Source organism: Schistocerca nitens, chromosome 11, assembly GCF_023898315.1.
Source record: "Schistocerca nitens isolate TAMUIC-IGC-003100 chromosome 11, iqSchNite1.1, whole genome shotgun sequence".
Taxonomy (NCBI): Eukaryota; Metazoa; Arthropoda; class Insecta; order Orthoptera; family Acrididae; genus Schistocerca; species Schistocerca nitens.
This window is the reverse complement of record NC_064624.1, coordinates 189,561,535-189,698,119: the sequence shown is the minus strand read 5'-3', so window position 1 is coordinate 189,698,119 and position 136,585 is coordinate 189,561,535. Positions and strand designations below refer to the sequence as shown.

General features: G+C 43.0%; 1 protein-coding gene and 1 non-coding gene across 2 annotated transcripts; one reads left to right on the top strand and one right to left on the bottom strand.

Moving 5' to 3' along the window:
• Window positions 1-37,781: 37,781 nt before the first annotated feature.
• On the bottom strand, window positions 37,782-125,091 carry LOC126213317 (pancreas transcription factor 1 subunit alpha-like; the record flags this gene model as incomplete). Its single annotated transcript, XM_049941003.1, has 4 exons — window positions 37,782-39,235; window positions 59,162-59,355; window positions 112,978-113,158; window positions 124,960-125,091. Coding segments are annotated over 3 exons (501 nt in total), but the record flags the coding sequence as incomplete, so codon positions are not given.
• Trnai-aau (transfer RNA isoleucine (anticodon AAU)) lies at window positions 62,181-62,252 on the top strand. The gene has a single exon. It is a non-coding gene; the product is annotated as a tRNA-Ile (tRNA).
• Window positions 125,092-136,585: the final 11,494 nt, after the last annotated feature.

The following is a 136,585-nucleotide window of genomic DNA, read 5'->3' as shown; positions in this document are numbered from 1 at the left end:
CCGAAATTACCTCTACATCTGCAGATTTTGAACCGTTAAGAATGACATGTTGTGTTCTTTCTTCTAGGAAATCCTGAATCCAATCACAAACCTGGTCCGATATTCCGTAAGCTCGTATTTTTTTCACTAAACGTAAGTGCGGAACCGTATCGAATGCCTTCCTGAAGTCCAGGAATACAGCATCAATCTGCTCGCCAGTGTCTACGGCACTGTGAATTTCTTGGACAAATAGGGCGAGCTGAGTTTCACATGATCTCTGTTTGCGGAATCCATGTTGGTTATGATGAAGGAGATTTGTATTATCTAGGAACGTCATAATACGAGAACATAAAACATGTTCCATTATTCTACAACAGATTGACGTAAGCGAAATAGGCCTATAATTATTCGCATCTGATTTATGACCCTTCTTGAAAATGGGAACGACCTGCGCTTTCTTCCAGTCGCTAGGTACTTTACGTTCTTCCAGAGATCTACGATAAATTGCTGATAGAAAGGGGGCAAGTTCTTTAGCATAATCACTGTAGAATCTTACGGGTATCTCGTCTGGTCTGGATGCTTTTCCGCTACTAAGTGATAGCAGTTGTTTTTCAATTCCGATATCGTTTATTTCAATATTTTCCATTTTGGCGTCCGTGCGACGGCTGAAGTCAGGGACCGTGTTACGATTTTCCGCAGTGAAACAGTTTCGGAACACTGAATTCAGTATTTCTGCCTTTCTTCGGTCGTCCTCTGTTTCGGTGCCATCGTGGTCAATCTAAGACGTACTGGACGATGTTTCTGAATTTTTTCCATTTTTGTTCCACATCCTCTTCCTCAGAAATGAACGTTTGATGGTGGTCACTCAGATATTCTGCGATTTGTGCCCTATCACTCTTGTTAAGCAAATATATTTTCCTTCCTTTCTTGGCATTTCTTATTACACTTGTAGTCATTGATGCAACCACTGACTTATGATCACTGATACCCTCTTCTACATTCACGGAGTCGAAAAGTTCCGGTCTATTTGTTGCTATGAGGTCTAAAACGTTAGCTTCACGAGTTGGTTCTCTAACTATCTGCTCGAAGTAATTCTCGGACAAGGCAGTCAGGATAATGTCACAAGAGTCTCTGTTCCTGGCTCCAGTTCTGATTGTGTGACTATCCCATTCTATACCTGGTAGATTGAAGTCTCCCCCTATTACAATAGTATGATCACGAAACTTCTTCACGACGTTCTGCAGGTTCTCTCTGAGGCGCTCAACTACTACGGTTGCTGATGCAGGTGGTCTATAGAAGCATCCGACTATCATATCTGACCCACCTTTGACACTTAACCCAGATTATTTCACATTCGCATTCGCTAATAACTTCACTGGATATTATTGAATTCTTTACTGCTATAAATACTCCTCCACCATTGGCGTTTATCCTATCCTTGCGGTATATATTCCATTCTGTGTCTAGGATTTCGTTACTGTTCACTTCCGGTTTTAACCAACTTTCCGTTCCTAATACTATATGCGCACTATTTCCTTCAATAAGCGATACTAATTCAGGAACCTTGCCCTGGATACTCCTGCAGTTTACCAATATTACGTTAACTTTTCCTGTTTTTGGTCTCTGAGGACGGACGTTCTTTATCAACGATGATGATGTTCTCTCTGGTAAGCCGTCAGGTATTTTATCGTTTCGCCCAAGGGGGAGTCCCTCTAACCTAAAAAACCCCCGTGTGCACACCACACGTACTCTGCTACCGTATTAGCTGCTTCTGGTGTGTAGTGCACGCCTGACCTGTCTAGGGGGGCCCTACACGTCTCCACCCAATAACGGAGGTCGATGAATTTGCAACCATTATAGTCGCAGAGTCGTCTGAGCCTCTGGTTTAGACCCTCCACACGGCTCCAAACCAGAGGACCGCGATCGACTCTGGGCACTATGCTGCAGATATTAAGCTCAGCTTGCACTCCGCGTGCGATGCTGGTTGTCTTCACCAAATCAGCCAGCCGCCGGAAGGAACCAAGGATGGCCTCAGAACCCAAGCGGCAGGCGTCATTCGTTCCGACATGTGCTACTATCTGCAGCCGGTCACACCCAGTGCGTTCAATAGCTGCCGGAAGGGCCTCCTCCACATTACGGACGAGACCCCCCGGCAAGCACACCGAGTGCACACTGGCATTCTTCCCCGACCTACCCGCTATTTTCCTGAGGGGCTCCATAACCCGCCTAACGTTGGAGCTCCCTATAACTAATAGGCCCGCCCTCTGTGACTGTCGGGACCTTGCCGGAGAATCGGCCACTGGCCCAACAGGCGAGGCATCCTGTGGTGGCTCGGAAACGATGTCATCACCACTAGGAAGCACCCCGTACCTGTTGGAAAGGGGTAAGGCAGCTGCCACGCGGCCAGATCCCACCTTCGCCTTTCGGCCAGGCTCGCGCGAGCCCACCACTGTCCGCCATTCACCCTGGAGTGATGGCTGACCGGTAAGATGCTCACTGCCGGAAGACGCAGCGACATCAGGGGTTCCATGTGATTCCAAGGCCACCGAAGTAGGCATAGGACTCACCACAGTTGCCCCAACGCCACTACGAGCCGACGCCTGCGCCTCGAGCTCGATGAGCCTAACAGACAAAGCCTCCACCTGCCCCCGAAGAGTGGCCAATTCTCCTTGCGTCCGCTCACAACAACCACAGTCCCTACACATGACTATGTTTACCCTACTCTATACGGTGACAAATTCCCAAGATAATCTTCTGATGAGCTACTCTGATAATCAAGAAACACTCACTGAAATACGAGACGCGAAAACTACGCTAGGTTTTCCCAGAAAAACTATTTAAAAGCTAAGCGCAGCAAATAAGTACAAAATAAATTTCTCTCCTAACGATCAAGAACTGTTAGTTTCTATGCAGAGCAGATAAACACAAATAGAATCCCTTCCTTAGTGGAAGATCGTAAACAAAATGCAAAATAAACGCTTTATACAAACAGTACTCGCTGCTGCTGGTGCTCTCGCTCTGCCTGTCACAAGACATCATAATAACTGAAAACTGTAGGTGCATTTCTTAATAAGAGGGGCATGAAGTAAAATTCATGATGAGCTAATACAAAGTAGATGATATTTATGTATATTTTTTTTTCTTCCAATAGTAATTCTATAATAAGAACTCAGGAGACCTAGGTTCAGGAATATTTACTTGCCATGTAGATTTAAGTTGACGTCATCTGTTCATCGACTTGACTAGTGGGCTAAGGGGGTACGGTGACTGAGAAGGTGTGATTCCTCACACCCATAATCTCCCTGGCCTAAAGTTACTCTCCCCAGCAACCCCACAAAACAGTGTGTGTGTGTGTGTGTGTGTGTGTGTGTGTGTGTGTGTGTGTGTGTGTCTGTGTGTGTGTGTGTGTGTGTGTTTTTCCTACTACCTTGTAAGAGGAAATTCTTTGCAAAAGCCAGCAAAGCTCTGTAGTTTATTTCAGTTTACCTATCGACGATGCATCACATGGGCCTTTGGTGAGTCACCTCTTTTGCTAGTAAATAATTTTTAATTATCAACCAGAGCATACTGTACATCATAATAACTGAAAACTGTAGGTGCGTTTCTTAATAAGAGGGGCATTAAGTAAAATTCATGATGAGCTAATACAAAGTAGATGATATTTATGTATTTTTTTTTTCTTCCAATAGTAATTCTATAATAAGAACTCAGGAGACCTAGGTTCAGGAATATTTACTTGCCATGTAGATTTAAGTTGACGTCATCTGTTCATCGACTTGACTAGTGGGCTGAGGGGGTACGGTGACTGAGAAGGTGTGATTCCTCACACCCATAATCTCCCTGGCCTAAAGTTACTCTCCCCAGCAACCCCACAAAACAGTGTGTGTGTGTGTGTGTGTGTGTGTGTGTGTGTGTGTGTGTGTCTGTGTGTGTGTGTGTGTGTTTTTCCTACTACCTTGTAAGAGGAAATTCTTTGCAAAAGCCAGCAAAGCTCTGTAGTTTATTTCAGTTTACCTATCGACGATGCATCACATGGGCCTTTGGTGAGTCACCTCTTTTGCTAGTAAATAATTTTTAATTATCAACCAGAGCATACTGTACATCATAATAACTGAAAACTGTAGGTGCGTTTCTTAATAAGAGGGGCATTAAGTAAAATTCATGATGAGCTAATACAAAGTAGATGATATTTATGTATTTTTTTTTTCTTCCAATAGTAATTCTATAATAAGAACTCAGGAGACCTAGGTTCAGGAATATTTACTTGCCATGTAGATTTAAGTTGACGTCATCTGTTCATCGACTTGACTAGTGGGCTGAGGGGGTACGGTGACTGAGAAGGTGTGATTCCTCACACCCATAATCTCCCTGGCCTAAAGTTACTCTCCCCAGCAACCCCCCAATACAGTGTGTGTGTTTGTGTGTGTGTGTGTGTGTGTGTGTTTTCCTACAACCTTATGAGAGGAAATTCTTTGTAAAAGCCAGCAAAGCTCTGTAGTTTATGTCAGTGTACCTATTGACGACGCATCACATGTGCCTTTGGTGAGTCACCTCTTTTGCTAGTAAATAATTGTTAATTATAAACCAGAGCATACTGTACATCATAATAACTGAAAACTGTAGGTGCATTTCTTAATAAGAGGGGCTTGAAGTAAAATTCATGATGAGCTAATAGAAGGTAGATGATCTTTATGTATATTTTTTTCCAGTAGTAACTGTATAATAAGATCTCAGGAGATCTAGGTTCAGGAATATTTACTTGCCATGTAGATTTAAGTTGACGTCATCTGTTCATCGACTTGACTACTCGGCTGAGGGGGTACGGTGACTGAGAAGGTGTGATTCCACACACCCATAAACTCCCAGGCCTAAAGTTACTCTCCCCAGTAACCCCACAAAACAGTGTGTGTGTGTGTGTGTGTGTGTGTGTGTGTGTGTGTGTGTTTTTCTACAACCTTGTAAGAGGAAATTCTTTGCAAAAGCCAGCAAAGCTCTGTAGTTTATTTCAGCGTACCTATCGACGATGCATCACATTTGCCTTTGGGGAGTCACCTCTTTTGTTAGTAAATAATTTTTAATTATCAACCAGAGTAGACTGTACATCATAATAACTGAAAACTGTAGGTGCATTTCTTAATAAGAGGGGCATGAAGTAAAATTCATGATGAGCTAATAGAAAGTAGATGATATTTATGTATATTATTTTTTTTCCAATAGTAATTGTATAATAAGAACTCAGGAGACCTAGGTTCAGGACTATTTACTTGCCATGTAGATTTAAGTTGACGTCATCTGTTCATCGATTTGACTAATGGGCTGAGGGGGTACGGTGACTGAGAAGGTGTGATTCCTCACGCCCATAATCTCCCTGGCCTAAAGTTACTCTCCCCAGCAACCCCACAAAAAAGTGTGTGTGTGTGTGTGTGTGTGTGTGTGTGTGTGTGTGTGTGTGTCTCTGTGTGTGTGTGTGTTTTTCCTACTACCTTGTAAGAGGAAATTCTTTGCAAAAGCCAGCAAAGCTCTGTAGTTTACTTCAGTTTACCTATCGACGATGCATCACATGGGCCTTTGGTGAGTCACCTCTTTTGCTAGTAAATAATTTTTAATTATCAACCAGAGCATACTGTACATCATAATAACTGAAAACTGTAGGTGCATTTCTTAATAAGAGGGGCATGAAGTATAACTCATGATGAGCTAATAGAAAGTAGATGATATTTATGTATATTTTTTCTCCAATAGTAATTGTATAATAAGATCTCAGGAGATCTAGGTTCAGGAATATTTACTTGCCATGTAGATTTAAGTTGACGTCATCTGTTCATCGACTTGACTAGTGGGCTGAGAGGGTACGGTGACTGAGAAGGTGTGATTCCACACACCCATAATCTCCCTGGCCTAAAGTTACTCTCCCCAGTAACCTCACAAAACAGTGTGTGTGTGTGTGTGTGTGTGTGTTTTCCTACAACCTCGTAACAGGAAATTCTTTGGAAAAGCCAGCAAATCTCTGTAGTTTATGTCAGTGTACCTATCGACGATGCATCACATGTGCCTTTGGGGAGTCACCTCTTTTGTTAGTAAATAATTTTTAATTATCAACCAGAGCATACAGTACATCATAATAACTGAAAACAGTAGGTGCATTTCTTAATAAGAGGGGCATGAAGTAAAATTCACGATGAACTAATAGAAAGTAGATGATATTTATGTATATTTTTTCTCCAATAGTAATTGTATAATAAGATCTTAGGAGATCTAGGTTCAGGAATATTTACTTGCCATGTAGATTTAAGTTGACGTCATCTGTTCATCGATTTGACTAGTCGGCTGAGGGGGTACGGTGACTGAGAAGGTGTGATTCCACACACCCATAAACTCCCAGGCCTAAAGTTACTCTCCCCAGTAACCCCACAAAACAGTGTGTGTGTGTGTGTGTGTGTGTGTGTGTGTGTGTTTTTCTACAACCTTGTAAGAGGAAATTCTTTGCAAAAGCCAGCAAAGCTCTGTAGTTTATTTCAGCGTACCTATCGACGATGCATCACATTTGCCTTTGGTGAGTCACCTCTTTTGTTAGTAAATAATTTTTAATTATCAACCAGAGCATACTGTACATCATAATAACTGAAAACTGTAGGTGCATTTCTTAATAAGAGGGGCATGAAGTAAAATTCATGATGAGCTAATAGAAAGTAGATGATATTTATGTATATTATTTTTTTTCCAATAGTAATTGTATAATAAGAACTCAGGAGACCTAGGTTCAGGACTATTTACTTGCCATGTAGATTTAAGTTGACGTCATCTGTTCATCGACTTGACTAGTCGGCTGAGGGGGTACGGTGACTGCGAAGGTGTGATTCCACACACCCATAAACTCCCTGGCCTAAAGTTACTCTCCCCAGCAACCCCACAAAAAAGTGTGTGTGTGTGTGTGTGTGTGTGTGTGTGTGTGTGTGTCTCTGTGTGTGTGTGTGTTTTTCCTACTACCTTGTAAGAGGAAATTCTTTGCAAAAGCCAGCAAAGCTCTGTAGTTTACTTCAGTTTACCTATCGACGATGCATCACATGGGCCTTTGGTGAGTCACCTCTTTTGCTAGTAAATAATTTTTAATTATCAACCAGAGCATACTGTACATCATAATAACTGAAAACTGTAGGTGCATTTCTTAATAAGAGGGGCTTGAAGTAAAATTCATGATGAGCTAATAGAAGGTAGATGATCTTTATGTATATTTTTTTCCAATAGTAACTGTATAATAAGATCTCAGGAGATCTAGGTTCAGGAATATTTACTTGCCATGTAGATTTAAGTTGACGTCATCTGTTCATCGACTTGACTAGTGGGCTGAGGGGGTACGGTGACTGATAAGGTGTGATTCCACACACCCATAATCTCCCTGGCCTAAAGTTACTCTCCCCAGCAACCCCCCAAAACAGTGTGTGTGTTTGTGTGTGTGTGTGTGTGTGTGTGTGTGTGTGTGTGTGTGTGTGTTTTCCTACAACCTTATGAGAGGAACTTCTTTGTGAAGCCAGCAAAGCTCTGTAGTTTATGTCAGTGTACCTATTGACGATGCATCACATGTGCCTTTGGTGAGTCACCTCTTTTGCTAGTAAATAATTGTTAATTATAAACCAGAGCATACTGTACATCATAATAACTGAAAACTGTAGGTGCATTTCTTAATAAGAGGGGCATGAAGTATAACTCATGATGATCTAATAGAAAGTAGATGATATTTATGTATATTTTTTCTCCAATAGTAATTGTATAATAAGATCTCAGGAGATCTAGATTCAGGAATATTTACTTGCCATGTAGATTTAAGTTGACGTCATCTGTTCATCGACTTGACTAGTGGGCTGAGGGGGTACGGTGACTGAGGAAGTGTGATTCCACACACCCATAATCTCCCTGGCCTAAAGTTACTCTCCCCAGTAACCTCACAAAACAGTGTGTGTGTGTGTGTGTGTGTGTGTGTGTTTTCATACAACCTTGTAAGAGGAAATTCTTTGGAAAAGCCAGCAAATCTCTGTAGTTTATGTCAGTGTACCTATCGACGATGCATCACATGTGCCTTTGGTGAGTCACCTCTTTTGTTAGTAAATAATTTTTAATTATCAACCAGAGCATACTGTACATCATAATAACTGAAAACAGGAGGTGCATTTCTTAATAAGAGGGGCATGAAGTAAAATTCACGATGAACTAATAGAAAGTAGATGATATTTATGTATATTTTTTCTCCAATAGTAATTGTATAATAAGATCTCAGGAGATCTAGGTTCAGGAATATTTACTTGCCATGTAGATTTAAGTTGACGTCATCTGTTCATCGACTTGACTAGTGGGCTGAGAGGGTACGGTGACTGAGAAGGTGTGATTCCACACACCCATAATCTCCCTGGCCTAAAGTTACTCTCCCCAGCAACCCCAAAAAACAGTGTGAGTGTGTGTGTGTGTGTGTGTGTGTTTGTGTGTGTGTGTTTTCCTACAACCTTGTAAGAGGAAATTCTTTGCAAAAGCCAGCAATGCTCTGTAGTTTATGTCAGTGTACCTACATCTACATCTACATCTATACTCCGCGAGCCACCTTACGGTGTGTGGTGGAGGGTACTTATTGTACCACTATCTGATCCCCCCTTCCCTGTTCCATTCACGAATTGTGCGTGGGAAGAACGACTGCTTGTAAGTCTCCGTATTTGCTCTAATTTCTCGGATCTTTTCGTTGTGATCATTACGCGAGATATATGTGGGCGGTAGTAATATGTTGCCCATCTCTTCCCGGAATGTGCTCTCTCGTAATTTCGATAATAAACCTCTCCGTATTGCGTAACGCCTTTCTTGAAGTGTCCGCCACTGGAGCTTGTTCAGCATCTCCGTAACGCTCTCGCGCTGACTAAATGTCCCCATGACGAATCGCGCTGCTTTTCGCTGGATCATGTCTATCTCTTCTATTAATCCAACCTGGTAAGGGTCCCATACTGATGAGCAATACTCAAGAATCGGACGAACAAGCGTTTTGTAAGCTACTTCTTTCGTCGATGAGTCACATTTTCTTAGAATTCTTCCTATGAATCTCAATCTGGCGCCTGCTTTTCCCACTATTTGTTTTATGTGATCATTCCACTTCAGATCGCTCCGGATAGTAACTCCTAAGTATTTTACGGTCGTTACCGCTTCCAATGATTTACCACCTATGGCATAATCGTACTGGAATGGATTTCTGCCCCTATGTATGCGCATTATATTACCTATCGACGATGCATCACATGTGCCTTTGGTGGGTCACCTCTTTTGTTAGTAAATAATTTTTAATTATCAACCAGAAATTACTGTACATCATAATAACTGAAAACTGTAGGTGCATTTCTTAATAAGAGGGGCATGAAGTAAAATTCATGATGAGCTAATAGAAAGTAGATGATATTTATGTACATTTTTTCTCTAATAGTAATTGTATAATAACATCTCAGGAGATCTAAGTTCAGGAATATTTACTTGCCATGTAGATTTAGGTTGACGTCATCTGTTCATCGACTTGACTAGTGGGCTGAGGGGGTACGGTGACTGAGAAGGTGTGATTCCACACACCCATAATCTCCCTGGCCTAAAGTTACTCTCCCCAGCAACCCCACAAAACAGTGTGCGTGTGTGTGTGTGTGTGTGTGTGTGTGTGTGTGTGTGTGTTTTCCTACAACCTTGTAAGAGGCAATTCTTTGCAAAAGCCAGCAAAGCTCTGTAGTTTATGTAAGTGTACCTATCGACGATGCATCACATGTGCCTTTGGTGGGTCACCTCTTTTGTTAGTAAATAATTTTTAATTATCAACCAGAAATTACTGTACATCATAATAACTGAAAACTGTAGGTGCAGTTCTTAATAAGAGGGGCATGAAGTAAAATTCATGATGAGCTAATAGAAATTAGATGATATTTATGTATATTTTTTCTCCAATAGTAATTGTTTAATAAGATCTCAGGAGATCTAAGTTCAGGAATATTTACTTGCCATGTAGATTTAGGTTGACGTCATCTGTTCATCGACTTGACTGGTGGGCTGAGGGGGTACGGTGACTGAGAAGGTGTGATTCCACACACCCATAATCTCCCTGGCCTAAAGTTACTCTCCCCAGCAACCCCACAAAACAGTGTGTGTGTGTGTGTGTGTGTGTGTGTGTGTGTGTGTTTTCCTACACCCTTGTAAGAGGAAATTCTTTGGAAAAGCCAGCAAAGCTCTGTAGTTTTTGTCAGTGTACCTATCGACGATGCATCACATGTGCCTTTGGTGAGTCACCTCTTTTGTTAGTAAATAATTTTTAATTATAAACCAGAGCATATTGTACATCATAATAACTGAAAACTGTAGGTGCATTTCTTAAAAAAAGGAGCATGAAGTAAAAGTCATGATGAGCTAATAGAAAGTAGATGATATTTATGTATTTTTTTTTCCAATAGTAATTGTATAATAAGATCTCAGGAGAACTAAGTTCAGGAATGTTTACTTGCCATGTAGATTTAAGTTGATGTCATCTGTTCATCGACTTGACTAGTGGGCTGAGGGGGTACAGTGACTGATAAGGTGTGATTCCACACACCCATAATCTCCCTGGCCTAAAGTTAGTCTCCCCAGCAACCCCACAAAACAGTGTGTGTGTGTGTGTGTGTGTGTGTGTGTGTGTGTGTGTGTGTGTGTGTGTGTGTTTTCCTACACCCTTGTAAGAGGAAATTCTTTGGAAAAGCCAGCAAAGCTCTGTAGTTTTTGTCAGTGTACCTATCGACGATGCATCACATGTGCCTTTGGTGAGTCACCTCTTTTGTTAGTAAATAATTTTTAATTATAAACCAGAGCATATTGTACATCATAGTAACTGAAAACTGTAGGTGCATTTCTTAAAAAAAGGAGCATGAAGTAAAAGTCATGATGAGCTAATAGAAAGTAGATGATATTTATGTATTTTTTTTCCAATAGTAATTGTATAATAAGATCTCAGGAGAACTAAGTTCAGGAATATTTACTTGCCATGTAGATTTAAGTTGACGTCATCTGTTCATCGACTTGACTAGTGGGCTGAGGCGGTACGGTGACTGAGAAGGTGTGATTCCACACACCCATAATCTCCCTGGCCTAAAGTTACTCTCCCCAGTAACCCCACAAAACAGTGTGTGTGTGTGTGTGTGTGGGAGAGAGTGTTTTCCTACAAGCTTGGAAGAGGGAGTTCTTTGCAAAAGCCAGCAAAGTTCTGTACCTTATATCAGTGTACCTATCGACGATGCAGCACATCTGCCTTTGGCGAGCCACCTAGTTTGTTAGTAAATAACTGATAATTATCAACCAGTGCATCTGTACATCATAATCTCTGAAAACTGTAGGTGTATTTCTTAATGAGAGGGGCAGGAAATAAAATTCACGATGAGTTAATAGAAAGTAGTTGACATTTATGTATTTTTTTCTGCAATAGTAATTGTGTAATAAGATCTCAGGAGATCTAAGTTCAGGAATATTTCCTTGCCATGTAGATTTAAGTTGACGTCATCTGTTCATCCACTTAACTAGTGGGCTGAGGGGGTACGGTGACTGAGAAGGTGTGATTCCACACAACCATAATCTCCCTGGCCTAAAGTTACTCTCCCCAGTAACCCCACAAAACAGTGTGTGTGTGTGTGTGTGTGTGTGAGAGAGAGAGAGAGAGTGTTGTCCTACAAGCCAGGAATAGGGAATTCTTTGCAAAAGCCAGCAAAGCTCTGTACCTTATATCAGTGTACCTATCGACGATGCAGCACATCTGCCTTTGGCGAGCCACCTAGTTTGTTAGTAAATAACTGATAATTATCAACCAGAGCATTCTGTTCATCATAATCTCTGAAAATTGTAGGTGTATTTCTTAATAAGAGGAGAAGGAAAGAAAATTCACGATGTTCTAATAGAAAGTAATTGACTTTTATGTATTATATTCTGCAATAGTAATTGTATAATAAGATCTCAGGAGACCTAGGTTCAGGAATATTTACTTGCCATGTAGATTTAAGTTGACGTCATCTGTTGATCCACTTGACTAGTAGGCTGAGGGGGTACGGTGACTGAGAAGGTGTGATTCCACACACCCATAATCTCCCAGGCCTAAAGATACTCCCCCAGCATCCCCACAAAACATTGTGTGCATGTGTGTGTGTGTTTTCCTACAACCATGTAAGAGGAATTTTTTTGCAAAAGCCAGCAAATCTCTGTAGTTTATGTCAGTGTACCTATCAACGATACATCACATGTGCCTTTGGTGAGTCACCTCTTTTGTTAGTAAATAATTTATAAATATCAACCAGAGCATACTGTACATCATAATAACTGAAAACAGTAGGTGCATTTCTTAATAAGAGGGGCATGAATAAAATTCATGATTAGCTTATAGAAAGTAGATGATATTTATGTGTATTTTTTCTCCAATAGTAATTGTATAATAAGATCTCAGGAGATCTAGGTTCAGGAATATTTACTTGCCATGTAGATTTAAGTTGACGTCATCTGTTCATCGACTTGACTGGTGGGCTGAGGGGGTACGGTGACTGAGAAGGTGTGATTCCACACACCCATAATCTCCCTGTCCTAAAGTTACTCTCCCCAGCAACCCCACAAAACAGTGTGTGTGTGTGTGTGTGTGTGTGTGTGTGTATGTGTGTGTGTTTGTGTGTGTGTGTTTTCCTACAACCTTGTAAGAGGAAATTCTTTGCAAAAGCCAGCAAAGCTCTGTAGTTTATGTCAGTGTACCTATCGACGATGCATCACATGTGCCTTTGGTGGGTCACTTCCTTTGTTAGTAAATAATTTTTAATTATCAACCAGAAATTACTGTACATCATAATAACTGAAAACTGTAGGTGGATTTCTTAATGAGAGGGGCATGAAGTAAAATTCATGATGAGCTAATAGAAAGTAGATGATATTTATGTACATTTTTTCTCTAATAGTAATTGTATAATAACATCTCAGGAGATCTAAGTTCAGGAATATTTACTTGCCATGTAGATTTAGGTTGACGTCATCTGTTCATCGACTTGACTAGTGGGCTGAGGGGGTACGGTGACTGAGAAGGTGTGATTCCACACACCCATAATCTCCCTGGCCTAAAGTTACTCTCCTCAGCAACCCCACAAAACAGTGTGTGTGTGTATGTGTGTGTGTGTGTGTGTGTGTGTGTGTGTGTGTGTGTGTGTTTTCCTACAACCTTGTAAGAGGAAATTCTTTGGAAAAGCCAGCAAAGCTCTATAGTTTATGTCAGTGTACCTATCGACGATGCATCACATGTGCCATTGGTGAGTCACCTCTTTTGTTAGTAAATAATTTTTAATTATCAACCAGAGTATACTGTACATCATAATAACTGAAAACTGTAGGTTCATTTCTTAATAAGAGGGGCATCAAGTTAAATTCATGATGAGCTAATAGAAAGTAGATGAAATTTATGTATATTTTTTTTTCCAATAGTAATTGTATAATAAGATCTCAAGAGAACTAAGTTCAGGAATGTTTACTTGCCATGTAGATTTAAGTTGACGTCATCTGTTCATCGACTTGACTAGTGGGCTGAGGGGGTACGGTGACTGATAAGGTGTGATTCCACACACCCATAATCTCCCTGGCCTAAAGTTACTCTCCCCAGCAGACCCACAAAACAGTGTGTGTTTGTGTGTGGTGTGTGTGTGTGTGTGTGTTTTCCTACAACCTTGTAAGAGGCAATTCTTTGCAAAAGCCAGCAAAGCTCTGTAGTTTATGTCAGTGTACCTATCGACGATGCATCACATGTGCCTTTGGTGGGTCACCTCTTTTGTTAGTAAATAATTTTTAATTATCAACCAGAAATTACTGTACATCATAATAACTGAAAACTGTACGTGCAGTTCTTAATAAGAGGGGCATGAAGTAAAATTCATGATGAGCTAATAGAAATTAGATGATATTTATGTATATTTTTTCTCCAATAGTAATTGTTTAATAAGATCTCAGGAGATCTAAGTTCAGGAATATTTACTTGCCATGTAGATTTATGTTGACGTCATCTGTTCATCGACTTGACTAGTGGGCTGAGGGGGTACGGTGACTGATAAGGTGTGATTCCACACACCCATAATCTCCCTGGCCTAAAGTTACTCTCCCCAGCAACCCCACAAAACAGTGTGTGTGTGTGTGTGTGTGTGTGTGTGTGTGTGTGTGTTTTCCTACACCCTTGTAAGAGGAAATTCTTTGGAAAAGCCAGCAAAGCTCTGTAGTTTATGTCAGTGTACCTATCGACGATGCATCACATGTGCCTTTGGTGAGTCACCTCTTTTGTTAGTAAATAATTTTTAATTATAAACCAGAGCATATTGTACATCATAATAACTGAAAACTGTAGGTGCATTTCTTAAAAAAAGGAGCATGAAGTAAAAGTCATGATGAGCTAATAGAAAGTAGATGATATTTATGTATTTTTTTTTCCAATAGTAATTGTATAACAAGATCTCAGGAGAACTAAGTTCAGGAATGTTTACTTGCCATGTAGATTTAAGTTGACGTCATCTGTTCATCGACTTGACTAGTGGGCTGAGGGGGTACGGTGACTGATAAGGTGTGATTCCACACACCCATAATCTCCCAGGCCTAAAGATACTCCCCCAGCATCCCCACAAAACATTGTGTGCGTGTGTGTGTGTGTTTTCCTACAACCATGTAAGAGGAATTTTTTTGCAAAAGCCAGCAAATCTCTGTAGTTTATGTCAGTGTACCTATCGACGATACATCACATGTGCCTTTGGTGAGTCACCTCTTTTGTTAGTAAAGAATTTATAAATATCAACCAGAGCATACTGTACATCATAATAACTGAAAACAGTAGGTGCATTTCTTAATAAGAGGGGCAGGAAAAAAAATTCACGATGTTCCAATAGAAAGTAGTTGACATTTATGTATTTTTTTCTGCAGTAGTAATTGTATAATTAGAACTCAGAAGATCTAGGTTCAGGAATATTTCCTTGCCATGTAGATATAAGTTGACGTCATCTGTTGATCCACTTGACTAGTGGGCTGAGGGGGTACGATGACTGAGAAAGTGTGATTCCACACACCCGTAATCTCCCTGGCCTTAAGTTACTCTCCCCAGTAACCCCACAAAACAGTGTGTGTGTGTGTGTGTGTGTGTGTGTGTGTTTTCCTACAAGCTTGTAAGAGGGAATGCTTTGCAAAAGCCAGCAATGCTCTGTACCTTATATCAGTGTACCTATCGACGATGCAGCACATCTGCCTTTAGCGAGCCACCTAGTTTGTTAGTAAATAACTGATAAATATCAACCAGAGCATTCTGTAGATCATAATCTCTGAAAACTGTAGGTGTATTTCTTAATAAGAGGGGCGGGAAATAAAATTCATGATGAGCTAATAGAAAGTAGTTGCCATTTATGTAATTTTTTCTGCAATAGTAATTGTATAATAAGATCTCAGGAGACCTAGTTTCAGGATTATTTCCTTGCCATGTAGATTTAAGTTGACGTCATCTGTTCATTGACTTGACTAGTGGGCTGAGGGGGTACGGTGACAGAGAAGTGGTGATTCCACACACCAATAATCTCCCTGGCCTAAAGTTACTCCCCCCAGTAACCCCACAAAACAGTGTGTGTGTGTGTGTGTGAGAGTGTGTGTGTGTGTGTTTTCCTACTAGCTTGGAAGAGGGAATTCTTTGCAAAAGCCAGCAAAGCTCTGTACCTTACATCAGTGTACCTATCGACGAAGCAGCACATCTGCTTTTGGCGAGCCACCTAGTTTGTTAGTAAATAACTGATAATTATCAACCAGAGCATTCTGTACATCATAATCTCTGAAAACTGTAGGTGTATTTCTTAATAAGAGGTGCAGGAAAGGAAATTCACGATGAGCTAATAGAAAGTAGATGATATTTATGTATATTTTTTCTCCAATAGTAATTGTATAGTAAGATCTCAGGAGACCTAGTTTCAGGATTATTTCCTTGCCATGTAGATTGAAGTTGATGTCATCTGTTCATTGACTTGACTAGTGGGCTGAGGGGGTACGGTGACAGAGAAGGTGTGATTCCACACACCAATAATCTCCCTGGCCTAAAGTTACTCTCCCCAGTAACCCCACAAAACAGTGTGTGTGTGTGTGTGTGTGTGTGTGTGTGAGAGTGTGTGTGTGTGTTTTCCTACTAGCTTGGAAGAGGGATTTCTTTGCAAAAGCCAGCAAAGCTCTGTACCTTACATCAGTGTACCTATCGACGAAGCAGCACATCTGCCTTTGGCGAGCCACCTAGTTTGTTAGTAAATAACTGATAATTATCAACCAGAGCATTCTGTACATCATAATCTCTGAAAACTGTAGGTGTATTTCTTAATAATAGGTGCAGGAAAGGAAATTCACGATGAGCTAATAGAAAGTAGATGATATTTATGTATATTTTTTCTCCAATAGTAATTGTATAGTAAGATCTCAGGAGACATAGTTTCAGGATTATTTCCTTGCCATGTAGATTGAAGTTGACGTCATCTGTTCATTGACTTGACTAGTGGGCTGAGGGGGTACGGTGACAGAGAAGGTGTGATTCCACACACCAATAATCTCCCTGGCCTAAAGTTACTCTCCCCAGTAACCCCACAAAACAGTGTGTGTGTGTGTGTGTGTGTGTGTGTGTGTGTGTGTGTGTGTGTGTGTGTTTTCCTACTAGCTTGGAAGAGGGAATTCTTTGCAAAAGCCAGCAAAGCTCTGTACCTTACATCAGTGTACCTATCGACGAAGCAGCACATCTGCCTTTGGCGAGCCACCTAGTTTGTTAGTAAATAACTGATAATTATCAACCAGAGCATTCTGTACATCATAATCTCTGAAAACTGTAGGTGTATTTCTTAATAAGAGGTGCAGGAAAGGAAATTCACGATGAGCTAATAGAAAGTAGATGATATTTATGTATATTTTTTCTCCAATAGTAATTGTATAGTAAGATCTCAGGAGACCTAGTTTCAGGATTATTTCCTTGCCATGTAGATTTAAGTTGACGTCATCTGTTCATTGATTTGACTAGTGGGCTGAGGGGGTACGGTGACAGAGAAGGTGTGATTCCACACACCAATAATCTCCCTGGCCTAAAGTTACTCTCCCCAGTAACCCCACAAAACAGTGTGTGTGTGTGTGTGTGTGTGTGTGTGTGTGTGTGTTTGTGTGTGTGTTTTCCTACAAGCTTGGAAGAGGGAATTCTTTGCAAAACCCAGCAAAGTTCTGTACCTTATATCAGTGTACCTATCGACGATTCAGCACATCTGCCTTTGGCCAGCCACCTAGCTTGTTAGTAAATAACTGATAATTAACAACCAGAGCATTCTGTACATCATAATCTCTGAAAACTGTAGGTGTATTTCTTAATAAGAGGTCCAGGAAAGGAAATTCACGATGAGCTAATAGAAAGTAGATGATATTTATGTATATTTTTTCTCCAATAGTAATTGTATAGTAAGATCTCAGGAGACCTAGTTTCAGGATTATTTCCTTGCCATGTAGATTTAAGTTGACGTCATCTGTTCATTGACTTGACTAGTGGTCTGAGGGGGTACGGTGACAGAGAAGGTGTGATTCCACACACCCATAATCTCCCTGGCCTAAAGTTACTCTCCCCAGCAACCCCACAAAACAGTGTCTGTGTGTGTGTGTGTGTGTGTGTGTGTGTTTTCCTACAAGCTTGGAAGAGGGAATTCTTTGCAAAAGCCAGCAAAGCTCTGTACCTTATATCAGTGTACCTATCGACAATGCAGCACATCTGCCTTTGGCGAGCCACCTAGTTTGTTACTAAATGACTGATAATTATCAACCAGAGCATTCTGTACATCATAATCTCTGAAAACTGTAGGTGTATTTCTTAATAAGAGGGGCAGGAAATAAAATTCATGATGAGCTAATAGAAAGTAGATGATATTTATGTATTTTTATCTCCAATAGTAATTGTATAATAAGATCTCAGGAGATCTAGGTTCAGGAATATTTATTTGCCATGTAGATTTAAGTTGACGTCATCTTTTCATTAATTTGACTAGTGGGCTGAGGGGGTACGGTGACTGAGAAGGTGTGATTCCACACACCCATAATCTCCCTGGCCTAAAGTTACTCTCCCCAGTTACCCCACAAAACAGTGTGTGTGTGTGTGTGTGTGTGTGTGTGTGTGTGTGTTTTCCTACTAGCTTGGAAGAGGGAATTCTTTGCAAAAGCCAGCAAAACTCTGTACCTTAAATCAGTGTACCTATCGACGATGCAGCACATCTGCCTTTGGCGAGCCACCTAGTTTGTTAGTAAATAACTGATAATTATTAACCAGAGCATTCTGTACATCATAATCTCTGAAAACTGTAGGTGTATTTCTTAATAAGAGGGGCAGGAAAGGAAATTCATGATGAGCTAATAGAAAGTAGTTGACCTTTATGTATTTTTCTGTGCAATAGTAATTTTATAATAAGATCACAGGAGATCTAGGTTCAGGAATATTTCCTTGCCCTGTACATTTAAGTTGACGTCATCTGTTGATCAACTTGACTAGTGGGCTGAGGGGGTACGGTGACTGAGAAGGTGTGATTCCACACACCCATAATCTCCCTGGCCTAAAGTTACTCTCCCCAGTAACCCCACAAAACAGTGTGTGCGTGTGTGTGTGTGTGTGTGTGTGTGTGTGTGTGTGTGGGGTTGTGTGTGTTTTCCTACAAGCTTGGAAGAGGGATTTCTTTGCAAAAGCCAGCAAAGCTCTGTACCTTATATCAGTGTACCTATCGACGATGCAGCACATCTGCCTTTGGCGAGCCACCTAGTTTGTTAGTAAATAACTGATAATTATCAACCAGAGCATTCTGTACATCATAATCTCTGAAAACTGTAGGTGTATTTCTTAATAAGAGGGGCAGGAGAAGAAATTCACGATGAGCTAATAGAAAGTAGTTGACATTTATGTATTTTTTTTCTGCAATAGTAATTGTATAATAAGATCTCTGGAGATCTAGGTTCAGGAATATTTCCTTGCCATGTACATTTAAGTTGACGTCATCTGTTGATCAACTTGACTAGTGGGCTGAGGGGGTACGGTGACAGAGAAGGTGTGATTCCACACACCAATAATCTCCCTGGCCTAAAGTTACTCTCCCCAGTAACCCCACAAAACAGTGTGTGTGTGTGTGTGTGTGTGTGTGTGTGAGAGTGTGTGTGTGTGTTTTCCTACTAGCTTGGAAGAGGGATTTCTTTGCAAAAGCCAGCAAAGCTCTGTACCTTACATCAGTGTACCTATCGACGAAGCAGCACATCTGCCTTTGGCGAGCCACCTAGTTTGTTAGTAAATAACTGATAATTATCAACCAGAGCATTCTGTACATCATAATCTCTGAAAACTGTAGGTGTATTTCTTAATAATAGGTGCAGGAAAGGAAATTCACGATGAGCTAATAGAAAGTAGATGATATTTATGTATATTTTTTCTCCAATAGTAATTGTATAGTAAGATCTCAGGAGACATAGTTTCAGGATTATTTCCTTGCCATGTAGATTGAAGTTGACGTCATCTGTTCATTGACTTGACTAGTGGGCTGAGGGGGTACGGTGACAGAGAAGGTGTGATTCCACACACCAATAATCTCCCTGGCCTAAAGTTACTCTCCCCAGTAACCCCACAAAACAGTGTGTGTGTGTGTGTGTGTGTGTGTGTGTGTGTGTGTGTGTGTGTGTGTGTTTTCCTACTAGCTTGGAAGAGGGAATTCTTTGCAAAAGCCAGCAAAGCTCTGTACCTTACATCAGTGTACCTATCGACGAAGCAGCACATCTGCCTTTGGCGAGCCACCTAGTTTGTTAGTAAATAACTGATAATTATCAACCAGAGCATTCTGTACATCATAATCTCTGAAAACTGTAGGTGTATTTCTTAATAAGAGGTGCAGGAAAGGAAATTCACGATGAGCTAATAGAAAGTAGATGATATTTATGTATATTTTTTCTCCAATAGTAATTGTATAGTAAGATCTCAGGAGACCTAGTTTCAGGATTATTTCCTTGCCATGTAGATTTAAGTTGACGTCATCTGTTCATTGATTTGACTAGTGGGCTGAGGGGGTACGGTGACAGAGAAGGTGTGATTCCACACACCAATAATCTCCCTGGCCTAAAGTTACTCTCCCCAGTAACCCCACAAAACAGTGTGTGTGTGTGTGTGTGTGTGTGTGTGTGTGTGTGTGTTTGTGTGTGTGTTTTCCTACAAGCTTGGAAGAGGGAATTCTTTGCAAAACCCAGCAAAGTTCTGTACCTTATATCAGTGTACCTATCGACGATTCAGCACATCTGCCTTTGGCCAGCCACCTAGCTTGTTAGTAAATAACTGATAATTAACAACCAGAGCATTCTGTACATCATAATCTCTGAAAACTGTAGGTGTATTTCTTAATAAGAGGTCCAGGAAAGGAAATTCACGATGAGCTAATAGAAAGTAGATGATATTTATGTATATTTTTTCTCCAATAGTAATTGTATAGTAAGATCTCAGGAGACCTAGTTTCAGGATTATTTCCTTGCCATGTAGATTTAAGTTGACGTCATCTGTTCATTGACTTGACTAGTGGTCTGAGGGGGTACGGTGACAGAGAAGGTGTGATTCCACACACCCATAATCTCCCTGGCCTAAAGTTACTCTCCCCAGCAACCCCACAAAACAGTGTCTGTGTGTGTGTGTGTGTGTGTGTGTGTGTTTTCCTACAAGCTTGGAAGAGGGAATTCTTTGCAAAAGCCAGCAAAGCTCTGTACCTTATATCAGTGTACCTATCGACAATGCAGCACATCTGCCTTTGGCGAGCCACCTAGTTTGTTACTAAATGACTGATAATTATCAACCAGAGCATTCTGTACATCATAATCTCTGAAAACTGTAGGTGTATTTCTTAATAAGAGGGGCAGGAAATAAAATTCATGATGAGCTAATAGAAAGTAGATGATATTTATGTATTTTTATCTCCAATAGTAATTGTATAATAAGATCTCAGGAGATCTAGGTTCAGGAATATTTATTTGCCATGTAGATTTAAGTTGACGTCATCTTTTCATTAATTTGACTAGTGGGCTGAGGGGGTACGGTGACTGAGAAGGTGTGATTCCACACACCCATAATCTCCCTGGCCTAAAGTTACTCTCCCCAGTTACCCCACAAAACAGTGTGTGTGTGTGTGTGTGTGTGTGTGTGTGTGTGTGTTTTCCTACTAGCTTGGAAGAGGGAATTCTTTGCAAAAGCCAGCAAAACTCTGTACCTTAAATCAGTGTACCTATCGACGATGCAGCACATCTGCCTTTGGCGAGCCACCTAGTTTGTTAGTAAATAACTGATAATTATTAACCAGAGCATTCTGTACATCATAATCTCTGAAAACTGTAGGTGTATTTCTTAATAAGAGGGGCAGGAAAGGAAATTCATGATGAGCTAATAGAAAGTAGTTGACCTTTATGTATTTTTCTGTGCAATAGTAATTTTATAATAAGATCACAGGAGATCTAGGTTCAGGAATATTTCCTTGCCCTGTACATTTAAGTTGACGTCATCTGTTGATCAACTTGACTAGTGGGCTGAGGGGGTACGGTGACTGAGAAGGTGTGATTCCACACACCCATAATCTCCCTGGCCTAAAGTTACTCTCCCCAGTAACCCCACAAAACAGTGTGTGCGTGTGTGTGTGTGTGTGTGTGTGTGTGTGTGTGTGTGGGGTTGTGTGTGTTTTCCTACAAGCTTGGAAGAGGGATTTCTTTGCAAAAGCCAGCAAAGCTCTGTACCTTATATCAGTGTACCTATCGACGATGCAGCACATCTGCCTTTGGCGAGCCACCTAGTTTGTTAGTAAATAACTGATAATTATCAACCAGAGCATTCTGTACATCATAATCTCTGAAAACTGTAGGTGTATTTCTTAATAAGAGGGGCAGGAGAAGAAATTCACGATGAGCTAATAGAAAGTAGTTGACATTTATGTATTTTTTTTCTGCAATAGTAATTGTATAATAAGATCTCTGGAGATCTAGGTTCAGGAATATTTCCTTGCCATGTACATTTAAGTTGACGTCATCTGTTGATCAACTTGACTAGTGGGCTGAGGGGGTACGGTGACTGAGAAGGTGTGATTCCACACACCCATAATCTCCCTGGCCTAAAGTTACTCTCCCCAGTAACCCCACAAAACAGTGTGTGCATGTGGGTGTGTGTGTGTGTGTGTGTGTGTGTGTGTGGGGTTGTGTGTGTTTTCCTACAAGCTCGGAAGAGGAATTTCTTTGCAAAAGCCAGCAAAGCTCTGTACCTTATATCAGTGTACCTATCGACGATGCAGCACATCTGCCTTTGGCGAGCCACCTACTTTGTTAGTAAATAACTGATAATTATCAACCAGAGCATTCTGTACATCATAATCTCTGAAAACTGTAGGTGTATTTCTTAATAAGAGGGGCAGGAGAAGAAATTCACGATGAGCTAATAGAAAGTAGTTGACATTTATGTATTTTTTTCTGCAATAGTAATTGTATAATAAGATCTCTGGAGATCTAGGTTCAGGAATATTTCCATGCCATGTACATTTAAGTTGACGTCATCTGTTGATCAACTTGACTAGTGGGCTGAGGGGGTACGGTGACTGAGAAGGCGTGATTCCACACACCCATAATCTCCCTGGCCTAAAGTTACTCTCCCCAGTAACCCCACAAAACAGTGTGTGTGTGTGTGTGTGTGTGTGTGTGTTTTCCTACAAGCTTGGAAGAGGGAATTCTTTGCAAAAGCCAGCAAAGATCTGTACCTTATATCAGTGTACCTATCGACAATGCAGCACATCTGCCTTTGGCGAGCCACCTAGTTTGTTAGTAAATAACTGATAATTATCAACCAGAGCATTCTGTACATCATAATCTCTGAAAACTGTAGGTGTATTTCTTAATAAGAGGGGCAGGAAATAAAATTCATGATGAGCTAATAGAAAGTAGATGATATTTATGTATATTTTTTCTCCAATAGTAATTGTATAATAAGATGTCAGGAGATCTAGGTTCAGGAATATTTACTTGCCATGTAGATTTAAGTTGACGTCATCTGTTCATTGACTTGACTAGTGGGCTGAGGGGGTACGGTGACTGAGAATGTGTGATTCCACACAGCCATAATCTCACTGGCCTAAACTTACTCTCCCCAGTAACCCCACAAAACAGTGTGTGTGTGTGTGTGTGTGTGTGTGTGTGTGTGTGTGTTTGTGTGTGTGTTTTCCTACAAGCTTGGAAGAGGGAATTCTTTGCAAAAGCCAGCAAAGCTCTGTACCTTATATCAGTGTACCTATCGACGATGCAGCACATCTGCCTTTGGCGAGCCACCTAGTTTGTTAGTAAATAACTGATAATTAACAACCAGAGCATTCTGTACATCATAATCTCTGAAAACTGTAGGTGTATTTCTTAATAAGAGGGGAAGGAAATAAAATTCATGATGAGCTAATAGAAAGTAGATGATATTTATGTAGATTTTTTCTCCAATAGTAATTGTATAATAAGATCACAGGAGATCCAGGTTCAGGAATATTTACTTGCCATGTAGATTTAAGTTGACGTCATCTGTTCATTGACTTGACTAGTGGCCTCAGGGGGTACGGTGACTGAGAAGGTGTGATTCCACACACCCATAATCTCCCTGGCCTAAAGTTACTCTCCCCAGTAACCCCACAAAACAGTGTGTGTGTGTGTGAGTGTGTGTGTGTGTGTGTGGGTGTGTGTGTGTGTGTGAGTGTTTGTGTGTGTGTTTTCCTACAAGCTTTGAAGAGGGAATTCTTTGCAAAACCCAGCAAAGTTCTGTACCTTATATCAGTGTACCTATCGACGATTCAGCACATCTGCCTTTGGCCAGCCACCTAGTTTGTTAGTAAATAACTGATAATTAACAACCAGAGCATTCTGTACATCATAATCTCTGAAAACTGTAGGTGTATTTCTTAATTAGAGGGGCCGGAAATAAAATTCATTATGAGCTAATAGAAAGTAGATGATATTTATGTATATTTTTTCTCCAATAGTAATTGTATAATAAGATCTCAGGAGAACTAGGTTCAGGAATATTTACTTGCCATGTAGATTTAAGTTGACGTCATCTGTTCATTGACTTGACTAGTGGGCTGAGGGGGTACGGTGACTGAGGAGGTGTGATTCCACACACCCATAATCTCCCTGGCCTAAAGTTACTCTCCCCAGTAACCCCACAAAACAGTGTGTGTGTGTGTGTGTGTGTGTGTGTGTGTGTGTGTGTGTGTGTGTTTGTGTGTGTGTTTTCCTACAAGCTTGGAAGAGGGAATTCTTTGCAAAAGCCAGCAAAGCTCTGTACCTTATATCAGTGTACCTATCGACATTGCAGCACATCTTCCTTTGGCGAGCCACCTAGTTTGTTAGTAAATAACTGATAATTAACAACCAGAGCATTCTGTACATCATAATCTCTGAAAACTGTAGGTGTATTTCTTAATAAGAGGGGCCGGAAATAAAATTCATGATGAGCTAATAGAAAGTAGATGATATTTATGTATATTTTTTCTCCAATAGTAATTGTATAATAAGATCACAGGAGATCCAGGTTCAGGAATATTTACTTGCCATGTAGATTTAAGTTGACGTCATCTGTTCATTGACTTGACTAGTGGCCTCAGGGGGTACGGTGACTGAGAAGGTGTGATTCCACACACCCATAATCTCCCTGGCCTAAAGTTACTCTCCCCAGTAACCCCACAAAACAGTGTGTGTGTGTGTGTGTGTGTGTGTGTGTGTGTGTGGGTGTGTGTGTGTGAGTGTTTGTGTGTGTGTTTTCCTACAAGCTTTGAAGAGGGAATTCTTTGCAAAACCCAGCAAAGTTCTGTACCTTATATCAGTGTACCTATCGACGATTCAGCACATCTGCCTTTGGCCAGCCACCTAGTTTGTTAGTAAATAACTGATAATTAACAACCAGAGCATTCTGTACATCATAATCTCTGAAAACTGTAGGTGTATTTCTTAATTAGAGGGCATGAAATAAAATTCATTATGAGCTAATAGAAAAAAGATGATATTTATGTATATTTTTTCTCCAATAGTAATTGTATAATAAGATCTCAGGAGACCTAGGTTCAGGAATATTTACTTGCCATGTAGATTTAAGTTGACGTCATCTGTTCATTGACTTGACTAGTGGGCTGAGGGGGTACGGTGACTGAGGAGGTGTGATTCCACACACCCATAATCTCCCTGGCCTAAAGTTACTCTCCCCAGTAACCCCACAAAACAGTGTGTGTGTGTGTGTGTGTGTGTGTGTGTGTGTGTGTGTGTGTGTGAGTGTTTGTGTGTGTGTTTTCTTACAAGCTTTGAAGAGGGAATTCTTTGCAAAACCCAGCAAAGTTCTGTACCTTATATCAGTGTACCTATCGACGATTCAGCACATCTGCCTTTGGCCAGCCACCTAGTTTGTTAGTAAATAACTGATAATTAACAACCAGAGCATTCTGTACATCATAATCTCTGAAAACTGTAGGTGTATTTCTTAATTAGAGGGGCATGAAATAAAATTCATTATGAGCTAATAGAAAGTAGATGATATTTATGTATATTTTTTCTCCAATAGTAATTGTATAATAAGATCTCAGGAGACCTAGGTTCAGGAATATTTACTTGCCATGTAGATTTAAGTTGACGTCATCTGTTCATTGACTTGACTAGTGGGCTGAGGGGGTACGGTGACTGAGGAGGTGTGATTCCACACACCCATAATCTCCCTGGCCTAAAGTTACTCTCCCCAGTAACCCCACAAAACAGTGTGTGTGTGTGTGTGTGTGTTTGTGTGTGTGTTTTCCTACAAGCTTGGAAGAGGGAATTCTTTGCAAAAGCCAGCAAAGCTCTGTACCTTATATCAGTGTACCTATCGACGATGCAGCACATCTTCCTTTGGCGAGCCACCTAGTTTGTTAGTAAATAACTGATAATTAACAACCAGAGCATTCTGTACATCATAATCTCTGAAAACTGTAGGTGTATTTCTTAATAAGAGGGGCCGGAAATAAAATTCATGATGAGCTAATAGAAAGTAGATGATATTTATGTATATTTTTTCTCCAATAGTAATTGTATAATAAGATCACAGGAGATCCAGGTTCAGGAATATTTACTTGCCATGTAGATTTAAGTTGACGTCATCTGTTCATTGACTTGACTAGTGGGCTGAGGGGGTACGGTGACTGAGGAGGTGTGATTCCACACACCCATAATCTCCCTGGCCTAAAGTTACTCTCCCCAGTAACCCCACAAATCAGTGTGTGTGTGTGTGTGTGTGTGTGTTTGTGTGTGTGTTTGTGTGTGTGTTTTCCTACAAGCTTGGAAGAGGGAATTCTTTGCAAAAGCCAGCAAAGCTCTGTACCTTATATCAGTGTACCTATCGACGATGCAGCACATCTTCCTTTGGCGAGCCACCTAGTTTGTTAGTAAATAACTGATAATTAACAACCAGAGCATTCTGTACATCATAATCTCTGAAAACTGTAGGTGTATTTCTTAATAAGAGGGGCCGGAAATAAAATTCATGATGAGCTAATAGAAAGTAGATGATATTTATGTATATTTTTTCTCCAATAGTAATTGTATAATAAGATCACAGGAGATCCAGGTTCAGGAATATTTACTTGCCATGTAGATTTAAGTTGACGTCATCTGTTCATTGACTTGACTAGTGGCCTCAGGGGGTACGGTGACTGAGAAGGTGTGATTCCACACACCCATAATCTCCCTGGCCTAAAGTTACTCTCCCCAGTAACCCCACAAAACAGTGTGTGTGTGTGTGTGTGTGTGTGTGTGTGTGTGTGTGTGTGTGTGTGTTTGTGTGTGTGTTTTCCTACAAGCTTGGAAGAGGGAATTCTTTGCAAAACCCAGCAAAGTTCTGTACCTTATATCAGTGTACCTATCGACGATTCAGCACATCTGCCTTTGGCGAGCCACCTAGCTTGTTAGTAAATAACTGATAATTAACAACCAGAGCATTCTGTACATCATAATCTCTGAAAACTGTAGGTGTATTTCTTAATTAGAGGAGCCGGAAATAAAATTCATTATGAGCTAATAGAAAGTAGATGATATTTATGTATATTTTTTCTCCAATAGTAATTGTATAATAAGATCTCAGGAGACCTAGGTTCAGGAATATTTACTTGCCATGTAGATTTAAGTTGACGTCATCTGTTCATTGACTTGACTAGTGTGCTGAGGGGGTACGGTGACTGAGGAGGTGTGATTCCACACACCCATAATCTCCCTGGCCTAAAGTTACTCTCCCCAGTAACCCCACAAAACAGTGTGTGTGTGTGTGTGTGTGTGTGTGTGTGTTTGTGTGTGTGTTTTCCTACAAGCTTTGAAGAGGGAATTCTTTGCAAAACCCAGCAAAGTTCTGTACCTTATATCAGTGTACCTATCGACGATTCAGCACATCTGCCTTTGGCCAGCCACCTAGTTTGTTAGTAAATAACTGATAATTAACAACCAGATCATTCTGTACATCATAATCTCTGAAAACTGTAGGTGTATTTCTTAATAAGAGGGGCCGGAAATAAAATTCATTATGAGCTAATAGAAAGTAGACTATATTTATGTATATTTTTTCTCCAATAGTAATTGTATAATAAGATCTCAGGAGACCTAGGTTCAGGAATATTTACTTGCCATGTAGATTTAAGTTGACGTCATCTGTTCATTGACTTGACTAGTGGGCTGAGGGGGTACGGTGACTGAGAAGGTGTGATTCCACACACCCATAATCTCCCTGGCCTAAAGTTACTCTCCCCAGTAACCCCACAAAACAGTGTGTGTGTGTGTGTGTGTGTGTGTGTGTGTGTGTGTGTCAGAGTCTTTTCCTTTAAGCTTAGAAGAGGGAATTCTTTGCAAAAGCCAGCAAAGCTCTGTACCTTATATCAGTGTACCTATCGACGATGCAGCACATCTTCCTTTGGCGAGCCACCTAGTTTGTTAGAGAATAACTGATAATTATCAACCAGAGCATTCTGTACATCATAATCTCTGAAAACTGTAGGTGTATTTCTTAATAAGAGGGGCCGGAAATAAAATTCATGATGAGCTAATAGAAAGTAGATGATATTTATGTATATTTTTTCTCCAATAGTAATTGTATAATAAGATGTTAGGAGATCCAGGTTCAGGAATATTTACTTGCCATGTAGATTTAAGTTGACGTCATCTGTTCATTGACTTGACTAGTGGGCTGAGGGGGTACGGTGACTGAGGAGGTGTGATTCCACACACCCATAATCTCCCTGGCCTAAAGTTACTCTCCCCAGTAACCCCACAAAACAGTGTGTGTGTGTGTGTGTGTGTGTGTGTGTTTTCCTACAAGCTTTGAAGAGGGAATTCTTTGCAAAACCCAGCAAAGTTCTGTACCTTATATCAGTGTACCTATCGACGATTCAGCACATCTGCCTTTGGCCAGCCACCTAGTTTGTTAGTAAATAACTGATAATTAACAACCAGAGCATTCTGTACATCATAATCTCTGAAAACTGTAGGTGTATTTCTTAATAAGAGGGGCCGGAAATAAAATTCATGATGAGCTAATAGAAGTAGATGATATTTATGTATATTTTTTCTCCAATAGTAATTGTATAATAAGATCACAGGAGATCCAGGTTCAGGAATATTTACTTGCCATGTAGATTTAAGTTGACGTCATCTGTTCATTGACTTGACTAGTGGGCTGAGGGGGTACGGTGACTGAGGAGGTGTGATTCCACACACCCATAATCTCCCTGGCCTAAAGTTACTCTCCCCAGTAACCCCACAAAACAGTGTGTGTGTGTGTGTGTGTGTGTGTGTGTGTTTGTGTGTGTGTTTTCCTACAAGCTTCGAAGAGGGAATTCTTTGCAAAAGCCAGCAAAGCTCTGTACCTTATATCAGTGTACCTATCGACGATGCAGCACATCTTCCTTTGGCGAGCCACCTAGTTTGTTAGTAAATAACTGATAATTAACAACCAGAGCATTCTGTACATCATAATCTCTGAAAACTGTAGGTGTATTTCTTAATAAGAGGGGCCGGAAATAAAATTCATGATGAGCTAATAGAAAGTAGATGATATTTATGTATATTTTTTCTCCAATAGTAATTGTATAATAAGATCACAGGAGATCCAGGTTCAGGAATATTTACTTGCCATGTAGATTTCAGTTGACGTCATCTGTTCATTGACTTGACTAGTGGCCTCAGGGGGTACAGTGACTGAGAAGGTGTGATTCCACACACCCATAATCTCCCTGGCCTAAAGTTACTCTCCCCAGTAACCCCACAAAACAGTGTGTGTGTGTGTGTGTGTGTGTGTGTGTGTGTGTGTGTGTGTGTGAGTGTTTGTGTGTGTGTTTTCCTACAAGCTTGGAAGAGGGAATTCTTTGCAAAACCCAGCAAAGTTCTGTACCTTATATCAGTGTACCTATCGACGATTCAGCACATCTGCCTTTGGCCAGCCACCTAGGTTGTTAGTAAATAACTGATAATTAACAACCAGAGCATTCTGTACATCATAATCTCTGAAAACTGTAGGTGTATTTCTTAATTAGAGGGGCCGGAAATAAAATTCATTATGAGCTAATAGAAAGTAGATGATATTTATGTATATTTTTTCTCCAATAGTAATTGTATAATAAGATCTCAGGAGACCTAGGTTCAGGAATATTTACTTGCCATGTAGATTTAAGTTGACGTCATCTGTTCATTGACTTGACTAGTGGGCTGAGGGGGTACGGTGACTGAGGAGGTGTGATTCCACACACCCATAATCTCCCTGGCCTAAAGTTACTCTCCCCAGTAACCCCACAAAACAGTGTGTGTGTGTGTGTGTGTGTGTGTGAGTGTTTGTGTGTGTGTTTTCCTACAAGCTTTGAAGAGGGAATTCTTTGCAAAACCCAGCAAAGTTCTGTACCTTATATCAGTGTACCTATCGACAATTCAGCACATCTGCCTTTGGCCAGCCACCTAGTTTGTTAGTAAATAACTGATAATTAACAACCAGAGCATTCTGTACATCATATACTCTGAAAACTGTAGGTGTATTTCTTAATAAGAGGGGCCGGAAATAAAATTCATTATGAGCTAATAGAAAGTAGACTATATTTATGTATATTTTTTCTCCAATAGTAAATGTATAATAAGATCTCAGGAGACCTAGGTTCAGGAATATTTACTTGCCATGTAGATTTAAGTTGACGTCATCTGTTCATTGACTTGACGAGTGGCCTCAGGGGGTACGGTGACTGAGAAGGTGTGATTCCACACACCCATAATCTCCCTGGCCTAAAGTTACTCTCCCCAGTAACCCCACAAAACAGTGTGTGTGTGTGTGTGTGTGTGTGTGTGTGTGTGTCAGAGTCTTTTCCTTTAAGCTTAGAAGAGGGAATTCTTTGCAAAAGCCAGCAAAGCTCTGTACCTTATATCAGTGTACCTATCGACGATGCAGCACATCTTCCTTTGGCGAGCCACCTAGTTTGTTAGTAAATAACTGATAATTATCAACCAGAGCATTCTGTACATCATAATCTCTGAAAACTGTAGGTGTATTTCTTAATAAGAGGGGCCGGAAATAAAATTCATGATGAGCTAATAGAAAGTAGATGATATTTATGTATATTTTTTCTCCAATAGTAATTGTATAATAAGATGTCAGGAGATCCAGGTTCAGGAATATTTACTTGCCATGTAGATTTAAGTTGACGTCATCTGTTCATTGACTTGACTAGTGGGCTGAGGGGGTACGGTGACTGAGGAGGTGTGAATCCACACACCCATAATCTCCCTGGCCAAAAGTTACTCTCCCCAGTAACCCCACAAAACAGTGTGTGTGTGTGTGTGTGTGTGTGTGTGTGTGTGTGTGTGTGTGTGTGTGTTTGTGTGTGTGTTTTCCTACAAGCTTGGAAGAGGGAATACTTTGCAAAAGCCAGCTAAGCTCTGTACCTTATATCAGTGTACCTATCGACGATGCAGCACATCTGCCTTTGGTGGCGAGCCACCTAGTTTGTTAGTAAATAACTGATAATTAACAACCAAAGCATTCTGTACATCATAATCTCTGAAAACTGTAGGTGTATTTCTTAATTAGAGGGGCCGGAAGTAAAATTCATGATGAGCTAATAGAAAGTAGATGATATTTATGTATATTTTTTCTCCAATAGTAATTGTATAATAAGATGTCAGGAGATCCAGGTTCAGGAATATTTACTTGCCATGTAGATTTAAGTTGACGTCATCTGTTCATTGACTTGACTAGTGGGCTGACGGGGTACGGTGACTGAGGAGGTGTGATTCCACACACCCATAATCTCCCTGACCTAAAGTTACTCTCCCCAGTAACACCACAAAACAGTGTGTGTGTGTGTGTGTGTGTGTGTGTGTGTGTGTGTGTGAGTGTTTGTGTGTGTGTTTTCCTACAAGCTTGGAAGAGGGAATTCTTTGCAAAAGCCTGCAAAGCTCTGTACTTTATATCAGTGTACCTATCGACGATGCAGCCCATCTGCCTTTGGCGAGCCACCTAGTTTGTTAGTAAATAACTGATAATTAACAACCAAAGCATTCTGTACATCATAATCTCTGAAAACTGTAGGTGTATTTCTTAATTAGAGGGGCCGGAAATAAAATTCATGATGAGCTAATAGAAAGTAGATGATATTTATGTATATTTTTTCTCCAATAGTAATTGTATAATAAGATGTCAGGAGATCCAGGTTCAGGAATATTTACTTGCCATGTAGATTTAAGTTGACGTCATCTGTTCATTGACTTGACTAGTGGGCTGAGGGGGTACGGTGACTGAGGAGGTGTGATTCCACACACCCATAATCTCCCTGACCTAAAGTTACTCTCCCCAGTAACCCCACAAAACAGTGTGTGTGTGTGTGTGTGTGTGTGTGTGTGTGTGTGTGTGTGTGTGTGAGTGTTTGTGTGTGTGTTTTCCTACAAGCTTGGAAGAGGGAATTCTTTGCAAAAGCCAGCAAAGCTCTGTACCTTATATCAGTGTGCCTATCGACGATGCAGCACATCTGTCTTTGGCGAGCCACCTAGTTTGTTAGTAAATAACTGATAATTAACAACCAAAGCATTCTGTACAACATAATCTCTGAAAACTGTAGGTGTATTTCTTAATTAGAGGGGCCGGAAATAAAATTCATGATGAGCTAATAGAAAGTAGATGATATTTATGTATATTTTTTCTCCAATAGTAATTGTATAATAAGATGTCAGGAGATCTAGGTTCAGGAATATTTACTTGCCATGTAGATTTAAGTTGACGTCATCTGTTCATTGACTTGACTAGTGGGCTGAGGGGGTACGGTGACTGAGGAGGTGTGATTCCACACACCCATAATCTCCCTGACCTAAAGTTACTCTCCCCAGTAACCCCACAAAACAGTGTGTGTGTGTGTGTGTGTGTGTGTGTGTGTGTGTGTGTGAGTGTTTGTGTGTGTGTTTTCCTACAAGCTTGGAAGAGGGAATTCTTTGCAAAAGCCAGCAAAGCTCTGTACCTTATATCAGTGTACCTATCGACGATGCAGCACATCTGCCTTTGGCGAGCCACCTAGTTTGTTAGTAAATAACTGATAATTAACAACCAAAGCATTCTGTACATCATAATCTCTGAAAACTGTAGGTGTATTTCTTAATAAGTGGGGCCGGAAATAAAATTCATGATGAGCTAATAGAAAGTAGATGATATTTATGTATATTTTTTCTCCAATAGTAATTGTATAATAAGATGTCAGGAGATCCAGGTTCAGGAATATTTACTTGCCATGTAGATTTAAGTTGACGTCATCTGTTCATTGACTTGACTAGTGGGCTGAGGGGGTACGGTGACTGAGGAGGTGTGATTCCACACACCCATAATCTCCCTGACCTAAAGTTACTCTCCCCAGTAACCCCACAAAACAGTGTGTGTGTGTGTGTGTGTGTGTGTGTGTGTGTGTGTGTGAGTGTTTGTGTGTGTGTTTTCCTACGAGCTTGGAAGAGGGAATTCTTTGCAAAAGCCAGCAAAGCTCTGTACCTTATATCAGTGTACCTATCGACGATGCAGCACATCTGCCTTTGGCGAGCCACCTAGTTTGTTAGTAAATAACTGATAATTAACAACCAAAGCATTCTGTACATCATAATCTCTGAAAACTGTAGGTGTATTTCTTAATTAGAGGGGCCGGAAATAAAATTCATGATGAGCTAATAGAAAGTAGATGATATTTATGTATATTTTTTCTCCAATAGTAATTGTATAATAAGATGTCAGGAGATCCAGGTTCAGGAATATTTACTTGCCATGTAGATTGAAGTTGACGTCATCTGTTCATTGACTTGACTAGTGGGCTGAGGGGGTACGGTGACTGAGGAGGTGTGATTCCACACACCCATAATCTCCCTGACCTAAAGTTACTCTCCCCAGTAACCCCACAAAACAGTGTGTGTGTGTGTGTGTGTGTGTGTGTGTGTGTGTGTGTGTGTGTGTGAGTGTTTGTGTGTGTGTTTTCCTACAAGCTTCGAAGAGGGAATTCTTTGCAAAAGCCAGCAAAGCTCTGTACCTTATATCAGTGTATCTATCGACGATGCAGCACATCTGCCTTTGGCGAGCCACCTAGTTTGTTAGTAAATAACTGATAATTAACAACCAAAGCATTCTGTACATCATAATCTCTCAAAACTGTAGGTGTATTTCTTAATAAGAGGGGCCGGAAATAAAATTCATGATGAGCTAATAGAAAGTAGATGATATTTATGTATATTTTTTCTCCAATAGTAATTGTATAATAAGATGTCAGGAGATCCAGGTTCAGGAATATTTACTTGCCATGTAGATTTAAGTTGATGTCATCTGTTCATCGACTTGACTAGTGGCCTCAGGGGGTACGGTGACTGAGAAGGTGTGATTTCACACACCCATAATCTCCCTGGCCTAAAGTTACTCTCCCCAGTAACCCCACAAAACAGTGTGTGTGTGTGTGTGTGCGTGTGTGTGTGTGTGTGTGTGTGTGTGTGTGTGTGTTTTCCTACAAGCTTGGAAGAGGGAATTCTTTGCAAAAGCCAGGAAAGCTCTGTACCTTATATCAGTGTACATATCGACGATGCAGCACATCTGCCTTTGGCCAGCCACCTAGTTTGTTAGTAAATAACTGATAATTAACAACCAGAGCATTCTGTACATCATAATCTCTGAAAACTGTAGGTGTATTTCTTAATAAGAGGGGCCGGAAATAAAATTCATGATGAGCTAATAGAAAGTAGATGATATTTATGTATATTTTTTCTCCAATAGTAATTGTATAATAAGATCTCAGGAGATCTAGGTTCAGGAATATTTCCTTGCCATGTACATTTAAGTTGACGTCTTCTGTTGATCCACTTGACTAGTGGGCTGAGGGGGTACGGTGACTGAGAAGGTGTGATTCCACACACCCATAATCTCCCTGGCCTAAAGTTACTCTCCCCAGTAACCCCACAAAACAGTGTGTGTGTGTGTGTGTGTGTGTGTGTGTGTGTGTTTTCCTACAAGCTTGGAAGAGGGAATTCTTTGCAAAAGCCAGCAAAGCTCTGTACCTTATATCAGTGTGCCTATCGACGATGCAGCACATCTGTCTTTGGCGAGCCACCTAGTTTGTTAGTAAATAACTGATAATTAACAACCAAAGCATTCTGTACATCATAATCTCTGAAAACTGTAGGTGTATTTCTTAATTAGAGGGGCCGGAAATAAAATTCATGATGAGCTAATAGAAAGTAGATGATATTTATGTATATTTTTTCTCCAATAGTAATTGTATAATAAGATGTCAGGAGATCTAGGTTCAGGAATATTTACTTGCCATGTAGATTTAAGTTGACGTCATCTGTTCATTGACTTGACTAGTGGGCTGAGGGGGTACGGTGACTGAGGAGGTGTGATTCCACACACCCATAATCTCCCTGACCTAAAGTTACTCTCCCCAGTAACCCCACAAAACAGTGTGTGTGTGTGTGTGTGAGTGTGTGTGTGTGTGTTTTCCTACAAGCTTGGAAGAGGGAATTCTTTGCAAAAGCCAGCAAAGCTCTGTACCTTATATCAGTGTACCTATCGACGATGCAGCACATCTTCCTTTGGCGAGCCACCTAGTTTGTTAGTAAATAACTGTAATTATCTACCAGAGCATTCTGTACATCATAATCTCTGAAAACTGTAGGTGTATTTCTTAATAAGAGGGGCAGGAAATAAAATTCATGATGAGCTAATAGAAAGTAGATGATATTTATGTATATTTTTTCTCCAATAGTAATTGTATAATAAGATGTCAGGAGATCTATGTTCAGGAATATTTACTCTCCATGTAGATTTAAGTTGACGTCATCTGTTAATCAACTTGACTAGTGGGCTGAGGGGGTACGGTGACAGAGAAGGTGTGATTCCACACACCCATAATCTCCCTGGCCTAAAGTTACTCTCCCCAGTAACCCCACAAACCAGTGTGTGTGTGTGTGTGTGTGTGTGTGTGTGTGTGTGTGTGTGTGCGTGCGTGCGTGCGTGCGTGCGTTTTCCTACTAGCTTGGAAGGGGGAATTCTTTGCAAAAGCCTGCAACGCTCTGTACCTTATATCAGTGTACCTATCGACGATGCAGCACATCTGCCTTTGGTGAGCCACCTACTTTGTTAGTAAATAACTGATAATTATCAACCAGAGCATTCTGTACTTCATAATCTCTGAAAACTGTCAGGTGTATTTCTTAATAAGAGTTGCATAAAATGAAATTGACGATGAGGTAATAGGAAGTAGTTGATATTTTTATTTTTTCTGCAGTTGTAATTGTATGATAATATCTCAAGAGATCTATGTTCAGGAATATTTTCTTGCCATGAAGATTTAAGTTGACATCTGTCCATCGACTTGACTTGTGGTTTGAGAGGGTGCGGTGACTGCGGCGGGGAAAATCTACAGAAACACATCAGTGACCTTCTGCCTTCGAGCTTTGTAACCAGGTGTAAAGGATGGTTCAGTAATATTGTTGTTTGAGTTGTATTTACACAATACTCATAGCACACAGCAATGTATACAAAGCTTGTCTTTGATTTTCCTAGCGCATTAAGATTGTGCGCTGGATCACATATCAGCCCAAAATCTTACCTAGCAATATTCTTGCAATCAATGTGAATGAGACAAGTCTCTCCATCTTAAACTTTCAGTCTGCCCCTAAGTTGTGTGTCTGGCTGTGCCGCGAAGCTTGAGTGGAAGGTGGCTGTATTCAAATAGCAAATTCAGGACACAGTTTCTCTCCATCAGAACTTTCAAACTAACAAATGCTCCATAGCATTTGGAAGATTAACTCTATTTGTGAGGCTCTGACACATAACAGCACAAATTTGTTTTATAGTTTACACAGAGTATTGTCTGGTAGGTCGGGATTGACTTTCAGAATAATTTATTAATAAATTGTTGTACATGAATAACAAATAACTGTACGTACAATAACATCAAGATGCTGTATAATAATTACACAGAGATCACAACTCATTTGAAGATTTGGCAGGCTTTGATAATAAATATAATAGAATAAAATAATATCTCGACTAGGACTGACTAGAATTCAATAGTGATTCTCGGTTGTGGCCACATGTTTCAAAAAATGTTAAATTATGGTATTAGCTGCATGAGTGTAGGCCTACTCAATTTACCACAATGTGGACATATATGACAACATAAAGCCAGGAAAAGATGTAATGGCAAAGGCTGAAGGAAGTTTAATGGTAATAAAGGAGACTTTTGGGCCATTTCTGCAGGACATAAGGGGAAAGATTCACTTTTTTACAATTTGGCAAATTTTCACCTACAGTATTAGAAATTTCTTTTTTCCTCCACTTTTGGAAAACAAGACAGTCTCCATGATGACTAAGATCCATCAGTGTCTTTCTTTACTTTACGTAGTTCCCTTTATACGTGAAACACATAACAAAATTTAGATCCGATACGTTCATTGCCTGCCACTGCTTGTTTTTCTTGAAACTCTTTTTAATCTCACGCCTCAAAAATGTAAATATATTTTTATAATATTCAAAGCTGTAATTGAGAGAGTGTATAACTCAGTGTTTCCAATAGCTCATGGACTGGGCGAGGACACGTCCCTTGCTGAGCTAAAGGCAAGGCCGACTGGTACTTTCTCCGCATTATGTTTTGACTTTTGAAATGACCTTCAAGGGCAAAGCACCTAAAGTAAACAACATAATCGTTCAGTTGAAGTGAGCATGAAGAAAGTAGGTTGCAGTACATCTCATGCACTTGGGAACAGGAATGGACATGTGTACGTATCTACATATTTTTATGTATTTAATTATATTGTGTAAAGAAATCGTATGTTAAGCTGAAATGTTCCACACCATTATGAAATGTATTTGTGACCTGTGGAACAAGTATTAATGTAATGTATGTATCTATATATTTGTACAAGCATGAATGTATATTTGAATATGTATGAGATATACAGTTTAGAAGACCACTGCAAATATATTATTTTCGTTACTTGTGTACTCGTCCCGTTAGATTTAACAATTAGTATTGAAAGTTAACCCTGATTCATAATATGGCTTCACAATGCGCTGACTATACTAGATGTAAGGGTTCTCTGTGCTTTTCTTACTCACAAAAATTACGATAATAATTTATTTCAGACTTGTATACTTCTCTTTTTCCGTTCTTATTTCCTTTCGCTACTTTTAGTTCTTATCAGTATAATTTGAGGCCAAGTAATTAATCATGTGAACTGTGTTTGTAATTTTAACGTGTGCTACATTCATTTGTTTACTAATATGATCCGTTGCTTTCAAAGATTGCCTCTATGTGGCGTCTCTGACGTTGTTGCCCAAAGCCGCCGAGTGGAATCGGACACTAGAATTGTCCCAGACTTCATTTTTTGTCTGGAGTACTAGTTTTTATTGTGATAAATTTTTTATGATTTTGTTTTCTGTTTATTTTCATAATATTGTTGCACACCTGTAAAAGTTTGCACCGGCCGCCACTGTTTCTTTCTTATTTACGTGTTTAAACATGTGTTACTAGGCAGCAACAGCCATAACGACATGTGTAGGAAAGTATGCGAGAGAAGCACGTGATGGTAATAAGGGTACAGCACAACCTGCCCTTGAACAGACAAATAAAATAAACTTAACACCGTCCGTACAGACGTTGAAGGTCCAACGGCACCGACCGGCCGCCGTGTCATCCTCACAGACAGGCGTCACTGGATGCGAATAAGGAGGGGCACACGGTCAGCACAGAGTTATCCCAGCTGTTGTCAGTTTTCGTGACCGGAGCCGCTTCTTGTCCCTCAAGTAGCTCCTCAATTACCCGCACGAGGGTTGAGTGCACCCCGCTTGCCAACAGCGCTCGGCAGAACGCACGGTCACCCATCCAAGTGCTAGCCCAGCCCGATAGCGCTTAACTTCGGTGATCTGGCCGGTATTACCACTGCGATAAGGTCGCTGGCTTGAACAGACAAATGCATGAATATGACTGTATTGAAAGTAGTTTACAGTTAAGAAATACACGGGGAAAGTCTCAATACTAATAAAAAGGACATACAGAAAGGTTACTGACAATCATTCTTCCCACGCGGCGTTCGCGAACGGAAGAGCAAAGGGTGCGAAATAATAGCGGCAATAAAAGTACCCTCCATCATACACTATAAGGTGGTACACGGAATATGGATGTAGATGTGGAAACTCTTTGTGTTCGCAACCAGTCAGCCACTCTAGGGACCGCTCAGTAACAAGCTAGTGGAGACAATGAATTCTGAACACGCCAGATCACGCAGCAAAACATCCTAGGTAATTTGTCGGTACGTGTGACTAGAGATTTCAGTGTTTGTAGACGACGCTTCTCTCTGTTCACTGGCTGCTAGCCATTCACTGCCACAATAAGACCTTCGTAACATTTCTCCTTAGGTACATCCCTTCCATTACTCAGAGAGCTGAACAATTTACGACGACGGTATAGCAAAACAGCATGCACACTGTCCCTCACAGGGCTAACTTGAGCTGAATCCACGGCCGTGAACGACACTGCCGATGGCGTGTCCAATCTGCCACTTCTTTCAGTCTCTGCAGTGATCTCCCAGCCATTTGTGACAGAAGAAGTCCACACTGCACAGCGACGCGAGGATTCACTCCGTAATTCAGTCAGAGGATGTGTGAAACCGCGACCTGAAAAAAGAGAGTAAAAAAGGCCATGAGGTTATGTTCATCGATTTGTATAACAACTAGATGTGTGCACATAAAAAACTAACAGACAACGGTAGTATAACATTGATGGAATATTTTGTCACTACGTGGTAGAGCACAGATAATGTACACTACTGGCCATTAAAATTGCTACACCATGAAGAAATGCAGATGATAAACGGGTATTCTTTGGACAAATATATTATGCTAGAACTGACATGTGGTTACATTTTCACGTAATTTGAGTGCATAGATCCTGAGAAATCAGTACCCAGAACAACCACCTCTGGCCGTAATAACGGCCTTGATACGCCTGGGCATTGAGTCAAACAGAGCTTGGATGGCGTGTACAGGTACAGCTGCCCATGCAGCTTCAACACGATAACACAGTTCATCAAGAATAGTTACTGGCGTATTGTGACGAACCAGTTGCTCGGCCACCATTGACCAGACGTTTTCAGTTGGTGAGAGATCTGGAGAATGTGCTGGCCAGGCCAGCAGTCGAACATTTTCTGTATCCAGAAAGGCCCGTACAGGCCCTGCAACATGCGGTCGTGCATTATCCTGCTGAAATGTAGGGTTTTGCAGGGATCGAATGAAGGGTAGAGCCACTGGTCGTAACACATCTGAAATGTAACGTTCACTGTTCAAAGTGCCGTCAATGAGAACAAGAGCTGCCGAGACGTGTAACCAATGGCACCCCATACCATCACGCCAGGTGATACGCCAGTACGGCGCTGACGAATACACGTTTCCAATGTGGGTTCACCGCGATGTCGCCAAACACGGATGCGACCATCGTGATGCTGTAAACAGAACCTGGATTCATCCGAAAAAATTACGTTTTCCATTCGTGCACCCAGGTTCGTCGCCGAGTACACCATAGCAGGCGCTCCTGTCTGTGATGCAGCGTGAAGGGTAACCGCATCCACGGTCTCCGAGCTGATAGTCCGTGCTGCTGCAAACGTCGTCGGACTGTTCGTGCAGATGGTTGTTGTCTTGCAAACGTCCCCATCTGTTGACTCAGGGATCGAGACGTGGCTGCACGATCCGTTACAGCCGTGCGGATAAGATGCCTGTCATCTCGACTGCTAGTGATACGAGGCCGTCGGGGTCGAGCGCGGCGTTCCGTATTGCCCTCCTGAACCCACCGATTCCATATTCTGCTAACAGTCATTGGATCTCGACCAACGCGAGCAGCAATGTCGCGATACGATAAACCGCAATTGCGATAGGCTACAACCCGACCTTTATCAAAGTGGGAAACGTGATGGTACGCATTTCTCCTCCTTACATGAGGTATCACAACAACGTTTCACCATGCAACGCCGGTCAACTGCTGTTTGTGTATGAGAAATCTGTTGGCAACTTTCCTCATGTCTGCACGTTGTAGGTGTCGCCACTGGCGCCAACCTTATGTGAATGCTCTGAAACACTAATCATTTGCGTATCACAGCATCTACTTCCTGTCGGTTAAATTTCGCGTCTGTAGCACGTCATCTTCGTGGTGTAGCAATTTTAATGGCCAGTAGTGTAAAAGCAATATCGCAAAATAACACATACATCAAAAAAAGTTTTGCAACTCCCCGGTTCCCAGAACTCCTGGATACAGACGTTAACTGTGGATATTGTATCACAGACAGTCCCTTTGACTGTTCAGAGATGTTACTAAACCCGCCTTAAGATGTAAACAAGCTATTAGACGAAGGGGGTCCGACAGCCGATCAGTTCCAGTCATTCCACCAAGAAGGAGGTACACGGCTCGTGTTGTCTGTAGTTCAACCGTGCCTAGACCGTCAATACCGCAGTTCGATCGCGTCCGCACTGTTACTTTGCGCCAGGAAGGGCTTTCAACAAGGGAAGTGTCAAGGCGTCTCGGAGTGAACTAAAGCGATGTTGTTCCGACACGGAGGAGATACAGAGAGAGAGGAACTGTCGATGACACGCCTCGCTCAGGCCACCCAAGGGCTACTACTGCAGTGGATGACCACTACCTAGGGATTATGGCTCGCAGGAACCCTGACAGCAACACCAACATGTTGAACAATGCTTTTCGTGCAGCGACAGGAGGTCGTGTTACGACTCAAACACTGCGCAGTAGGATGCATAATGCGCAACTTCACTCTCGACGTCCGTTGCGAGGTCCATCTATGCAACCACGACAACGTGCAGCGCGGTACAGATGGTCCCAACAACATGCCGAATGGACCGCACAGAATTGGCATCACGTTCTCTTCACCGATGAGTGTCGCATATGCCTTCAACGAAACAATCGTCGGAGACGTGCTTGGAGGCAACCCGGTCAGGCTGAAAGCGTTAGACACACTGTGCAGCAAGTTGATGGTTCCCTGATGTTTTGGGGTGGCATTATGTGGGGCATGGGAACGCCGCTGGTGGTCACGGAAGGCGCCGTAATGTCTGCACGATACTCGAATGCCATCCTCCGACCGATAGTGCAACCGTATTGGCAGCATATTGGCGAGGCAGTCGTCTTCGTGGACGACAATTCGCGCCCCCATCGTGCACATCCTGTGAATGGCTCTAAGCACTATGGGACTTAACATCTGAGGTCATCAGTCCCTAGAACTACTTAAACCTAAGGACATCACACACATGCATGCCTGAGGCAGGATTCGAACCTGAGACCGTAGCAGCAGCGCGGTTCCGGACTGAAGCGCCACTCCGGCCCAGTCCATTCCATGTAAGCACAGCCCACACCACTATGGAGCCACCACCAACTTGTACAATGCCTTGTTCACAATTTGGGTCTGCACCACACTGGAAGCCTAGCATCAGCTCTTAGAACTGAAATCTGGACTCATCTGACCACGCAACGCTTTTGCTGTTGTTTAGGGTCCAACCGATAGGGACACGAGCCGAGAAGAGCCACTGCAGACGATGTCGTGCTGTTAGCCCCCCTTCTTGCAGCGGTGTACCGTAGGTCTCTGGAAGAGCGTAGCGTTCCAAACGATTGGAAAAGGGCACAGGTCATCCCCGTTTTCAAGAAGGAACGTCGAACAGATGTGCAGAACTATAGACCTATATCTCTAACGTCGAACAGTTGTAGAAAGTTGGAACACGTATTATGTTCGAGTATAACGACTTTTCTGGAGACTAGAAATCTACTCTGTAGGAATCAGCACGGGTTTCGAAAAAGACGATCGTGTGAAACCCAGCTCGCGCTATACGTCCACGAGACTCAGAGGGCCATAGACACGGGTTCACTGGTAGATGCCGTGTTTCTTGACTTACGCAAGGCGTTCGATACAGTTCCCCACTGTCGTTTAATGAACAAAGTAAGAACATATGGACTATCAGATCAATTGCGTGATTGGATTGAAGAGTTCCTAGATAACAGAACGCAGCATGTCATTCTCCCGAAGTAAGAGTGATTTCAAGTGTGCCGCAGGGGAGTGTCGTAGGACCGTTGCTATTCACAATATACATAAATGACCTTGTGCATAACATCGGAAGTTCACTGAGGCTTTTTGCGGATGGTACATCGAGAGGTTGTAACAATGGAAAATTGTACTGAAATACAGGAGGATCTGCAGCGAATTGACGCATGGTGCAGGGAATGGCAATTGAATCTCAATGTAGACAAGTGTAATGTGCTGCGAATACATAGAAAGAAAGATCCTTTATCATTTAGCTACAATATAGCAGGTCAGCAACTGGAAGCAGTTAATTCCATAAATTATCTGGGAGTACGCATTAGGAGTGATTTAAAATGGCATGATCATATAAAGTTGATCGTCGGTAAAGCAGATGGCAGACTGAGATTCATTGGAAAAATCCTAAGGAAATGCAATCCGAAAACAAAGGAAGTAGGTTACAGTACGCTTGTCCGCCCACTGCTCGAATACTGCTCAGCAGTGTGGGATCCGTACCAGATAGGGTTGATAGAAGAGATAGAGAAGATCCAACGGAGAGCAGCACGCTTCGTTACAGGATCATTTGGTAATTGCGAAAGCGTTACGGAGATGATAAACTCCAGTGGAAGACTCTGCAGGAGAGACGCTCAGTAGCTCGGTACGGGCTTTTGTTGAAGTTTCGAGAACATACCTTCACCGAAGAGTCAAGCAGTATATTGCTCCCTCCTACGTATATCTCGCGAAGAGACCACGAGGATCAAATCAGAGAGATTAGAGCCCACACAGAGGCATACGGACAATCCTTTCCACGAACAATACGAGACTGGAATAGAAGGGAGAACCGATAGAGGTACTCGAGGTACCCTCCGCCACGTACCGTCAGGTGGCTTGCGGGGTATGGATGTAGATGTAGATGTAGCAAAGGCACTCGCGTCGGTCGTCCACTGCCACAGCCTATTAGAGTCAAATTTCGTCGAAGTATACTAACGGATACGTCCGTCGTACGTCCCGCATTGATTTCTGTAGTTTTTTCACGCAGTGTTGTTAGTCTGGTAGCACCGCCAGCTCTACGCAAATGCCGCTGCGCTCGGTCGTTAAGTGAAGGCCGTCGGCCACTGCGTTGTCCGTGGTGAGTGGTAACGCCTGAAATTTTGTATTCTCGGCACACTTTTGACTCTGTGGGTCTCGGAATACTGAATTCCCTAACGATTTGCGAAATGGAATGTCCGATGCGTCTAGCTCCAACTATGGTTCCGCGTTCAAAATCTGTTAATATGAGTCATGCGGCCGTAATCACATCTGTAAGCTTCGCACGCCAATCACGTGAATGACATCTCCGCCAATGCACTGTCCTCTTATAAGTTGTGTACGCTACACTATCTGCGTATGCCCATATCTCTATCCCATTGTAATGCCACTTCCTCGGACGAGATTAAAAAATAAAAAATTTGCTCCCAATACCCCAAAGATTTCCCCCCAAGTCCCAAATTCCCAGAAAAGTGAATAAGCGAATGAAGCTTCATTTATCACTATTATTAGGACAATAACAAGTAATTAAATCAGGAATTTATGACTTGACAATTTAACAATCTACGAAAGAAACATTAAATTTCAGTAAAATTAAAATCAAAATCATACTAAATGGCAAAATTAGCATAAATTAACATTCGCAAAGTAGAACTAATGATCCCAAAGAATACTCCCTGTGAGTACTCTTTGGGAATCGCGAGTAATGACTAATTCAATGCACTGTCACTACGTTACGAGAGTTAGCCGAAGCAGGTCATATATTTGAATGCTCGTACATGTAGGCGCGCTTAGATTGTTTTTGAGATTGAATAATTGCGATCTATTATGACGCAGTAATACGATCTTCTGACTTCAAATATCACGGCATTAGAATTCGAACGGAGGACTTTTACCTACTAGAATAAAGTGAACTTTTAACTAGATAATTGAACTAAATGTTACTTAGACAGTGATTTAGGCAACGAACACTGATAGACAATTTTCATTCATAATAGCCAATGGTTTATGGAACTTCAGTGATAGGTCCGAAGCATATAATTTAAATCCCCCCAACGCCTGGGAAAGTTTTCTTGTCAAGGCTCGGTTAGGAAGTGACTGACCGTGCGGTTCTAGGCGCTACAGTCTGGAACCGCGTGACCGCTACGGTCGCAGGTTCGAATCCTGCCTCGGGCATGGAGGTGTGTGTTGTCCTTAGGTTGGTTAGGTTTAAGGAGTTCTAAGTTCTAGGGGACTGATGACCTTAGAAGTTAAGTCCCATAGTGCTCAGAGCCATTTGAACCATTTGAGGAAGTGACTGATATTGTGCAATAAAACACCCTCTCGTGCCAAGTCGTGCACTTGTGATTTAAAAGTCTATCAAATTATTGACATGAAACTCCCGAGTAATAATTACGCGCAGCGATAATATTTGACTGTAGCGTTCGGCGCTTGTGTAGAACCTTTGACTCAAATAACAAGCCCACTGTTACGATTTCTTAGATACTTGAAATTACGACCAGCTTGTAGGGAATTTGTTGTGGATGTGACTGTATTGGTTTTATCATTAATATTTCATCATTAATCAGTTAAACATCGATTACGAACGATTAATTTCGATTCTTGGCGAAGTAAATATCTCACGCACGTCGACATTTCGGTGCAACACTGTTATTTTGTGTAATGTCGTCTTCGTAACTTGGTAACGATCTCAACACTCTACCGACTGTCGCCGAGTTTTAGCCGAGGCCAAGTACAAATCAAACCAAATCATCAAGAAGAGCCGTTATACCATGACTTCTGTCTCTTCAGTTCACATACAGGTTTTGATGAGTGACTTTCCGAGTATCAAAATATGTGGCATAAATGGTTGTATTTTATGATGGCATTGACTTTCGAGCTTTAATTTCCCACACCACCAAGGGGTTACAGACATTAGTGTGTGCCATAAGCTCCAGCTTAATACCTCTACGCACTGCTGAGCAAAAGAGGACTTTACAGCAGCGCAAGAGAGCGATCCTGTATGTGTTTCTTGGTTATGTTGTTGAAGTCAAATTTAGCAGTTCTGTCGTACCGTATCGAGGAGATGAAGAATATGAGTCTGCTACACCTATGCTCGATATTTAGTTTTCTGTCATCTTTAATTGCTGAAACTGCGGTGATAAGAGGTTGTAGTCTCTGAAATTGTCGTAAATATCCTGTAACCTATTTCGAGGTTTCGATAAGCGTCTCGTAACCGATACTTTGAAGAAATAAATAAATAAAATAAATAAATCAACTTCAAAGTGCGCAGATGCGAATCTCCGTCAGAAATTTGAAAGCAGTTATTTCGTTAACTAGCTCAGATGCAGCGATATTTGTGTTATATTTGGCACCCAAATCTGCCGCATATTTTCCAAAATAATATACAAAGCTCTCATTGGAAGCTTTCCTGACGGGAAATTCAAGTGAGATCAGGTGGTGTTATATTTGGGCCCCGTTTCCCATTTCACTTACTACTCTATCGAATACTTTGAAGCGCCGTGTTTTATTTATTTATTTATTTATTGTTCCGTGGGACCAAATTAAGGAGAAGCCTCCATGGTCATGGAACGAGTCAATACATGAAATTATAACACGATAGTAGAAACAGATAAAATGAAATACAAGAAACGTATTCAGGCGACAATTTGTAAGTTTAAATAAAGAAAATCAACAATGCAACACTGGAATTTGCTTAATTTTTCAGCTCTTTCAGGAGCTCCTCGACAGAATAGAAGGAGTGAGCCATGAGGAAACTCTTCAGTTTAGACTTAAAAGCGTTTGGGCTACTGCTAAGATTTTTGAGTTCTTGTGGTAGCTTATTGAAAATGGATGCAGCAGAATAGTGCACTCCTTTCTGCACAAGAGTCAAGGAAGTGCATTCCACATGCAGATTTGATTTCTGCCTAGTATTAACTGAGTGAAAGCTGCTAACTCTTGGGAATAAGCTAATATTCCTAACAACAAACGACATTAAAGAAAATATATACTGTGGGGGCAATGTCAGAATGTAGCTTAAACAGTACCACTCAAGTCGTCAGTTGGCAGAAATCGGCAAAAGTCGCAATGCTTCAGGTAAACAGCATATTTTTACAAATGAAATGACACAATTTCAGAGACTCTACGGGTCTCATACATATACGATTTTATGTATACAGAGTGAAGCGACGAATGAAAATTGTACAAGGGGCGCGAATCGAACCCGGGCCTCCTGCTTAGTGAGCAGGTGTGTTGCCCACTTTTTTTCTCTTTTTTTTTCTTTTTAGATCGCATATTGTTCGTTGAATTTGTTCGGGGCGGACGCCCGACGACACCCGTTCAGGTTCTGTGTTGATACGTTCACTCAGTTTTTTATTACACAGGGTAGCTAACCCTCTGACCGAGCACGCTGAGCTACCGTGCCGGCGCAGAAATCGGCAAAAGTCGCAATGCTGACATGCTGGCCACTCTAGTCGAACGATGTCGTTATCCTGAAGGAAGTCATTCACAAGATACGGCCCATACGGTTGCACTATCGGTCGGAGGATAGCATTCACGCATCGTACAGCCGTTACGGCACCTTCCATGGCCACCAGCGGGGTACGTCTCCCCACATAATGCCACCCCAAAACAGCAGGGAACCTCCACCTTGCTGCACTCGCTCGGCATTGTGTCAAAACACGTCCCCGACAATTGTCTGGTTGAAGGCATATGTGATACTCATCGATGAAGAGCACGTGATGCCAATCCTGACAAGGGAACCTCCCCATCGCACCCCCCTCAGATTTGGTTGTAAGTTGGCGCAGTGGATAGGCCTTGATAAACTGAACGCAGATCAATTGAGAAAACAGGAAGAAGTTGTGTGGAACTGTGAAAAAATAAGCAAAATATACAAACTGAGTAGTCCACGGGTCGCATAGGCAACATCATGGACAAGGTGAGCTAAGGAGCGTCGTGGTCCCGTGGTAGCGTGAGCAGCTGCTGATCGAGAGGTCCTTGGTTCAAAGCTTCCCTCGAGTGAAAATTTTATTTTCTTTATTTTTGCATAGTTATTATCTGTCCGTTCGTTCATTGACGTCTTTGTTCACTGTAATAAGTTTAGTGTCTGTGTTTTGCGACCGCATCGCAAAACCGTGCGATTAGTAGACGAAAGGACGTGCCTCTCCAATTGGAACCGAAAACATTTGATCGCAAGGTCATAGGTCAACCGATTCCTCCACAGGAAAACACATCTGATATATTCTATACGACACTGGTGACGGCATGTGCGTCACAGGAGAGGAATATGTTGTCGACCCACCTAACTTGTACACTTGGCGAAGGGGTAAAAAGATTCTTCTACCTTGCCCGATTTAGGTTTTCTTGTGGATGTGATAATCACTCCCAAAAAAGTGATGAAAATATAAGAGTTTGTCACATAAACTGAAAATAAAAAATTAAACTTTTCACTCGATGGAAGATTTGAACCAAGGACCTTTCGTTCCGCAGCTGCTCACGTTACCACGAGACCACGGCGCTCCTGCGTTCCTAGTGTTCTTCACGTTGCCTATCTTCCCATGAACTAGTTAGTTTGTATATTTTCCTTACTTTTTCACAGTTCCACACAACTTCTTCCTGTTTTCTCAATTGATTTGTTTTCAGTTTTTCAAGCCCTATCCACTGTGCCAACTTAAAACTAAATCTGAGGGGGGTGCGATGGGGAGGTTCCCTTGTGAGCAGTCCATTCGGCATGTTGTTGGGCCCATCTGTACCGCGCAGCACGGTGTCATGGTTGCAAAGATGGATGTCGCCATGGACTTTGGAAGTGAAGTTGCTCATCATGCATCCTATTGGGCACAGTTTGAGTCGTAACACGACGTCCTGTGGCTGCACGAAAAGCATCATTCAACATGGTGGCGTTGCTGTCAGGGTTCCTCCGAGCCATAATCCGTAGGCAGCGGTCATCCACTGCAGTAGTAGCCCTTGGGCGGCCTGAGCGAGGCATGTCATCGACAGATCCTGTCTCTCTGTGTCTCTTCCATGTCCGAACAATACCACTTTGGTTCACTCCGAGACCCCTGGACACTTCCCTTGTTCAGAGCCCTTCCTGGCACAAAGTAAAAATGCGGACGCGATCGAACCGCGGTATTGACCGTCTACGCACGGTTGAACTACAGACAACACGAGCCGTGTACCTCCTTCCTGGTGGAATGACTGGAACTGATCGGCTGTCGGACCCCCTTCGTCTAATACGTTGTTTACATCTTAAGGGGCTCCGGAAAGGCTCAAAATCATGAAAAGTTCAATTTTTACTTTTTTGCGTTTTCTGAATCTGCAGACTATTACCTTTTAATAGATATATAATTTATTCAATTCCGAAGACTAGATCTATTTTTAATTTTTTTTTGAAATGTGTTCTACATGGGCGTGACCCACTGTGGCGCTGTTAAACTGCTGTCAAATGGTGTTATTATTAACGTCCGTGTTCATCAGGTACATTTTAGTGATGTGAGATAAAGTATGTGTTGTGGCTAACCTGTGATGGTTCAATATATATCGCTGGTGTGATTGTCGATTGTTTCATGTTTATGTACTCTGTCGTTATCTCGAAAATATTCGTAATTAATTGTGTTTCTTGAGTCTCTGTTTTGTTGAAGTATAATAATGAGTAAAAGTAAAGTTATTAGAAATCCTCTGAAGGCTTTTAAGAAAAGGAGAAATGTTGGAAAGCCAAGGTATTTAGAAATATGGGAATGAAGATAGGTTCTAACATGGTACGAGCGATGCTTGCTTTAGACAAGGAACGCCTTCGGGCTGCAGACAGGGCTGTAAAGAGTCTATAAATACAAGCAAGAGTAAACAGGAGGAGGAACAAGAGGAAGCTGGAGGAGGAGTTTGCAGAGGATGAAGATAATCCATCCTATGGACCTGGAATGCACTAAAAAGTTAATCCAATCTTTGTCGCTCGATTCCCAAAACTTTTATTTTCTCATACTAATTACATGTTTTCTAAGGATCTTCCAAACATATTTGTTTCAAACTTTCAGTAAATGTTACACAGTACCTTCTGCATAATGTAACACAGCCTTTTTCCAAAAAACTGTATATTTTTGAATATATAAATAAAAAATTGCAAAAAAATGTTGTGAATTTTCATTACAATTGAAAAAAAATCGTCTTTAATAACTGAACTAAAATTTTGTAAAATCCCTGTGTTAAGTTGTAGCCCATATTCCAATAAATAATCTGTAAAAAGTTCAACTTCCTACCAAGATGTAATTTATAAGCGTTATTTTAACATTGCAGGTATAGGGCGTTCCGGAGCCCCTTAAGGCGGGTTTAGTAACATCTCTGAAGAGTCAAAGGGACTGTGTCTGTGATACAATATCCACAGTCAGCGTCTATCTTCAGGACTTCTGGGAACTGGGGTGCGGCAAAACTTTTTTTGGCGTGTGTACATTACTTGGACAAATACGGGGTGGATTCAGATGGAGCCAGTGCGTATGAAATGTGGTTACTTTTGGTGGTAAGGTAAAATGCACTTCCTTTCTGTTGTTATGTATAGGGCTACCTGACAAGGGCGTACTTCCCTCGGCTTCTGAAAGGCTCCTCGTTTGTGCTACAGCGTACATTGCGGCTTAAGGTGCCATATATTGGCTGATGCTCCGCTTTTGTTGTGTGCTGGAACAACAGTTTTACATTTTTTTTTTTTTTTTGCTCATCGTTCTGATGATGTAGCTGGACGTCCGGGAGTTTCTGATTAGTCGGGAAAAATATGTGTTACAGCATGCCACCTCTAAATCTAGCTCACTGTCTTCAATTACCACATTATCTCCACTTTCACTGCTGCCATCAGTCTCTGAGTTGGCATCAGGAGAAAACCCTTCCAAAAGGCACGCCCGAATTTCCTCTTCCTTTATTCTGCGAGAGTACATCGTGTGACAGGGAAATACAACAACCTGTCGCGGTTACTCACGTTACCCTTAGAACTGCAGTGGCTTCAAAAGGAACCAGCGCAATAACTACGAAAATAAATAAATACATCTACATAAATACTCGGCAATCCACCGTACAGTGCGTGGCGGAGGGTACCTCGTACCACAACTAGCATCGTCTCTCCCTGTTCCACTCCCAAACAGAACGAGGGAAAAATGACTCCATATATGCCTCTGTACGAGCCCTAATCTCTCTTATCTTATCTTTGTGGTCTTTCCGCGAAATGTAAGTTGGCCGCAGTAAAATTGTACCGCCGTCACCCGCAAATGCTGGTTCTCTAAATTTCCTCAGTAGCGATTCACGAAAAGAACGCCTGCTTTCCTCTAGAGACTCCCACCCGAGTTCCTGAAGCATTTCCGTAACACTCGCGTGATGATCAAACCTACCAGTAACAAATCTAGCAGCCCGCCTCTGAATTGCTTCTACGTCCTCCCTCAATCCGACCTGATAGGGATCCCAAACGCTCGAGCGGTACTCAAGAATAGGTCGTATTAGTGTTTTATAAGCGGTCTCCTTTACAGAGGAACCACATCTTCCCAAAATTCTACCAATGAACCGAAGACGACTATCCGCCTTCCCCACAACTGCCATTACATGCTTGTCCCACTTCATATCGCTCTGCAATGTTACGCCCAAATATTTAATCGACGTGACTGTATCAAGCGCTACACTACTAATGGAGTATTCAAACATTACGGTAGTCTTTTTCCTATTCATATGCATTAATTTACACTTATCTACACTCCTGGAAATGGAAAAAAGAACACATTGACACCGGTGTGTCAGACCCACCATACTTGCTCCGTACACTGCGAGAGGGCTGTACAAGCAATGATCACACGCACGGCACAGCGGACACACCAGGAACCGCGGTGTTAGCCGTCGAATGGCGCTAGCTGCGCAGCATTTGTGCACCGCCGCCGTCAGTGTCAGCCAGTTTGCCGTGGCATACGGAGCTCCATCGCAGTCTTTAACACTGGTAGCATGCCGCGACAGCGTGGACGTGAACCGTATGTGCAGTTGACGGACTTTGAGCTAGGGCGTATAGTGGGCATGCGGGAGGCCGGGTGGACGTACCGCCGAATTGCTCAACACGTGGGGCGTGAGGTCTCCACAGTACATCGATGTTGTCGCCAGTGGTCGGCGGAAGGTGCACGTGCCCGTCGACCTGGAACCGGACCGCAGCGACGCACGGATGCACGCTAAGACCGTAGGATCCTACGCAGTGCCGTAGGGGACCGCACCGCCACTTCCCAGCAAATTAGGGACACTGTTGCTCCTGGGGTATCGGCGAGGACCATTCGCAACCGTCTCCATGAAGCTGGGCTACGGTCCCGCACACCGTTAGGCCGTCTTCCGCTCACGCCCCAACATCGTGCAGCCCGCCTCCAGTGGTGTCGCGACAGGCGTGAATGGTGGGACGAATGGAGACGTGTCGTCTTCAGCGATGAGAGTCGCTTCTGCCTTGGTGCCAATGATGGTCGTATGCGTGTTTGGCGCCGTACAGGTGAGCGCCACAATCAGGACTGCATACGACCGAGGCACACAGGGCCAACACCCGGCATCACGGTGTGGGGAGCGATCTCCTACACTGGCCGTACACCACTGGTGATCGTCGAGGGGACACTGAATAGTGCACGGTACATCCAAACCGTCATCGAACCCATCGTTCTACCATTCCTAGACCGGCAAGGGAACTTGCTGTTCCAACAGGACAATGCACGTCCGCATGTATCCCGTGCCACCCAACGTGCTCTAGAAGGTGTAAGTCTACTACCCTGGCCAGCAAGATCACCGGATCTGTCCCCCATTGAGCATGTTTGGGACTGGATGAAGCGTCGTCTCACGCGGTCTGCACGTCCAGCACGAACGCTGGTCCAACTGAGGCGCCAGGTGGAAATGGCCCTGCATTGCTGCGAAAGGTGGATATACACTGTACTAGTGCCGACATTGTGCATGCTCTGTTGCCTGTGTCTATGTGCCTGTGGTTCTGTCAGTGTGATCATGTGATGTATCTGACCCCAGGAATATGTCAATAAAGTTTCCCCTTCCTGGGACAATGAATTCACGGTGTTCTTATTTCAATTTCCAGGAGTGTATATTTACAGTTAGCTGCCATTCTTTACACCAATCACAAATCCTGTCCAAGTCATCTTGTATCCTCCTACAGTCACTCAACGACGACACCTTCCCGTACACCACAGCATCATCAGCAAACAGCCGCACATTGCTATCCACCCTATCCAAAAGATCATTTATGTAGATAGAAAACAACAGCGGACCTACCACACTTCCGTGGGGCACTCCAGATGATACCCTCACCTCCGATGAACACTCACCATCGAGGACAACGTACTGGGTTCTATTACTTAACAAGTCTTCGAGCCACTCACATACTTGGGAACCAATCCCATATGCTCGTACCTTAGTTAGGAGTCTGCAGTGGGGCATAAATTTAATTATTATCCCAATACACGCAGTATAAACTGAACCGGACAGTTTTTTGCACCTAGTCCATGTCCAAAACACGCATTATAGAGAAAAATTCAATCACAATTTGAAAACAAATACAATCGTGCACTGCATACAAAAATGTTTCCTACATTTTCTCGTCTAATTGCTAAGAGTCGAAACATGTGAAGTAGTTGCAGCTGCAGCTGGTAGATGGCAGCACCTACTGCAGCTGTAAAGGGTGGCTACAGATGTGGTTGCAGTGCATGCTACACGAGGGTGGCTTCAGACGGTACCACATCGTCTGAGAGTGTTAAATGGTTTTTACAGGGCTGTTTTTCCAGCGAGTTCTTGCACCCCTCTGTGCCTTCGTCCTGAGCAGTAGGCTATATCGCCATGGCTTCGGTACGCCCTGGAAAAGAACCGTATTACACGATGGGCCTAAGCCGCACACCTATGCACCAGTGCGCAAAGCGTGCATATCTGTAGTGCAGGCTGGATTGCGTAGACCTATTACACCATCCACGCGGGGTACACCTGATCTCTTGTAAAGTCGCGCGGGACAAAGGGGACTGTGTAACATATTGGGACGTCATTCGTTCAAATTATTTATGTGAGCTCAAGTTCCCGTTTAATGTTGTTGTTGTGGTCTTCAGTCCTGAGACTGGTTTGATGCAACTCTCCACGCTACTCTATCCTGTGCAAGCTTCTTCATCTCCCAGTACCTACTGCAACCTACATCCTTCTGAATCTGCTTAGTGTATTCATCTCTTGGTCTCCCTCTACGATTTTTACCCTCCATGCTGCCCTCTAATGCTAAATTTGTGATCCCTTGATGCCTCAAAACATGCCCTACCAACCGATCCCTTCTTCTAGTCAAGTTGTGCCACAAACTTCTCTTCTCCCCAATCCTATTCAATACCTCCTCATTAGTTACGTGATCTACCCACCTTATCTTCAGCATTCTTCTGTAGCACCACATTTCGAAAGCTTCTATTCTCTTCTTGTCCAAACTAGTTATCGTCCATGTTTCACTTCCATACATGGCTACACTCCATACAAATACTTTCAGAAACGACTTCCTGACACTTAAATCTATACTCGATGTTAACAAATTTCTCTTCTTCAGAAACGATTTCCTTGCCATTGCCAGTCTACATTTTATATCCTCTCTACTTCGACCATCATCAGTTATTTTACTCCCCAAATAGCAAAACTCCTTTACTACTTTAAGTGTCTCATTTCCTAATCTAATTCCCTCAGCGTCACCCGATTTAATTTGACTACATTCCATTATCCTCGTTTTGCTTTTGTTGATGTTCATCTTATATCCTCCTTTCAGGACACTGTCCATTCCGTTCAACTGCTCTTCCAAGTCCTTTGCTGTCTCTGACAGAATTACAATGTCATCGGCGAACCTCAAAGTTTTTACTTCGTCTCCATGAATTTTAATACCTACTCCGAATTTTTCTTTTGTTTCCTTTACTGCTTGCTCAATATACAGATTGAATAGCATCGGGGAGAGACTACAACCCTGTCTCACTCCTTTCCCAACCACTGCTTCCCTTTCATGCCCCTCGACTCTTATAACTGCCATCTGATTTCTGTACAAATTGTAAATAGCCTTTCGCTCCCTGTATTTTATACCTGCCACCTTCAGAATTTGAAAGAGAGTATTCCAGTTAACATTGTCAAAACTTTCTCTAAGTCTACAAATGCTAGAAACGTAGGTTTGCCTTTTCTTAATCTTTCTTCTAAGATAAGTCGTAAGGTTAGTATTGCCTCACGTGTTCCCATTTAATAATAAACTATTTTTATCATTATTTATTAACTAATTATTATTCTCTTATGTAGATTACTACTGTTCTGAATTACAGATTCAACAGTTAATTTTATATTACGACAGTTGGTTACAAAAAGCACTCCGTCTTCAGGCCACGAGTGGCCTACCGGGACCATCCGACCGCCGTGTCATCCTCATTGGAGGATGCGGATAGGAGGGGGGTGGGGTCAGCACACCGCTCTCCCGGTTGTTATGATGGTATTCTTGAGCGAAGCCGCTACTATTCGGTCGAGCAGCTCCTCAATTGGCATCGCGAGGCTGAGTGCACCCCGAAAAATGGCAACAGCGCTTGGCGGCTGGATGGTCACCCATCCAAGTGCGGGCCACGCCGGACAGCGCTTAACTTCGGTGATCTCACGGAAACCCGTGTATCCACTGCAGCAAGGCCGTTGCCCACTCGGTTACAAAGGTATATGTATTTATACAGCATTTTACACATGGAGGGACCCACTTGTTTTTGCAGCTATTGCCCTGGCAGTGACAGTAAATCTTCAGATTAGGACAGAACGACGACGAAAACGAAAAGCCTGAGGTTGTTCGAGTTCGACCCTGGCAGAAAAGAACGGATGAAGGGAGGGGATTTTATTCACTGCTTATGAATGAACAGAGTCTCGAAGGTCCGCAAGAATTTCGAAACTTAGTGTGGATGGACATGGCCTGTTTCGAGAAGCTGCTGTCTTTGATAGAAGATGGAAGTAACAAGTGTGACACGGTCGTTAGGGAGGCTGTCTCACATTCTCGAAAACAAGAATTAAATCCTATATTTATACGTTTTGTGATCATACCAGCCTAAATCACGAGTAAAATACCGATAAAAGCCCTGCTCGTTGCAGGCTGGTTGTAACGTTACGTTTCCTGGCTACTTTCTACCCAACCACTGCCACTTTCTACTTTCTGGAACGCTGAAATAACGCAAGAGATGCAGTCAAATCAAACGTGAACTTTCGTAAGTAAGGCATTACGATACAAATCGAAATTCACCGTGTAACGTTATACGCATATTATTCAGAAAGAAACGATTACCGACGTACCTTATTATGATACAATGGGTCATACATACACCTTTCCTCGCTATATGCCTGAATTAAGGAGAGATTGTACCTTCGTAGGCGCCAAAATATAAAAACATTATTTTTTTGCTCATAAACATTCCTTGCAGTGTATTTTACTAGAGAAATATGTTTTCTAAGGGCATTTTAGCCATTAAAGGCTTTAAATATTGATTTACATTAAGAGCAGCACATGTTGCCGTGCCCCCCTTTTACCTTCTATCAACTACTTGAACTTCAAAAACCTAATTTGCTGATTTGTGAAAATATTTCGTGCTCACAATTGGCTGCCCTGCTCGCGCGCTACATTCACTTGTTTCTTGTCCTTCCAGAACACAAATGAATCATTTAACAGTGTCATATGGTCTAGAATTCTTGAAACTGTATTTGTAGGTAAAGATACATTGAATTTGGGGTTTATGAAGCAGTTCTTTCACATAATGGTGATAATGTGGGGAGAGTTAGGCTGCTTCAAGAGATAGGCGTACAACCTGCGGAAAATATGGTGATGCCATCTACCGAATCGGATGCTGTCCGTGTGAACAAAGCAGACTACGAAGGCAAGAACGCACTCAAGGAATGCTAAGAGAGCCAGGGAGGATGAAGAAAATGCAGTTGACCCAGGATATGGCGCACGGATCTTCTGAGGTCAGCAACAAACTATGTTCACATTTAAAGCCGGATTCCCGACACTTTACTTTTTTAATGATTAGGTACATTTTTTCAGGAACTTACCGTCATAGAGTAGTGAAACTTACACAACTTACAGAAACTGGGCTGAACATCAATGATGCATGTTTAAAAGAAGTTCAGTTTAAAATTGTAGAAATTATGAATTAATACAGCTTAAATATGTGGAGAAAATTTTACAACTCGCAAAAAATTCTCTGAAAAATAAATTATGCAAGCGACTCATCTACAAAAATAGGTCAATGGAGAGAGACTCTTCCTCCACCAGCCATTAAAATTTTATAACGTTGTCATTGACAAATTTAACATTGTAAGTACGAGGATCACTCCAAAAGAATTGCACATTATTTTTTAAAAAATCCATCTTTTATCCTACTTGTCTGAAAGTTTTACAGTGTGTAGATACATCCTTTAGGAACAATATTTTCGTTTCTCCACATAATTTCCATCCCTTTCACGCCTTCTTGGAACCAGCGCCTGTATACCCGCACGCTAAAATTCTGGACCAACCTGTTGGAGCCACTGTTTGGCAGCGTGCACAAGGGAGTCATCGTCTTCAAACCTTGTTCCACGAAGAGAGTCTTTCAGTTTCCCAAAGAGATGATAGTCACTTGGAGCCAGGTCAGCACTGTAAGGTGGGTGTTTCAGTGTTGTCTATCAGAATTTTCTGATCGCTTCCACGGCTTTTTGACTGACATGTAGCCGTGCATTGTCGTGCAACAGCAAAACATCCTGCATTTGCCGATGTGGTCGAACACGACTCAGTCGAGCATGAAGTTTCTTCAGTGTCGTCAAATATGCATCAGAATTTATGGGGGTTCCACTTGACATGATGTCCATAAGGAACTGTCCTTCAGAATCGAAAAACACCGTAGCCATAACTTTTCCAGCACAAGGTGTGCTTATGAATTTTTTTTTCCTTGGGTGAATTTGCATGATGCCACTCCATTGATTGCCTCTTCATCTCTGGTGAAAAGTGATGGAGCCATGTTTCATCACAATTCTTCCAAAAAATTGATCTCCACCATTCTCGTACGGTTCCAAAAGTTCGCTGCATACCGCTTTTCTTGTTTCTTTGTGAGCCACTGTCAATATCCTGGGAACCCACCTGGCACAAACCTTTTTTAACGCCAACACTTTCAGTATTCTGCAAACACTTCCTTCCCCTATCCCAACGTAGCGCGACAATTCGTTCACTGTGATGCGTCCCTCAGCAGTCACCGATTCGGTAACGAAGATCTGATATTAGCCACCAGCCACCTAACAATAAGCAACTAACAAGCAGAAAGCTCTGCAGTACCCCCTTCTGCGCATGCGTCAATAAATGCTGCCTGGTGCGCATGCGTGGATTGACAGTAGATTAGGACTGCTCTCTGTTCTGGTGCACGGATAATGTGTCTGCTCATTTTCGTAGTTTCACCCTGTAATGGTACTTGAATTACGTAACAATTACGGCACCTTACCTCAACCTCTCGATACCAGCAATATTCTACTGTGTTTCTGTAAAATAGTTAACATACTTCTGTGACAACATTCAGACTTGATTTCATTAATGTAGAGGTACTTCGATACATCGATATGTATATATTGCAATGATATTATTCTTATGTGTATTCTTTCTTTTGTGACTATGATAGTTGACATACTTGTAACTCTGATTTTTAGGCACGTAAGCAGTTATTAGAGAGTCAAGCTTTGGTCGTCATGTTAAAAAGACGCAAATTGTAGTCATTTTATGAAATGTGAACTTTAACAGTGAGGAAGACATTTTCAAGTATGTTTTATATTGTGAAGTGATGTTTTGGAACGAGTTACGTGACACTGCAACAAAAGTAATAAAAAAGAAGTGTAACTTAAATTCGGAGTGCTGATTACTTTTTTACATCACCATTGTCCTAATTTGCAAAAGTTTAAACTTCAAGAATGGTTTATGAAACACATCTACAAAACTTTTGAATATCGCAGAATAACACCTAGGCCTCTTTGCATCCGAGCTCGGAATCATCACTACCAAAATTTCTGACCGTTGAGCCAGGAGATCACAACGAGACCAGCGTGAGAAACACGACAAGATGAGTGCCTAGTTTATCCATTATTTCAAGAAATGACTTTATTAACTGTGCTCTAATGACACTTGCCACATAATATAACTTTGTTGTTGCCCGAAAATGCAATATTTAGCAGCGTGAGCAACACCACAATCATAATTAATTTTTGACCTTTGTTGTGGAAGGGTTGTTAGAACCCTTCCTGCCACTAGATCGCTGTTGCGGTATACCAGTACGTTTTGCGGTGCATCGTTGATGTGGTGTGTGTGTGTGTGAGAGAGAGAGAGAGAGAGAGAGAGAGAGAGAGAGAGAGAGAGAGAGAGAAAGGGGGGGAGAAGAGGTGAGTAACAGTGAGAGAAGGACGAGAGAGAGAGAAACAGAATGAGAGGGAAAGAGTGGCAGTGTGAATGAGAGTGAGGGAGAGTAGGAGGTGGAGAGTGAGAGGTTGAGACAGGAGTTGGGCAGGCGGCTACCTGGTGTCAGAAGCGCTGCGGCGCCGGCGTGGGGGCGTCGCCGGCTGGCACAGCCGAGGCGGCCTTGCTGGCAGCCCTGGGGTCCTCTGGAGTCCACACCTTTGCGAACATCAGCCCGGCGGCGGTGGGCGTGCGCTCCGACCGGCTGCTCGACCACGATAGTGAATGCGCCGTGAACGGGCAGCCGAAGCCTCCTGTAAGGTACAGCAGATCACACAGCGCACTTATTATAAGGGGACTCACTGCTTTGCTACTGTGTTCCCACTCATATGTGAGGGATCAAAACCCCCCCCATCCACTTCACCTCCCCTCCCACACAGACGCACATACAAACACAAACACCCAAGTCACAGCAAACACTGACACTCGGCAAAACTATGGAAAACACCTTGAGAAATGCATGCTTCAACATAAATGGAGATCAAATGAAACTATATAATTCCACAGACCTATTCAGGTCAGAGACATGTATGATGTACGAGGGGCGTGTGAAAAGTCTGTGCAAAAATAAAAACCACTTACGTGTTTGGGGTAAAACTTTTTTATTTTTCGACATAGTCTCCTTTTAGGCCTATACACTTCGTCCAACGCTGTTCTGATTTGAAACTTCCTGGAAGATTAAAACTGTGTGCCGGACCGAGACTCGAACTCGGGACCTTTGCCTTTCGCGGGCAAGTGCTCTACCGACTGAACTACGCAAGAACGACTCACGCCCCGTCCTCAGAGCTCAGTTGGTAGAGCACTTGCCCGCGAAAGGCAAAGGTCCCGAGTTCGAGTCTCAGTCCGACACACAGTTTTAATCTGCCAGGAAGTTTTGTGTCAGCGCACACTCTGCTGCAGAGTGAAAATCTCATTCTGGAAACATCCCCAGGCTGTGGCTAAGCCATGTCTCCGCTATATCCTTTCTTTCAGGAGTGCTAGTTATACAAGGTTTGCACGAGAGCTTCTGTAAAGTTTGGAAGGTAGGAGACGAGGTACTGGCGGAAGTAAAGCTGTGAGGACCGGGCGTGAGTCGTGCTTGGGTAGCTCAGTTGGTAGAGCACTTGTCCGCGAAAGGCAAAGGTCCCGAGTTCGAGTCTCGGTCCGGCACACAGTTTTAATCTGTCAGGAAGTTTTATATCAGCACACACTCTGCTGCAGAGCGAAAATCTCATTCTGGCTGTTCTAATTTGTTGATCCTTTCTGAATAATAGGAACTGCCCAAGTCTGCAAAATAGCTATTAGCTGCTGCAATCACCTCCTCGTTTGAATAAAATCTCTGTCCCGCCAGCCATTTCTTCAAATTGGGGAACAAATAGCAGTCCGAGGGAACCAAGGGGGGATGTGAAACGAGCTGCAATCCTATTTCCATTAATTTTGCGACCACAACTGCTGAGGTGTGTGCTGATGCATTGTCATGATGGAAAAGCACTTTTTTGCAGCCCAATGGCAGGCGATTTCCTTGCAGCTCGCTTTCCAAACGGTCCAATAGCGGTGAATAATATGCACCTGTAATAGTTTTACCCTTTTCCAGATAGTCGATGAGGATTATCCCTTGCGAATCGCAAAAGACAGTCGTCATAGCCTTTCCGGCCGAAGGACTGGTCTTCGCCTTTTTTGGTACAGATTCTCCCTTGGTAACCCATTGTTTAGATTGTTGTTTGGTCTCAGCAGTATAGTAATGCATCCATGTTTCATCCATAGTAACGAAACGACGCTTAAAGTCCTGCGGATTCGTCCTGAACAGCTGCAAACCATCCTTGCAACACTTCACACGATTCCGTTTTGTGGTCAAGCGTGAGCAATCTGGAACCGATCTTGCGGATAGCTTTCTCATGTCCAAATGTTTATCAAAATATCATATCCCCATTCATTCGAGATGCCGACAGCGCTAGCAATCTCAGGCACCTTAACTCTACGGTCATCCATTACCATATCATGGATTTTATCAATTTCGGAGGTAAGCCGGTTCGAATCCTTGTCGTGATGGTATTTTCACGGCCAGTATTTGGACGGCAAGGGAAGGAGAAGTGATGGCGGAAAGTCCTTCATCACTTCGTGCCAATGTCCGGAATAAATTCCTCTACAGGGCGTCCAGAACGTTCAGCATCACTTGTGCCCATATGGCCACTGCGAAAATTTTGAAACCACACATAAACTGTTCCAATCGAGCACGTTATCATGATTTCATACGGGATACTCTACCTGTGCTGCTAGAACATGTGCCTTTACAAGTACGACACAACATGTGGTTCATGCACGATGGAGCTCCTGCACATTTCAGTCGAAGTGTTCGTACGCTTCTCAACAACAGATTCGGTGACCGATGGATTGGTAGAGGCGGACCAATTCCGTGGCCTCCACGCTCTCCTGACCTCAACCCTTTTGACTTTCATTTATGGTGGCATTTGAAAGCTCTTGTCTACGCAACCCCGGTACCAAATGTAGAGACTCTTCGTGCTCGTATTGTGGACGGCTGTGATACAATACGCCATTCTCGAGGGCTGCATCAGCGCATCAGGGATTCCGTGCGACGGAGGGTGGATGCATGTATCCCCGCTAACGGAGGACATTTTGAACATTTCCTGTAACAAAGTGTTTGAAGTCACGCTGGTACGTTCTGTTGTTGTGTGTTTCCATTCCATAATTAATGTGATTTGAAGAGACGTAATAAAATGAGCTCTAACATGGAAAGTAAGCGTTTCCGGACACATGTCCACATAACATATTTTCTTTCTTTGTGTGAGGAATGTTTCCTGAAAGTTTGGCCGTACCTTTTTGTAACACCCTGTATGCATCATAAATGAGACATGAAAAGTTGTCTGGAACCCTATAGTTTCATTTGATAAAAGCACCTATGCCTAGTTTTCAGGCAGACTCTTTTGTCCGATGCTGAGGTGCTATTCCAATAGAGTTGGAGAGCCTCTGCAATGTTGTTCCAGTATATGGGGGTTACTTAGTGGGCTGGAGAGCGGATAAGAGTTTGGACTGAAGTGGGAGGCGTGCTAGGATAGTTCACGCAGTTGTGCAAAGCATCTGTGCCAGGGTGGCGTAGTGGTTAGCGCATCTGCCTAATGAACAGAAGACCCAGGTTTGAATCCCGGCCTTGGTACAAATTTACCTTCGTCGCTTCAGTCTGAGTATATACATGATAAATGTAGATGCTATAGTGGTTCAAATGGCTCTGAGCGCTATGGGACTTAACATGTGAGGTCATCAGTCCATTAGAACTTAGAACTACTTAAACCTAACTAAGGACATCACACACATCCATGCTCGAGGCAGGATTCGAACCTGCGATCGCAGTGGTCGCGCGGTTCCAGACTGAAGCGCCTAGGACCGCTCGGTCACTGCGGCCGGCGATGCTATAGTGCATTCAGAATTAGTTTAGGATTGACAGTTCGGAAGAAGCACAGGTGAGCGTGGAACAGAGTTGCCAAGTCCCGCACGGAACTCGTGCGTTATCTCATGTTTCATTCAACTCGCTCACACAAGCTAACTATTTGATCTTTAAATGTGGAGCCGACTGTAATTCGTTGTGAAATAGTTTCACTATGTGATGGTTTCATTTTTATGTTTTAAAATGTTTATGTAGACAATAAAACGACAGTTTTCAAGAAACAACTTTCCGACGACTTTATCAAATTTTCGACATGCGAGAATGTTTTTTGTTATTGAAGCTAGGTGTACACATTATGCGAATGAAATGTCAAGAAAACATCAAATTTCCATCTGTTTCAAACCTCACTGTGTCAAAGATCTCTAACGCGAGATACAGGACTGTAAATAATATGATGCGCAATCGTTTGCTCGCGTACAGTGACGATAGGCAACAGAGCTCTATATTCGTAAAGATCTGATATGTTTGTGATATGCATCCTTATTTCCAACACAAGAAAAAATAAAATAATGCATGTTTGGTAACTTAAATTGGGCAACATTTGTTCTGAGAAACAAAAACAATACAAAAACGGCCAATGTATTGCAGACATTATTTTGTATACAGTAATATCTATGCACAGACTGAATTCTAGAAATGTACTTTCTTTGGAATTAATATTTGATACTGCCGCCATATTAAAATTTCAAAACCTTCTGTGAATTAATTTTATTATGCGTGCACTTAACAAGTGCAAACTGCGCACTCCAAACGTGTAGCTGAACCCGTTTGTGCTGCATCTCTATGTGGACAATGGTAAAACTCCAAGATCCAACGGAGAGCAGCGCGCTTCGTTACAGGATCATTTAGTAATCGCGAAAGCGTTACGGAGATGATAGATAAACTCCAGTTGAAGACTCTGCAGGAGAGACGCTCAGTAGCTCGGTACGGGCTTTTGTTGGAAGTTTCGAGAACATACCTTCACCGGAGAGTCAAGCAGTAAATTGCTCCCTCCTACGTATATCTCGCGAAGAGACCATGAGGATAAAATCAGAGAGATTAGAGCCCACACAGAAGCATACCGACAATCCTTCTTTCCACAAACAATACGAGACTGGAATAGAAGGGAGAACCGATAGAGGTACTCAAGGTACCCTCCGCCACACACCGTCACGTGGCTTGCGGAGTATGGATGTAGATTTAGATGTATACATCACTCTCGTCGCTGTTACAGACAAAGTTTCGGTGTCACTATTGCTATTTAAGGGGCTCCGGAAAGGCTCAAAATCATGAAAAGTTCAATTTTTACTTTTTTGCGTTTTCTGAATCTGCAGACTATTACCTTTTAATAGATATATAATTTATTCAATTCCGAAGACTACAACTATTTTTAAATTTTTTTTGAAATGTGTTCTACATGGGCGTGACCCACTGTGGCGCTGTTAAACTGCTGTCAAATGGTGTTATTATTAACGTCCGTGTTCATCAGGTACATTTTAGTGATGTGAGATAAAGTATGTGTTGTGGCTAACCTGTGATGGTTCAATATATATCGCTGGTGTGATTGTCGATTGTTTCATGTTTATTTACTCTGTCGTTATCTCGAAAATATTCGTAATTAATTCTGTTTCTTGAGTCTCTGTTTTGTTGAAGTATAATAATGAGTAAAAGTAAAGTTATTAGAAATCCTCTGAAGGCTTTTAAGAAAAGGAGAAATGTTGGAAAGCCAAAGGTATGTATCATTACTGTAAACAATAAAGACGATGAAAATCCCCAACATAGCTTGTGTCCCAAAGAAGACAGTTGGTGTAAATATAACAAAGGATTGCTAACTGGTGAAGTGTACACTCATAAGCATAGTCTGCCTCATGCAATAATGGAGGTGATAAAACCTATTTTCAGAGACTTAGCAGCACCTGAACTGTTGAAAAAGTGTATTCACGAAAAAACTCAAAACCCCAATGAAAGTGTAAATAGTGTTATATGGTCGAGAATCCCCAAGACTGTATTTGTTGGAATAGAAACACTTCACTTTGGTGTGTATGATGCTGTTGCGACTTTCAATGATGGCAACATTGTAAGGTGCAAGGTATTTAGAAATATGGGAATGAAGATAGGTTCTAACATGGTACGAGCGATGCTTGCTTTAGACAAGGAACGCCTTCGGGCTGCAGACAGGGCTGTAAAGAGTCTAGAAATACAAGCAAGAGTAAACAGGAGGAGGAACAAGAGGAAGCTGGAGGAGGAGTTTGCAGAGGATGAAGATAATCCATCCTATGGACCTGGAATGCACTAAAAAGTTAATCCAATCTTTGTCGCTCGATTCCCAAAGCTTTTATTTTCTCATACTAATTACATGTTTTCTAAGGATCTTCCAAACATATTTGTTTCAAACTTTCAGTAAATGTTACACAGTACCTTCTGCATAATTTAACACAGCCTTTTTCCAAAAAACTGTATATTTTTGAATATATAAATAAAAAATTGCAAAAAAATGTTGTGAATTTTCATTACAATTGAAAAAAAAATCATCTTTAATAACTGAACTAAAATTTTGTAAAATCCCTGTGTTAAGTTGTAGCCCATATTCCAATAAATAATCTGTAACAAGTTCAACTTCCTACCTCAAATACTTTGTGAGGAAAGATGTAATTTATAAGCGTTATTTTAACATTGCAAGTATAGGGCGTTCCGGAGCCCCTTAAAGAGACAATCATCTCTTCCACTGAAGTCTCCAAAGCACCTTCATGCTGCGATGCTCTTTCCATACCGTTGTGTGCGTGTTTGGCGGCTTTCTTCCAGTCTTCAGAGGTAACGTGAGTGGTAGCTTCTTTAGTGCTTGCTTCTACTGCGGAGAGCGTAAGTTTTCGGTTGTTCCTGGCAACGTAACCTTTGATTTGGGCCCAAATCAACTCTGTAGGGTTGAAGTTGTAGTGTTACAGTGGCAGCCTGACGATTGTATGCCCATATTTATTTGGCAGTTCGTCGATTTCATATTTTCAAAATTGCGGTTTATGGAAATTTATTTTTTCCATAAGCTCGACCTTCATAAGGTCATCACATACATTTCCGTTACAACGCTCAAGCCAATTAATCATTTCCTCCTTTAACTTTTCCATGGTAGGTGCTTTATCAACAACAACTGTATGATGTGGAGCATTGTCTAAAACTATTGTTGACGGTTTATCTAGATTGGGTCTTAGAGATTCTACGAACCACTTTGTGAATGTAATGTGTTTCATATCTTCGTGATAATCTCCTGTCTTCTTCAATTTAAAGAGAACGAGACAGTTTGGTACGAAGCCTTGCGCGGTGCCTGCATGCAGTATAATCAATGTGTCCCCCCTTACCAGACATCTGCGTTGTTCCTTTAATTGTGTTGTCTGTCCACGCCTGATTAACTACATGACCAAAATTTCATCGAGCCAAACCACTACATTAACATTTACGCTAAGTATTTGTCTTAAAAATCGGCATCGCCATGCAGCAATATCCTCTCTTTCCATCAATAGCTTACGGCCGCAAAATTGTCTGTAGTGAAATCCTACGTTGTGCAAAACTGTGAGTAACGATGTTCGACTGCCCTGAAAAAGTCCTGATTCTTCAAGTGTGACCAATGACTTGGAGAGAGTTCAAAAATGGTTCAAATGGCTCTGAGCACTATGGGACTTAACTTCTGAGGTCATCAGTCTCCTAGAACTTAGAACTACTTAAACCTAACTAACCTAAGGACATCACACACATCCATGCCCGAGGCAGGATTCGAACCTGCGACTGTAGCAGCAGCGCGGTTCCGGACAGAAACGCCTAGAACCGCTCGGCCACTCCGGCCGGCTTTGACAGAGTGGGATGTTCCTTTCTGTGATAATAATCGTAAACATGTCGACGAATTGCATCCTCTGCAGATGCATCTAAATTCGTAACACGCTTATCCATAGAACGTCTCTTCCCGGCAGTACCAAGTTTGCATGGTTTTCCCTTTTCTGTCTCAAACAGCTCCTTGCCAATTTTTACGACAGTGTTTTTGTTGATATTCAGGGCTGAAGCCGTTCTATCTACTACTTTGCTAACGGAGTGTAGTGGGCCACCATTAAGTTTCTCACTCTCAAAGTAAGCTCTTAACGGACAAACAATTTTCTACGCTGTCCTCGTAAAGCAGTCCCCTGTCCACGAGAACGACGTCGAACTTTTCCACTTCTAACTTTCGATGTAATTTCTTCTGACATTTTAAATAAGACACAACAAATGACTGTCACAGAAACAATTAGGTAACTCCCCTCAACTGCAACGAAACAAACACAGCGCGCAGCGATCGCACGGACGCATTGTAACACCTACAACGCCTCTCGGTGTTAATAAATCAAAATGGCTCCCAAATTAGCTCCCATGCCCTCGAAATATAAATTCAGAAAATGTCCCAAGCCCCTCCACAAGTAGTAATGTACGAAATAGAAATAAGAGACAAATAGAGGGAAATCTATTGTAGAAAATTAATAGAAAAAGAAAAGAATTTTAACCATAAATTTTGGAAGCATGGGAGGGGGGAAAAACGATAGAAATGGTTAAATTATTAGTTATTCTTATATATGAGAAAATCAATATTATAGTCACAGAACGTAGGTCTTGAACACCAAAGATAGCGTTTACTAAAGTATAAATAGACATACAATGCAATTTTGATACTCCAGTCTCTATCCTTTAGTCTGTTCGAAGTCAATTAGGCTTTAGGAAGCAACAATAGGAGCTTTTTTTAAACCAGGGCGCAAGAATAAATCGGGACGAGATCGTTTTTTGGGAAGCATTAATTTCAGATAAGAATTAGAACTTTTGTCGTATTAGAGGAACGGGGAGGTGATCAATAATCTCTCTGACTTTAACGTCACTTCGTGTGAAGATTTAAATATTTTACGGAATTAACGATTTTTGGACAGATTAGGACTTTGTATTGTGATAGTGGAAAAGCTTTACTTCACGCGACTAGTAATCATAGTTCGTGACAGTTTATGGATATTAAACGGGAACAATCTTTTTATCGAAAGTGACAGAACATTGTTTCGTATCTATGATATTGATGGGAATCCAGATTAGATACCATAGAGTAAACATCTCAGGAGTGAGCATTCGCATGCGCGGAACAGATTTTGTGTTGTCAGCATACATTGCCGGCCGGGTCACGTGTTTTCGGGACGTCGTGTGTTTGTCCGTATAGCGCCCTGTATATTTAGAATGTCACTACATCTCTAGTACAGACGGATTCTTTTCGTACGTGTCGTGGATTATTTATTTATGTTGCGCAGACATTTTAACAGTATCCATTTGATACCGAGAATAAACCAGCTACGTAACTTTTAAGGGCAAGTGATTTTGCAGTCTGCTTCTTTGCCATAGGTGTCACAGTTCAGATGCAGTAGTTTTCGTTATGATATGGCACTTTATAGTATTACAGAGCCTGACGTACATTTTTGCAGCGATAGTCTTACAAAACGACTTGACAGTACGCTAGTACTTTTGCAAGTGTCCGAAAAACACCGAATTTGCCACACATTAGCGATTATATCCCTGCTAATTCGTCCTTTTTTTCTTATATATCTGCGTATTTATTTTCTCGTTTTTGCGATCTAAAGCACAATTTTCCTTACTGGTGACACTTTGAAGTATTCATTTAACGCATTTTACGTACTTGCTCCCAGTTTATTAAATAAATAGTAGACAGAGTAATCTATAATCGACAAGTCACTGATAAATCCATGGAGGATAGTATTTGCTGAAACAACTAACCATTCCCTTTCCTGTTCCACTAGCAAATTTACGAGAGGAAGCGATTGTTTGTAAGCTTTTGTACGAGCCGTATCATCTATTATATAGTCATAAAATCGTGGAAAAATAGGTCTACAGAATCAAATCTTAATTATAATGCGTCTCGAAATTTTTAAACATATACAGCGTCTCTTACTAATATGAAAACTATAATTAGAGCTACATGGTATGTACCTATGAAAAGTTACTATCCCTCCTTTCACATATATTTCTTTGCATCCGTAGCAACAACAGTAATTCACCATCTCTATTACACTATCAACAAACGGTGAAACATAACAAAAACTCTTGATATTATAAACTTCGAACGCTGCAGAAAGCGCACACGCACAGCGAAGTCCCGAAAACACGTGACAATCCTGGTTCAATGTTGACAACATGCGCAGAACGCAATGATCACTCCAGAGATATTTACTCTATGTTAGATACTTATACAAAGAACCCCTTTGGATGCGATCGTGTGAATGAACTGATTTATTAATAATAATTATTAAATAAAATAACGTGTTAATTTGAAACTGACTATTTGTCTTGAACTTTACTTCGATTTAGGTTCATAAATAATTAGGTTACGTGATTTTCACCAAGAATAAATTGCAGACTAGTAACTAAAACAAGTGAACGGGAATCTATTGAAAACACAAGTATTAATTTACTTATGGTTTTTTTTTCCTTCAAGACTGGGAAGACAATACGTGTAGTGACTCACTGGGGTTAATTTAAGAACTAGCCGGGATAAAACAAAACCCCTCAATACCAGTCGATGCATAGATAAATTAACATTCCTACTTTCATGCAAGATACGGAAGTCGGGATAGAAAAAAGGGTCGCTACAGCACTCACTGCAACTAAATCGAGGCACGAGCGGAGTGTTGTGGACTGAGAGTTGGCAACTCAGGATGGGCTGCAGCTGCAGCCATCACCGGATTGGCTGAATCCGAGGCGTGACTCAGGCGCCGCCTTCTGCCTACCACTTCCGTCGCACCTGTCAGTACTAAAGTAATTTTGAATTGACTATAGGGAGGTTGCGTTGCGCTGTTGTATTTGACCACAAATGGTACCTGTGCCCTGTTAGCTATACGGTCAGAGCAGTGTAGTTAAGAATTCATGTGGCAGAGTTAAATGGAGTTGAACTTGGACAAACTGTTACTCCACTTGTGGTGGGTGCTTTCGCAGCCTGGGAAGCCGAACTGTTGTGTATCAAGAGGCATCGTATCGATGAGTTGTACTGCACAGAGCAAAAGTGGAAAAACCTCATCTGCTAACAAGGGAACCTCCACATCGCACCCCCCTCAGATTTAGTTATAAGTTGGCACAGTGGATAGGCCTTGAAAAACTGAACACAGGTCAATCGAGAAAATAGGAAGAAGTTGTGTGGAACTATGAAAGAAATAAGCAAAATATACAAACTGAGTAGTCCATCTCCAAGATATGTAACATCACAGGAAAGTGTGAGCTCGGAAGCGCCGTAGTCCCGTGGATAGCGTGAGCAACTGTGGAACGAGAAGTCCTTGGTTCAAGTCTTCCCTCCAGTAAAAAGTTTACTTTTTTTATTTTCGCAAAGTTATGATATGTCCGTTCGTTCATTGACGTCTCTGTTCACTGTAATAAGTTTAGTGTCTGTGTTTTGCGACCGCACCGCAAAACCGTGCGATTAGTAGACGAAAGGACCTGCCTCTACAATGGGGAACCGAAAACATTTGATCGCAAGGTCATAGCTGAACCGATTCCTCCACAGGAAAACACGTCTGATATATTCTATACGACACTGGTGACGGCATGTGCGTCACACGACAGGAATATGTTGTCGACCCACCTAACTTGTACACTTGGCGAATGGGTAAAAAGATTCTTCTACCTTGCCCGATTTAGGTTTTCTTGTGGATGTGATAATCACTCCCAAAAAAGTGATGAAAACATAAGAGTTTGTCACGTAAACTGCAAGAAATGAATGCAACAGTTTCACAGTCGCACAGTTTTCCCTGTGCTCTGTCAAAACATATGTTTTTAACGTTTTCTAATTTTTCGTTTTAGGTGTAAGCGTCCCCATACTACGGCGCAGTTACCTCACATCAGACGGACGGACGGACAGGTAATAATTGTCTGAAAACAAAAAATTAAAATCTTCGCTCGAAGGTAGTCTTAAACCAAGGACCTCTCGATCCGCAGCTGTTCACGCTAACCACGTGACCACGGCGCTCCTGAACTCAGATGTCCTTGATATTGCCTATCTTAGACATGGACTACTCAGTTTGTATATTTTGCTTATTTTTTCATAGTTCCACACAACTTCTTCCTGTTTTCTCGATTGATCTGTGTTCAGTTTTTCAAGGCCTATCCACAGTGCCAACTTATAACCAAATCTGAGGGGGTGCGATGGGGAGGTTCCCTTGTAAGTAATAAATGGGTCCGTCGCTGATTCATACCACATTGTGTCATGGGACAATGTAAATGGGATACAACAGAGCCACTATATGGACAAGTGAAGTAAACAAAACCTGCATCTCGACTTTCTACTAATGAGGCTCGTCATCCTCGTCTCCTTGAAGGAAATAAAGAATTTACGTGTAAATAAACTTGCACGAATGTTAGCGTGAATAAAGTGTGGAAACAGTAATGCTAGAGGAAGCGGTAGACATGTTTACTTGCACATGTCCTTAAGCTGGCTTCTCCGACCCCAGTTTCCCCACCTCAAATTGTTCAGTGGAGCATTCTCTACGTCCTGTCACATTTTTGCACGGTCTTACGGAAACGCCGCGTATATGCAGACTGAAGTGACAATGTAAATTTGTATCTAGACCAGGGGTTAAACCACTTAAACACATTTGTTGCTGTGAACACTTAAACATTACGTTCTTTACCTACAGTATGCTGGGTTCTTTTTTACTGTGGAATAATGTAAACACGCAAGGCTTAAGTGTTAATGCTAACAAATGTGCTTAAGTCATAAATAGATGTTTCGTTATGTTTCCTTTCGGATTGTTGCCTAATAATTGTACTGCGACACTCCTAACTCCATTCCTCAGGCAGAAGTGGATGATGTGCACTGAAATCGTCGGAGAACGGAAACGGTACGTTTCCGGACATGGGCTGGTCTCCAAAATATTGTGTACTCACACCGCGGTACATGTCATAAAAGTTTGTAACGGGAATTTTCTAACACTCCGTATATCGGCTGCTTTTTTATTTTTGAGAGGTGCAGCCCCTCCGCGGTCACATCGGAATGATGGTCAACACAGGTCTGCTGCCATCTCTTTCTACTGGTTAGTTTTCATTGAGGTCTTGTCGGATATGTGTACTGCAATGTCTGCATACGTCTGGTTATGATTAACCATTAATACCCGCTCATCTGGCGATATATTGGATCCGAAATGAACCAAGAGTAGCGGTTTGAAGGGCAGAGGGGGAAAAAAGTGCCAAGAGGCATTCTCTATTATTCCAATCTCGTACAGCGTGCGGAAAGAACGAACACCTATATCTTTCCGTACGAGCTCTGATTTCCCTTATTTTATCGTGATGATCGTTTCTCCCTATGTAGGTCGGTTTCAACAAAATATTTTCGCATTTGGAAGAGAAAGTTGGTGATTGGAATCTCGTGAGACCATTCCGTCGTAACACGCCTTTCTTCTAATGATGTCCATCGCAAATACTGTATCATTTCTCTAACACTCTCTCCTATATTTCGCGATAATACAAAATGTGCTGCCTTTCTTTGAACTTTTTCGATGTACTCCGTCAGTCCTATCTGGTAAGGATCCCACACCGCGCAGCAGTATTCTAAAAGAGGACGGACAAGCGTAGTGTAGGCAGACTCCTTAGTAGGTCTGTTACATTTTCTAAGTGTCCTGCCCATAAAACACAGTCTTTGGTTAGCCTTCCCCACAACATTTTCTGTGTGTTCTTTCCAATTTAAGTTGTTCGCAATTGTAATACCTAGGTATTTAGTAGAATTTACGGCTTTTAGATTAGACTGATTTATCGTGTAACCGAAGTTTAACGAGTTCATTTTAGCACTCATGTGGATGACCTCACACTTTTCGTTATTCGGGGTCAACTGCCACTTTTCGCACCATTAAGATATCTTTTCTAAATCGTTTTGCAGTTTGTTTTGACCTTCTGATGACTTTATTGCTCGATAAACGACAGCGTCATCTGCAAACAACCTAAGACGGCTGCTTAGATTGTCTCCCAAATCGTTTATATAGATAAGGAACAGCAAAGGGCCTATAACAAATGGTTCAAATGGCTCTGAGCACTACGGGACTTCTGAGGTCATTACTCCCCTAGAACTTAGAACTAGTTAAACGTAACTAACCTAAGGACATCACACACATCCATGCCCGAGGCAGGATTCGAACCTGCGACCGTAGCGGTCTCGCGGTTCCAGACTGCAGCGCCTAATAATTCGTGTTAAAATAGGATCAATCGTCTTACAGACACTTAATGCTTCGCTGCAGTCTGGAAACGCGCCACCACTACGGTTGCAGGTTCGAATACTGCCTCAGGCATGGATGTGTGTGATGTCTTTAGGTTAGTTAGGTTTAACTAGTTCTAAGTTATAGGGGACTGATGACCTCAGAAGTTAAGTCCCATAGTGCTCAGAGCCATTTGAACCATTTTTTTTTTTTTTGGCCAGGAATGCACTCTCTGCCTGTGCTAATCTGGTTTTTGTTTCGTCCTCCATCTTCCTTCCGTCACTTGTTAGTTTGCTTCCAAGGTAAGAAAAGTCTTCGTCTATTTCGTGGTCACTAATTTTCATATGAAATTTATTCCGAGTCTCATTCCTCCTACTCCCGATTACTTCCTTTCTTTCTTCGCTTTACCCTACATCTACATCCTCACCTACATCTGCATACATATTCCGCAAGTCAGTCAGTGGTGCGTGGCGGAGGGTACCCTGTACCACTACTAGTCACTTCTTTCCTGTTCCACTCGCAAACAGAACGAGGGGAAATGACTATCTACATGCTTCTGTATGAGCCTTCGTTTCTCTTAATCTTCGTACTCGTTACGGGCAGCCTACGTTGGCGGCAGTAGAATCGTTCAACACTCAGCTTCAAATGTCGGTTCTCTAAATTTTCTCAATAGTGTTTCTCGAAAAGGAAGTCACCTTCCCTCCTGGGATTCCCATTTCCCTAAGCATCTCCTTGTTCGAACCTACCGGTAACAATTCTAGCAGCCCGCCTCTGAACTACTTCGACGTCTTCCTTCAATCCGGCCTGGTACGGATCCCAAACACTCTAGCAGTACTCAAGAACAGGTCGCACCAGCGTCCTACATGCGGTCTCCTGTACAAGTGATCCACTCTTTCCCAAAATTCTTCCAATAAACCGAAGTCGACGATTCGCCTTTCCACCCACAGTTCTCACGCGCTCGTTACATTTCACATCGGCTTGCAACGTTACGCACAGATATTTAAACGACTGTGTCAAGTAGAGCTCTAGTAATTACCGGTCTCTACTTCCTATTCTTCTGCACTGACCTACATTTTTCTGCATTTAAAGGTAGCTGCCCTTCATCACACCAACTAGGAATTTTGTCCAAGCCATTATCTTTCTTCGTACAGTCACTCAACTTCAGCACCTTACCGTACACCACGGCCTGATCAGCAAACAACTGCAGACTGCTCCCCACCCTCTCCGCGAAATCATGTACATACAGGGTGTTACAAAAAAGGTACGGCCAAACTTTCAGGAAACATTCCTCACACACAAATAATGAAAATATTTTACGTGGACATGTGTCCGGAAACGCTTACTTTCCATGTTAGAGCTCATTTTATTACTTCTCTTCAAATCACATTAATCATGGAATGGAAACACACAGCAACAGAACGTACCAGCGTGACTTCAAACACTTTGTTACAGGAAATGTTCAAAATGTCCTCCGTTAGCGAGGATACGTGCATCCACCCTCCGTCGCACGGAATCCCTGATGCGCTGATGCAGCCCTGGAGAATGGCGTATTGTATCACAGCCGTCCACAATACGAGCACGAAGAGTCTCTACATTTGGTATCGGGGTTGCGTAGACAAGAGCTTTCAAATGCCCCCATAAATGAAAGTCGAGAGGGTTGAGGTCAGGAGAGCGTGGAGGCCACGGAATTGGTCCGCCTCTACCAATCCGTCGGTCACCGAATCTGTTGTCGAGAAGCGTAGGAACACTTGGACTGAAATGTGCAGGAGCTCCATCGTGCATGACCCACATGTTGTGTCGTACTTGTAAAGGCACATGTTCTAGCAGCACAGGTAGAGTATCCCGTATAAAATGGTGATAACGTGCTCCATTGAGCGTAGGTGGAAGAACATGGGGCCCAATCGAGACATCACCAACAATGCCTGCCCAAACGTTCACAGCGAATGTGTGTTGATGAGGTGATTGCACAATTGCGTGCTGTTTCTCGTCAGCCCACACATGTTGATCGTGAAAATTTACAATTTGATCACGTCGGAATGAAGCCTCATCAGTAAAGAGAACATTTGCACTGAAATGATGATTGACACATTGTTGGATGAACCATTCGCAGAAGTGTACCCGTGGAGGCCAATCAGCTGCTGATAGTGCCTGCACACGCTGTACACGGTACGGAAGCAACTGGTTCTCCCGTAGCACTCTCCATACAGTGACGTGGTCAACGTTACCTCGTACAGCAGCAACTTCTCTGACGCTGAGATTAGGGTTATCGTCAACTGCACGAAGAATTGCCTCGTCCATTGCAGGTCTCCTCGTCGTTCTAGGTCTTCCCCAGTCGCGAGTCATAGGCCGGAATGTTCCGTGCTCCCTAAGACGCCGATCAATTGCTTCCAACGTCTTCCTGTCGGGACACCTTCGTTCTGGAAATCTGTCTCGATACAAACGTACCGCGCCACGGCTATTGCCCCGCGCTAATGCACACATCAAATGGGCATCTGCCAACTCCGCATTTGTAAACATTGCACTGACTGCAAAACCACGTTCGTGATGAACACTAACCTGTTGATGCTACGTACTGATGTGCTCGATGCTAGTATTGTAGAGCAATGAGTCACATGTCAACACAACCACCGAAGTCAACATTACCTTCCTTCAATTGGGCCAACTGGCGGTGAATCGAGGAAGTTCAGTACATACTGACGAAACTAAAATGAGCTCTAACATGGAAAGTAAGCGTTTCCGGACACGTGTCCACATAACATCTTTTCTTTATTTGTTTGTGAGGAATGTTTCCTGAAAGTTTGGTCGTACCTTTTTGTAACACCCTGTATATAGAGAGAGACTTTCCACGCCCGGGTTCCCGGGTTCGATTCCCGGCGGGGTCAGGGATTTTCTCTGCCTCGTGATGGCTGGGTGTTGTGTGATGTCCTTAGGTTAGTTAGGTTAAAGTAGTTCTAAGTTCTAGGGGACTTATGACCACAGCAGTTGAGTCCCATAGTGCTCAGAGCCATTTGAACCATAGAGAGAGCGACAGCGGTCCTACCACACTTCCCTGAGCAACTCCTGACGATACCCTAGTCTCTGATGAACACCCACCGTCGAGGACAACATACTGGATTCTATTACTTAAGAAGTCTCTCCGAGGCAATTGCATACCTGGGAACCTAAACTTTCGTTAACAGTCGGCAGAGTAGCACCGTGTCAAATGCTTTACGGAAATCTAGGACTGCGGAACACAGCTGTTGGCGTTCATACACAAGCCGCACAGGACCTCATATAAGAAAAGGGTAACCTCTCAGCCCACATTCTGCACTCATTAGATTGTTCATTCCATTCCGCAGTTACTGTAATACTTCTTCACTTTCTCTGTGCACAGCAGTGTCGTCACGAAATGTTACCATTGATACCCTTCATCCTGAACTTTTATCCCACTCTTGAACCTTAAAAGAATGGTCATTGGTTGTTCTATACAGTTTATAGATTCAACAGCAGGGGCGGAAGACTACATGTACAACTTTGCACCCTTACTAATTCGTGCACTTCGTTGATGGATGTATTTTTCAATTTTTGACGTACTTACTTCACATCTGAAATAGCCGTGCTCTTAGCTACCACGGTTGTAAGAAGCCATTCTAAGGTCGCCATGACATATTGCCTTCACCAACACAGATGTCTAGGATATGTGGTGCTACATGCTTGAAACTTTCTACACTGATGCAAGTTACAGAGTATGCTTGATAACGCCCAAAGGGACGAAATTAGGCTAAATCATGATGTAAGGTGGTAATATAAAAAATAAAACAGTTTACGCAGGTAAATGAGTTCCCTTAAGGTGCTCTAGTGCAGGGCTTAACAACTGGCCGGTTTTGAGCGCGACTACTCACGTCTGCTCAAGCACGTGCTCGCGAACAGCTGCAAGGTCGTTGAGTACGGCGGGAGGGGAGGGAGGGGAAATGCGCGCACACGTTTGAATAGGGCCGCAGCGTGCTTATTGAATTCGCGCCGACTGTGTAACGTTTAAAGTACTACTATCAGCTCTTAACAGTCACTTCGCTGGTTAAGAATCATGTGAAGTCGCCGTCGTGTAACCCCAACCATGCTTTCGCAGTTCAACCCCCATTGGGAGGAATTGTATCTGTTTACTGAAAAAGACGGTGTTGCAAAATGTTTAGTATGTTACAAAACGCTGAATTCTTTTACGAAATTTGATTTGCAGCGACATTATATGTCGTACCAAAATGTTTAGTATGTCACAAAACGGTGAATTCTTTTACGAAATTTAATTTGCAGCGACATTATATGTCGTACCACGCGAAAGACTACGGACGTGGAAAATGTGATGGACCAGATCGTGCACAGGAAGTTATTAAACTTAAAAGGAAGCTATCCGAAGAAGATCTGGACGACGAAGAAAAATCAACTGAGGCAGCTCTCAGAGTGGGTTACAAAATTGCTTTGCTTTTAGCAAAATCCCTGCGCCCCTTAACTGATGGTGATTTAATAAAAGAATGTTCGGTAGTTGCAGCGGAACATTTGTGTCCATCTCAAGTTGAACAGTTTCGGATTGTGCCATTATCTAACATGACCATTATGCGTCGCATACAGGACATGGCAGACGACGTCCAGAGCCAGTTTGCAAATATCTGTAACGATTTTATGGCCTATTCTCTAGCTCTGGACGAAAGTGTTGATATCACTGGAACAGCGCAGCTTGCCATATTTATTAGAGGTGCTAATAGAGATCTTCAGGTGAGGGAGGAGCTCCTCGATGTAGTAGCCATGAAGAACTCTACAACCGGAGGTGATGTTTTAAGTAGTGTTGAAGAAAGTGTTGAAAATATAGGATTGTCGTGGAATTCTTTAGTTTTAGTGTCTACAGATGGTAGAGGCATCCACTAAGCTAATAAAATTATGTGGCACGTGTACATTCTCCTTTATTTGTACCATTTGTCGCAGTAATAATTCGTGAGTGATATCCCTGGAGGTGGCCGCGGATTTACATTGACTGGCGGCAGCTGTTGTGTACCCCACGTGACTCCCCACTCTCCGCTCTGGTCCGGTAGTGGGGGTAGCGTGCTCGCGCTGCTCCGTGCTCGCGCCTTGCTGCTCACAGCTTGCTCCGCGAGCACGTATGTTGTGAAGCCCTGGTCTAGTGCCATATACAGGGTGAGTTACTAACTATTGCCACCAAGAATAACTCCGAAAGTATGGTAGGAGCTGAAAAGTTTGTGGGACAAAAGTTGCTTGGGACAACAAGGGTCATAATACGACGTTGGTTTTTTGTTGCTAGGTGGGGTCGCTTCACAGATCCGAAGGTCAACTTTGTTTTTTTGGATGGAATGCTATAGTTTGGTACTTATTTTCTGATAGCGGCTATCGAGACAAATTCAGTGATGTGTACGCAGTAAGGTCTTTGAACGTCAATGAAGGTCACAGAGGTAGCAAGAACTTATCATTGATTGAGTGGTATTGCTTATCACATCGGTAATTATCGAAGCACATGCTCTCACAATTCTGTCTCGCATATCTTCAGGTGTACAAGGTGCATTCAAGTTCTAAGGCCTCCGATTTTTTTCCTAATCAACTACTCACCCGAAATCTATGAAACTGGCGTTACTTCTCGACGTAATCGCCCTGCAGACGTACACATTTTTCACAACGCTGACGCCATGATTCCATGGCAGCGGCGAAGGCTTCTTTAGGAGTCTGTTTTGACCACTGGAAAATCGCTGAGGCAATAGCAGCACGGCTGGTGAATGTGCGGCCACAGAGAGTGTCTTTCATTGTTGGAAAAAGCCAAAAGTCACTAGGAGCCAGGTCAGGTGAGTAGGGAGCACGACGAATCACTTCAAAGTTGTTATCACGAAGAAACTGTTGCGTAACGTTAGCTCGATGTGCGGGTGCGTTGTCTCGGTGAAACAGCACACGCACAGCCCTTCCCGGACGTTTTTGTTGCAGTGCAGGAAGGAATTTGTTCTTCAAAACATTTTCGTACGATGCACCTGTTACCGTAGTGCCCTTTGGAACGCAATGGGTAAGGATTACGCCCTCGCTCTCCCAGAACACGGACACCGTCATTTTTTCACCACTGGCAGTTACCCGAAATTTTTTTGGTGGCGGTGAATCTGTTACTTTCATTGAGCTGACTGGCGCTTTGTTTCTGGATCGAAAAATGGCATCCACGTCTCATCCATTGTCACAACCGACGAAAAGAAAGTCCCATTCGTGCTGTCGTTGCGCATCAACATTGCTCGGCAACGTGCCACACGGGCAACCGTGTGGTTGTCCGTCAGCATTCGTGGCACCCACCTGGATGACACTTTCCGCATTTTCAGGTCGTCGTGCAGGATTGTGTGCACAGAACCCACAGAAATGCCAACTCTGGAGGCAATCTGTTCGACAGTCATTCGGCGATCCCCCAAAACAATTCTCTCCACTTTCTCAATTGTGTTGTCAGACCGGCTTGTGCGAGCCCGAGGTTGTTTCGGTTTGTTGTCACACGATGTTCTGCCTTCATTAAACTGTCGCACCCAGGAACGCACTTTCGACACATCCGTAACTCCATCACCACCTGTCTCCTTCAACTGTCGATGAATTTCAATTGGTTTCACACCACGCAAATTCAGAAAACGAATGATTGCATGCTGTTCAAGTAAGGAAAACGTCGCCATTTTAAGTATTTAAAACAGTTCTCATTCTCGCCGCTCGCGGTAAAATTCCATCTGCCGTACGGTGCTGCCATCTCTGGGACGTATTGACAATGAACGCGGCCTCATTTTAAAACAATCTGCATGTTTCTATCTCTTTCCAGTCCGGAGAAAAAAAATCGGAGGCCTTAGAACTTGAATGCACTTCGTATTTGGAACGTCTTTATACACAATGTCTTTTACGAATCCCCACAACAAAAAACCCACAGGCGTCAAGTCTGGCGAACGAGCCGGCCAAGACACATCTCCTCCGCGTCTAATCCAATGATTCGGGAATTGTCTCTGCAACTCATCTCTAACAATCAGCAAAAAATGTGCTGCACACCCACCGTGTTAATACAACATTCTGTTCCTCGTTCCTAAAGGTATTTGGCTCTGAGCACTATGGGACTTAACATCTGTGATCATCAGTTCCCTAGAACTTCGAACTACTTAAACCTAACCAACCTAAGGACATCACACACATCCATGCCCGAGGCAGGATTCGAACTAACGGTATTTCTTCTAATAAGAGACCTAATGTTTCTTGCAGGAATGTGGTATACTTCTTACCATTGAGGTTTCCTTCGAAGAAGTAGGGGCCTATAATTCCGTCCTCCAGAATCCCACACCATACATTCACCGACCACAATTTTTGGTGTGCACCTTGCCGCAGCCAACATGGATTTTCAGTTGCCCAATAATGCATGTTATGCAAATTAAAATTTCCACGGTTCGTGAATGTAGCCTCGTCAGTAAATAAAATAAAATCAATAAATGTGTGGTCGCTCTGAATCTGAAGTTGAGCCCATCGGCAGAATTCAATGCAACGCTTACAATCCGCACCAGTTAATTTTCGGTGGAGACTGATATGGTAAGGATGATATTTACGGCGATGTAGATCGCGAACAACACTACTGTATTTTGAACATAGCTGCTAAGGTTCAGTGACCGTGTCAGAATTATATTGCAACAAATAAGCCCTCGGTCACAAATATTAAGTCAAAATTGACCAGGTTTCGACGCTACTATGAGCGTCGTCTTCAGAATTAAACTACCTGTACTAAAACATTAGGTATATAGTACATTAATAAAATTAAAGTTTGTACTGACTCGAAAAGATGCAGTACTTACAAGTCACATAAAATTGTTGGAACCTTGTCCACAGTACTAGCAGCCCTTACAAGGGGAGGCCGCCAATTGTGAAATTCAGATTCGATTCATACTGCGCATTATAAAAGCTCATGACCAGAAGTGTAATGTGGCAAAGCACCAAGATGCACTTCTCAGCCGTTGTCGAGAAAATCGACAGTTAAAAGTAACCGTTGCGGTGAAATACTCTCTACGATTAATAACTTTCTACAGCGTCGTGGCGCAGCGGTAGGCGTTCGGATTCGTAATCCGAAGGTCGCCGGATCGAATCTAGCGGCATGCAACTTCTTTTATTATTAGTTTTTTGTAAAATATATATATATATATATATATATATATATATATATTAATGAATTACTTATGCATCTTGGTGAAGGCGGTTCGCTCTCCAATTGTACCGCTTCCACTTTTCCGTTTGTTTAACAGGGTGTACCAAAGCTGTCACGTCCGCACTGAATATATATATATAATTCCCGGCAATCAGTTGCAACAATTATGCATATAATAAGTTGTTGTGAGTCGTTTGTCGTGGAAAAACTGGCGACTTCGAACATCATTATGTTTTCCGCAAACGAAGTTGTATTTCACAAATGTTATTAATTGTCTTCATAATGTTAACCACGTATAGTTAACGGAAGACGTAGAAACGATATTCCGAAACGAATACGTATAGCGTAAGTCAAACGTTCGAATTAGAATAGAGACCCCACGAACACAAATTTGCTGTGGCAGGTATGAAATATAAACTCCGTTACTCGCTCGTTACACTTGAAGGACAGATGTTGAATGGGCCGAAACGAGCCGCCGCATAACAGCGTAGTTGCCTGCTAACTTCGAAAGAAGGTAGATGCGGTCCCTAGCGCAACTTATAACATCGTCGAAAACCAGTGCGGACGGGAAAGCTTTGGTACACCCTGTTAAACAAACGGAAAAATGGAGGCGGTACAATTGGAGAGCGATCCGCCTTCACCAACGTCCATAAGCAATTCATTAATGTTTGAATAACAAAAAAGTAATAATAAAAATAAATTGCATGGCGCGAGATTCGATCCGGCAACCTTCGGATTACGAACCCGAGCGCTTGCCGCTGCGCCAGGACGCTGTAGAAAAGTATTATTCGTAGAGAGTATTTCACTGCAACAGTTTCTTTTAACTGTCGATTTCCTCGACAACGGCTGAGAAGTGCATCTTGGTGCTTTGCCACATTACACCTCTGGCCATGAGCTTTTATTATGCGCAGTATGAATCGAATCTGAATTTCACAATTGGCGGCATCCCCTTGTTAGTGGCTCGCCATCTCACAACTATTCATGACGTCGCCTTTCCGGCTTAGATTTTTTTTTAATATGTGACTTGTAAGTACTGCATCTTTTACAGTCAGTACAAACTTTAATTTTATGAATGTACTATATACCTAATGTTTTAGTACAGTTAGTCTAATTCTGAAGACGACGCTCATAGTAGCGTCGAAACCAGGACAATTTTGACTTAATATTTGTGACCGAGGGCTTATTTGTTACAATATAACTACTGTATTTCATTCCGGATTCCCTTGCGTTTTGACACCAACTAACACAAAGGATCTCCTACCACAGTGGCCAACCAGTACCAATTTCCGTTTGCTCGTTAGTAACTTTCCTTTGCCGGATATGTTTCCGATGCGTTAATGTGCTAATTGTTCTCAATTTATCACACACATATTTAAATGTACGACGTGTAGGGTGAGAACGTCGAGGATGTCTTCCAATGCATAAGTCTCTACTTCTGGCCGAATTTCGTTGGCATTCTCCATAAATGAGAAGCATATCGACTTGTTCTGCGAAGGAATACATCATTCACTTTCGCGTCTTGCCGCTCCTTTTAATGTTGTATTGCGAAACCGTCGAGTGGTGTTTACATGTCAATGCCACGTTAGAATTTGAAACACGAACAGCTGCTAGCATGAGTTTCTTAGAAGTAGATACCTTAGGGGTTGCGAAGCAACTCAAATCGCTTGATACGGGCAAGTCTTCAGGTCCAGATTGTATACCGATTAGGTTCCTTTCAGATTACGCTGATACAATAGCTCCCTACTTAGCAATCATATACAACCGCTCGCTAACCGACACATCTGTACCTACAGATTGGAAAATTGCGCAGGTCGCACCAGTGTTTAAGAAGGGTAGTAGGAGTAATCCATCGAACTACAGACCTATATCATTGACGTCGGTTTGCAGTAGGGTTTTGGAGCATATACGAGGTGCGGCTAGAAAAAAACCGGACTGATGCTGGAAAAAACATTTATTTACAATTATTTACAATTTCATGTTATCTCCTTCAATGTACTCTCCTCCTCGGTCTCTACACCGCTCCATACGAATTTTCCACTGTTCATAGCAATGCTGCAGATCATTTTCGGTAAGTCCATACATTACTTCCGTCGCTTTTTCTTTTACTGCTTCAACAGTCTCAAATCTAGTTCCTTTCAAAGCTGACTTGACTTTAGGGAAAGGAAAAAAGTCACAGGGGGCCAAATCAGGTGAGTAGGGTGGATGATCTAAGATGGGAATGTTGTGTTTTGCCAAAAACGTCTTCACTGACAACGCACTGTGAGCTGGGGCATTGTCTCGGTGAAGGATCCATGACTTTTTTCTCCACAAATCGTTCCGTTTTCTCCGTACTCGCTCACGTAGGGTAGCCAGGACGCTAATGTAGTAATGCTGATTCACTGTTTGTCCCTCTGGTACCCAATCAATGTGCACAATCCCTTTGATGTCAAAAAAAAACCATCATCATTGCCTTGAATTTCGATTTTGACATTCGTGCTTTTTTTTTGTCGTGGAGAACCAGGAGTTTTCCAATGCATCGATTGGCGTTTAGTTTCGGGATCGTAAGTAAAAAACCACGATTCATCGCAAGTAATAACATTTTGTAAGAAGGTGGGATCACTTTCAATGTTTTCCAGGATGTCAGAAGAAATCATTCTTCGGCGTTCCTTCTGTTCAATTGTGAGACACTTTGGAACCATTTTTGAACACACTTTGTTCGTGTTGAAACTTTCGTGAAGAATCTGCCTAACACTTTCCTTGTCAACTCCTGTTAACTCAGACACTGCTCTGACTGCTAAACGGCGATCTTGTCGAACAAGTTTACCGATTTTTTCAATGTTTGCATCAGTTTTTGCTGACAATGGTCTGCCAGTGCGAGTGTCATCACTGGTGTCTTCGCGGCCATCTTTAAATCGTTTAAACCACTCAAACACTTGTGTTCGCGATAAACAATCATCGCCGTACACTTGTTGTAACATTACAAACGTTTCACTTGCAGATTTTCCTAGTTTGAAACAAAATTTGATGTTAACACGCTGTTCTTTCTGTACACTCAACATTTTCCGACGCACAGACAAAACGTCAACTACTTAAAACAGACGCCACGGGCAGACTGAGTGCAGGAGGCAGATGAAACTCGAGCAGTAGGCGGAGCGAGAGTCACGTGACAGGCCACGCGACTTTCAGCCTTATTGCATTCGTTTTATTGTTTCACCAGTACTAGTCCGGTTTTTTTCTAGCCACACCTCGTACTGTATTCAAACATTATGAATCACCTCGAAAGGAACGATCTATTGATATGTAATCAGCACGGTTTCAGAAAACATCGTTCTTGTGCAACGCAGCCAGCTCTTTATTCCCACGAAGTAATGGCCGCTATAGACAGGGGATCTCAAGTTGATTCCGTATTTCTAGATTTCCGGAAAGCTTTTGACACCGTTCCTCACAAGCGACTTCTAATCGAGCTGCGGGCCTATGGGGTATCGTCTCAGTTGTGCGACTGGATTCGTGATTTCCTGTCAGGAAGGTCGCAGTTCGTAGTAATAGACGGCAAATCATCGAGTAAGACTGAAGTGATATCAGGTGTTCCCCAGGGAAGCGTCCTGGGACCTCTGCTGTTGCTGATCTATATAAATGACCTGGGTGACAATCTGAGCAGTTCTCTTAGGTTGTTCGCAGATGATGCTGTAATTTGCCGTCTAGTAAGGTCATCCGAAGACCAGTATCAGTTGCAAAGCGATTTAGAAAAGATTGCTGTATGGTGTGGCAGGTGGCAGTTGACGCTAAATAACGAAACGTGTGAGGTGATCCACACGAGTTCCAAAAGAAATCCGTTGGAATTCGATTACTCGATAAATAGTACAATTCTCAAGTCTGTCAATTCAACTAAATACCTGGGTGTTAAAATTACGAACAACTTCAGTTGGAAAGACCACATAGATAATATTGTGGGGAAGGCGAGCCAAAGGTTGCGTTTCATTGGCAGGACACTTAGAAGTTGCAACAAGTCCACTGAAGAGACAGCTTACACTACACTCCTTCGTCCTCTGTTAGAATATTGCTGCGCGGTGTGGGGTCCTTAGCAGGTGGGGTTGACGGGGGACATCGAAAGGGTGCAAAAAAGGGCAGCTCGTTTTGTATTATCACGTAATAGGGGAGAGAGTGTGGCAGATATGATACGCGAGTTGGGGTGGAAGTCATTAAAGCAAAGACGTTTTTCGTCGCGGCGAGATCTATTTACGAAATTTCAGTCACCAACTTTCTCTTCCGAATGCGAAAATATTTTGTTGAGCCCAACCTACATAGGTAGGAATGATCAACAAAATAAAATAAGAGAAATCAGAGCTCGAACAGAAAGGTTTAGGTGTTCGTTTTTCCCGCGCGCTGTTCGGAAGTGTAGTGGTAGAGAGACAGTATGATTGTGGTTCGATGAACCCTCTGCCAAGCACTTACATGTGAATTGCACAGTAGTCATGTAAATGTAGATGGATACGCCGTATTCGGCGAATATTTACTGTTTGCACGATATACGAGAGAGAATTATCAGCGCATGTGCTTTGATAAGTGACAAAGTGGTAAGGAATACCGCTGAATCCACGATAACAAGATTGCAGCACTGCATTGATACCAATGGTTCATCACTTCGAACACCTTCTGTAAATGGACGTTCATGCAACCTTTTTTACCTTCGGCTACCTTCAAAGATCTTACTATTACACATTTTTGGATTCGTCTCGATAGCCGCTATCAGAACGCAGCATGTCATTCTCAATGGAGAGAAGTCTTCCGAAGTAAGAGTGATTTCAGGTGTGCCGCAGGGGAGTGTCGTAGGACCGCTGCTATTCACAATATACATAAATGACCTTGCGGATGACATCGGAAGTTCACTGAGGCTTTTTGCGGATGACGTTGTGGTGTCTCGAGAGGTTGTAACAATGGAAAATTGTACTGAAATACGGGAGGATATGCAGCGAATTAACGCACGGTGCAGGGAATGGCAATTGAATTTCAATGTACACAAGTGTAATGTGCTGCGAATACATAGAAAGATAAATCCCTTATCATTTTGCTAAAATATAGCAGGTCAGCGACTGGAAGCAGTTAATTCCATAAATTATCTGGGAGTACGCATTAGGAGTGATTTAAAATGGAATGATCATATAAAGTTGATCGTCGGTAAAGCAGATGCCAGACTGAGATTCATTGGAAGAATCCTAAGCAAATGTAATCCGAAAAGAAAGGAAGCAGGTTACAGTACGCTTCTTCGGCCACTGCTCGAATACTGCTCAGCAGTGTGGGATCCGTACCAGATAGGGTTGATAGAAGAGATAGAGAAGATCCAACGGAGAGCAGCGCTCTTCGTTACAGGATCATTTAGTAATCCCGAAAGCGTTACGGAGATGATAAATAAAGTCCAGTGGAAGACACTGCAGGAGAGACGCTCAGTAGCTCGGTACGGGCTTTTGTTGAAGTTTCGAGAACATACCTTCACCGAGGAGTCAAGCAGTATATTCCTCCCTCCTACGTATATCACGCGTAGATACCATGAGGATAAAATCAGAGAGATTAGAGCCCGCACAGAGGCATACCGACAATCTTTCTTTCCACGAATAATACGAGACTGGAATAGAAGGGAGAGCCGATAGAGGTACTCAAGGTACCCTCCGCCACACACCGTCAGGTGGCTTGCGGAGTATGGATGAAGATGTAGATGTAGACGTAGATCAGAAAAAAGTACCTAAGTATAGCACGCCATTTAAAAAAACGTAGTTGAACTTCGTATTGCCGACGCGACCCCACCAAGCATCAAAAAACCAACGTCGTATTACAGCCCCCGTTGTCGCATGCAACATTTCTGTCACAAAAACGTTTCAGCTGCTATCATACTTTCGAAGTTATTCTAGGTGGCAATAGTTAAATGGTTCAAATGGCTCTGAGCACTTAACTTCTGAGGTCATCAGTCGACTAGAACTTAGAAGTAACCTAAGGACATCACACACATCCATGCCCAGGGCAGGATTCGAACCTGAGACCGTAGCGGTCGCTCGGCTCCAGACTGAAGCGCCTAGAACCGCACGGCCACTCCGGCCGGCTGGCACTAGTTAGTGACGCACCCTGTATACAAAAGATTAAAGATGCCAGTCTGGCAAATATCCGGAGTGTAACTTAGGTGTGCAAAAAAATTGCCGTCTTTGTTTGGAAAAAAATCTGGCGACCGTGCGTGGGAAGCGAGACGGTGGGGAACAGCTGGTGTCGCGGTAAGTGTAGCCGCCGCGACTGACGCCTCATTACTGAGTAAGCAGCTGTGACCGGAAGAACAAAGCGTGGGTCCGCCGGGGTCCGAAGTGCGGCCCCATATGGCTGTCTGTGCGTGTGCAGTCAGGCGCATCCGTCGCGCGGGGGCCCGCGGTGATAAATACAGGATCCACGTCCTGTCGGCGACAGGTGCTGCAGCCACAAGGTGCCAATTGTGGGGTGACTGCGTAGTGGTTGGGGGGGGGGGGGGGAGGACTGTGTTGTGTAGCGGAAGACCGCACGGCACCGAATCTGGCCAGAGACCGCTGGGGAGTGAAAGGCGGTTCACGCGTGCAACCACGCCCGGATTATGTGTGTCCACGTCCAAGATCCTCAGTTAATGTACGGAAAATAAAATTGTGTGAAAAGTGTTGTGTACATAGTTCCGTGTAGTCAGCGCGCCCCGCTAAGCACAACAGCGCAGGCGCAGCGCTCGTCCATCTCCGCACTACGGACCAAATTCTGCTTCCGCCGATCTGCATATTAATATGTAATGCAGCCAGTGAGATTGCTGCTAATGTAGAACCTTTTCTCCTCGCGGATCACACTCGCGCAGTGGTACCTGAATGCTCGAGGTATTATAACGAGTGTACAGACCTCCGATTAGTCCTCCTATTCCTCGAACATATCCGCATCCTCTACACCTCCCGCTGCCTTGATCCCCCTCACCCCCTGGTTGCTCCTCTCCTCTCCCACCCCCGCCCCCTGCCACGCCTTCACCGTTGTGTCCCTCCTGCCCTCCACCTCTACACCCTTCATCTCCTTTCCCAAGGTGGCTTCCATCAACTCCCCCTCCAGGATGATGCCCTCTCTCCCTCCATTTATCCCTCCTATCACCTCTGATCCTCACTCCCCTCCTTTCTTCTGTCCTTTTCCCGGGCTCCCTCTCTCCCCCTTCCATCCTCTTTCTTCCCCACCTCCCCTCTCTTTGCCCCCTTCTCTCCCCCGAGTCCTTTTACATTTCCCTCCTCTGCCTGTTCTCATTCCCTCTCGCGTCTGCCCTTCTCCCCCTTTATTAGTCCTCTCCCTCCTTGGTTCCCCCCCCTTTTTCGTTTTTTTCCTTCCTCCCTCCTTGTTCTTCCCCCTCCTCCAGGTCCCCCCCCCCCCCCCATCTGCCTTTGGCTCGGGAGTGTCATCTTTGTGCCGCCACTTTCGTGCAGTGTTCTACAGTGAGTGTTCTACAGTGCGTGTTTTACAGTGAGTGTTCCGTGTTGTGTTTTTTGGGAAGTGTTGCGAACGGCCATCATACTGTCGCTGGGTGTGCCTTTTATCTCTTGCGAACAGAAACCAGACTGTCGCCGTGTTTTTTAATTGTGTGTGTACTATGTTACTTGTCTGATTCCTGTGTCTTTTATTAACGTTGCCAACCCCTTTTGCTTTCTGTTTTAACTTTCCGCATTTTTCCGCCATTTTACACTTGACGTCACCGTTTTATCGCCTGTTTTTCTTGTTTCTTTTCTTCTTCCATTCTTTAAAATAAAAGTCTGTAGGCTGTAGAGCAGCGTACGAAGCTGCTGCCAGCCTGCCCCCCTTCGGGGGGAACTGAAAATCAATAAAGGAAAGAAAAAAGCTCCGATTAGTCAGTCTGCATTAGTCTGTAGTCAAGTTTCAGTCTGTGCCTAATAAGATTATCATATTCCTGTACATAGCCATGAAGATAAATGACTAGACACTTTGTGAAGAATCAAAGATATGTGAGAATAAGATTAATGTACCAAGACCAAAGGAACTTCAGATTGTCAATTGTAAATAGCATCCAGAACCAAGTTAAGTTATTTCTATGCTTTTTATTATTTTAATAAATGTGTGTGAAAATTAATCAAGTTCTGTTTAAAGTTGGTCACCGTCAATCTGCTACTCTAAGCGTGCAAGTGGCATTTCTATCGTCTGACCTAACGGCAGAAGATAAACACGCCACGATAAGACCACGAGACATATTGCTGACACTCGCCTACTTCGTTAGAGCGACCAGTCAAATAATCTGATGGTGTGTGTACCGAAGGTCTTACAGTATGCATACCACAAAAACAGTCTAAAAACGGTGAGAAACTTCAGACTGTTGTACGCTACCCCAACCCAGCCGCGGATCTACGCTCTTCCCGAACAGGGGCAGAAACTTGATATTGGCGCCCCCCCCTCTGCCCCCCCCTCTCCACTCGCCATCGTGCGTCTGAGATAGGACGTCAAAAATTTTCCAAAAATCGATTTTTCAAAAATATGTTCATTTTGCAGTGCACATCTTTCTGTAGAGTTTGGCCGGCCGGAGTGGCCGTGCGGTTCTAGGCGCTACAGTCTGGAACCGAGCGACCGTTACGGTCGCAGGTTCGAATCCTGCCACGGGGATGGATGTGTCTGATGTCCTAAGGTTAGTTAGGTTTAAGTAGTTCGGGGACTGATGACCTCAGAAGTTAAGTCGCATATTGCTCAGAGTCATTTGAACCATTTTGTAGAGTTCGATATCTAAAACATACATTCGAGGAAATGTGAACCGAATTAACATACACGCCCGAGGCAGGATTCGAACCTGCGACCGTAGCGGTCGCGCGGTTCCAGAGTGTAGCGCCTAGAACCGGTCGGCCACCCAGGCCGGCTACGTATTGTATATTACCCGACTATCCCTATAGCTTACCCCTATTTTCCTCAGAATATCGAACAATTTTACATTGCCGATCGCCGAAGTGTAGTGCCACATCTTACAAGGGAACCTCCCCATCGCACCCCCCTCAGATTTAGTTATAAGTTGGCACATAGTGGATAGGTCTTGAAAAACTGAACACAGATCATTCGAGAAAACAGGAAGAAGTTGTGTGGAACTATGAAAAAATAAGCAAAATATACAAACTCGGTATTCCATGTGCAAGATAGGCACATCAAGGATAGCGTGAGCACAGGAGCGCCATGGTCCCGTGGTTAGTGTGAGCAGCTGCGGAACGAGAGGTCCTTGGTTCAAGTCTTACCTCGAGTGAAAAGTTTATTTTCTTTATTTTCGCAAAGTTATGACCTGCCTGTTCGTTCATTGACGTCTCTGTTCACTGTAATAAGTTTAGCGTCTGTGTTTTGCGACCGCACCGCAAAACCGTGCGATTAGTAGACGAAAGGACGTGCCTCTCCAATGGGAACCGAAAACATTTGATCGCAAGGTCATAGGTCAACCGATTCCTTCACAGGAAAACACGCCTGATATATTCTATACGACACTGGTGACGGCATGTGCGTCACATGACAGGAATGTGTTGTCCACCCACCCAACTTGTACACTTGGTGAATGGGTAAAAAGATTCTTCTACCTTGCCCGATTTAGGTTTTCTTGTGGATGTGATAATCACTCCCAAGAGTTTGTCACATAAACTGCAACAAATGAATGCAACAGTTTCACGGTCGCACAGTTTTCCTTGTGCTCTGTCAAAACATATGCATCGGACGGACGGACAGATAATAAATGTCTGAAAATAAAAAATTAAACTTTTCACTCGAGGGAAGGCTTGAACAAAGGACTTCCCGTTCCACAGCTGCTCACGCTAACCACGGGACCACGGCGCTCTTCAGCTCACACTCTCCTTGATGTTGCCTCTCTTGCGAATGGACTACTCAGTTTGTATATTTTGCTTATTTTTTTCATAGTTCCAGTCAGCCCGAATGCAGAACAGCTGATTATTATAGTAATGGTCTCCTGCTTCCAGCGTGACTCTGTGTCACATCTGCATTACTGAAATTAAAATGTTCTTGAAAATCTTGGAATCCCTGGCATGCGCGTACCCAGGGAGGGGTAGAAGATATTCGCAGTTTTTCACTATTTTACTGTTTTATTTAATAAGAAATGCTGCATGTTTTCTCGGATTGTACAAGTCCATTCTTGTATTTAAAATGTTTATTAAAAGCAGTTTTTCACTGGTTTACTGTTTTATTTAATAAGAAGTGCTGTACGTTGTCTCGAGTCCTTGTTTCCTGAGACTAGTTCGACCTGCCCCCCCCCCCCCCCCCCCCTAGTTCAGCTCCTGGGTACGCCCTTGATTCAAAATGGCTCTGAGCACTATGGGACTCAACTGCTGTGGTCATAAGTCCCCTAGAACTTAGAACTACTTAAACCTAACTAACCTAAGGACATCACACGCATCCATGCCCGAGGCAGGATTCGGATCTGCGACCGTAGCGATCGCGCGGTTCCAGACTGTAGCGCCTAGAACCGCTCGGCCACTCCGGCCGGCTACCCTTGATTCCTGGGACTGATATCTTTCCGATATCAAAACCTTTTCAGATGAATCAGCTTAGTACAGACGACAGCTGTGCCAATGCAATGCCCTTTTGTACCTTGTGTACGAGATACTACCACCTTAAGTATACTGTAAGTGCATATCTGTATCCCGTGACTTTTGTCACCTCAGTATATATTGTCTACCATGGCTGGCGAATCTTCTTTGTTTCGGACATAGGATCAGGGGATGTAGTCTGTAAATTGCAAGATGCAGATGTGTCAACACGCAGTTTACTTGTAACACTTATATCCGTTAGCAGTAGGTTTATTTTAAGTAACTGGGTATCTGCAATTTATGAAGTGTGCAGTATGTGTCGTTTGAACTCCTTGATGTACAGCAAGAAAATTAGGGTGTTGTAATGTATACAGGGTGTTACAAAAATGTACGGCCAAACTTTCAGGAAACATTCCTCACACACAAAGAAAGAAAATATGTTATGCGGACATGTGTCCGGAAACGCTTACTTTCCATGTTAGAGCTCATTTTATTACTTCTCTTCAAATCACATTAATCATGGAATGGAAACTCACAGCAACAGAACGTACCAGTGTGACTTCAAACACTTTGTTACAGGAAATGTTCAAAATGTCCCCCGTTAGAGAGGATACGTGCATCCACCCTCCGTCGCACGGAATCCCTGATGCGCTGATGCAGCCCTGGAGAATGGCGTATTGTATCACAGCCGTCCACAATACGAGCACGAAGAGTCTCTACATGTGGTACCGGGGTTGCGTAGACGAGAGCTTTCAAATGCCCCCATAAATGAAAGTCAAGAGGGTTGAGGTCAAGAGAGCGTGGAGGCCACGGAATTGGTCCGCCTCTACCAATCCATCGGTCACCGAATCAGTTGTTGAGAAGCGTACGAAGACTTCGACTGAAATGTGCAGGAGCTCCATTGTGCATGAACCACATGTTGTGTCGTACTTGTAAAGGCACATGTTCTAGCAGCACAGGTGGAGTATCCCGTATGAAACCGTGATAACGTGCTCCATTGAGCGTAGGTGGAAGAACGTGGGGCCCAATCGAGACATCACCGACAATGCCTGCCCAAACGTTCACAGAAAATCTGTGTTGATGACGTGATTGCACAATTGCGTGCGGATTCTCGTCAGCCCACACATGTCGATTGTGAAAATTCACAATTTGATCATGTCGGAATGAAGCCTCATCTGTAAAGAGAACATTTGCACTGAAATGAGGATTGACACATTGTCGGATGAACAATTCGCAGAAGTGTACCGGCGGAGGCCAATCAGCTGCTGATAGTGCCTGCACACGCTGTACACGGTACTGAAACAACTGGTCCTCCCGTAGCACTCTCCGTACAGTGACATGGTCAACGTTACCTTGTACAGCAGCAACTTCTCTGACGCTGACATTAGGGTTATCGTCAACTGCACGAAGAATTGCCTCGTCCAGTGCAGGTGTCCTCGTCGTTCTAGGTCTTCCCCAGTCGCGAGTAATAGGCTGGAATGTTCCGTGCTCCCTAAGACGCCGATCAATTGCTTCGAACGTCTTCCTGTCGGGATACCTTCGTTCTGGAAATCTGTCTCGATACAAACGTACCGCGCCACGGCTATTGCCCCGTGCTAATCCGTACATCAAATGGGCATCTGCCAACTCCGCATTTGTAAACATTGCACTGACTGCAGAACCACGTTCGTGATGAACACTAACCTGTTGATGCTACGTACTGATGTGCTCGATGCTAGTACTGTAGAGCAAAGAGTCGCATGTCAACACAAGCACCGAAGTCAACATTACCTTCCTTCAATTGGGCCAACTGGCGGTGAATCGAGGAAGTACAGTGCATACTGACGAAACTAAAATGAGCTCTAACATGGAAATTAAGCGTTTCCGGACACATGTCCACATAACATCTTTTCTTTATTTGTGAGGAATGTTTCCTGAAAGTTTGGCCGTACCTTTTTGTAACACGCTGTATATGAAAAAAGCAAAAGAATATGTTGAAATTTTAAATTATTGTAATATTAATATGTTTATGAAAGAAGTATGTTTGTTAAAAGCTCGTTCATGCTTAGGGCACTTGTATTTGTAAGATGTAAGCGCTGTAGGGAAGTCTCTCTGCAACGAAAGTGCCATGGCGCGATGTAAAAGGTGGGTTTGGCAGCCGGTGTGAGGGGTTCCTTTGTGTGAACGGCACGCAGTATGTGGCTAGCCTTACCACGGTACACTTCGACGGTGCTAAGAGAGACAACTGGAAGGTGCATTAGAAAGGATTTGCCTCAGATGTGAGTCTGGCTATTACTTCGTCTTCACGGAATAATGGAACGGCTCTAGTATGTTGAAAATCCATCGCCAAGAAGAGGTTTTATAGAGCATTCACATATCAAGAGCCGTTGGTACAGTTAGCCGCCATTTTGCTTGCCGCTAATCTTCGCCGCTGCTTCAGAGACTTCATACATTACGTAGTGTACATTAGCATGGACCAGTCTTTTTTGTGTTGTTTCAATGATAATCACATAAAACGTCAGTTCGTGTTCGAATCCATAAGTCCAATCCTGATCACGAACCTACGCAGGATCCCCACCTAAGTGCTACTAAATCCGAGCATCCTGATTTAAATGAACAATTATGGCATTCATGTGATTAAATGTGATTTTTTGTTTATTGTAAAGGGACTAGCAAAAGTGAAAGTAAGAGTAAATTTTGGACGCTTTGATTATGAACTACTCCAAGTGAAATTGTTAACGTAGGAAGTTTAAGTACAAAAATATAAAGATCAATCAATAGGAAAGTGAAAACCTTAATTATTTAAAAGTTAAAACCATAAAAGTGAAGTTAGAAATAGGCTTTTGCTCAAGTTGTTGTTGTTGTTGTGGTCTTCAGTCCTGAGACTGGTTTGATGCAGCTCTCCACGCTACTCTATCCTGTGCAAGCTTCTTCATCTCCCAGTACCTACTGCAGCCTACATCCTTCTGAATCTGCTTAGTGTATTCATCTCTTGGTCTTCCTCTACGATTTTTAACCTCCCCGCTGCCCTTCAATACTAAATTGGTGATGCCTTGATGCCTCAAAACATGTCCTACCAACTGATCCCTTCTTCTAGTCAAGTTGTGCCACAAACTCCTCTTCTCCCCAATTCTATTCAATACTTCATCATTAGTTATGTGATCTACCCATCTAATCTTCAGCATTCTTCTGTAGCACCACATTTCGAAAGCTTCTATTCTCTTCTTGTCCAAACTATTTATCGTCCACGTTTCACTTCCATACATGGCTACACTCCATACAAGTACTTTCAGAAACGACTTCCTGACACTTAAATCTATACTCGATGTTAACAAATTTCTCTTCTTCAGAAACGCTTTCCTTGCCATTGCCTCTCTACTTCGACCATCATCAGTTATTTTGCTCCCCATATAGCAAAACTCCTTTACTACTTTAAGTGTCTCATTTCCTAATCTAATTCCCTCAGCATCACTCGACTTAATTCGACTACAATCCATTATCCTCCTTTTGCTTTTGTTGATGTTAATCCTATATCCTTCCTTCAAGACACTGTCCATTCCCTTCAACTGCTCTTCCAAGTCCTTTGCTGTCTCTGACAGAATTACAATGTCATTGGCGAACCTCAAAGTTTTTATTTCTTCTCCATGGATTTTAATACCTACTCCGAACTTTTCTTTTATTTCCTTTGCTGCTTGCTCTATGCAGAGATTGAACAAAATCGGGGAGAGGCTACAACCCTGTCTCACTCCCTTCCCAACCACTGCTTCCCTTTCATGTCCCTCGACTCTTATAACTGCCATTTGGTTTCTGTACAAATTGGAAATAGCCTTTCGCTCCGTGTATTTTACCCCTGCCACCTTTAGAATTTGAAAGAGAGTATTCCAGTCGACACTGTCAAAAGCTTTCTCTAAGTCTACAAATGCTAGAAACGTAGGTTTGCCTTTCCTTAATCTAGCTTCTAAGATAAGTCGTAGGGACAGTATTGCCTCACGTGTTCCAATATTTTTACGGAATCGAAACTTATCGTCCCCGAGGTCGGCTTCTACTGGTTTTTCCATTCGTCCATATTTTGCAGCAGTGACTTATTAAACTGATAGTGCGTTTGCTCATGTATCCTTAGTTTATTACAAAGTATGGTTTTGTAGGATTGGTTCAAATGGCTCTGAGCACTATGGGACTTAACTTCTGAGGTCATCAGTCCCCTATAACTTAGAACTACTTAAACCTAACCAACCTAAGGACATCACACACATCCATGCCCGAGGCAGGATTCGAACCTGCGACCGTAGCGGTCTCGCGGTTCCAGACTGTAGCGCCTAGAACCGCTCGGCGACTCCGGCCGTCTTTTGTAGGATTACAGTGCAAGATTGTACAAATATTATTGCCAAGAATACCTGCTTCACAGGTACATATAAATCTTTAATGAATTGATTTCCAGCAGGACTATTAGAAGTGAAGTTATGCACATTTTCAAAGATAGAGTAGTTTAGGTCCCATATCATGAATGGTTCCTTTTGAAGTTAATTAAGCCCAGTGTTGCGTTTATTTACACGGGAAAGTAATTTAACTGAATGATTAACTTTTAGAAATAGATTTTACTTTTACAATAGTGAAAGAACATTGGGTAGTGAAAATATACCAGTTTTGGATCCCCATCATATTGTCCTCCTATTAAGAAAAATTGGGCTAATACCGTTACTAAGGAAAACTGCTACATGCAGAGGAACTTAAACACTTTATTTAAGATGTTATTCATCTTTATTTGTGTCATTCATGTCAGTCAAGATAGAAGACCCTCATATCCAAAATTAGTTCTGCACTTCGTGTGATGTTTCAGTGTTTTGATTAAGCAATGCTATTGAGTGTGGCTGTCATTACTATGAATACGATGCAGTTTTGCTCCCCATTCTGTACTGCTGTGTGTATTATTGGTAACTGCTGCTATACACAGTACAGAGAGCACTGTATCAGTTTGTATCCTGTTTGCTATTCAAAGGCAAATCTCAACAAAAGTAGCTTCAATAAGTAATATCCAATTTTCTCAAATATATATTTCCAAATTAATGTGCCTAAGTAGGCTGGCGACCGTTCATTTTGTTTCAGTCACTCATAATTTTACCGGTGTGCGGACATTTGCCATGCCGGACGTTTGCCACGACTTTACCTGCTCTGAAGGGTTGGGTCCCTTGTCTCCCCCTCCTCCTCCACATCGCTTACTGAGCCTTTCCGCTGGTTTACTTAACATAGAACCAGAATCTCTTTGCATTTTCCGCCACATTCCTAGAGAGAGTTCCGTTCTGGAAACTATTAAATGCATCTCGCATTGAAATCCGCACCAAAATTCGAGCCTCAGTAAAACTTCGCCAATCTTGGAGATTTTGCGTTCGTCTAAATTATACGTGCCTTTTTCGGTGCTCCTGCAGCAGCTTTCTGTCGTGTTTTGTGTACCGTGGGGGATCAGTTCCGTCTCTTATTAATTTATTTGGTATGAATTTCTCGAGTACTGTTGATACTATTTCTTTGAACTTAAGCCACATATGGTCTTCACTTACATAGTTTGGAAGGATTGGAGACTGTCTCTTAGAAAGACGTCAACCGAATTTTTGGTTGCTTTTATAAACAGATATATTTCGCGTTTAGTTTTGGTGAATTTCTTTGTTACGGAATGAGCCTCGCTACGATTACGTGGTCACTAATCCCTGTATTCGTCCTGATGCTCAGGATTATTTGTGGCTAAGAGGTCAAGTGTGTTTTCGTAACCATTTACAATTTGAATGGCCTCGTGAACTAGTTGTTCAAAATAATTTTAAGAAAAGCATTTAGAACAATTACGGAAGTTGTTTTCTATCTACAGTAGGCTCAGAAGATGTATTTTTGTTAACATACAGAAGATAGATTGAAGTCACTGCCAACTATAATTGTATGAGTAGGGTACCTATTTGTGATGAGACTCAAGTTCTCTTTGAACTGTTCAGCAATTGTTTCATATGAGACCGGGGGTCGGTAAAAGGAGCCAGTTATTAATTTATTCCGGTTGTCGAATATAGCCTCGGCCCATACTAAGTCACAGGAACTATCTGCTTCACTGTCGCGTGTGAGCTGGAACACACATTACATTATTTTTCCTTAAGTTGTGCTTCTTGTTTCTGTTGTAGTGCAGACCATTACAGTTACGGCTTTTCCCTCCAAAACCTAGAATGATGTCTCTGTGACTCTGTAAATACCAGAGCTAAACAATGTACAACAACAACGTACGTTACAAGTGTAGCATTCTGTATTACTTCATTTCCTTATTTCCAAAATTTAAAAATTGTACATCGACTTTAGATGACATGTCAATCATAGATGTTCTTATCTCTATTTAGTGAACGTATTTTCAGTCATGTTTTGAACAATGTCCCGCTACACTTTATTAACTAATGTTTCGCCGCAAGGGATATCTCATTTTAGAGAGTAAATTAATATGGAATATGTCGTTCTTCTTTTCGAACATTCACATACCCATTTCTGCTTTCCTTATTGTCTTTTGGGCATGGTGTTGTAGGAATTAAAGTAGACACAAATGCAGTGATCAAAAAGAAATTAGCGTACATTCGCATTCTGTTTACATCGTTCCTTTCTTGTTGCTCCCATGGCGATGGACAGTTTCTACCGCAATCAGTAAGCGTGAAAGGAAGCTACCGTACAGACAGAGGGACCTATATTTATACTTGGCAGAACTACTTACATACTGACATAATAGTCGGTATTGCTTTCGTTTCCCAAAAGTTGTAAATATTTCGATTTCGGAAAAGAAGCTCTGTATTTGGCCAAGATGTCGAAGAAGAAAGTCTCTTACGTACTGGTTGTATCGACTAAGATGTGGAGACGGTGGTTTGAAAGCGGACACAAGAAGTACGAGGAAGGGAGTCCCTTACCTGAGGGATCGCTACCTGGCGAAGGGGCAAGTGTGGCAAAAGTACGGCGTGGCAAATGTCCGGCATTCAATTTTACCACTTTTGTCAACTCCAGAGGTTAAGGCCCGTTTGGGTTTACTGTCAACTTCACAAAATTCGAAATTATAGTCAGATAACCTTTTCTATCAGACATACGCACCGTCGAACTCTGACATCCTCTCAGAGGCTACCATTAGTGTGCTTCACGGCACGTTTGTATTATAAGCTCACTGCGCTGGCAAAGTGTGGTCAACTCGTAGAAAAGAGGGAGTACATCAAGATTTTTTCATTTAAATGTCTTCCAATCTGCCAGATAAGTTCCCTTCTTCTACATCCCTGTCTCTGTCCGGCACATATTCGCCTATTTTAGTGCTACGATACGAGCATTTTTCACTCTGGTTCCCAGCTTTTACTCCACCGCAATTTTGACATTAGGCCCCTGTAGCTTAGGGAGACGAAAATTTAATAGTCATGGGTGACTGGAATTCGTCAGTAGGAAAAGGGAGAGAAGGAAACATAGTAGGTGAATATGGATTGGGGGGAAGAAATGAAAGAGGAAGCCGCCCTGTAGAATTTTGCACAGAGCATAACTTAATCATAGCTAACACTTGGTTCAAGAATCATAAAAGAAGGTTGTATACCTGGAAGAATCCTGGAGATACTAATAGGTATCAGATAGATTATATAATGGTAAGACAGAGATTTAGGAACCAGGTTTTACATTGTAAGACATTTCCAGGGGCAGATGTGGATTCTGACCACAATCTATTGGTTATGAACTGCAGATTGAAACTGAAGAAACTGCAAAAAGGTGGGAATTTAAGGAGATGGGACCTGGATAAACTGAAAGAACCAGAGGTTGTAGAGAGTTTCAGGGAGAGCATAAGGGAACAATTGACAGGAATGGGGGAAAGAAATACAGTAGAAGAAAAATGGGTAGCTCTGAGGGATGAAGTAGTGAAGGCAGCAGAGGATCAAGTAGGTAAAAAGACGAGGGCTAATAGAAATCCTTGCGTAACAGAAGAAATATTGAATTTCATTGATGAAAGGAGAAAATATAAAAATGCAGTAAATGAAGCAGGCAAAAGGGAATACAAACGTCTCAAAAATGAGATCGACAGAAAGTGCAAAATGGCTAAGCAGGGATGGCTAGAGGACAAATGTAAGGATGTAGAGGCTTGTCTCACTAGGGGTAAGATAGACACTGTCTACAGGAAAATTAAAGAGACCTTTGGAGAGAAGAGAACCACTTGTATGAATATCAAGAGCTCAGATGGAAACCCAGTTCTAAGCAAAGAAGGGAAGGCAGAAAGGTGGAAGGAGTATATAGAGGGTTTATACAAGGGCGATGTACTTGAGGACAGTATTATGGAAATGGAAGAGGATGTAGATGAAGATGAAATGGGAGATAAGATACTGCGTGAAGAGTTTGACAGAGCACTGAAAGACCTGAGTCGAAACAAGGCCCCGGGAGTAAACAACATTCCATTAGAACTACTGATGGCCTTGGGAGAGCCAGTCATGACAAAACTCTACCATCTGGTGAGCAACATGTATGAGACAGGCGAAATACCCTCAGACTTCAAGAAGAATATAATAATTCCAATACCAAAGAAAGCAGGTGTTGACAGATGTGAAAATTACCGAACTATCAGTTTAATAAGTCACAGCTGCAAAATACTAACGCGAATTCTTTACAGACGAATGGAGAAACTGGTAGAATCGGACCTCGGGGAAGATCAGTTTGGATTCCGTAGAAATGTTGGAACACGTGAGGCAATACTGACCTTACGACTTAGAAGAAAGATTAAGAAAAGGCAAACCTACGTTTCTAGCATTTGTAGACTTAGAGGAAGCTTTTGACAACGTTAACTGGAATACTCTCTTTCAAATTCTGAAGGTGGCAGGGGTAAAATACAGGGAGCGAAAGGCTATTTACAATTTGTACAGAAACCAGATGGCAGTTATAAGAGTCGAGGGCCATGAAAGGGAAGCAGTGGTGGGGAAAGGAGTGAGACAGGGTTGTAGTCACTCCCCGATGTTATTCAATCTGTATATTGAGCAAGCAGTAAAGGAAACAAAAGAAAAATTCGGAGTAGGTATTAAAATTCATGGAGAAGAAGTAAAAACTTTGAGGTTCGCCGATGACATTGTAATTCTGTCAGAGACAGCAAAGGACTTGGAAGAGCAGTTGAACGGAATGGACAGTGTCTTGAAAGGAGGATATAAGATGAACATCAACAAAAGCAAAACGAGGATAATAGAATGTAGTCAAATTAAATGGGGTGATGCTGAGGGGATTAGATTAGGAAATGAGACACTTAAAGTAGTAAAGGAGTTTTGCTATTTAGGGAGTAAAATAACTGATGATGGTCGAAGTAGAGAGGATATAAAATGTAGACTGGCAATGGCAAGGAAATCGTTTCTGAAGAAGAGAAATTTGTTAACATCGAGTATAGATTTAAGTGTCAGGAAATCGTTTCTGAAAGTATTTGTATGGAGTGTAGCCATGTATGGAAGTGAAACATGGACGATAAATGGTTTGGACAAGAAGAGAATAGAAGCTTTCGGAATGTGGTGCTACAGAAGAATGCTGAAGATTAGGTGGGTAGATCACGTAACTAATGAGGAGGTATTGAATAGGATTGGGGAGAAGAGAATTTTGTGGCACAACTTGACTAGAAGAAGGGATCAGTTGGTTGGACATGTTTTGAGGCATCAAGGGATCACAAATTTAGCATTGGAGGGCAGCGTGGAGGGTAAAAATCGTAGAGGGAGACCCAGAGACCAATACACTAAGCAGATTCAGAAGGATGTAGGTTGCAGTAGGTACTGGGAGATGAAGAAGCTTGCACAGGATAGAGTAGCATGGAGAGCTGCATCAAACCAGTCTCAGGTCTGAAGACCACAACAACAACAACAACAACAACAGCTTAGCAACCGAAATATCACAATCATAGGTGGAAGAGTAACAGGCCGAAGACGCTGCAAAAGCTAGAGCATAACCATTTCTGGCTGTGGTGCCAGAAGATGCTATCCCAAGCTTCACTTCATAGTTTGGCTGAAAGTGCATTAGCTACGGCGAGCTAACACACACTCCCAAGCGACAACATCGGCAAGGCCCTACCCATCAGCAACACTGGATATGCCAGCTGCTACCACAGCCGACGAGCAGGCTACAGCAGGGAAGCAAACTAACGCACAAACAAACCGCCAACACTATCCTACACTGTGCATCAGATACATGACCTATCGGACACTAACCGATGATGAATGCAACTGTGTGAAGTATGTTAGCGGCAACGTACAATGAATGTCTTCTCCGCGCGATAGCAATGGAGTTACTACCGAAAACAGTGCTGCCAAAGCACAGTTACTAAACATAGCCTTCCGAAATGCGTTCACAAAAGAAGACGGAGTAAACTTGTCAGAATTCGAATCAAGAACAGCTGCCAACATCAGCAACGTAGAAGCAGATATCCTCGGAGTAGTGAAGCAACTTAAATCACTTAAAAAAAGCGTCTTCTGGTCCAGACAGTATACCAGTTATGTTGCTTTCAGAGTATGCTGATGCATTAGCTCCATACTTAACAATCACATACAAACGTTTGCTCGACGAAAGATCCGTACCCAAAGACTGGAAAGTTGGACGGGTCTCACCAATACTCAAGAAAGGCAGTAGGAGTAATGCACTAAATTGCAGGCCCGTGTCATTAACGTCGATATGCAGCAGGTTTTTGGAATATATATTGTGTTCCAACATTATGAATTACCTCGAACAAAACGGTCTATTGACGTACAGTCAACATGGACTTGGAAAACATTGTTCTTGTGAAACACAGCTAGCTCTTTACTCGCATGAAGTGTTGAGTGCTATTGACAAGGGATTTCAGATCGATTTCGTATTTCGGGATTTCCGAAAGGCTTTTGACACTGCGCCATACAAGCGGCATGTAGCGAAATTCCACGCTTATGGAATATCGTCTCCGTTGCGTGACTGGATTTGTGATTTCCTGTCACAGAGATCACAGTTCGTACTAATTGACGGAAAGTCATCGAGTAAAACAGAAGTGATTTCTGGCGTTCCCCAAGGTAGTGTTATAGAGGGCCCGCCGAAGTGGCCGTGCGGTTCTAGGCGCTGCAGTCTGGAACCGCGAGACCGCTACGGTCGCAGGTTCGAATCCTGCCTCGGGCATGGATGTGTGTGATGTCCTTAGGTTAGTTAGGTTTAACTAGTTCTAAGTTCTAGGGGACTAAAGACCTCGGAAGTTGAGTCCCATAGTGCTCAGAGCCAGTTGAACCATTTGTTATAGGCCCTTTGCTGTTCCTTATCCATATAAACGATTTGGGAGACAATCTAAGCAGCCGTCTTAGGTTGTTTGCCGATGACGCTGTCGTTTATCGAGCAATAAAGTTATCAGAAGATCGAAACAAACTGCAAAACTATTTAGAAGAAATATCGGAATGGTGCGAAACGTGGCAGTTGACCCCGAATAACGAAAAGTGTGAGGTCATCCACTTGAGTGCTAAAAGGAACCCGTTAAACTTTGGTTACACGATAAATCGGTCTAATCTAAAAACCGTAAATTAAACTAAATACTTAGGTATTACAATTACGAACAACTTAAATTGGAAGGAACACACAGAAAATGTTGTGGGGAAGGCTAACCAAAGACTGAGTTTTATTGGCAGGACACTTAGAAAATGTAACAGACCTACTAAGGAGACTGCCTACACAACGCTTGTCCGTCCTCTTTTAGAATACTGCTGCGCGGTGTCGGATCCTTATCAGATAGGACTGAAGCAGTACATCGAAAAAGTTCAAAGAAATGCAGCACGTCTTGTATTATCGCGAAATATGGGAGAGAGTGTTAGAGAAATGGTACAGGATTTGGGATGGACATCATTAGAAGAAAGGCGTGTTGCGACGGAATGTCCTCACGAGATTCCAATCGCCAACTTTCTCTTCCAAATGCGAAAATATTTTGTTGAAACCGACCTACATAGGGAGAAACGATCACCACGATAAAATAAGGGAAATCAGAGGTCGTACGGAAAGATATAGCTGTTCGTTCTTTCCGCGCGCTGTACGAGATTGGAATAATAGAGAATGCCTCTTGACTTGGCACTTTTTTCCCCCTCTGCCCTTCAAACCGCTACTCTTGGTTCAAGTTCGGATCCAATATATCGCCAGATGAGCGGGTATTAATGGTTAATCATAACCAGAAGTATGCAGACATCGCAGTACACATATCCGACGAGACCGCAATGAAGACTAACCAGTAGAAAGAGATGGCAGCAGACCTGTGTTGACCGTCATTCAGATGTGACCGCGGAGGGGCTGCACCTCTCAAAAATAAAAAAAGCAGCCGATATACGGAGTGTTAGAAAATTCCCGTTACAAACTTTTATGACATGTACCGCGGTGTGAGTACACAATACGAGGTGCGGCTAGAAAAAAACCGGACTGATGCTGGAAAAAACATTTATTTACAATTATTTACAATTTCATGTTATCTCCTTCAATCTACTCTCCTCCTCGGTCTCTACACCGCTCCATACGAATTTTCCACTGTTCATAGCAATGCTGCAGATCATTTTCGGTAAGTCCATACATTACTTCCGTCGCTTTTTCTTTTACTGCTTCAACAGTCTCAAATCTAGTTCCTTTCAAAGCTGACTTGACTTTAGGGAAAAGAAAAAAGTCACAGGGGGCCAAATCAGGTGAGTAGGGTGGATGATCTAAGATGGGAATGTTGTGTTTTGCCAAAAACGTCTTCACTGACAACGCACTGTGAGCTGGGGCATTGTCTTGGTGAAGGATCCGTGACTGTTTTCTCCACAAATCGTTCCGTTTTCTCCGTACTCGCTCACGTAGGGTAGCCAGGACGCTAATGTAGTAATGCTGATTCACTGTTTGTCCCTCTGGTACCCAATCAATGTGCACAATCCCTTTGATGTCAAAAAAAAAAAAAAAAAAACAATCATCATTGCCTTGAATTTCGATTTTGACATTCGTGCTTTTTTTTGTCGTGGAGAACCAGGAGTTTTCCAATGCATCGATTGGCGTTTAGTTTCGGGATTGTAAGTAAAAAAGCACGATTCATCGCAAGTAATAACATTTTGTAAGAAGGTGGGATCACTTTCAATGTTTTCCAGGATGTCAGAACAAATCATTCTTCGGCGTTCCTTCTGTTCAATTGTGAGACACTTTGGAACCAATTTTGAACACACTTTGTTCATGTTGAAACTTTCATGAAGAATCTGCCTAACACTTTCCTTGTCAACTCCTGTTAACTCAGACACTGCTCTGATTGTTAAACGGCGATCTTGTCGAACAAGTTTACCGATTTTTTCAATGTTTGCATCAGTTTTTGCTGACAATGGTCTGCCAGTGCGAGTGTCATCACTGGTGTCTTCGCGGCCATCTTTAAATCGTTTAAACCACTCAAACACTTGTGTTCGCGATAAACAATCATCGCCGTAAACTTGTTGTAACATTACAAACGTTTGACTTGCAGATTTTCCTAGTTTGAAACAAAATTTGATGTTAACACGCCGTTCTTTCTGTACACTCAACATTTTCCGACGCACAGACAAAACGTCAACTACTTAAAACAGACGCCACGGGCAGACTGAGTGCAGGAGGCAGATGAAACTCGAGCAGTAGGCGGAGCGAGAGTCACGTGACAGGCCACGCGACTTTCAGCCTTATTACATTCGTTTTATTGTTTCACCAGTACTAGTCCGGTTTTTTCTAGCCACACCTCGTATTTTGGAGACCAGCCCATGTCCGGAAACGTACCGTTTCCGTTCTCCGACGATTTCAGTGCACATCATCCACTTCTGCCTGAGGAATGGAGTTAGGAGTGTCGCAGTACAATTATTAGGCAACAATCCGAAAGGAAACATAACGAAACATCTATTTATGAGTTAAGCACATTTGTTAGCATTAACACTTAAGCCTTGCGTGTTTACATTATTCCACAGTAAAAAAGAACCCAGCATACTGTAGGTAAAGAACGTAATGTTTAAGTGTTCACAGCAACAAATGTGTTTAAGTGGTTTAACCCCTGGTCTAGATACAAATTTACATTGTCACTTGTGTCTGCATATACGCGGCGTTTCCGTAAGACCGGGCAAACATGTGACAGGACGTAGAGAATGCTCCACTGAACAATTTGAGAGCCGGCCGAAGTGGCCGTGCGGTTAAAGGCGCTGCAGTCTGGAACCGCAAGACCGCTACGGTCGCAGGTTCGAATCCTGCCTCGGGCATGGATGTTTGTGATGTCCTTAGGTTAGTTAGGTTTAACTAGTTCTAAGTTCTAGGGGACTAATGACCTCAGCAGTTGAGTCCCATAGTGCTCAGAGCCATTTGAACCAAACAATTTGAGGTGGGGAAACTGGGGTCGGAGAAGCCAGCTTAAGGACATGTGCAAGTAAACATGTCTACCGCTTCCTCTAGCATTACTGTTTCCACACTTTATTCACGCTAACATTCGTGCAAGTTTATTTACACGTAAATTCTTTATTTCCTTCAAGGAAACGAGGATGACGAGCCTCATTAGTAGAAAGTCGAGATGCAGGTTTTGTTTACTTCACTTGTCCATATAGTGGCTCTGTTGTATCCAATTTTCATTGTCCCATGACAGAATGTGCTATGAATCAGTGACGGACCCATTTATTACTGACAAGGGAACCTCCCCATCGCACCCCCTCAGATTTAGTTATAAGTTGGCACTGTGGATAGGACTTGAAAAACTGAACACAGATCAATCGAGAAAACAGGAAGAAGTTGTGTGGAACTATGAAAAAATAAGCAAAATATACAAACTGAGTAGTCCATGCCCAAGATAGGCAACATCAAGGAGAGTGTGAGCTCAGGAGCGTCGTGGTCCTGTGGTTAGCGTGGGCACCTGCGAAACGAGACGTTCTTGGTTCAAGTCTTCCTTTGAGTGAAAAATTTTTCTTTCTTTATTTTCGCAAAGTTATGACCTGTCCGTTCGTTCACTGACGTCTCTGTTCACTGTAATAAGTTTAGTGTCTGTGTTTTGCGACCGCACCGCAAAACCGTGCGATTAGTAGACGAAAGGACGTGCCTGTCCAATCGGAACCCAAAACATTTGATCGCAAGGTCATAGGTCAACCGATTCCTCCACAGGAAAACACGTCTGATATATTCTATACGACACTGGTGACGGCATGTGCGTCACATGACAGGAATATATTTTCGACCCACCTAACTTGTACACTTGGCGAATGGGTAAAAAGATTCTTCTACCTTGCCCGATTTAGGTTTTCTTGTGGATGTGATAATCACTCCCAAAAAAGTGATGAAAACATAAGAGTTTGTCACATAAACTGCAACAAATGAATGCAACAGTTTCACAGTCGCACAGTTTTCCCTGCGCTCTGTCAAAACATATGTTTTTAACGTTTTCAAATTTTTCCGTGCGTAGACCGTCAAATCCTCCATATGTCCAAGCAAATGTGAACATGTCCTGGAATTTTGGAGAGCGAAGTTCATTATGTGTGAGTGCCTGAACATTGATAATTGTCTGAAAATAAAAAAAAATTAAACTTCTCACTCGAGGGAAGACTTGAACCAAGGACATCTCGTACCCCAATTGCTCACGCTAACCACGGGACCACGGCGCTCTTGAGCTTATAATCTCCTGTTATGTTGCCTATCTTGCTCATGGACTACTCAGTTTGTATATTTTGCTTATTTTTTTCATAATTCCACACAACTTCTTCCTGTTTTCTCGATTGATCTGTGTTCAGTTTTTCAAGTCCTATCCACTGTGCCAACTTATAACTAAATCTGAGGGGGGCGCGATGGGGAGGTTCCCTTGTTAGCGCTATTCAGAGACGTACAGTACTGTACGGTGGAGCAGTACCAGCGAAGTTTCGCAGAATTAACTTTCATGCACCTTGTATATGAGGAAGCACATTGTGCAGTGCTCTCGCTTATGAAAGGCTGTACAGGGAACGGTTTCCTAACAGGCACCTTCCGTCACGACAAGTGCTTACTTGTCTCGATCGACGAATGCGGGAGATTGGTTCATTGGAAAGAAGAGACGGGGGACGTGACAACATGAGGTTTACTCACACACTCGATTCTGAAGAGGAGATGGAGGGACGTGTTGCAGCGGACGCCACTGCAAGTACTCGTCGTACTGCACGCGAAATGGGTACCGCACGTACTCGCGTGTGGCAGGTACTCCACGAACAACAGTCACACCCGTATCATCCAAAACGAGTCCGTGCAGAGCTTGTGACTGACATTGCACCAAGGGTGGCATTGCGTCAGTCGCTGCTCCAACAGTGAATTGGCAGACGAGATTTGTTTCAATCTTACTGTTTACCGCGAGAGTTGGCAATACTCTCTTAGGATGTAAAGGTTGGCTACATTGCGCATACACAAGCTCTGGAATCTAAGATATTGTTGTCGCGCTTCGCAGCGCACAGATTAATTAGTGGCAGTTTGGAACATGGAGGTAAGAATAGAGGGAGACGCCGTGACGTCACAGCTGTGAAGCTATGTGAAGCCGAGGGTAGCCATCTCAATCCGACCAAAAGATTGCTGCTGTAAGCTTGTGTGCATAGGCTTGTCGCTCGCTTTTGGAAGGATTTTGCGCTATTATGGTGACTTGTGTCGTGTTCGGATGTACGAATCGTTCTGATTGTGATGCGAAATCGAAGGGAATAACATTTCATGTGTAAGTTGTCTCGTTAAGTGTGATTTTACAACTTCATTGTGAATGAACGTGTGCTACATCGGTACTTGTACTATAGCGTATTTTTCTCCTGTATGATTTTAGATTTCCTAAAAATGAAAGTCGGAAAGCTCTGTGGGAGAATGCCATGAGGAGGAAGAATTGGCGTGCGTCTAAATGGAGCACTATATGTTCTCAGCATTTCCGAGAAGAGGACATAGACCGAACTTCCCTTTCAACAGTAAGGCTCCGAGAAAATGCTGTACCATGAGTTTTCCCTACACACCCAAAACATTTGCAAAAGGTATGTTAATTCAAAGAACTAAATTCTTAGTTTTCAAGTTCACGTTTCGTTATAATACGTACGTATCGTCGATAATCGAAGTGTTGAGTAACTCACTTTGTCTTCATCATGCACCAAATTGAAAGCTAACACTACATTAACTGGCGTAAAGTATAGGCCTAAACAGGACACTGTGTAGATTTGCCATTCTATGTACCGTATTTCAGTAAATATTGGTGGTAATGAAGAGTGTTTCCCAGTAGTGTAACGTAACTGAAATGTCCCAGTACGTATTACAAACAAGATGTATTTATGGGGCTTTGGAGGGAGGGTGTTGTGTCTAGACAAGACAGCCTAGACGCAATGAGAGGAAGCCGAAAGGCACGCGCTTAAACTCACGCAGGCAGGGGAGAGGTCTGAAACAGGATACGTAATGAATGCTATAAAGAAAAGTACGTAGCTTGTGGAATACTTAACTTTAATCCACATTTGTAGAACATCGCTCATGTACAGATATAATCTCCATTTTCACTATACACTGGTAATGGCGCCTTGCTAGGTCGTAGCAAATGACGTAGCTGAAGGCTATGCTAACTATCGTCTCGGCAAATGAGAGCGTAATTTGTCAGTGAACCATCGCTAGCAAAGTCGGCTGTACAACTGGGGCGAGTGCTAGGAAGTCTCTCTAGACCTGTCGTATGGCGGCGCTCGGTCTGCAATCACTGACAGTGGCGACACGCGGGTCCGACGTATACTAACGGACCGCGGCCGATTTAAAGGCTACCACCTAGCAAGTGTGGTGTCTGGCGGTGACACCACAGAGGGTATAGCTAACTTAGTTTTCAGTTTCTATTATTTAGTTTGTGATACACGTTTATTACTGAATTAACAAAATTGTATCGTTTACATTGAAGGCAAGCTATTCGTAATATTACATTAAAAACTATTTTTAATCAGATGAAATGCGGAATTTCGCCTTTACGAGATTTTATTTTAAACAAAAACTTTGAAACAACCAATCTGATGACGTTACATGCGTATATGGTGCAATTAGCGACTGTAATACACGCAGCGCTATAGCACACTGGCAATGTTTTGGTCAGAGTGTCACGGCAGCGAGCCACGCCCCCATGGCTTCAAAACGTAGTACGGCTGGGATACGTAGCGCCATCTCCCCTTATTCTTACCTCCATGGTTTGGAAGCCAGTGTAGGAGCCCGCCTGCTGTGTGTTGGGCGAGCGGTCGTCGCCGAGCTGCCGTACTGCCGTGTCCGCCAGCAGCGACACAGGATTGGGTATTTAGTTGATATTTTTTATAATTTGCAGCGCGCTTATTAATTTAAAGAAAAGGGTTTGTCTATGTGCGAAGCAGCAGGCGGTAATTTTGAAAATGACAGGAGTTGAATTCTTAAGGGAAACCATTGTTAGATTAAGTATTGACTTTTATCATTGATTTCTTTTGTAATTGTCAGGGAATTGTTTCACTGTGTATTAAATTGAGAAGTATTTCAGTGTGTCTCAAGAGTTTGATTAATTTGTAATATTGCTTTAACGCCACTGGAGGCAGATTTACATACGAAGCGATTGTTCAAAGAGCTTCTAGCGTTTTGTTAACTGAATGAGAAAGAATCACTTTCGGAATATAGTTTTCTATTTAGGTTATCATTTATCGAGTTTAGATTTGACCAAACCCTTTCTCTTGAATTATATATAGTTGTAGTAAGCAGCAGCAGCCGCAGCAACAGCAGGAGCCGCCATACAGAACATGCATTGCACTCAGCATGAATAATAGGGTTTTTTTATGTTTTTGTTAAATAATGGAATGCAGGAGATCAGGCAGTGGCAGCAGAAAGACCAAGTAAGTTATCTGTTGCGCACAGGACCAATAAAAATAAAATAAGAGTTTAGGCGATCTCTGTAATAGTAAAGTTAACAAGAGTAAAAAATGGTTCAAATGGCTCTGAGCACTATGGGCCTCAACTGCTGTGGTCATCAGTCCCCTAGAACTTAGAACTACTTAAACCTAACTAACCTAAGGACATCACACACACATCCATGCCCGAGGCAGGATTCGAACCTGCGACCGTAGCGGTCGTGCGGTTCCAGACTGTAGCGCCTTTAACCGCTCGGCCACTCCGGCCGGCTAACAAGAGTAGAAGCAAGATATTTTCAGCAGAAAACTCGAGATAAGAACATATACAGCTCGCTACTTTCAACCGACGAGGCCTCATTTGATCGTGACGATATTTCGAACAGCAGGAATTACCATGTGTGGGATAGGGGAAAGCTTCACGCTGTCGTAGGGTCACACGATCAAGTACGTTTTGGTGTCAATATCTGACCCGGCATTGTAGGCGACAAACTCATTGGGCCATGTCCTCTACCTGTATGGCCACCTCTACTTGGGGTTCGTGCAGAGCGTTCTACCTGAGTTGTTGGAGACCGTAGCCTTGTTTGTTGGTGAGAGGATGTGGATGCAACACCGCGTCCCTTCAGTGCAGATGTCCGCATCCATCTCAGTGCTGTATTTCCTGGTGGCTGGATTGGAACGGCAGGTCCTATTCCTGACCTGAATCGCCTTGATTATTTCCTGTGAGGATACCTGAAGCATCCAGTGGATGCAGAGATGGAACTGTTGTTGTTGTTGTTGTCGTCAGTCCTGAGACTGGCTTGATGCAGCTCTCCACGCTATTCTATCCTGTGCAAGCTTCTTCATCTCCCAGTACCTACTGCAGCCTACATACTTCTGAATCTGCTTAGTGTATTCATCTCTTGGTCTCCCTCTACGATTTTTACCCTCCACGCTGCCCTCCAATGCTAAATTTGTGATCCCTTGATGCCTCAAAACATGTCCTACCAACTGGTCCCTTCTTCTTGTCAAGTTGTGCCACAAACTCCTCTTCTCCCCAATCCTACTCAATATTTCCTCATTAGTTACGTGATCAACCCGTCTACTCTTCAGCATTCTTCTGTAGCACCACATTTCAAAGCTTCTATTCTCTTCTTGTCCAAACCATTTATCGTCCATGTTTCACTTCCAGACATGGCTACACTCCATACAACTACTTTTAGAAATGACTTCCTGACACTTAAATCAATACTCGATGTTAACAAATTTCTCTTCTTCAGAAACGCTTTCCTTGCCATTGCCAGTCTACATTTTATATCCTCTCTACTTCGACCATCATCAGTTATTTTGCTCCCCAAATAGCATAACTCCTTTACTACTTTAAGTTTCTCATTTGCTAATCTAATTCCCTCAGCATCACCCGACTTAATTCGACTACATTCCATTATCCTCGTTTTGCTTTTGTTGATGTTCATCTTATACCCGCCTTTCAAGACACTGTCCATTCCGTTCAACTGCTCTTCCAAGTCCTCTGCTGTCTCGGACAGAATTACAATGTCATCGGCGAACCTCAAAGTTTTTATTTCTTCTCCATGGATTTTAATACCTACTCCGAACTTTTCTTTTGTTTCCTTTACTGCTTGCTCAATATGCAGATTGAATAACATCGGGGACAGGCTACAACCCTGTCTCACTCCTTTCCCAACCGCTGCTTCCCTTTGATGCCCCTCGACTTTTATAACTGCCATCTGGTTTCTATACAAATTGTAAATAGCCTTTCGCTCCCTGTATTTTACCCCTGCCACCTTTAGAATTTGAAAGAGAGTATTCCGAGCCGGCCGAAGTGGCCGTGCGGTTAAAGGCGCTGCAGTCTGGAACCGCAAGACCGCTACGGTCGCAGGTTCGAATCCTGCCTCGGGCATGGATGTTTGTGATGTCCTTAGGTTAGTTAGGTTTAACTAGTTCTAAGTTCTAGGGGACTAATGACCTCAGCAGTTGAGTCCCATAGTGCTCAGAGCCATTTGAACCATTTTTAGTATTCCGATCAACATTGTCAAAAGCTTTGTCTACAAATGCTATAAATGTAGGTTTGCCTTTCCTTAATCTATTTTCTAAGATAAGTCGTAGGGTCAGTAGAGATGCCAGAATTGTACTGCCTGTGACGTGACTCGAAGCACACCAGGGATTTTTGTCAGGGTGCGTCAGAATTGTGTTCGCCGATGGTCACGCTTGCATTTAGGTTGATGACCGTCAGTTGCAGCATGTTTCTTAAGATACAGTGCAAATGGTGCATTAATTGTGTCAGTGATAGTATTTGCAGTTAACTGTAACTGATGTTAACTAAGATGTACTCAGTAATGTGATTTTATTCCTATTATCGCCTTAAGCTGGTTTCTTCGACCACAGGTGTGTGCGTGTGTGTGTGTGAAATCTTATGGGACTTAACTGCTAAGGTCATCAGTCCCTAACCTTACACACTATTTAACCTAAATTATCCTAACACACACTTCCATGCCCCAGTCCATGACTGCATCGCCTCAGACTGCTCGGCTCGACCCCAGGTTCCCTGCCTGAAATTGTTCAGTGGCGCATCGTCTATGTCCTGTTAAACTTTTGCATGCTCTTACAGAAACAACCTTATACATCATAAATGTTTGAGACTTGAAAAGATGTCTGGAACCACACGGTTCATGTTGATTAAATTGGCAGTGAAAGGGATAACAGAGACAGGTGGATATAAACTATTGCATGTGAGAGTGAAGCAGGCTGTGTACCGACCCCTGAGGATGACCTTCTTGGGCTGATCGCGCAGCGGGCCGTGGCCCACGCCGCGCAACCCGCCACCGCCGAGTCCACCCCCGGCGCCGCCGCCGACGCCTCCTGCCGCCCCTGCACGGTCCGACGCCACCAACTCGCTCAGGAAGTTGATGTAGCCGATGGCCAACTTCAGCGTGTCCACCTATCAATAGATTTCTGCAATGTAAAGAGAGGAAGAGAGAGAGAGAGAGAGAGAGAGATACAAACTTAAAGGAGAGAATTGAGTGACAGAAAGATAGAGAGAGAGAGAGACTTAAAGGAAAGAGTTGTGTGTGAGAGAGAGAGGGGGGGGGGGAGAGATACAGACTTAAAGGAGAGAATTGAGAGACAAAGAGAGGGCCGGCCGGTGTGGCCGTGCGGTTAAAGGCGCTTCAGTCTGGAACCGCGTGACCGCTACGGTCGCAGGTTCGAATCCTGCCTCGGGCATGGGTGTGTGTGATGTCCTTAGGTTAGTTAGGTTTAATTAGTTCTAAGTTCTAGGCGACTGATGACCACAGGAGTTAAGTCGCATAGTGCTCAGAACCATTTGAACCATTTTTGACAAAGAGAGACAGAGAGACTTACAGGGAAGAGATAGAGAGAGAGAGAGAGAGAGAGAGAGAGAGAGAGGGAGAGAACTGAGAGACAGAAAGAGAGAGAGAGACTTAAAGGGAAGAGTTGATTTTGAGAGAGAGAGAAAGAGGGTGAGAATTTAGAGACAAAGAGAGAGAGAGAGACTTAAAGGGAAGAGTTGATTTTGAGAGAGAGAGAAAGAGGGTGAGAATTTAGAGACAGATAGAAAGAGAGAGAGAGAAAGGGAAGAGGGAAGAGTTGACAGAGATAGATAGATAGAGAGAGACAGAGAGAGAGAGAGACAGAGACAGAGGGGGAAGTAGAGAGGGAGAGAGAGGGAGGTAGGCAGAAAGAGAAGGAGAGATACTTACAGGAGACTTAAAAGACAGGCAGAGAGAGGGGGGTGGTGGTGGAGGGGAAGAGAGAGAAACTTAAAGGAGACAGGGGAAGGGAGTTCTCACCAATACTACAAGGGTCACTCTTTAACAACATCACACTAACAAATTAAACAGCTCTCAGCCATTACTTATACGAATCTATTTTTCCTAGCTAAAAGCTCACTTAAAAAATGCAAATAACTACTCACTTAATAAACTGAAAATAATTCACCATAGAAACAAGAGCTCATCGAAGTTATTTCACGTGCTCACATAAGAAAACTGGACAGGAAATACTGGGGACATATACAGGGTGTATAAAAATAAATCATCCGAAAAAAAAAACTTATGTTGTTTTAGATATGTGCGTGAACAACGCACTGTTGGAAAGAGGCAACTCTCGAGCTTTAAATGGTTCCCACTTCAGTTCTAGTAAAAATGGTTTCGGGGCAACAGAAAGCGTTTTTTGTTCTGCGTTTTCCGCAGTGCGAGTCAGTAATAACTGTTCAGTTATTTAAGGTACCAAAAATGGCGTAATAACAGGGAGGGAGGTCCGAACTGTATGGAGGGTGGCCGAGAACCTCCCACTTGAATTTCTGCAGGAGTGTCGCGACTGTGTTGGCCGTGTGAGGCTTTTGCATTGTCGTGGAGCATAATGACACCACACGTGAGATTGCCTGGTCGTTTTGATTTGATCGCTCGGAGGAGGGTGGTCGAGGTTTGCGAGTAACGCTGGGCATTCACTGTTGTCCCTTGCTGCAGGAAGTGAACCAGAAGGGGAACATCTTGGTCAAAGAAGAACGTCAGCATAACCTTTCCTGCACTCGCGTGGACGACAACGCCCAGCTGTACGTGCAGAACTGGTTAACATCGTATCCCCGGGAATTTTATGAGACAGCCATTCACCGCCTTGTGTCACAGTGGGGAAAGTGTCTCAACAGTCAATGCTTCTAAAATACAGGCACTGGTTTCTGTAATTATGCCTCCGGCTCGTTTCTGTTTGAACGCCCCTTATAGTAGGAAAGAAAACAAGGATTTTTGGCTCAAATAGCTCTGAGCACAATGGGACTTAACTACTGCGGTCATCAGTCCCCTAGAACTTAGAACTACTTAAACCTAACTAACCTAAGGACATCACACACATCCATGCCCGAGGCAGGACTCGAACCTGCGACCGTAGCGGTCGCGCGGTTCCAGACTGAAGCGCCTAGAACCGCTCGGCCACTTCAGCTGGCGATCGGCAATGTAAAATTGTTCGATATTCTGAGGAAAATAGGGGTAAGCTATAGGGATAGTCGGGTAATATACAGAACGTAGCCGGCTGGGGTGGCAGAGCGGTTCTAGGCGCTATAGTCTGGAACCGCTACGGTCGCAGGTTCGAATCCTGCCTCGGGCATGGATGTGTGTGATGTCCTTAGGTTAGTTAGGTTTAAGTAGTTCTAAGTTCTAGAAGTCCCATAGCGCTCAGAGCCATTTGCACCATACAATAGGTACAAGAGTCAAGAGGGAATAATGAGATTGGACGGCCAAAAACGAAGAGCTCGTATTAAAAAGGGTGTAAGACAGGGATGCAGTCTGTCGCCCCTACTGTTCAATCTGCACATCGAAGAATAAATGATGGAAACAAAACAAAGGTTCAGGAGTGGAATTAAAATTCAAGGTGAAAGGATATCAGTGATACGATCCGCTGATGATATTGCTATCCTGAGTGAAAGTGAAGAATAATTACATTATCTGATGAATGGAATAAACAATCGAATGAGTACAGAAAAATGGATTAAGAGTAAATCGAAGAAAGACGAATGTGTAGAGAAGTAGCAGAAATGAGAACGGCGAGAAACTTAATGTCGGGATTGATGGTCACGAAGTAGATGATGTTAAGGAATTCTGCTAGCTAGGCAGCAAAATAACCGATGACGGACGGAGCAAGGCGGACATAAAAAGGAGACTAGAACTGGAAAAAAAGAGCATTCCTGGCGTAGAGAAGGTTACTAGTATCAAACACGGGAAAAAACACAGCATCATACTTGTAAACGGAACAGGCACTTGCAATATCCTACGTATCCGATATTTGATAGTCTGCGATTTTTACATCCCCTGCTACACGGTAACTACACTGAAGCCCCAAAAGAAACTGGTACACGCATGCGTATTCAGATACGGAGATATGTAAACAGGCAGGATAAGGCACTGCGGTCGGCGGCGCCTATATAAGACAACAAGTGTCTGGCGCAGTTGTTTTTATTTATTTATTTCACTATTTGATTACAAAAAAGGTGAATGAATGAGTGTGAGAATGTGTTAACTGCAATATGTATGAGTGTCTACAATGTGTATATGGTGTGAATGTGTGAGCGAATGGGAGAAAAAAAATAAAAAGATAAAAAATAAAAATAAAGAGAAAGTAAGGAAAAATAAAAATAAAAAGAAAGTAAGAAAAAATAAAAAATTAAAAAGAAATAAAAAATAAAAAATAAAAATAAAGTAAGAAAAAAGAAAAATTAAAAAGAAATAAAAAAATAAAAAATAAAAATAAAAAGAAAGTAAGAAAAAAGAAAAAATTAAAAAGAAATAAAAAATAAAAAATAAAAAGAAAGTAAGAAAAAAGAAAAAAATTAAAAAGAAATAAAAAAATAAAAAATAAAAATAAAAGGAAAGTAAGAAAAAATTAAAAATTAAAAAGAAATAAAAAATAAAAAATAAAAATAAAAAGAAAGTAAGAAAAAAAATTAAAAAGAAATAAAAAAATAAAAAGAAAGTAAGAAAAAAGAAAAATTAAAAAGAAATAAAAAATAAAAAATAAAAATAAAGTAAGAAAAAATAAAAAATTAAAAAGAAATAAAAATAAAAAGGAAGTAAGAAAAAAGGGAAAATTACAAAGAAATAAAAAAATAAAAATAAAAATAAAGTAAGAAAAAAGGAATAATTAAAAAGAACTAAAAAAATAAAAAATAAAAATAAAAGGAAAGTCAGAAAAAATTAAAAAGAAATATAAAAATTAAAAATTAAAATAAAAAGAAAATAAGAAAAAAGAAAAAATTAAAAAGAAATAAAAAAATAAAAATAAAAAGAAAGTAAGAAAAAAGAAAAAATTAAAAAGAAATAAGAAAATTAAAAAAATGAAAAAATTATTTTATCCAACCAATGTCTTCTTAAATCATTTAAAAACAGAAAAAAACAAGACAACCAAAAAAGCTATTGGTTTAATGTCAATTTTTATTATTGAAGGCTTGAGCTTCTATTTTCAGACTGGGCAATCCTTGATGCCCCAATATATTCTGCAGCGCCGGCGCAGTTGTTAGATCGCTTACTGCTGCCACGTTGGCAGGTTATCAAGGTTTAAGTGAGATTGAACGTGGTGTTATAGTCCGCGCGCGAGCGATGGGACGTAGCATCGTCGAGGGAGTGGTGAAGCGTGTATCTTCCAGCAGGGCCATTTCATCAGTGTGCGGCGAATATCAGGAATCAGGTAAAACATCAAATCTCTTACATTACTGCGGCCGGAAGTAGATCCTGCACGAACGGGACCAACGGCGACTGAAGAGAATCGTTCAACGTGACAGAAGTGCAACCCTTCTGCAAATTGCTGCAGATTTCAGTCCTGTGCCTCGGATTGAAGAGTTCCTGGATAGCAGAACGCAGCATGTCATTCTCAATGGAGAGTCTTCCGAAGTAAGAGTGATTTCAGGTGTGCCGCAGGGGAGTGTCGTAGGACCGCTGCTATTCACAGTATACATAAATGACCTTGTGGATGACATCGGAAGTTCACTGAGGCTTTTTGCGGATGATGCTGTAGTATAACGAGAGGTTGTAACAATGGAAAATTGTACTGAAATGCAGGGGGATCTGCAACGAATTGACGCATGGTGCAGGGAATGGCAATTGAATCTCAATGTAGACAAGTGTAATGTGCTGCGGATACATAGAAAGATAGATCCCTTATCATTTAGCTACAATATAGCAGGTCAGCAACTGGAAGCAGTGAATTCCATAAATTATCTGGGAGTACGCATTAGGAGTGATTTAAAATGGAATGATCATATAAAGTTGATCGTCGGTAAAGCAGATGCCAGAATGAGATTCATTGGAAGAATCCTAAGGAAATGCAATCCGAAAACAAAGGAAGTAGGTTACAGTACGCTTGTTCGCCCACTGCTTGAATATTGCTCAGCAGTGTGGGATCCCTACCAGATAGGGTTGATAGAAGAGATAGAGAAGATCCAACAGAGAGCAGCGCGCTTCGTTACAGGATCATTTAGGAATCGAGAAAACCTTACGGAGATGATAGATAGACTCCAGTGGAAGACTCTGCAGGAGAGACGCTCAGTAGCTCGGTACCGGCTTTTGTTAAAGTTTCGAGAACATACCTTCACGGAGGAGTCAAGCAGTATATTGCTCCCTCCTACGTATATCTCGCGTAGAGACCGTGAGGATAAAATCAGAGAGATTAGAGCCCACACAAAGGCATATCGACAATCTTTCTTTTCACGAACGAGACTGGAATATAAGGGAGAACCGATAGAGGTACTCAAAGTACCCTCCGCCACACACCGTCAGGTGGCTTGCAGAGTATGGATGTAGATGTAGATGTAGATGTACAAGTGTGAGCATGCGAACAATTCAACGAATACTGATCGATATGGGCTTTCAGAGCCGAAGGCCCACTGGTGTACCATCGATGACTGCACGACACAAAGATTTACGGCTCGCCTGGGCCCGTCAACACCGAATTGGACTACTGATGAGAGATGTTGCCTGGTCGGACGAATCTCGTTTCAAATTGTATCGAGCGCATACACGTGTGCGGGTATGCAGACAACCTTATGAATCCATGGACCCTGCGTGTCAGCATGGGACTGTTCAAGCTGGTGGAGGCTCTGTAACAGTATGGGGCGTGTGCAGTTGGAGTGATATGGGACCCCTGATGCGTCTAGATATGACTCTGACGGATGACACGTACGAAAGCATCCTGTCTGATCACCTGCATTCCGACGGACGTGGGCAATTCCAGCAGGACAATGCTACACCTCACACGTTCAGAATTGCTGCAGAGTGGCTCCAGGAACACTCTTGCGAGTTTAAACGCTTCCGCTGGCCATCAGACGCCCACGACCTGAACATTATTGAGCATATCTGGGATGCCTTGCAACGTGCTGTTCAGAAGAGATCTCTACTCCCTCGTACTCTTACGGATTTATGGATAGCTCTTCAGGATTCATGGTGTCAGTTTCCTCCAGCACTACTTCAACCATTAGTCCATTCCATGCAACGCCGGCCGCTTTGGCCGAGCGGTTCTAGGCTTTTCATTCCGGAACCTTGCTGCTGTAAGGGTCGCAGGTTCGAATCCTGCCTCGGGCATGGATGTGTGTGATGTCCTTAGGTTAGTTAGGTTTAAGTAGTTCTAAGTTCTAGGGGACTTATGACCTGTTGAGTCCCATAGTGCTCAAAGCCATTTGAACCATTTTTTTTAACAAGCTTATCGAATGCTGCCAAAAAACTGGAACTGTGAACCCCAACCGTTATGCAACTGATTCCTCATCGCAAAGCCCGCTTGGGACGAACGCAACAAGGTCCTTGGCGACCTACAAGGAAGAGTAAGGCAACATGGTGTCACAATTAATTTGGAAAAAATCTTTTTCGGAGCGAGGAAGGTGGATTTTCTTGGGCACGTGATTTCGACTGAAGGGCTTGCACCTAATCCGGAAAAACTGGAAGCTATAGCCCAATTCCCGAGACCACAGACCAGGAAGGAGGGTTCCCGCGTGTCGTAAATTGTTATAAGAAGTTTATCAGAACGAAGGCAGCGCACTTGCCGCAGTGGATACACCGGTTCCCGCGAAATCACCTTCTTGCAGCGGTGTACCGTAGGTCTCTAGAAGAGCGTAGCGTTCCAAAGGATTGGAAAAGGGCACAGGTCATCCCCGTTTTCAAGAAGGGGCGTCAAACAGATGTGCAGAACTATAGACCTATATCTCTAACGTCGATCAGTTGTAGAATTTTGGAACACGTATTATGTTCGAGCATAATGACTTTTCTGGAGACTAGAAATCTACTCTGTAGAAATCAGCATGGGTTTCGAAAAAGACGATCGTGTGAAAACCAGATCCCGCTATTCGTCCACGAGACTCAGAGGGCCGTAGACACGGGTTCCCAGGTAGATGCCGTGTTTCTCGACTTCCGCAAGGCGTTCGGTACACTTCCCAACCGTCGTTTAATGAACAAAGTAAGAGCATATGGACTATCAGAACAATTGTGTGATTGGATTGAAGGTGCCTAAATAACAGAACTCAGCATGCCATTCTCAATGGAGAGACGTCTTCCGAAGTAAGAGTGATTTCAGGTGTGCCGCAGGGGAGTGTCGTAGGACCGTTGCTGCTCACAATATACATAAACGACCTTGTGGATAACATCGGAAGTTCACTGAAGCTTTTTACGGATGATGCTGTGGTATATCGAGAGGTTGTAACAATGGAAAACTGTACTGAAATGCGGGAGGATCTGCAGCGAATTGACGCATGGTGCAGGGAATGGCAATTGAATCTCAATGTAGACAAGTGTAATGTGCTGCGAATACATACAATATAGCAGGTCAGCAACTGGAAGCAGTGAATTCCATAAATTATCTGGGAGTACGCATTAGGAGTGATTTAAAATGGAATGATCATATAAAGTTGATCGTCGGTAAAGCAGATGCCAGACTGAGATTCATTGGAAGAATCCTAAGGAAATGCAATCCGAAAACAAAGGAAGTAGGTTACAGTACGCTTGTTCGCCCATTGCTAGAATACTGCTCAGCAGTGTGGGATCCGTACGAGATAGGGTTGATAGATGAGATAGAGAAGATCCAACGGAGAGCAGCTCGCTTCGTTACAGTATCATTTAGTAATCGCGAAAGCGTTACGGAGATGATAGATAAACTCCAGTGGAAGACTCTGCAGGAGAGACGCTCAGTAGCTCGGTACGGGCTTTTGTTGAAGTTTCGAGAACATACCTTCACCAAGGAGTGAAGCAGTATATTGCTCCCTGCTACGTATATCTCGCGAAGAGACCTTGATGATAAAATCAGAGAGATTAGAGCCCACACGGAGGCATACCGACAACCCTTCTTTCCACGAACAATACGAGACTGGAACAGAAGGGAGAACCGATAGAGGTACTCAGGGTACCCTCCGACACACACCGTCAGGTGGCTTGCGGAGTATGGATGTAGAAGCAGAGTTTAAGCGCTGTCGGGAGTGGTCGGCACTTGGATGGGTGACCGTCCAGGCCGCCATGCGCTGTTGCCATTTTTCGGGGTGCACTCAGCTTCGTGATGACAATTGAGGAGCTACTCGACCGAATAGTAGCGGCTTCGGTCAAAGAAAACCATCAACTAACGGCCGGGAGAGCCACGTCCCTCCTATCCGCATCCTCCACTGAGGACAACACGGCGGTCGGATGGTCCTGGTAGGCCACTCGTGGCCTGAAGACGGAGTGCTTGTTAGAACGAAGGAGAATGGAGCACCGAGACTTCGTGTCTTAACAGGAAAGAAGACACCATGGGTTTGGGATGAGGCAGCCGATCATGAATTCAATTCGCTTAAACAGGCCCTTGTGGGGGCACCTATCCTAGCTCACCCTGATTTAACAGCGGATTTTTGTATGTGGACTGCACAGCGAGAAACAGGTCTTGGCGTAGTAATATTCCAACAAATTATGGAAAAGGGGACATTAGTAAACAAGACGATATCATTTTGGAGCCCAGTCCATACAAAATGCGAAAGGAATTACTCAGTAACTGAGCTGGAGGCATTGCCTATCGCGTAGGCTTTCAAAAGTTTAAATATTTCCTGCTTGGACACAAGATCCATGTCTTTAAAGACCATAGAGCGTTGGAATTTTTGCTGTCGGCAAAATTGAGACACGATAGGCTGACAAGGTGGGTTTTATTTCTCCAGCAATTTGACTTCCGCATCACACATGTCCCGGGAAAAAACAAATGTAATTGCGGATGCACTTTCACGTTCGACGATTGGGAGACCGCATGCAAAGGGAGAAAATGCGGAGGATAGTGACTTTAGTCGCTAATATTTACTATCAAAAACTGTCTTGATCACAATTTATTTATTGTGGTGACCGGTTTCGACCACTACTGTGGTCATCTTCAGACCAATGAGTAAGCACCTCCTTCTACTGAGGGATTCTCCAACACAAGGAGGTCCTTATTCATTGGTCTGAAGATGACCACAGTAGTGGTCGAAACCGGTCACCGTAATAAATACATTGTCTACATCTACATACATCCTCCGCAATCCACCATACAGTGTGTGGCGGAGGGTACCTCGTACCACAACTAGCATCTTCTCTCCCTGTTCCACTCCCAAATGCAGCGAGGGAAAAATGACTCCCTATATGCCTCTGTACGAGCCCTAATCTCTCTTATCTTATCTTTGTTGTTTTTCCGCGAAACGTAAGTCGGCGGCAGTAAAATTGTACTGCAGTCAGCCTCAAATGCTGATTCTCTAAATTTCCTCAGTAGCGATTCACGGAAAGAACGCCTCCTTTCCTCTAGAGACTCCCACCCGAGTTCCTGAAGCATTTCCGTAACACTCGCGTGATGATCAAACCCACCAGTAACAAATCTAGCAGCCCGCCTCTGAATCGCTTCCACGTCCTCCCTCAATCCGACCTGATAGGGATCCCAAACGCTCGAGCAGTACTCGAGAATAGGTCGTATTAGTGTTTTATAAGCGGTCTCCTTTACAGATGAACCACATCTTCCCAAAATTCTACCAATGAACCGAAGACGACTATCCGCCTTCCCCACAACTGCCATTACATGCTTGTCCCACTTCATATCGCTCTGCAATGTTACGTCCAAATATTTAATCGACGTGACTGTGTCAAGCGCTACGCTACTAATGGAGTATTCAAACACTACGGGATTATTTTTCCTATTCATCTGCATTAATTAACATTTATCTATATTCAGAGTTAGCTGCCATCCTTTACACCAATCACAAATCCTGTCCAACTCATCTCGTATCCTCCTACAGTCACTCAACGACGACACCTTCCCGTACACCACAGCATCATCAGCAAACAGCCGCACATTGCTATCCACCCTATCCGAAAGATCATTTATGTAGATAGACAACAACAGCGGACCTACCACACTTCCCTGGGGCACTCCAGATGATACCCTCACCTCCGATGAACACTCACATACTGGGTTCTATTACTTAAGAAGTCTTCGAGCCACTCACATACTTGGGAGCCAATCCCATATGCTCGTACCTTAGTTAGGAGTCTGCAGTGGGGCACCGAGTCAAACGCTTTCCGGAAGTCAAGGAATACGGCATCCGTCTGATACCCTTCATCCACGGTTCGCAAGATATCATGTGGAAAAAGGGCGAGTTGCGTTTCGCAGGAGCGATGCTTTCTAAAGCCGTGCTGATGCATGGACAACAACTTCTCTGTCTCAAGGAAATTCATTATTGATACGTCCCCTTACAAAAATTAGTGAATTACTGTGCGGGTAAACACCTTACGTTATTTGAGTTTCAAACAGCTGAGCAAAACTGAACCTACTCAGACATTTCTCTGTTTACTTATTCTGATCATCACTAAACAGACACACAGTATTTTTAGCGCAACGCAATCTGACTTTCAAAAATCCCTATAAAAGAATGGCCCTGACGAACAATAACCTGCACCTTTCATGAATCACTTACCTCACAAAAATCTTCGTTACTCGAACTACTGCAATACAGCGAGCGCCAATACTGCCAGCTGAATAAAATATTCTAACTACTGAAGGCACTAACTACGGATAGGGATAGTTAGCAAATGAAAGATTTTGATAAAGAACAAACAATGTATTTACCTTAATAGTGTCCAAAAGTCAATATATATATATATATATATATATATATATATATATATATATATATATATATATATATATCAGTTAATGACATCCAGTCTTACAAATTTACTGTCTCCGATGGACACACGTCCAGATCGTCCGCTCTCAAAACTCCGCCATCTCTCTCCCCACATCCACCACTGCAGGCGGCTCACCTCCAACTGCCTAACGCTACGCGCTGTTCACATCCAACTGACCAACACTACAATAGCGAACATTCCAACAACAATGCCACCCAGCCACAGACTGCACGCAGCACAGCCAGTGATTTTCATACAGAGCGCTACGTGGCGTTACCAACATAAAAACATAAACAGCCTACTTACATTATATTCGAACTGAGAATATGTCCGAGAATCCTGCAGCAAACAGATGTTAAGGATATTGGTCTGTAATTTTGAGGATCCGTCCTTCTACCCTTCTTATATATAGGCGTCATGGAAGGAGAAACAGCATTGGACGTATTTTTTGTTTTTTTGTTTTATTATCCGCTAAATCGATTTTCGGTCACTTACTGACCATCCTCAGTGCTGTAATATACAATTTAAATTGGTTGGCACTGGTGTCAACAAGCTTAGAGCGATCACATAAACTATTTAAATTGTATATTACAGCGCTGAGGATGGTCACTAAGTGACCTAAAATCGATTTTGCGGATATTAAAACAAAAAAAAAAAAAACAAACAATACGACCAATGCTGTCTCTCCTTCCAAGTATATCCATTATGTGGTCGTGGTGCACAGGGCACTCCATGGAGTCGCCAATCAATACAGGCGTCACCTGCGCTTTTTTCCAGTCGCTCGGGACTTTACGTTGGGCAAGAGATTCGCGATAAATGCAAGCCAAGTAAGGAGCCAATGCAGTAGAGTACTCTCTGTCAAACCGAACTGGAATCCCATCAGGACCTGGCGATTTATTTATTTTCGGCCCATTCAGCTGCTTCACAACCCCACGGATATCTATCACTATGTCCTCCATACGGGAATCTGTACGAGACTGTTTTTGATAGTAAATATTTGTAACACTTTGATCACTGTTCACTCCCATAATCTATTCAAAAGTAATTACTTCAGTCACTTTCTGGTCTCGGCTGACCGGGCACGCACCTTGGACAGCCGCTTCTCGTAGGGCAGGGTGGGGATGTGCGCGCGCAGCCCTTCGAACGCGTCGTTGATGCTCTGCATCCGCCTCCGCTCGCGCAGGTTGGCCGCCTGCCGCTGCTGCACCTGCTGCTGGGGGCAGCGACCGCCCCCGCCGCCCCCGCCGCCCACGGAGCTGCAGCGCCGCCTCCCGGACTGCGACGCCGCCTCCAACGGCCCGCCGCCGCCGCCGGCGCCGCCTCCGGGGGCCGGAGACGTCGCGTGGTTGTGGTGGTGGTGGTTGTGGTTGTGGTGGTGGTGGTGGTGATGGTGGTGGTGTCTGCAGCCATGGTGGTGGAGGTTGTATTGGTGCTGCCTGCACTCACACGGGCGGCGAGGTTATCACGTCTACAGGGGCAGCAGACTCACATACCAGGGGTACTCGTCAAGTGTCAAATACAGTAATCGTGTTGAGAAATAAAACCGCTTTAGCTGTAAAATTCTTTTATTCTCTGCAAGCTGTATTTTTATGTCCTAATCTGTATACACTGATTGGCAAAAATGAAGTGGACCAGCAAACAATAAAGTAGAGTAAAGAAATTTGGGGAATACATTTGTCTACACTACTGGCCATTAAAATTGCCACACCAAGAAGAAATGCAGTTGACAAACGGGTATTCATTGGACAAATATATTATACTAGAACTGACATGTGATTACATTTCCACGCAATTTGAGTGCATAGATCCTGAGAAATCAGTACCCAGAACAACCACCTCTGGCCGTAATAACGGCCTGCGCATTGAGTCAAACAGAGCTCGGATGGCGTGTGCAGGTACAGGTGCCCATGCAGCTTCAACACGATACCACAGTTCATCAAGAGTAGTCACTGGCGTATTGCGACGAGCCAGTTGCTCGGCCACCATTGACCAGGTGTTTTCAATTGGTGAGAGATCTGGAGAATGTGCTGGCCAGAGCAGCATTCGAACATTTTCTGTATCCAGAAAGGCCCGTAGAGGACCTGCATCATGCGGTCGTGCATTATACTGCTGAAATTTAGGGTTTCACAGGGATCGAATGAAGGGTAGAGCCACATTCGCAACATATCTGAAATGTAACGTCCACTGTTCGAAGTGCCGTCAATGCGAACTAGAGGCACCCCATACCATCACGCCGGGTGATACGCCAGCGTGGCGGTGACGAATACACTCTTCCAATGTGCGTTCACCGCGATGTCGCCAAACACGGATGCAACCATCATGATGCTGTAAACAGAACCTGGATTCATCCGAAAAAATGACGTTTTGCCATTCGTGCACCCAGGTTCGTCGTCGAGTACACCATCGCAGGCGCTCCTGTCTGTGATGCAGCGTCAAGGGTAACCTCAGCCACGGTCTCCGAGCTGATAGTCCATACTGCTGCAAACGTCGTCGAACTGTTCGTGCAGACGGTTGTCGTCTTGCAAACGCCCCCATCTGTTGACTCAGGGATCGAGACGTGGCTGCACGATCCGTTACAGCCGTGCGGATAAGATGCCTGTCATCTCGACTGCTAGTGATACGAGGCCGTTGGGATCCAGCACGGCGTTCCGCATTACCCTCCTGAACCCATGGATTCCATATTCTGCTAACACTCATTGGATCTCGAGCAACGCGAACAGCAATCTTGCGATACGATAAACCGCAATCGCGATAGGCTATGCAATCTGACCTTTATCAAAGTCAGAAACGTGATGGTACGCATTTCTCCTCCTTACACGAGGCATCACAACAACGTTTCAACGGTCAACTGCTGTTTGTGTATGAGAAATCGGTTAGAAACTTTCCTCATGTCAGTACGTTGTAGGTGTCTCCACCGGCGCCAATGCTCTGAAAAGCTTATCATTTGCATATCACAGCATCTTCTTCCTGTCGGTTAAATTTCGCGTCTGTAGCACGTCATCTTCGTGGTGTAGCAATTTTAATGGCCAGAAGTGTATATAACATGTTTCGATGGTTAACAGCGCAAGATCACAGGTGAATGTAAGCGCCAGATAAGCCATCGCAAATGTGAAGTGCTGGTACATTGCGCGGGGTAGCCGCGCGGTCTTGGGCGCCTTGTAACGGTTCGCGCGGCTTCCCCTGTACGAGGTTCCACTCCTCCCTCGGGCATGAGTTTGTGTCTTGTCCTTAGCGCAACGAAAAAAGCATGTCAAATTTAAATGAACGCAAAATCCCCAAAATTGGCAAAGTTTTACAGAAGTTCGAAATATGGTGGGTACTTCAATGCGAGATGCTTTTAATAATTTCAACAACGAAATTCTGTCTCGAAATCTGGCAGAAAACCCAAAGAGATTCTGGTCATACAGTAAGCACACCAATGGCAAGACGCAATCAATACCTTCACTGCGAGATAAAAACGGCAGAATTATTAGACACGGTTTTCCGAAACTCCTTCACCAAAGAAGACGAAGTAAATATTCCTGAATTCCAATCAAGAACAACTGCCAAGATGAGAAATATAGAAGTAGACACCCTCGGAGTAACGAAGCAGCTTAAATCACTTAATAAAGGCAAGGCCTCCGGTCCAGATTGTATACCAGTCAGGTTCCTCTCAGAGTATGCTAATAAAGTAGCTCCATATTTAGCAGTTATACACAACACTCGCTCACAGAAAGATCCGTGCCTAAAGACTCGCAAATTGCTCAAGTCACACCAATACCCAAAAAGGGAAGTAGGAGTAATCCGCTGAATTACGGGTCTATATCACTAACGTCGATTTGCAATAGGGTTTTGGAACATATACTATATTCGAACGTTATGAACTACGTCGAAGAAAACGATTTATTGACACGTAGTCATCACGGATTCAGAAAATATCGTTCTTGTGAAACACAACTAGATCTTTATACTCATGAAGTAATAAGTGCTACCGACAGGGGATGTCAAATTGATTCCATATTTTTATATTTCCAGAAAGCTTTCGACACCGTTCCTCACAAGCGTCTTCAAACTGCGTGCCTGCGGAGTATCGCCTCAGTTGTGCAACTGGATTCGTGATTTCCCGTCAGAAAGGTCACAGTTCGTAGTAACAGACGGAAAGTCCTCGAGTGAAACAGAACTAATATCCGGCGTTCCCCAGGGAAGTGTTATACGCCCTCTACTGTTCCACATCTATATTAACGACGTAGGAGACAATCTGAGTAGGCTTCTTAGATTGTTTTCAGATGATGCTGTCATTTACCGTTTTGTAAAGACATCAGATGATCAAAAAGACTTGCAAAATAAGATATCTGAATGGTGCGAAAAGTGGCAATTGACCCCGAATAAGAAAAAGTTATTCATGTGAGTAGTAAAAGAAATCAACTAAATTTCGATTAGCGGTAAGTCGCATAAATCACATAAGTCACATAAATATGAAGGCTGTAAATTCAACTAAATACTTAGGGATTGCAATAACAAATAACCTAAATTGGAACGATGACATAGATAATATTGTGGGTAGAGCAAACCAAAGACTCCGATTCATTGGTTCAAATGGTTCAAATGGCTCTGAGCACTATGGGACTTAACATCTATGGTCATCAGTCCCCTAGAACTTAGAACTACTTAAACTAACCTAAGGACATCACACAACACCCAGCCATCACGAGGCAGAGAAAATCCCTGACCCCGCCGGGAATCGAACCCGGGAACCCGGGCGTGGGAAGCGAGAACGCTACCGCACGACCACGAGATGCGGGCTCCGATTCATTGGCATAGATAATATTGTGGGTAGAGCAAAACAAAGACTCCGATTCATTGGCAGAACACTTAGAAGGTGCAACAGGTCTACCAAAGAGACTGCTTACACCACGCTTGTCCGCCCTATTCCGGAGTATTGCTCCGCGGCGTGGGATCCGCATCAGGTGGGACTGACCGATGATATCGAAAAAGTACAAAGAAGGGCAGCTCGTTTTCTACTATCGCGAAATAGCGGACATAGTGTCACTGACGTGATACGTGAATTGAAGTGGCAATCACTAAAACAAATGCGTTTTTTGTTGCGACGGGATCTTCTCATGAAATTTCAACCACCAGTTTTCTCCTCCGATTGCGGAAACATTCTGTTGGCACCCACCTACATAGGGAGAAATGATCGTCACGATAAAATAAGAGAAATCAGGGCTCGCACAGAAAAATTGAAGTGCTTGTTTTTCCCGCGTGCCTTTCGAGAGTGGAACGGTAGAGAGACAGCTTGAAGGTGGTTCATTGAACCCTCTGCCAGCCACTTTAATGTAAATAGCAGAGTAATCACGTAGATGTAATGTAGTTTAAGGCCGATTAAGTAATGTGTAAGCTTAGGGACCGATGACCCCAGCAGTTTGGTCCCATAGACCATTTTGCTGGTACATTGGCCGGCCGCAGTGGCAGAGCGGTCATAGCCGGTACAGTCTGGAACCGCGCGCCGCTGCAGTCCCAGGTTCTCATACTGCCTCGGGGATGGATGTGTGTGATGTCCTTAGATTAGTTAGCTTTAAGTAGTCCTAAGTTCTAGGGGACTGATGACCTCAGAAGTCAAGTCCCTTAGTGCTCAGAGCCATTTGCTGGTACATTAATAACAGGTGTCAACGCCTGAATGTTAAATGCAAGCACGCAAACGTGCATGCACTACGTTGCACACGTGCCGGATATCAGTTTGTGGGATGGAGTTCCATGCCTGTTGTACTTGGTCGGTCAGTACGTAGATGGCTGATGCAGATTGTGGATGACGCTGGAGTCGTCGTCCGATGATGTCCCATACGTGCTCGATTCGAGACAGATCTGGTGATCGAGCAGGCGAAGGCATCTACAGCATGTTGGGTTACAACAGCGGTATGCGAGCGAGCGTTATCTTGTTGGAAAACATCCCCTGGAATGCTGTTCATGACAGCCGTGGTGGCCGAGCGGTTCTACGCGCTACAGTCTGGAACCGCGCGACCGCTGCAGTCGCAGGTTCTCATCCTGCCTCGGGGGTGGATGTGTGTGATGTCCTTAGGTTAGTTACTTAGGTTTAAGTAGTCCTAAGTTCTAGGGGACTGATGACCTCAGAAGTCAAGTCCCTTAGTGCTCAGAGCCATTTGCTGGTACATTAATAACAGGTGTCAACGCCTGAATGTTAAATGCAAGCACGCAAACGTGCATGCACTACGTTGCACACGTGCCGGATATCAGTTTGTGGGATGGAGTTCCATGCCTGTTGTACTTGGTCGGTCAGTACGTAGATGGCTGATGCAGATTGTGGATGACGCTGGAGTCGTCGTCCGATGATGTCCCATACGTGCTCGATTCGAGACAGATCTGGTGATCGAGCAGGCGAAGGCATCTACAGCATGTTGGGTTACAACAGCGGTATGCGAGCGAGCGTTATCTTGTTGGAAAACATCCCCTGGAATGCTGTTCATGACAGCCGTGGTGGCCGAGCGGTTCTACGCGCTACAGTCTGGAACCGCGCGACCGCTGCAGTCGCAGGTTCTCATCCTGCCTCGGGGGTGGATGTGTGTGATGTCCTTAGGTTAGTTACTTAGGTTTAAGTAGTCCTAAGTTCTAGGGGACTGATGACCTCAGAAGTCAAGTCCCTTAGTGCTCAGAGGCATTTGCTGGTACATTAATAACAGGTGTCAACGCCTGAATGTTAAATGCAAGCACGCAAACGTGCATGCACTACGTTGCACACGTGCCGGATATCAGTTTGTGGGATGGAGTTCCATGCCTGTTGTACTTGGTCGGTCAGTACGTAGATGGCTGATGCAGATTGTGGATGACGCTGGAGTCGTCGTCCGATGATGTCCCATACGTGCTCGATTCGAGACAGATCTGGTGATCGAGCAGGCGAAGGCATCTACAGCATGTTGGGTTACAACAGCGGTATGCGAGCGAGCGTTATCTTGTTGGAAAACATCCCCTGGAATGCTGTTCATGACAGCCGTGGTGGCCGAGCGGTTCTACGCGCTACAGTCTGGAACCGCGCGACCGCTGCAGTCGCAGGTTCTCATCCTGCCTCGGTGGTGGATGTGTGTGATGTCTTTAGATTAGTTAGGTTTAAGTAGTCCTAAGTTCTAGGGGACTGATGACCTCAGAAGTCAAGTCCCTTAGTGCTCAGAGCCATTTGCTGGTACATTAATAACAGGTGTCAACGCCTGAATGTTAAATGCAAGCACGCAAACGTGCATGCACTACGTTGCACACGTGCCGGATATCAGTTTGTGGGATGGAGTTCCATGCCTGTTGTACTTGGTCGGTCAGTACGTAGATGGCTGATGCAGATTGTGGATGACGCTGGAGTCGTCGTCCGATGATGTCCCATACGTGCTCGATTCGAGACAGATCTGGTGATCGAGCAGGCGAAGGCATCTACAGCATGTTGGGTTACAACAGCGGTATGCGAGCGAGCGTTATCTTGTTGGAAAACATCCCCTGGAATGCTGTTCATGACGGCCGTGGTGGCCGAGCGGTTTTTTTTTAATTAGTCATAACATTCCACAGTAGTTCATAATTTTCAACTGACATTTAAAAGTAATAAAACAAACTAAAATTAATTACAGGTTCCTTGACATTTTAGAAAAAAATCCAAGTCTAAACCAGATAGTGATGTTCGTCACTTGGTCGTGTTTGTTTTTCAAAGATCAAATTGTCTCTCGTTTCTTCATGTTCTGAATTGCATCATCGAAAATGGAGTTCACATGACTGTTCTTCTGAGGAAGTTGGCGTATGTATCGTAATAATTATTCATGCGTAGTAGCTTGTGATGCTGGTCGGAAATGTACGTCCAAAAATCTTCTTCGCTCCTTTCTTTACTGGACAGCAGGTAAAATACCGCGTGTCCCTTCAACCAGTTGACGGCATTTTTCTTCCAGGTGGGGTATAGCTCTTCTTCCGGGTATAAAAGGCACGCTGGCGTTATCAAATACGGCGGTTTTCTCTGCATAGTTGCTAATTTTTTTCTGATTGACAACCATATATGATTCGCATTTCCACAGACAAAGGGGAATCAGCCAGGTGAGTGGAATGTAGTCTGGAGTTTGTTGGAAATTTCCTATTCACAAAATAGTACCACAATGACCGCACTTTTGTTGGTAAATACGGGTGGTGTATGTTCCTCCAGACATCATGCCGAGAGTGAGCGACGTATTTTTGTTCTATGATGTTCTCGGTCTGGAAGTTCATTAAGTTTTGGTATATTTTGTTGACTTTGATGACATCTTTCTCGGGTGTTCCCAGTCCAATGTAGCTATATTCTACGAAGAAATGTTTTAGGTGGTAAAGTTCATTTGGGATGTGGTGAACGTCTATTGGGGCGTCCTGGCTGGCCGGCGCTATTTCATTTAACAAGAATGCGGCGACACTGTCGACTGACCTCTTCCACGGTTTATATGTTTTACAGACGTACAATGCTTGTGCCTTATTGTACACGCGGTTCTAGGCGCTTCAGTCTGGAACCGCGCGACCGCTGCGGTCGCAGGTTCGAATCCTGCCTCGGGCATGGATGCCTGTATGATGTCTTTAGGTTAGTTAGGTTTAAGTAGTTCTAAGTTCTAGGGGACTGATGACCTAAGATGTTAAGTCTCATAGTACTTAGAGCCGTTGGGACCATTTGAACACGATGTCGTTGAAACTAAGTCACGTGTTGATAATGGCGTCTCTGTCGCCTTAAAGACATTCTTGATTAACATGAATTCACCACGTCCAATCTCAAAGCTAGCTACGGTCTCGCCGTTAAGCGTGTATTTAAAGCAAACCTGATTACCATCCTCATAGTGGCGCTACTTGCCGTTGCAACTTTTCTTTCCGGACTAGAATCAAAAATATTGTTGATACTGTTCAGAGTATGATGTCTTATGTTTTTAAAGTAATTGCTGTTGGCAGAATTAATGCAATTTCTACATCAAAGATTAGAAAAATTTCAGCGATTAAGAAGAATCGGAGGGAAAATGGTATTCGTGCTGATGTTTTTGGATCATATTCACATTCAAATGGCGATTTTTTTTCTCGGTCAGTAGTTAATTTTTTCGATGGTGCTGTTTCGAGGATTATAACGATTACCGGAATAATAAATCTAATGAAAACTGTTGTGTATACGTGGAAAACGAATCGTGTAGAAAAACGAGGTCTCAAACCTACGATGAAAACGTAATAATGATGTACTCACTGGAGTCATGTCATGATATACATAGCATAAAGACGCTACGTTCATAGTCAGCCCCATGCAACAAATTACTCAAAGACAAAGGAATGGCCTAAAAGTAATAAAAAAAATTCTGGGGAGCTCTCCCGTGAATCTTAAGGAGCAATGAGGAGTACATTTACGTAATGTCACTGTGGGTAATTTTATGTGTATCATGACTTGACTCCAGTCAGTGCGTCTTTTAGGCTATTAGGTTTTCTACATCTAAATCTACATTTATACTCCGCAAGCCACCCAACGGTGGTGGCGGAGGGCACTTTACGTGCCACTGTCGTTACCTCCCTTTCCTGTTCCAGTCGCGTATGGTTCGCGGGAAGAACGACTGTCTGAAAGCCTCCGTGCGCGCTCGAATCTCTCTAATTTTACATTCGTGATCTCCTCGGGAGGTATAAGTAGGGGGAAGCAATATATTCGATACTCCATCCAGAAACGCACCCTCTCGAAACCTCGCGAGCAAGCTACACCGCGATGCAGAGCGCCTCTCTTGCAGAGTCTGCCACTCGAGTTTGTTAAACATCTCCGTAACGCTATCGCGGTTACCAAATAACCCTGTGACGAAACGCGCCGCTCTTCTTTGGATCTTCTCTATCTCCTCCGTCAACCCGATCTGGTACGGATCCCACACTGATGAGCAATACTCAAGTATAGGTCGAACGAGTGTTTTGTAAGCCACCTCCTTTGTTGATGGACTACATTTTCTAAGGACTCTCCCAATGAATCTCAACCTGGCACCCGCCTTACCAACAATTAATTTTATATGATCATTCCACTTCAAATCGTTCCGCACGCATACTCTTAGATATTTTACAGAAGTAACTGCTACCAGTGTTTGTTCCGCTATCATATAATCATACAATAAAGGATCCTTCTTTCTATGTATTCGCAATACATTACATTTGTCTATGTTAGGGTCCGTTGCCACTCCCTGCACCAAGTGCCTATCCGCTGCAGATCTTCCTGCATTTCGCTACAATTTTCTAATGCTGCAACTTCTCTGTATACTACAGCATCATCCGAGAAAAGCCGCATGGAACTTCCGACACTATCTACTAGGTCATTTACATATATTGTGAAAAGCAATGGGCCCATAACACTCCCCTATGTCACGCCAGAGGTTACTTTAACGTCTGTAGACGTCTCTCCATTGATAACAACATGCTGTGTTCTGTTTGCTAAAAACTCTTCAATCCAGCCACACAGCTGGTCTGATATTCCGTAGGCTCTTACTTTGTTTATCAGGCGACAGTGCGGAACTGTTAGGTTTGACATTATCTATTTCCACGTAATTGTTCTTCCACTTATGTATGGATCTGCTCCTGGAGATGGATTGATAAGTGCTGTGAAACCTGTAGTACCTAAGAATAAAATGATTTTACAGCTGAAGCAGTTTTGTTTCTCCACGAGACACATACTGGTTGTGGTTGCCTCCCTAACCCTGACGCCTCTAATTCCGATTTCACGTCGGTCTGTCGCAGAATTATGGAACATGTTTTATACTCAAGACAATTTTGGAAAACGGAATTCTCCTCCATAAAATTCAACATACACTATGTCATCAAAAGCATCCGGACACCTGACTGGAAATGACTTACAAGTTCGTGGCGCCCTCCATCGGTAATGCTGGAATTCAATATGGTGTTGGCCCACCCTTAGCCTTGATGACAGCTCCCACTCTCGCAAGCATACGTTTCTGGAGACTAGAAATCTACTCTGTAGGAATCAGCATGGGTTTCGAAAAAGACGATCGTGTGAAACCCAGCTCGCGCTATTCGTCCACGAGACTCAGAGGGCCATAGACACGGGTTCCCAGGTAGATGCCGTGTTTCTTGACTTCCGCAAGGCGTTCGATACAGTTCCCCACAGTCGTATAATGAACAAAGTAAGAGCATACGGACTATCAGACCAATTGTGTGATTGAAGAGTTCCTAGATAACAGAACGCAGCATGTCATTCTCAATGGAGAGAAGTCTTCTGAAGTAAGAATGATTTCGGGTGTGCCGCAGGGGAGTGTCGTGGGACCGCTGCTATTCACAATATACATAAATGACCTTGTGGATGACATCGGAAGTTCACTGAGGCTTTTTGCGGATGATGCTGTGGTATATCGAGAGGTTGTAACAATGGAAAATTGTACTGAAATGCAGGAGGATCTGCAGCGAATTGACGCATGGTGCATGGAATGGCAATTGAATCTCATGTAGACAAGTGTAATGTGCTGCGAATACATAGAAAGAAATATCCCTTATCATTTAGCTACAATATAGCAGGTCAGCAACTGGAAGCAGTTAATTCCATATATTATGTGGGAGTACGCATTAGGAGTGATTTAAAATGGAATGATCATATAAAGTTGATCGTCGGTAAAGCAGATGCCAGAGTGAGATTCATTGGAAGAATCCTAAGGAAATGCAATCCGAAAACAAAGGAAGTAGGTTACAATACGCTTGTTCGCCCACTGCTCGAATACTGCACAGCAGTGTGGGATCCGTACCAGATAGGGTTGATAGAAGAGATAGAGAAGATCCAACGGAGAGCAGCGCGCTTCGTTACAGGATCATTTAGTAATCGCGAAAGCGTTACGGAGACGATAGATAGACTCCAGTGGAAGACTCTGCAGAAGTTTCGAGAACATACCTTCACTGAAGAGCCAAGCAGTATATTGCTCCCTCCTACGTATATCTCGCGAAGAGACCGTGAGGATAAAATCAGAGAGATTAGAGCCCACACAGAGGCATACCGACAATCTTTCTATCCACGAGCAACACGAGACTGGAATAGAAGGGAGAACCGATAGAGGTACTCAAGGTACCCTCCGCCTCACAGTCAGGTGGCTTACGGAGTATGGATGTAGATGTAGAGGAGAATGGCAGCCCATTCTTCACGGAGTGCTGCACAGGAGAGGTATCGATGTCGGTCGGTGAGGCCTGGCACGAAGTCGGCGTTTCAAAACATCCCAAAGGTGTTCTATAGGATTCAGGTTAGGACTCTGTGGGGGCTAGTCTATTACAGGGATGTTATTGTCGTGTAACCACTCCGCCACACACCGCGCATTATGAAGAAATGCTCGATCGTGTTGAAAGATGCAATCGCCGTCCTCGAATTGCTCACCAAAAGTGGCAAGCAAGAAGGTGCTTAAAGCATCAATGTAGGGCTGTGCTGTGATAGTGCCACGCAAAACAACAAGAGGAGCAAGCCCACTCCATGAAAAACACGACCACGCCATAACACCACCGCCTCCGAATTGTACTGTTGGCACTACGCACGCTGGCAGATGACGTTCACCAGGCATTCGTCATACCCACACCCTGCATCGGATCGCCACATTGTGTACCGTGATTCGTCACTCCACACAACGTTTTTCCGCTGTTCAGTCGTCCAATGTTTACGCTCCTTACATCAGGCGAGGCGTAGTTTGGCATTTACCGGTGTGATGTGTGGCTTATGAGCCGCAACTCGACCGTGAAATGCAAGT